The sequence below is a fragment of the Bidens hawaiensis genome, unplaced genomic scaffold, assembly GCF_021521415.1.
Source record: "Bidens hawaiensis isolate Kalapana, Puna unplaced genomic scaffold, B.hawaiensis_p1.1 tig00002338_1, whole genome shotgun sequence".
NCBI classification, from domain to species: domain Eukaryota; kingdom Viridiplantae; phylum Streptophyta; class Magnoliopsida; order Asterales; family Asteraceae; genus Bidens; species Bidens hawaiensis.
This window is the reverse complement of record NW_027491126.1, coordinates 1,704,336-1,848,514: the sequence shown is the minus strand read 5'-3', so window position 1 is coordinate 1,848,514 and position 144,179 is coordinate 1,704,336. Positions and strand designations below refer to the sequence as shown.

The 144,179-nt window shown below is 36.0% G+C and overlaps 8 protein-coding genes and 4 pseudogenes across 11 annotated transcripts in view; 6 read left to right on the top strand and 6 right to left on the bottom strand.

Annotated features, from left to right (window-relative positions):
• Nucleotides 1-1,830, bottom strand: part of LOC143618391 (ribonuclease H2 subunit A-like) — a 2,583-nt gene extending 753 nt beyond the window's left edge. The window contains exons 1-5 of the mRNA XM_077090625.1: nucleotides 1,736-1,830; nucleotides 1,566-1,637; nucleotides 304-427; nucleotides 127-214; nucleotides 1-44 (exon numbers count right to left, since the gene is read on the bottom strand). The exon at nucleotides 1-44 is cut by the window's left edge and continues 94 nt beyond it. Coding sequence (XP_076946740.1) covers nucleotides 1-44; nucleotides 127-214; nucleotides 304-427; nucleotides 1,566-1,637; nucleotides 1,736-1,820 — 413 coding nt within the window. The 5' untranslated portion in view covers nucleotides 1,821-1,830. The remainder of the gene's footprint in view (nucleotides 45-126; nucleotides 215-303; nucleotides 428-1,565; nucleotides 1,638-1,735) is intronic.
• A 1,065-nt stretch (nucleotides 1,831-2,895) lies between these two features.
• LOC143618380 (uncharacterized) lies at nucleotides 2,896-5,263 on the bottom strand. Its single transcript, XM_077090621.1, has 4 exons — nucleotides 4,710-5,263; nucleotides 3,926-4,080; nucleotides 3,589-3,839; nucleotides 2,896-3,238 (listed from the first exon to the last, which is right to left on the bottom strand). Exons 2-4 carry the CDS (start codon nucleotides 4,031-4,033, stop codon nucleotides 3,175-3,177), a joined length of 423 nt encoding a protein of 140 aa, XP_076946736.1. The 5' UTR covers nucleotides 4,034-4,080; nucleotides 4,710-5,263; the 3' UTR covers nucleotides 2,896-3,174.
• Nucleotides 5,264-13,508: 8,245 nt separating this feature from the next.
• LOC143618682 (uncharacterized) lies at nucleotides 13,509-15,527 on the bottom strand. The gene is made up of 2 exons (XM_077090791.1): nucleotides 15,182-15,527; nucleotides 13,509-14,145 (listed from the first exon to the last, which is right to left on the bottom strand). The coding sequence occupies exons 1-2, from the start codon at nucleotides 15,514-15,516 to the stop codon at nucleotides 13,509-13,511; spliced, it is 972 nt and encodes a 323-aa protein (XP_076946906.1). The 5' UTR covers nucleotides 15,517-15,527.
• Nucleotides 15,528-47,517: 31,990 nt separating this feature from the next.
• LOC143618370 (cationic amino acid transporter 6, chloroplastic-like) lies at nucleotides 47,518-50,813 on the top strand (annotated as a pseudogene). Its single transcript, XR_013150995.1, has 5 exons — nucleotides 47,518-47,716; nucleotides 47,793-48,007; nucleotides 48,088-48,426; nucleotides 49,459-49,693; nucleotides 50,153-50,813. The product of XR_013150995.1 is annotated as a cationic amino acid transporter 6, chloroplastic-like (transcript).
• Nucleotides 50,814-70,986: 20,173 nt separating this feature from the next.
• On the top strand, nucleotides 70,987-73,350 carry LOC143618365 (vacuolar protein sorting-associated protein 60.2-like). Its single transcript, XM_077090614.1, has 7 exons — nucleotides 70,987-71,143; nucleotides 71,948-72,099; nucleotides 72,218-72,311; nucleotides 72,421-72,492; nucleotides 72,566-72,677; nucleotides 72,747-72,904; nucleotides 72,977-73,350. The coding sequence occupies exons 1-7, from the start codon at nucleotides 71,075-71,077 to the stop codon at nucleotides 73,028-73,030; spliced, it is 711 nt and encodes a 236-aa protein (XP_076946729.1). The 5' UTR covers nucleotides 70,987-71,074; the 3' UTR covers nucleotides 73,031-73,350.
• Nucleotides 73,351-74,112: 762 nt separating this feature from the next.
• LOC143618681 (dnaJ protein homolog) lies at nucleotides 74,113-75,993 on the top strand (annotated as a pseudogene).
• A 548-nt stretch (nucleotides 75,994-76,541) lies between these two features.
• LOC143618760 (dnaJ protein homolog) lies at nucleotides 76,542-79,192 on the top strand. The gene is made up of 5 exons (XM_077090855.1): nucleotides 76,542-76,773; nucleotides 77,790-78,103; nucleotides 78,181-78,457; nucleotides 78,553-78,751; nucleotides 78,855-79,192. The coding sequence occupies exons 1-5, from the start codon at nucleotides 76,624-76,626 to the stop codon at nucleotides 79,175-79,177; spliced, it is 1,263 nt and encodes a 420-aa protein (XP_076946970.1). The 5' UTR covers nucleotides 76,542-76,623; the 3' UTR covers nucleotides 79,178-79,192.
• A 513-nt stretch (nucleotides 79,193-79,705) lies between these two features.
• On the bottom strand, nucleotides 79,706-82,961 carry LOC143618759 (cell division cycle protein 48 homolog; annotated as a pseudogene). The gene is made up of 7 exons (XR_013151072.1): nucleotides 82,777-82,961; nucleotides 82,518-82,683; nucleotides 82,199-82,427; nucleotides 81,055-82,115; nucleotides 80,686-80,967; nucleotides 80,245-80,604; nucleotides 79,706-80,160 (listed from the first exon to the last, which is right to left on the bottom strand). The product of XR_013151072.1 is annotated as a cell division cycle protein 48 homolog (transcript).
• A 1,760-nt stretch (nucleotides 82,962-84,721) lies between these two features.
• On the top strand, nucleotides 84,722-88,277 carry LOC143618361 (protein ARV 2-like). The gene is made up of 10 exons (XM_077090611.1): nucleotides 84,722-84,742; nucleotides 86,779-86,900; nucleotides 86,995-87,042; nucleotides 87,137-87,226; nucleotides 87,315-87,360; nucleotides 87,453-87,535; nucleotides 87,619-87,713; nucleotides 87,796-87,862; nucleotides 87,939-88,014; nucleotides 88,096-88,277. Exons 2-10 carry the CDS (start codon nucleotides 86,814-86,816, stop codon nucleotides 88,209-88,211), a joined length of 708 nt encoding a protein of 235 aa, XP_076946726.1. The 5' UTR covers nucleotides 84,722-84,742; nucleotides 86,779-86,813; the 3' UTR covers nucleotides 88,212-88,277.
• A 12,830-nt stretch (nucleotides 88,278-101,107) lies between these two features.
• LOC143618351 (heavy metal-associated isoprenylated plant protein 5-like) lies at nucleotides 101,108-102,987 on the bottom strand. Its single transcript, XM_077090603.1, has 5 exons — nucleotides 102,901-102,987; nucleotides 102,666-102,804; nucleotides 102,030-102,241; nucleotides 101,851-101,938; nucleotides 101,108-101,667 (listed from the first exon to the last, which is right to left on the bottom strand). The coding sequence occupies exons 1-5, from the start codon at nucleotides 102,907-102,909 to the stop codon at nucleotides 101,117-101,119; spliced, it is 999 nt and encodes a 332-aa protein (XP_076946718.1). The 5' UTR covers nucleotides 102,910-102,987; the 3' UTR covers nucleotides 101,108-101,116.
• A 6,382-nt stretch (nucleotides 102,988-109,369) lies between these two features.
• LOC143618342 (histidine--tRNA ligase, chloroplastic/mitochondrial-like) lies at nucleotides 109,370-113,954 on the top strand (annotated as a pseudogene). The gene is made up of 12 exons (XR_013150990.1): nucleotides 109,370-109,653; nucleotides 109,732-109,827; nucleotides 109,905-109,993; nucleotides 110,355-110,478; nucleotides 111,428-111,433; nucleotides 112,313-112,405; nucleotides 112,502-112,576; nucleotides 112,671-112,788; nucleotides 112,882-113,024; nucleotides 113,105-113,239; nucleotides 113,321-113,484; nucleotides 113,566-113,954. The product of XR_013150990.1 is annotated as a histidine--tRNA ligase, chloroplastic/mitochondrial-like (transcript).
• Nucleotides 113,955-134,495: 20,541 nt separating this feature from the next.
• LOC143618757 (ABC transporter B family member 1-like) lies at nucleotides 134,496-140,785 on the bottom strand. Its single transcript, XM_077090854.1, has 10 exons — nucleotides 140,176-140,785; nucleotides 140,025-140,079; nucleotides 139,746-139,921; nucleotides 139,479-139,679; nucleotides 138,825-139,084; nucleotides 138,429-138,745; nucleotides 138,118-138,341; nucleotides 137,114-137,487; nucleotides 135,951-136,665; nucleotides 134,496-135,879 (listed from the first exon to the last, which is right to left on the bottom strand). Exons 1-10 carry the CDS (start codon nucleotides 140,572-140,574, stop codon nucleotides 134,620-134,622), a joined length of 3,981 nt encoding a protein of 1,326 aa, XP_076946969.1. The 5' UTR covers nucleotides 140,575-140,785; the 3' UTR covers nucleotides 134,496-134,619.
• Between the last annotated feature and the right edge of the window lie 3,394 nt (nucleotides 140,786-144,179).

Sequence of the window (144,179 nt, the reverse complement as noted above, 5' to 3'; positions counted from 1 at the left end):
TTAATTCTGTATTTTTCAGGATCTCCTACCGTATCAACATATACCTGTAAATGCAAATAACTGATAAAACTCTGTGGACCGCAATCAATCTCGAATTCTATATAGATAATATCTTGTAATTTATACCTCGGTTAGAAGATATCCCATGTTCAGCACTTTCTTGACAAGGCCCATGGCAGATTCATGTGAAATCTCATTAAGGTTAATCTTATTTCTGTTAAAACATGCCAAAATAGATAAACTGTTAATAACTATTTAACTGTTAAAAAATTGTTAATTGAAGAAAGTTGCATATTAACTAACTTTTGTAACATTTTAGCCGAGAGCACTCTAGGATCAATGACATCAACAGCCCAACCGATTGTTGCATCGGCCTTTAAACTTTCAAACAACTCTTCTCTTTTCTCTTCTTTTAAAGTTTTGGAATCTGTACAAAACATAGACAGAGAATTATGACTAAATGCATATACCAAAACCAAGTGAGTAACTTATAAATGAAGCAATGTGGCATGCCTATAAAACACTAAAGTTGGTAAAGTTATGAAGATGTGATTAAAACAAAAATAAGTCATTGACGTTCATCACCGGTAATGATGCATAAGATTAGAAAATTTTCCATTGCTGAATACAAGGTTATCAGAAATGTTACTCATTTATCTGAACACACTGCAACTCTACAATGCTACCGAACAAAATATGATTTAAATAAACTAAGCTGAAAGCAAATGAAACACGACACTAAAATCCTTTAAACCAAATAAAAACAGGTGTGACTGGTGAGGAGTAAAATACATCGTCAAATAACAAGATGGTCTGATCATTATTTCAATGGAAAGCTCTAATCATAATCTTCTGTAGTCATAGCATCCCTAATACATTCCTGTCACATTTACTCAATATGGGTATGCTGCTAAACTGTCGGCATCGTAAAATTTCACTAGAGTATAAGTTTCGTAACATTATCAAACAATCCAACAAATGGAGAGAAAAAACTATCGTTTAAATTTATAAAAAGGTAAACTTCAAGTTAAGAGGCAAGTAAACCATTCATAAACTTTAATGGTTTTATAGGTAAAGAACAAACACAAATAGAAAATATGAGTATAAGAGTAAACACGCGTAACAGAAACCGCACAAGTAACCAGCGCCTGAATGCGCGTAGCAGACATTAAGAACATGTAACCGATGCCTGAACACGTAACCGGTGCTGAAAACCAGAAGCAAAGCTGAAATGCCCGTTTTGAACCAATACCCGTTCCAACCCGAACCTGTAACCCGTTTTGACCCGACCCAAATAAAACCAACCCTTCTCTAATTGACCCCTACCTGCCCAAACCCGTTCTGACCCGACCCTTTTCGACCTGAACCCAACGTGACCCGAATAAAATTAACTTTTTTTTAATCGACCCTTCTGGCCCTAACCCGACCCGTTTGCCGCTCCTAAATCCTATATAGGACCATCAATTTTCAGCCACACAACCCAATGTTATCATCATACTAGTAAAACCAACATAACATCCAGATTTAGGGTTCATAATTTAATAAATGTAAGAGGGCAAGCAAACCAGCAAATTCTAAAGTAGAGAGAGTTTGCTTGTATGAAACCGGGCAATACAAGCACCCATAAACCATAGGACCTGAAATCAAGCAATCCAATAAAACTAATATTAGCAACCAAAAACTCATAAACCCACATTGTGTGATTAATAAATGAACAAAGGATGAGATAACAAACCTAAGACAGGGCCGCGGCCAGCTTCATCGATGCCCATGATGCAAGGCGTTGAAGCCCAATCAGGAATCTGAGCTTCCGATCCCATTTCAATGGCTACAATACAATACAATACAATACAATACAAGCAGTCCAGTAGTTATAATAATAATAATAATAATAATAATAATAATGCAATACCTCTCAATCTTCTTTCTTGATTCAGTTCCCCGCCATAAAGGGGGTCAAAATGTGTGTTTGTTCCCGCGGATTTGAAGGTGGACCATGGTTTACTTTACTAACCCTAGTTCTTTATCCAAAATACCAAACAAAGAAGAGTTTAAGTTTTTTTACGGGGTGATTTAATGCCAAAATACCACCATCAGCTGACTCAACATAATCGTACGAGGCCCTTAAACGTATCCAACAGGGGCGAAGTAAGGACCCGGGGTCCCCCCTCATTTTTTTTTGCGCAGTAGTGTATAATTACTTGTTTTCGTCCGAAATTTTTTATACATAATTCAAATTTAGCCGTTTTCGATCGAAAATTTGAGCCCGCCCCCCTCGTTTGTGATTTCTAGATACAACAAAGTTTAGGTTTTCATTTAACAAAAGGTTAATCAAACTTTATTGTTGTTTAGTAATTTTTATCACGACATAAAAGAGATCAAAATTTTACATTATCAGGTTAGTTGAAAACTTCAAAAAATAAATTACATCAAAAAAACAAAATCTTATGATATGGTGGATAAATTTTTACCATGACGCACTCAAATGAACGAATGTCTTGAAAAGCAAATCTTGTTTAATACCTTATCATTCCGAGCTCTTCATAAAAAACACACGGTGTTATAAAATATTTATTGTATAACATCCCTTTGCAATATCATATTAAATAATTTTTATATAACATCTCTTTGCAATATCATATAAGGCCGCGATTTGATCTTAAAAAGCTCACAAACCGTGTCCACATTTGAGAATGGCGGTGCACAATTGCACTATTACGAAATTTGCACCCAAGTCACCTTTGCAAACCGTCAGGAAATCAAGTGATTCGGAGTTCAAGAAGTTCATGACAAGAGCGTAGCCCTTGATCGATCAACACAACCCTTCTTGCAAGAACTGTCTTCATTGGGATCCAATTTATAACACTCTCCAAAATTAAAAATCACAACTACCTGGTTAAAATAGTTTGATGTTACCAAACTCTATTTCCTTGATTACCAAATGAAATCCCCACAATATTACAAACAAAAAAAATCGTGTACAAAAGAAGAAAAAAAAGATATTATTTCATCCTCTTTACATCTGGTATGTTAATATGAAATTTTGTAACAAAAGCATACATACATACATACAAACAGCATAACCAATTCAACAACCACTGTAACCAAAAGCTGCCAAACCACCCAACACAAAGCCACCACCTGATCTCATTCTTTTTATAGCAAGAATCCAATTTAGGATTTGGCTTTTAACAACAATCCCATGGTCGGTTTACCGTCTTGCTTTCCATGATATTCACTGAACAAAAGACAAAAACCACACATTTACATTTTGTTCCTATGGACATATTGTGGGTCCCATTTCTTTAAAACAATGAAACTATAATTATAAAATAAGATGTTTTTGTTACTTGTTTTTGAGTAAATACACTAGTTAAAGGTGTAACTATAGAACCCAAATCAAGTAATTAACACCCACAAGTTAATCAAGTTTTTGTGACAAATAAATGCATCAATCGGTTTAGATTGTTACTTATCTCAACTGACTAGCTTGTTTTGACACCCACAAAAAACGACCCACCTCAAACTGAACCCATTTGACCTGTTGCCCGACAGATCAACCAATAACACAATGAAAAGTGTACTTACTCGACTAAAAAGCGATAAATGGAACCAGACCGATCTTTGTCGGTACATCTAGTGATCAAGTCAAGATAAAGCATGGCTTCATGTGGGAGAAGACCTTCCATGAAAAACTTAAGCAAGTGAGAGTGTGTGCTAGGCATCACATCTAAAGACTGCTCTATCAATCTCTCTTGCTGACCTTGAGTCAACTCTACCGCCTCCATCAATGGCAAAACCTCCCTCTCTTCCTCTTCAAAATGCTGCTTGCACTTCTCCTAAACATACACATCTCAATTTTATTTATAACACAATTTGACATTTTTAGCTCGAATGTTTGATCAATGATGAACTATGAACATACTTGTAGCAATTCAATGCGAGTGGATAAAGTAAAGAGGGCATCTTGCGATGACGAGCTCCCTGAATCAAGAACTATGATGGTTTTAATATCTTCTTTGATCCCATTCATGAGTGGTAGATCCCTAGCATGTTCCTCATTCACAGATTTTGTTAAACCTAAATAATAATAAAAAATTGTAAGATATTGTACAGTAACGTACTGTGTATAATCAATCGATCACCTATTTAAATGGAGCAAAACAGACAAGAATGTTAAACCACTATGTAATGTCAAAACTTATATGATCCGCATAGGTACATAAGTGCCACTCTACCTACACTTGTACGAGACTAATAGCCCTATACAAGGCATGTGGGCCCTAATGCCTAGAGGCTTATAGAGCCTCAGCCTATACGAGTTATATAAACATATAAATAACAAGGGATGCTATATTCAGACACCCAGCCCTATTTTCTAGATATAGGTACTTATGTGTCAAACCTACTCAGTTACCTACACGGCTACACCTATATGAATAGAGCCTCGCCTATGCAAGTTGTATAGGCGCATTTTGTACGGGTGCTTATATGACTCTTATAGGCCTATCCGAGGTACATTTTACTAGTCAAAGTCTCATGAGATACTCTGCCGTCTATATAGCTCGTACAAGCCTATATAAGTCGTATATATGCCAAACTATGTCTAGAATCTAGATATAACATATGGATATCCGAATATTATTGATAAAAACAATAAAACCCGTAAGGTATTGTGTATTATTGATCAACCAATCAACAAACGTCACCTCGATCTTCTCTTTCCAAATCGGAAAGACAATTATCTCCTCCATCCGAGCATGTTCAAGCATCACCTCCAACAACTGTGAATAACTTTTCCCATACTTCTTAACCTCCATCCTCGCACTCCCCATAACACGATCTCCTTTCGACCGCCCGCCACGCGCCGCCAGATCCTCAGCCCACCGCACCATCCGCTCCAAATGCCACACCAAACTCTTGTGCTGCAACACCGTCGCCGTCACCACCACCGGCGTCGTCCCGTTGTACATATCCCAATTACTCAATAACACTGGCTTCGGAAACTTCGAGTCCAAATATTTAAGGATTGTTGTAGACGAACCCGAGATGACGTCAGATCCGTACTGAATCACCGGTGTGTCGAATCCGTAATCGGGTTTTTCGGATGGGATGAATAATAAAGTTATGGGTTTGTGGGTTAGTGCGAATCGAATGTAGCAAGTGGCTGGGCTAGTCGGTGAACCGTATAACCTAACTACCGGCAACGGCGCCGTCGCCGGAAGTTCGTCGGAAGTAGAAGATTGACTCGTTTTCCGATACCCTTTATCGAGGTTATCTGTTTTCCGGTGAGATTTATCGAGCTTATTCTCCGGCGGCGGCGGCGGTGTTGCCGGGAAGTGGTCGGAAGTATGATATTTATCTGTTTTCGGATACCCTTTATCGGGTGTATCTGTTATCCGGTGAAGTTGATCGGACTTATTTTCCGGCACCGGCGATGTGGCCGGAAATTGATCGGAAGAGGTAAACTTATCAGGGTTAGTTTTCTTGAGGGTTTTTGAGCAGTTGCCCATTTAAAAGAAAGATGGGAGTGTGATCTGATGCTGAAAATGAATTTAAGGTAGTTGGGACATGTTGAAGAAACATCGGAGGTAATGTTGGATCGGAAGATAGGAGTGAAAAGGTGAGAGGATAATGAAGAATGAATGATGTAGCAAAGGTTTGAGTGCACATGGGATAGCGTGAAGGAGAAGATGGAATGAACAGAAGAGAAATGAGATGAAAAAGGTGGTGGTGGGTCTGCCTGACATGTGTGTCAGAGCCTGCACATCTCGATATACTTACTAGTCTCGATCTAATGTCACGGTCATACATTGTTTTTCATCACTACTATATCACCATTGACCATCCTGCTACGTATAAAAGTTCACAAAATTAACATTAAAAATTTTATAACGAATAATACTTGGGTTGGGTGATTTATGTGTAGGGGTGTAAAACTCGAAATTATTTTTTATAAGGGCCAAGCAACAACTCCTATATATAGTAAGAATCAAACCCCTGACTTACAACAGGATAATGTTTTACGGAGACTCATAATCGTTTTATTAAAAACTCAAATAGAGTCGAACTCAAATTGCAGCCCATCTGATGAATGTATCTAGAGCGCTAGTAGAGCCCGAGATTGTTATACCAAGCTTTATTTAAGCTCATTAGATTTTATTTATATAAATATGTAATAGTTTTTATTTGATATTAAAAATATCATAATATATATTATTAATTACACTTATGATAATTTAATTAAATTATATATATTACATTGTGAATATATAGTTAAATTTTGTAATTATAATAAATGAGTTGAACTCGAATTTGAATGATTAAAACTTTATTTCTTTAGTTTATTAAAATAGAATGAAATGATACCTGATATAGATCTATGAATGTTTGGTTAAATATCTAGTGGACGCCAGATATTTGTGGAAACAATTTGAAATGATTAAACATTATTTTTGTAGCATGCGGTTCTATATATTTTGTGCACGTTAGATCTGTTCATGATTTGAAGAATGCATAACAAAATCAACTAAATCTAGAACTACTAAACAATTATAAGTTAAAGAATATATAAATCTATAGATTAAACATATTATCGATGTTTTCTAGTTGTTATTTGCCAATTAAATACTTCCACTCACATGGTGTTAATGTAATGACGTTGAAGAATTAAAATTAATAGTTACCATATTAAGAAAGTTAACAACCGCCAAGTTACCAAACGCCGGTGTTCTAGCGCTAGCTTTATGACTTTTCTTATAAATTATGGGTTTAAGCATCGCTTGCAGTAATTTGTTCCAGGTTAAGTCATGGGGTTTTCTTAGTTATGAGTTTCCTTCAAAATGGATGGATCGGATCATCACGGTCTATTCTTTGGTGGATCGAATGATGATCCATTTATAAGAGTGTTCCTGAGCGACCCGGCCTTTGCGTTCAATAACTAAATAGCAAGCAAAATTTTATTAACAAGTGGCTAGTCCAACCATACATACAACTGATACAAAAGTGTGATCAATCCTTACAAAAATTGTATCTTTTGCTTTTACTTTTATAAAATTCGGTTATTTACTGGTGCGTATATTTTCAGCAACATCTTACTAAAATTATTTACAGGTGTTTATTGGGATTATTACGGTAATTATTTTAAAAAGGTTTATTGGATTTAAATAATCTAAACTTTGGTTAATTGGCCAATATTAATCCCAACTTAAGAATGGGCCCACATTAATCCCAACTTTCATTGTACTGGCCGTCAACGAGCCTTTTCCTAACGGAGTCTAAATCCTTTAATTTTTGCTGACGTGGCTGCTTATGTGGCAAAAAAAACATTATTTAAAAAAAACACTCTTTTAACATATATATTAAAGTTCATGGACCATTTGTAAAAATTATCCATCATCATCATCATTCATCTATAACATCTTATACCACATCAAGCTACCATCACCTCACCATTATCACCACCATAGCCACATAAGCATGGCCACCACACCATTCTATTCAGAAAAATCAGAGCACGTGGATCTGAACGAAATCTGAACATTGACGGAAATTTGATCGGAACAAGATAAATATGTTTTGTAGAGATTTTATGTAGTCGGACAATTTTATGTAATCATGGCCCAAAAAACGAAAATGACCGGAAAAAGTAGTTAGGCCACCGGAATAGCAGTTTTCTTCACCGGAGAAATCTGTAAAAGCCGGAAATCGATTTGTGATTACTTGAATCAGAAAATGACACTAATAATACCAGAAACACGTCCCAGAAATACGTGAACAGTGGCCTCACTGAAATATTCAGTTACTTACCGGAAAGAAAAAAGGTTACGGGATCAATTAACACTCTACAAATCATCAAACGATTCTGATCATGCTCACAGCTCACATCCATGGGCATGAACATCGCCGGATATTTCTGTTGTGACACCGGAAAATATTGTTACCTTGCCGGAAAACTGTTTTAAGCCGGAAAACTTGTCGGAATCAAAAACATCACCGGAGAATATGGTAGCCAGATGTGGTAGTGGTGGTAAGGTGTGGTGGTTGTATAAGATGTTAGAGATGAATGATGATGATGATGGGTATTTTTTACAAATGGTACATTAACTTTGATATATATATGTTAAAAGAGTGTTTTTTAAAATATTAATAATTTTTGTGCCACATAAGCAGCCACGTGAGCAAAAATTATCGGAGTTAGACTCCGTTAGGAAAAGGTTCATTGACGGTCAGTACAACGAAAATTGAGATTAATGTGGGTCAATTTTTAAGTTGGGATTAATATTGATCAATTGACCAAATTTTGGATTATTTAAATCCAATAAACCTTTTAAAATGATAACTTATAAATGTTTACTCTTTGCAACTATGGCATAGTATTAATATTATAACATTATGTTTTGTAGATAAACATGTTAACATTGTGTTTGGGTATAATGTTTTTTTAACAATTAAATTAAACCTTTGGGTGCATATCCATTATATTCATACTCAAAGGTTTTGTTAGAATTTCACTTTTTAAGATAACAAATAAATATAAATTATAAAGTTTTTTTTTCTCTACATCACTTATCATAATAAAGTAAAAGTGTAGAACTTATCATTTTTACTTTTATATAAATTCAAATATGTGGAACAATGGTATTGACTAACTGAACCAGTTAAAATAGATTTCGTTTTACGTTGTCACGATTTAAGTTCACTTTCATATGTCTTTTTCTTTATATTGGTCAATTTTTAATAAAATACTAACTCGTTGCCTTTATTTAATTAAATATTAAAGCGTCAAATTAAAAAATAAATATACATGAAATGTACAAATCAGAACCAAGAACTATATTGAGAATCGCAAAAACCACATATGTCATGATACATTTTGCTTTAACTAATACGTTATGTGTTGTGGTTAAAGCCACCATCACAATTCATCCTATCATATTGCATCACCCGGCGCTAATTAAACACTATGTTGAATCACTTGACCATGTTGTGGTGCCAATAGTGCTAGTCAATGGAGTTACTCCATTCCCACAATTGTTCACTAGTGCCCGTAAGCTGTCTAAAGCATCATTGATACCGCCCATGCTAGCTTGAACCTATTGTGTGCACGAGTGACGTGACAACGAGCATGGGGCTAGCGCCCCCGATAACCTTACACAACACACGGCTTTATATATAAGATGGTTATATAACCACCCGATACCCACTCACTCCCATTAAAACACTAATACACAAAATACAAGTGTTATATGCGATTCTCATATATCTATGCATAAAATTGGATTCGAAAGATGAGTCCATATGTGTGTGCGCGTGTTGTCATCGTCTACCGCCATGAGCATTCGAAAGTTTATTGTCAAAGTCCACCGTCCACCGCCGCGATCATCGTCTACTGTCGTGTGCACTGTCATCTTCCGTCACTACCATCGATCATTGTTTATAGTTCATTTGATCAATTTCCAATTGAAATTAAAATTGTTGAACCTAATTAATCAATTAACCTTGAAATTTATCTAATTAATCATCAATTTGAAGCTTCTATCGATCAGTTTTGAGTTTTGAGTGGTGGGTTTTAACCTTGAATGTATCAGGATTTAAGCTTGAACGTTTTTGGATTTAAGATTTAACGTTTTAGGTTTTTTGCTTGAACGTTTTAGGGCTGAGAATTTGGCTTAAACGTTTTTGTTTTTTTTAACCTTAAACGTATTTCGCATACCTAATGTACGTTAAGTAATTATTGTACGTTAACACGCCCATATGTGTGTGTGTGAAAACATTTTACTCTTTTAACAAGTTTATTGTTTGAAATGCATTTTAAGTACATTTAAAATAGCTCAATATTAAAAATAACACATGGTTAAAGTAATTTATATCGATACTTTTGTTTAAAAAGTTATTAATACACATTCCGTATGTTATTAGATAATTACATCATTTCCATCTATTTAAAAAATGTAATTCAGCATGCAATGTAAAATAATCTATTGCATGCAAGTTTAGGTTTGTTGCAATAAAATGTGTGAAATTTTCCTCTTTTTTTTAATGAAACAGCTTAACTTGAATAAACAAACCCTTAGCAAGAAACTAAAGGGGGGAAAACACCAAAAATTAAAAGATTCATAACGGATTTTTAATCAATCAACAAAACTAAGTCTAACCTTAGAATACATGTTATAAAACCATTAAATTGAGCTCTTTAACTATATGGTCAAACATACAATCAAACTTCTTCGATAATATTTACACATGTTCTGTCTAAGACCATTAATTTATGCAAACAACTCATTTTTACCCACAATGTAAGTTATGTTTATGGAATTAACGTCTTTAAAAGTTGGTAGGTACACCTTAAAAGGCAGCCCACTCTTTGCACCAATATCCTACCTTTTATATTTCTAATTTATGAAGCAAACCAACATTAGCTATGAGTTACAACTAAGAACTAACAACTGTGTGTTTATAAACACATTCATAGGTTACGATCAAATCAATATGCAACGCATCTTTCTCTTTAATGACTTGTTATGCAATTTGGAGTTTACTTTATTCTAAATCGCAATAATAAGGCTACTCGTTGTGGCACTGAGGAAGCATAAAGCCCGGCGTTAAGCGTTATGGTGATGTTGCCACCCCTTAAGTGGGCCATAACGCCAGCTCAACGCCACGACGCTAAAGGGGTGACGTTTTCGATGGTTTGTTAACACAATAACGAGCGTTACTCTGAAGAATTAATCTTGAATTATTAGTAAAGTTAAAGGTTTATTTTGTTAAGTCATAATTTAGTTAATTAAATTGTAGTATGTTTAGGAAAAGTATGTCTTCTTGAGCAAGTTTAATAAGCCTATATATAGGGTCTAGATTATTAGTTTTATTTGTGAGAAGTTGAGAGAGAGTCAAGAGAGAGTTAGGAGTCTCATCTCCATGTTCGTTTGATAAGATCGTGAAGTTCGTTTGGTATGTTCATTTGATTATATGAAAAGAGTCGAGGGTTGTCACCCCAATATCTCGTGTTAGTTTGTTTGATAAGTTCGTTTGATTCCGTTATTTGATCCGCCTGGGCCAACATATTCCACCATCATAACTAACTAGTTAACCCACAACGCTCTCGTTAACAAGTTAGCTAGTTAAAGTCTCATTACTTACATGACAGTGACATGACGCTTTAACTTGCTATTACCAGTTAAACATAAACACTTAGCCTAATCAATTTGTTACGATCAAATTATTATTCTAAAACATCCTCATAATCTATTTTAAACAACCCCGTAATTAATCTTATTTACAAGAATGCCATTATGGGGCAATTCTATTGACCCGGTGATTCTCTCTTTAGTAACCCAACTTCTCTCTATATTCATCACAACACACTCATAATATCCTCTTATCACCTTTGATCTCCAGTATTCAAACAGATCCACAACATTTAATTTTACCAATGGGGACACGATCCATAATGATCACACGATCACATCCTCTCCTTCATTTCACGTGCTCACGGTTGACCCTTCGTTGTTTCAGTGAAGGCCGTGTGCTCGATGATGAAGAACGTGCCCGTGAGAAGGTAATCTATATTTATAATCGATCGATTTCAGTTTTATATTGTTTGATCGTTGGTGATAAACATTGGACGTTTTTCTGCATGCATGTTACCGTTGATTAATTGAGGATTCTGTCAGTGGCGGACCTAAAATTATTTTTATCGGGTGAAAGAGGACTTTACACTAATTTTAAATGAAGCAATCGTGATTTTCACATACGAATAACAATAAAAAAATAAGATGTGCGGCTGCTTTTTTTGTTGTTTCTATAATATTGATCTTAATTGTTCATGTGTAATTTGTTCATCAGAAACCGTAAGGACGAAAGGATCGGGGGAAATGTAAGCAGATCTAGATCGCGTAATCAATTTCTGAAGCCTCTTGATAGAATGAATAAATTTCAGTTGAGCCTACAACACAACTCGTGCTAATGGCGTAATCTGTGGTTTTTTTTATATTCTTACACACCATTTTATTGCTACTTCATGTTGTTTGTTTTCTGTTTTGATTAATACAATTATTGTTTTGTCATTTTAGATTTTATGTCGTTTGTATTTCCAGTCAACAATTCCCACAATTCACCCTTAAAAAATGGACGACTCATTCTAATCAAATATATAATTAAACATTTATAATTAGGAAAATATGTAAAATGTACCATTTTTTGACCATTACATTTCTAAATTTGTCTAAAAAAATTAAAGATTCCATAAATGTCCATTTAAAACCGGGCATGTTTACAGTTTTGTTTAAGTCCTGTTGGACCTCATTTTTTATTTATCTCCTCCATAAACTAGTCAGAAAATGAGGGGTCCTACAGGAAAATCATGCTTAGCCAGTTAGCCATAGGGGTTCTCAGAATGTTTAAATATGTGAATTTGTTTTTAATAAAGTGGAGACTGGTAGTGGAGACTGGAGCAGTGTTGTAAGAATCGCTAGTCGCTAGTCGACGGTGGGGTGAGGACTAACGATTAATCGGGATTAGTCGAGATTAATCGGGATTAATCAGATCGGACTTTAATTTATAGTTTTTAGTTTTATATATACATGCACACATTTTTATATGTAGTTTTCAGTTTTATATATACACAAACATATTTTGGTTGGAATCTCGCTTGAAACCTGGGGTTTTGCTGAAATATCTCACGAAAACGGCTGCTTTTGGTTGGAATCTCACCTGAAACCGTTGTTTTGGTCGGAATCTTGCCGGAAGCCGCCAATTTTGGCATGATTTTACTGGAAACCGCCGATTTTGGCCGGATTTTACCATTGACTAATTAATTGGCCGACTAGCTCGAAATTAATCAGTGAAGTTTGGACTAGCGATTAATTAGGGATTAGTCGGTGACTAGTCGATATTTTTGTAACACTGGAGTCGACGGGAGTATAAATAGTCGGTGCTTTTGGTTCGTTTATGGTTCAGTTTTGTCTCATCGGTTGGCAACATTTATTCAGGAGAAAACGAAATAACTAACGACAAGTTTGATTTTCTAAAACTGTGTCCGGGCCGACTAGATTTAAACAATTATTTTAAAAAAATGGAAGGATGACAAGTGACTTAATTTAATTGGCTTACAACTCACTGACTCAAGCTGTTTGGATTTTTAAAACAGAGAGACAATTTTAAAGTAAACAATATTTGAGGATTTTGAATTCTTTGGCCAAACTCTTAGAAAGAGTGGGGGTCAAAATAACATTTTGGGGATTTTCTCTTATGAATATTACTTCAATCGTGACATAATATGGTTAATTATCTATCTATCCTATTGCATTTGTATATTCATTTTGGAAATTTATAATTCGTGAAGACTAAGGTGACAGAAAACAATCAACTTTTAAAAACTGGTATATGGAGAGACATGCTAAACAGATTGATAGAAAATCATGCAATAATGGTTCTTCAAAAGAGTACGTAAGCACAAACCAAAATAAACCAATTTAAATCCAAATCCAGTTTTAAGTCTTTCATACTTAAAGATTAGTTTGATCACCAGAGTAGCCATTATAAAAACTAAACTGATCATACCCCGGTTGTGCTCCTCCTTGGCCGTCATAATAACTAGAGAATGGCTGTGGTGCTTCTCCACCTTGGCCGTCAAAGAAACCATAAGACGGCAGTGCTCCTACCCCTTGGCCACCATAATATTGCCCGCCATTGAAATAATGGGATGAGGATGTTATTGCAGGTACTCCTTTACCTTTGCTATCATAAAAACTAGTTGCTGCTGTTGTTGATGACATAGGTTGTTCGGTGACCTTTTGAATGCTCGGCATTAGTGTTACTGATAATTGCGCAACCCTTTCTTGGCTACCATTGGATTGCTCACCACTTAAATCGGAGGGTGATGATGTTGTAGACGTCGTTTGTGCATGGACTACCACTGCATCTGCATCATCCGTCGTGGTTATGTCATGAATGCTATATCTCTTTTTCTTCCTTTTCTTGTTATTATTATTATTATTATTTTCTTCCTTCGGTAGAGTCTGCCGAAGGAAAAACTTCTGAGCATGACTGGCCACCTGTGTCGCCGTCCTTGTAATCACCGACATTCTTGAAATGCTTCTCCAGTCACCTTTTCCATATTTCTTCAACCCGTCCAAAAACCTCCTGTAAGCATGAACAAAATTAATCAAGAATCACTTGATAATCAGTGGCGAAGGTTCTCAAGGGCCCGGGGTGGCCCCGCCCCCCCTGTTTTTTTACGCAACAGTGTAAATTTAACCGTTTTCGTCCGAAAATTTTTATACGTAGTGTAAATTTAGTTGTTTTCGGCCGAAATTTTTTATATGTAGTGTAAAATTTAGCCGTTTTTGGTCGAAATTTTATATATGTAGTGTAAAATTTAGCCGTTTTCGGTCGAAAATTTTAATACGTAGTGTAAATTTTAGCCGTTTTCGGGCGAAAATTTTTATACGTAGTGTAAATTTAGCCGTTTTCGGTCGAAATTTTTATACGTAGTGTACATTTTAGCCTTTTCGGGCGAAATTTTTTATACGTAGTGGATATTTAGCCGTTTTTGGCCGAAAATTTGAGCCCGTCCGCCTTCGTTTGTGAAATTTTTTACATTTTGAGTCCGGCCCCCTCGGTGTCTTAGTCCAAGCTTCGCCACTGTTGATAATGTATAAAAGAATGTAGGGTGCGATTTTGGGCTAAAACCAAACCGAAAACAATTTTTCGTTGTTTTTAAATTTTTTTCAAAGCTGTCATTTTAAGGTTTTCTCGATTCGATTTTGCTAATCGGGTCAAAAAGTTGACACGGGATATTGAAATCGGGCATAATATTGTTTTTAGGAAAATAAAAATAGCGATTAATATTGAACATATGATTATTTACATTTAAAATAAAAGATAAAAAGTTGTAAATTCTATAACATTAATCGGTTCGGTTTGGTTTTTTAGTTCTTTAAAAAACAAAAACCAAACCAAAAAACAACATTTAGGTTTTTAGTAAAGTACAAAACCAAACTGTTGGTTTGGCTTTTTCATAATTTTTCCATCTCGGTTAAGGTTTTTTTTTTCCAGTTTTGTGTACACCCCTCCCGGACTATGCAAAGTGATATCATTCATGCATGATGTAAAATCATATTTTTCAAGAAGACTAAACAAAAATTGAAAAACAATACAATAAAAAGAGTTTACGTACTTGTGTTCTTCTACACTCCACGGATTCGCTTTCTTCCTCTCCTTCTCTCGAGGTTTAGACCCCGAATCCTCATTCACAACCGTTTCGGCTTTCTCTATCTTACTCGGGTAGCTATCACCATCGGGATAATCAGGCAACTCAACCCGACCCGCCTCAATTTCAAGCAACTCGCCCACGACCGTCTCATAGTACGCTTTCACCTCATCGGGTGTCTTACCTGGAATCATGCCAGCAATCTCCTCCAACCCATTCGTTCCATTCACCACCGCATTTACAAACATAGAATGCTCGTGTTTCGTCCATGTTGAATCAACCAGAGGCCACTGGACGTTCATATTGTTCTCCTGGTCGTTGTGCATGTTGGATTGAATAATTAATACCCTTCTTTATCTATAATATATACAAATTTACAAGATCTTCTCCTACGAGATCTTCTCCCACGAGATATTCTCCCTTTGTATAGTTGCTTTGTTTGGATATTTATACGAAAAAAATGTAAAAGTGTCAGAGTTATTATCCAATTCAAGTTGTACATAAATATATAACCCGGGAAAATCTCCATTTCAATTTTCAAATGATATAATTTGACTATACAAGTTTTTGTAGAGGGTATTTTAGCATTTGGTATCTAGGATCAAGTTATTCTACAAAGGGTAGCAAAAATGAGAAGTGTGAGAAGCTATAAATAATTGACATGTGTCAAGTGTAGACTAAAAGGAAAATGGTATAGAAGTAATTGTACATATTTTCTCACTCCACATGCATGGCACATGTTAATACCCTCATCAATTTAGAACGTTTATAACTTTTTCGTATGATATTTTAAAAAAAAAATCATTATAATAACAAGCGTTTTTTTATTTTTAATATGAGTATGATTTTTGTTATATAAAAATTAAAACAAAAATCACGTCATTGTGTATTTTCGCACACCATTGTGTCTTTTTCGCTTATCATTGTGTCTTTTTTCGTCATTGTGTCTTTTCGCATATCATTGTGTCTTTTCTCTTATCATCGTGTCTTTTTTCGTCATTGTGTTTTTTTCTTCATTGTGTTTTTTCGCTTATCATTGTGTCTTTTTTCGTTATTGTGTCTTTTCGCACACCATTGTGTCTTTTCGCTTATAATTGTGTCTTTTTTCGTCATTGTGTCTTTTCACACACCATTGTGTCTTTTCGCTTATAATTGTGTCTTTTCGCACACCATTGTGTCTTTTCGCTTATCATTGTGTTTTTTTCGTCATTGTGTCATTTCGCACATCATTGTGTCTTTTTCGCTTATCATTGTGTCTTTTTTCGTCATTGTGTCTTTTCGCTTATAATTGTGTCTTTTTTCGTAATTGTGTCTTTTCACACACCATTGTGTCTTTTTTCGTCATTGTGTCTTTTCGCTTATCATTGTGTCTTTTTTCGTTATTGTGTCTTTTGCGCACACCATTGTGTCTTTTCGCTTATCATTATGTCTTTTTTCGTCATTGTGTCTTTTCGCACACCATTGTGTCTTTTTTTTCATTGTGTCTTTTCGCACACCATTGTGTCTTTTTTCGCCATTAATACATGTTACATAATAACTTGAAACGTAAAACACAATGGTGAATACGTAAAAACAATGACCTAAAACGTAAGACACAATGGCGAATACGTATAACACAATGACCTAAAACGTAACACACAATGGTGAATATATATAACACAATGACTTGAAATGTAAAACACAATGGAAACAACATATTACACAATGACACAATGAACAACAAAAAACACAATTAAAAACCTATAAATTTTCTTTTTATTTTTATATAACAATATGATACTCATATTAAAGATAAAAAACGCTTATTACTATGGTGGATTTTTTTTTAAAAAAATAATGTCGTATGAAAAAGTTATGGACATTTTAAAATGATGTGGGAATTGGCATGTGCCTTGCATTTTGAGAGAGAAAGTCAACAAATGTGGGTTATTACCTTAATGCCCTTTTCATCAATTTTTATTTATTAAATTAATCTCAGTCATTCAAATCTAATATCAATGGACTGGATTCCTTCTCACCCTTCTCATTTTTGTTGTCCTTTATATTTTAACTTTACCCTTGGTATCTATGTTGTTCATAATTATTAAATCTTACTATACTATTCAAACAGTACAAGATATTCACATGACATTTAACTGGTATGTCCACTTATGTTTTCAAATCATTCGGTTTTCATCTATAAAACTGTCACATAATTCACTAATTAATGTTTTCTAAAATCATAACCAGCTATTTCCTTTCGAATGATTTAAAAACTTATTATGACCACAATTAATTATTTATAAGTTATAACTGATTTTGTGTTCCTTTTTTAGTATGACTATTATTTTAGCAATTTAATTATTTGTATATTTATATAGGTTCTCATTCCACCATTTATACATATTTTTCCTACATCTTGTGGTTTTGCAGAGAACAAGGTAAGACTTTTTATGATAACGACATATATATGTCTGAAATATTTTACACCCGTGTGTAACACGACCAGTATCTTAGTACTTGTATTATTATTGGGAAACATATCAATGGTGTATCCAAATGTGAGAGATATTAGGGAAATATTCTCTTAGAATATTCATATGGAACAAAATTCGACAAATGATCTCAACTTATACTTCTGTTATTCAAGGTCATATTATAATTAACAAATATCTTTTGTAGTTTTTGGTGTCTTTTCTAACTTTAAATTTTTTTATTTTAAGATAATGTAGTGTTATACCATAAGGTAGTTGTGGGTTACTTGAGATTGAATTGTTATAAACTTAATTAAAGCAAGTAAGCTTGAACAAGTTGAAGCCTGAAACAATTTATCACACGTGTCATTTTTTTTCCTACCTAGATTTGTATTTTCTCGTCTAATTTAATAACTTGGTTAATCATCAAATTTGTCAATTTTATTTTATCATATATTGTATTCTTTTCACTCTTTAAATGGCTATAGTAATTGATAAAGGAAATTTAGAATAGTAATCAAGGGTGATTTTAGAATATTTGTATTTTATTAGAAAATGTAATATTTTTCCTTCATTTTGTATATGCGATAAACGAACAAGCTGAAATCTTCAATTGTGATTTCGGGTTCATATCAACGTGAACAAATTTCTTTTTCTTTTTTAGAAATACAATCTTAAAGTCTTAAAGTAATAGACCGATCATTCCAACAGTCCAACTATTGTGTTCTTTTGACATGTGAAACAAGTGTATCATCCAGTCTTGCAAAGTCATCTTGAGCGTGAGTTTGCAAAGAAATAAATGGTTGGTTGTTTTGAGATCAACTCCAATTGTAACTCATCATTTTTATTATTAAAAGTATTTTAATATGTATTTCTAGTAATAAAAAAATATAAGTTAATTACCAATTTTATTATCTTAATGATTCAACCCCACCGTATAACACATGGGGTTCTAACATAGTTCAACTAATGAACTCAAATTCGAGATTCATACAAGGAGCCTGACTAAAAGTCTTAAATCACGACCAAACAGATATATTATTTATATAACTATAACAAATCTTATTAAATATAATAAAATATAAGACACAGCAAATTATATATACTTTTATTTTTATCTTTTAATCAAATGTACACAATGACATTGCAATATGCAACAAAAAGTTAAGAAACGAAAAATATAAATGGGCATAGTCAAATGAACTTGGGTTAAGAGTTAAGAGCCTAGAATGTTTGGGCTGTAAAGTGTAACAAAACAAATTTTACACAGCTCAGTTCTATGGCCCGAGCAAGATTCAAGAAGACCACCATCTCAAAAATAATGATGTTTGAAACCAAGCCCTATTAGAGGTGCATAAATTGGGTTTTCCGAATACCCGGTTCCGGGTATAGAACCGGGTATTGGCAATACCCGGGTCGGGTTCAAATCCAGGTATTGCCTCTAAAAACGGTACCCTATGTATCGGGTTCAGGTCAGGTATATAATCGGGTATACTAAAACCGGGTATTTTTGAGTTTTTTTTTCGGGTATAGATTAGATTTTTAAGAGGTTGCACTTTTTAGGGGTACTTTTCGGGTATTTTTTAAGTATTTTTCGGGTATAGATCGGGTATTTGAAAAACCCTGTTTCAGGTAATGGAAAAACCAGTTCCGCCGGGTATATAACCGGTTCCGGTTTTCGAGTATTATCAGGTACAAATCGGGTACGGTACGGGTTTTGGTACCGAAATAGATACCCTATCAGTACCCTACGGGTATGGTCGAGTACGGGTTCAAGTATTAATAACCGGGTATAATAAAACAGGTTTCAGGTTCGGGTTTTTTTTTCCACCTCTAAGCCCTATCGTTCTAATGGTATGATTGATTGGGAATTTAAGGTGACATATTTCAACACGAAAGTAATTAAATTGTTATTTGAACATGTTTGGTATGATTATGCACGGATTGACTTATTATATTGGTGTCAAGTTGAAAGGTTTCATAATCATACATTATATATGTTTAACACACCCTCTATAAGAAAATGTAGAGAAATAATACAACTGATTTAGGAGGTTTTGGCTCCCAACAAGCTTCCATATTTTTTATTTTTCTTTCCTGTGATGGCCATATATTCAGAGCAATCTATATTTTATGAATTTCATTGATTAGTTAATTTTGCAGGGTATTGAAGTGTCGTGTTTTGATTGATTTGTTTAACCCATTTAACTTTAACTATTTTTTTTTACAATTCACCAACCTGATTGGTTAAATAGTTTGTATTTATGTTACACGATTATATCTATGCGGTTGGATTGATTCTTTAAGACAAATAAAAATACGGGCATGTTTGGGTTGAACAATTCAATCCATTAACACGAAATCCGTCATTCTGACACGGTTAACACTCATAAGTATACAATGCATCCTTAGATTGGATGATTAATTTCTATCTATATACAAAAATAAATATTTCCCCAACCCTACCCAGCCCACTAAACCAACTCATCAAAAGAAGAAGGAAAAACCAAAAAGAAAAGAAAAATGTAGTCCTTGGCACCCATGAGAAATGTCAAGGATTATGATTACCTAATAATTACGAGTCTCAAAACTAATTACCCTATGAAATAAAAGTATTCTAATTTAATAGACAAAATGGCAAAAGACGTTCTTTATGTTTGTTCTGATTTTTATTAGACATCCTTTATTGAAACTAATAGCAGAAGACAGAATTCATGTATCAAATATGTTTCAAGTTACATTCTTTGTCACTAACCTCGTTAATTTTTATCGTTATATCTGGTCATGTGCAAGGCAAACGAGGATAGTTACGTAAATTCATACCTACTTAATAATTAATATAAAAGAATAAAGATCAAAGTAAAAACATTCTCTCTCTTTCCACACTCTCTCTCTCTCTCTCTACAGCCATTGCACCACCACCACCGACGCCATCTTCTTCGCATCCATCTCCATCTCCATCTCTAATCCTCACACAGCTACAATGATATTATCTCCTGTTAATACATCTCATCCATCTCTAATCATCACCAGCGTTCACCCAACTCCTTGCCGCCACGTCACCTGCACCACACCACCACCGGACCACCGATTAGGGTTAATCTCTGATCGTCGGTGTATAGTTGGTGTGGTGGTGGAAGGTTGAACCTTTTAGATCTTAGATCTGAATTAATCAACGCTGATGAAAGTTATATTAAGTCAGATCTGATTATTTTTAGCTAAATCGCCGGAAAATTGACCGGGGGTTACGAGAACGGTGGTTGTGTCAGGGTTTTGTTGCGGTGGTTTAATTTAAAAGGGGTTTTCTCTGCGGTGGTCGTGGTGGTGGTGGCCGACAACTGGAGAGTTGAGACAGTGGTCTTCAAAGTGACTAAAGAGATGTGAAAATGAGAGAGAGAGAGAGAGAGAGAGAGAGAGAGAGAGGGAGTTGGTCGTTGCCCCCTGTGCGGCCGGATGTAAATCGATGTGGGTGGGAGTTGGTCGCCGGGAAACGGGTTTTGATGGTGATGAAGAAGATGATTATGGGGATGGGATGGTAGAGGGGTGTGTGTGAGAGATAGGTTGGATGGTGCCGGAGTTAATAGTGGTGGCCGGAGTTGGTGGTTGCCGGAGTTGATGGTTTGGATGGTGATGAAGAAGATATATCTTTCATCTAAATACATAAATAGTTCTTAAAGGGGTAAAATGACCACACTGCCCTCATGTGTTTTGCACATGACCAAAGTTAACAGAAAATTATAACCAGGTTAGGTGCTAAAGGACATAACGTGCAACATATTTAATACATGAATTATGACTTATGCTATTAGTTTCGATAAAGGACGTCTAATGAAAATCAGAAAAAACATAAAGAACGTCTTTTGCCATTTTGTCAATTTAATATGATATTCATGTTTATTTAAAATACAGGAACAAATATAGGTTGTTTTAAAAAATGCTAAATTAAATTCTAAAAGTATAAATATCAAGAGGATAAATACAACGATTGGCTGAAAACAAATATTTAATTGTAAGTAGGCATATATGGCCGATCTAATTAAAAAGACCAACCATTCCAAAAATGGGTCTTACTTTTAGAAAGTAATTTAAACCAACCAAAAATAAGTCAACAAGAAAATGTGTCATCATATCTTCATGTACACCATCTCACACCAACAATCAAGAATCTTTCCCACAAGATTTTATTATGTTTTAAATTATATTTCCACTTAAGCATATAAGGTTTTATAGTTGATTTAACACACAAATTTTTTTTCTTACTAAAACATATATAATAAAACTATAAAAAGAGTATAATTAGTTTAGTAAAACGTAATTATTTTCTGGTTGTGCGTTCGAAATAAGTCCACACGCCTTGATATTTCTCAATATAGTAGTTGATTAAGTGCAATAAGCATTTAAAGTTTGTGAAACTTAACATAAAATGTGCAAAAGTCTAGTGGAAGGGATAACTCTTAATTGGCGTTTAGTATAAATAATGTTTTTTCGTTACTTCTTGTGAATATATATGATCAAACATGCATTTCATAAATAGAAAATAGATGAAGACTTGAGTATATGAAATAAATATACATAAACTGCAACTTTCTTTAGGTTTCTTTCACACAAATATGTTTTATATGCGTGTTTTTAACGTAGATTAAAATTAAATTTGCATTTTAAGATAACATACTCATCGTTATTAGATTAAGTAATCTATAATTTATTTATAATCAAAGTATCATATTATATGATATTTAACAATCATGTAATATGACTCTTAATTTTTATTTTATCATATAATTATTCTTATATTATTGTTTAAATGAAGTTAAGTAATCCATATTGAAAACATAATTAAACATCTCTATCTTCTCCTCACAAATAAACCTCTATTGCCTTGCTCTCATCTCGTGAAAGTTAAGTCTCCTCTACTTTCTTATCTTGTGGCACTTTATAAGCTTTCTTCTTTCTCAGATGGATTTATAGTAGACCTTGTGCTTGTGATATGTTTCCTTAGACGAAAACATATTCGTTTCAAGTGACAAGGCGAAATGGCATGTGTAGCAAAATAGAAGTGGTAGAAGTTGGTCAATGTTAAAACATTATCATTAAAGACTCATCTACCGTGTTTAGTAAATAAGTTAGATTTTAGTCGTACCAAATAAGAAAGGAAATGTTTATTATTGCTTAACTACTCTTATTTGTAATATTTAAGTATGTTACATTGTTACTGTTTTCGTACATGTGCTTAGTTGTTGATCAATCCAGTATTTTCTTATTTAAACTCACCCAACTTTTATAAACGATACCTAATTAATATCTTTGACTCTCTTAAAACTACACCATTTTTTATTTCCTATAAATAAATGGCCACTCAGTTTCATGTCTCTTTATTTTCACTTGTTATCTCAAATTAATTATTATCTACCACTTGTTAGTTAGATAGACACCAAATTACCATCATCCTCACTAAGCAATGACGTGCTTTTATTTTTCATTTTTTTTAACATTAGCTTTCATTAAAACAGCAACTAACTAAAAACTAAAGTAAAAAACAACACAACAATAACAAAATTATATAAAGAAATTATACCATTCGTTTCACTTTAATTCTAGAGACGAAGACATATTTTTATTCATAAGAAAGCTAAAGATTTAATATCTTCCACCATCTTTGTAATCGAGGTCTCCTTTATTTTCAAAGATTCTTAGGCTATGCGTAGTGGGCGTCGATTTGGACAACTTTTGGGCGACATTGGGCGCGAACACCGCCCCCCCCCCCCCCCCCGCGATATGTGGGCGATTTGGGGCGGGGGCGAGTGTTTTCATCGCCTGGAAGAAGAAAATAATAATATTGTTATATTATATGTTGTGTGTTTATATATATGTATATGTATATATGTTGTGTGTGTATATATATGTATATGTATATATGTTGTGTGTGTGATATATATATATATATATATATATATATATATGTATATATGTTGTGTGGTGATATATATATATATGTATATGTATATGTATATATGTTGTGTGTGTGTATATGTATATGCAAAATAAATCCTAGAAACAACTCGAACCAACCGAACCACCCATTCCCTCCTTTCGGTCAAAACCGTGGTTCGCAAAACCAACCAAACGTGAACTTACAATGGAACCTGATGAACCTAAACCAACCGAGCTATCCGTTTCAATTTCCCGACCCGAACCTAAACATGTACGCCAACCGAGCTATATGTTTTTTTTATATTTTTAGTTATGTATTTTTTTGTATTTATTTTTAATTTTAATGCATTTTTATTTAATTGTTTGAAGAAATTAGTTTTTATTTGATTAGTTTAATTATAAAAAGAAAATAATAAAAAAAGATACCGTGGGCCCAACTTGTAGCCCCTACACCACTACACCCCAAAAACAAATTCGTCATTTTGCTGATTGGGCGCCACGTGCCATAATTCATCCCCATTTGTAGCCCCTCCACTACACATAGCCTTATGCAAGGAAATAAGGCTTAGTTTTAATTTGTGAGCTTTTTCTTTAAAGGTTATTGTTATAAAATTTATATATATGTAAACAGTGGTGAGTCGAGAAGGTAAGGAGAGAAATGTTCGATGAAGACCGACATATATAATTTCACATAATTCTGAAAACTTGAAACTAAAACCATAATGTAACTTTAAATATTGAGGTTTGTGTAAATATTTAAATTTAATTTTAGTACATTATCAATTTTGTATATAATTGTTCAAGAATTTGTTTTATTAGTTTTTTAGTTATTTATGGTCTACATTTTACTATTTAAAACAACCTTAAGACTATCCACTATCACAATTCAGACTAATCCAACCATTTATTAAAAAACTAATTTTTCTTTCTTCCACCTAAACAACCCAACCCATTATAATATTTGCTCACTATCACAACCCAACCTAAACCATATTTTATTAAATAAAAATGTTTCATTTTTATAGAATTTATATCAAAATGTTCAATATTTTTTTATAAATAAAAACGTGTTGTTACATTTTAAAAAAATTAAAGTTATAATTTTCATGAAAAACCAAGTTAGATATAAAAGTTTGGTTGAAAACTTGGGTTGGTGGAACAACATGGTTGCAACCAATTGTTAACAAAAATGAATTTTCAATTATTTAATTAAAATATTTTTTTTGTAATTTTATGCTATCTTGCAACCGGTTGTGATAAATAATCACGGTTACTGATTACACAAATTAAACATAAAATCATATTGTAAAATTCCGAAGTATAGTCGGAAATAGAAAAGGAAAATTGTTGCTATGTTAACGGATGAAACTGGTGATAATTAACATTAAAAATAAAACCTAAATCTCAACAAAGGTTTTTTTTTTTTTTTTCAATTCATAGATGACAACTGGGTCGGTTAATCATATGTTCATGATAATTATTCATGATTCACACTATTGAATAATTCATACTATAAGTATATTGATAACCAACGCTAACCATCCAAGTTGTCGTAATATCTATTAATTGAAAAAAAGTATTAAATATACAGCGTTACCAATAAACACATAACTGATATGCTAACAATCAATATAACAAGAAAATCAAAACACATGTTAAACTAAAAGTAAATATAAAGTTTTAAAAATACTTAAATCACGTGCCTAATATCAATTATGTTTTAAAAATATTTATTATAGCAAGTTATATTTAAAAAAAATAGAAACATATTCGAACCCTATTATCCTAGACATCAAGTGTATGGTTTACATTTGAGAATCTTGTCACCATTTTTCTCTATGAGACTTGAATGGATATGTCTGCCATTGTCAAATATGTAATCATATCAATGGAGACCGATATATTGCCTATGGCACACTTAATTGTAATTAAATCCATATTTATTTTGATTATAGTTTTCATTCTAGATATAAAACTTAATTGTTATATGTATCTTCTTTTACTAAACTTTGAACTTCTAGATTTATACTTGTTGAGCATACATAAATGGTCAAGTAGTCAACACTTAATTATGCTATATATGGTGCTATTAATAGGAGCTATCTTGTGGCTCCTATTCATCCTTTTTTTTTCTCGAAAAGTGTATGTCATAATCGTAAGGTATCTCAAAAAGTTATAACACTTGACATACCTCATTATTCTAGTTTGAATCCATCTTACAGTGGCGATGCTTATATTTCAGAGTGTGTACATAAGTTGGATTCAAGTCCACGACCCTCAGAATAAAACCCTAAGTAAAACATTTTGACCACCCCACCAAAGTGATGAGAGCGACTCCTATTCATCTATATATCAAGAAAATCGTGTTTTGTATTCATTTCCACATGATAACAAGTATACACTTTTCAACCATACCTTGTCCAACCCTAAGTTTTCTCAAAAGGCTATAAGTATCCAAAATGTTTTACTAAGGGAAAATCTTTTAGATACCATTCGGCTGATGTCGTACAAGCGTACCACTAGGTCATCTTGTGATGGTTACCGATGCTATCTAGTTCCATGCATGGTTGACTATCTATATTTTAAGTTTATAACATATACAACTCAGTGAGTGTGGATGTATATGAAATGATTAATGGATAACCTTATGAGCTCCATGACCAACCAAAGTGTAATGCAGCCAATGAGGGTTTGGATTTGGTCTTAATTCCTTTAATGGTGGGGCATGCAGTGGTTCGTATCTTTGTAAGCATGTGCACCCCACAAAATCGACGATGATGGTGCTCGATCGTACACACTGCTCCCTTTCCTTCAATTCATTTATTAATGAAATTCAATTAATTAAAGTATTTAACAATTTAACATTTTTATAAAACACTCAAATAATTCGATTCATATGAACTTCACAACATCATGATCACCACAATCATGCAATGACTGACGAAGATGGCGCCTGGATCGTCCGGTCATTCGGTCGTTAAACTACATCAGTTTCTTGGTAGTTTTATTTAACTTAATTAATTCCAATTCCATCAATTTGTTAGGTGTTTTATGGAGACAATGAAAACAAAATAATAATAACATGTTTGGAGTCGAGCAGAATTCCCCCATGCAATGCGGTGGGAATTTAGTGTATACACAAAACATAAAATATTGTTTATAACAGTATCAGACATAATAAATAAAAGTTACAAACATAAAGTTACACGTTAAAAATTTACTTTGCGATACTTTTAGTAAAAAATACTGAAACCAACTCCCATTGTAACCAAAAAAGAAAAAAATTGCTGGTGCCGATGTTGTTTATCGATATGGTATTTTAGTGTGTATTACAAAATAAAAAGGTTTATTGACAATGTTTATTGTTAATATAACTCACAAACAATGAATTGTATCACCGTTTTTGCGAGGTACCCCTCACATAAAACTCCTCCAAGATGCTAACAAAATCCCTTTTCAATGATAACAAAAGTTGTCTCATAAATAAAGTTGTAATATGCCGAAAAGAATATCGACATGTGTTTTTACATCGATCGAAATCATAAAAATAAATGTTGATACATGTATCGATGTTGTCTGATCGGTTTCGGTTCACCTTGTCAAGGTCAATACTCGGCATATTTACGATACTAAAATACACGTTATTTTAAATAAACTTTATATCGGAATGTTGAGAAAAAATAAAAAAAATTGCACATATAATTTTCTTTTTTAGTTTATAAACAAGGGATTTCTTCACTATAAGAAAACTTGAAGTGATGTTTCTACGGGTAGAAAAACATCCCTAAGGCCAAACGTACTGGGCGCCATTTGAGGGCGATAAGGGGCGACGAGGGGCTAGAACACCGCCTCCCCCCCTCCGCCGATTTTAGGGCGAATTGGGGTGGGGGCGAGAGCCTTTTATCGCCTGGAAGAAGGGCGAATTGTGTGTGTGTGGGGCCGGCATGTATGCATATGTGTGTGTTATATATATACACACACACACACACATATATATATATATATATATTATATATTATATATATATATATATATTATATATATATGTTATATTACTATTTGTAGCCCCTACACCATTACACCCCAAAAACAAATTCTCACATCTTGCTGACTGGGCGCCATACAACGCAAAACGCCCCAATTTATAGCCCCTCCACTACACATAGCCTAAGTGTAGTAAAACGAAGAGCCCTCTCTTCACTCTATGCACTTGTTCTTCCCGCATGCCTTTTTATATATATGCATATTAACACAACTCACACGCACATATCAGGGCCGCCCATGAGCTAGCGAAAATAAGTTAGGGCACAAGGCTTTCAAGTCAAAAAAACATTATATATATAGATATATTATAATTAATAAAATAATGTATTTGTGTGGTAGTAAGCTTGGTTGCTTCTAAAGTACAGGTCATGAGTTCAAATATTTTAGTAAGCATTTTTTTTCCTTAACAATTGTTAAAAAAGTGCCCTAAAATCTTATTTTGATTTGGGCCTTCACAACCATTTGAGTTTTGAGAACTTGAGAACCAATTTTGTGAGTTAACCACATCATCGATTCATTAAAACTATAAAGGAAAATTCCCAAAATGACCCAAAAGATGAGTGAGAAAAAAATGATCCTAAAAGAAATCAGATTTCCAAAATAACCCATCAAATTTGTATTGAGCCGACACTTTGATATTATAACCGATGAGATTTTACAACCAATTAAAACTTGACACTTGGAAAGTTTATGACATTCCCAACGAGATTTTAAAATATCTTAGGAGTTTCGTCCATATTTCTTATTTAAATCATTTTGTAAAAAGCAGTCTCTTTGGACGGTTTTTTTATGTTTCTTAGCTGGTTCGTTCAAATTATATTTTTTCTTGAAAAAAGAGCTTTATGAATTTCGTCTTCCAGGACGCAATTTGAATGAATTTGTTCCAATAAGTTCATGTTCTCATGTTTTTTATTTGGTAAGTTCAAATCCCATTATATCTTCTTAGGGGGTGTTTGGTAGAGGGAATTGAGGGGTGAGAAATGGAATTGGAAAGAATTCTCTTGTTTGTTTATGAAAGAAAGAGGTGAGAAATGGAAATAAACCATTTCCATTTCTCTGATTTTGTTTCTCTAAAAAAGGCGGAGAATTGGATTTCTCGACGTTCATTTCTCCCATTTTCCTCCTTCAGCAAGGCGTATGTAGACGAAGGCAGACGGTTGCCACCACCAACATGCTCCTCTTATCGCCGCGCCATCACAGGGTCTTCGCTTTCCTCCGATTTCAACAATATCCGTCACCGACTTTCACTCCGTTGCACTTCACAGTTCTTTAATTGAAGGTAACAAATCCCTAATTGGATGTTTAGAACCTTCTAATTCGATGATTTTAAACACATGAATAGGGTTCCGATGGCCTTTTCTTCGTCCGGTAACCCTATGCTGGTGTTTTACCTGCGGCTTTAAGTGTAACACCCCGACCAAAGGCGGATTATACATCGGGGCGCCACATATTGTTTCATTACTCGTGACACTATTGGGTGTCAATATTTAATAAATACATTCATTCGCGCACGCGCAAGTAGACATAAGATAACATAAATCAACATAAATCAATATATTATAAGGCAAATATTCGAACAACAATAACTTGTCTTGATACATTTTAATCTAGGTCCAAAAGTAAAAACGTCCTACGTGTCCACAAGCTCCAAATGTAGCTACAGCAAACCTGAACATGTGTTAAAATAAACGTCAAACACTTGCGTGTTGGTGAGAAATCAAGTTTAATACAATACATAGATAACAATAAATCTGCGCGCAACACGTGTATGTCTGGTGTTTAACAAGGGTGTAATCAGATTGTGATCAAGCCTAAATAGATCATAGCTCATAGTTCAATCCGTGCTCCCAAATGAGCACAAAAACAAGAAAACATCTGTGCAAGTGTAAACAAAGAAAACCGTAAACGATAGGTCTCCCGTGTTCATCTAATGGATCCATGAAAACTTCGGAATAGGCCAAACAAAGCGGTTAATGATACACACATACAAATAAACAGCCAAGTAAACGTCCTCAACACATGGGATACTGCGCGACTAAAGTTCATAAACCAGTTTAAGACTCAAGTTTGTACGAACACATGAACATCCCAAAACATTAAAAATAAAAAGGGATTAGGTACGAGATTACTCACATGATAAACGATGCGGTGAAAGATAAAGCAAGAACCAACTCTTAACAAGCAAAGTTAACCTATAATTAAAGATTATTGTTTTAATGATCTGTTTTAAGTCTTGATTATAAGTTAGCATAATTAATAAGTAAATTATTATATATAATATATTACCGGAAAAGCAGGGCAGAACAGGGAGGAAGACGGAGGCAGAGAGAGAGAGGCGACAGAGGATCAACGGCAGAGAGCAAGGAGGAACAGGAGAGTTTAAGTGCTTTGTGTGTGTAGTGTTAGGAAATTAACATTATTATTTATAGGGAAACCCTAGGGAACACAATCCCTAGAAAAAGGGGAAAAGATCTCAAAAAGCAAAAGATTCCAAAAGCAAAAGATATCAAAAGATATGGCAGCTGCAGGAACAAGGAAAAGCTGACAGGGAACAGTAAACAGGCATGGGCGGGTCAGATAAAGGTACTGGTCAGGCATGGAAAAAGCAGATCTCAAAAGATAACGTCAGTCACTTTTTCTGTCAACCAATGGGGTTGGTGCGCATGCTGCGCCGAAAGTAACTTTTCAGACATAAGATAGGTCAGGTCAACAGCACGGAAGATAAGATAGCAAAAAAAGCAAACGGCTGGTCAAAACAGAAGAAAAGACTCAAAGGGTTAGCGCGAGAAGGCTTGAGCGCACGCGTGAGGGCGAAGGCAGACAGAACGATCCTTAGCGCGCCGCGGGAAGAATCACATTTCTTAGCGCGCCGCGGGAAGAATCACATTTCTTAGCGCGCCGCGGGAGGAACTACAATTCCTAGCGCGCCGCGGGAAGAACTATAATTCTTCGCGCGTCGAGGGATGAACTACGATTCTTAGCGCGCTGCGAGAAGAACTACAAATCCTTAGCGCGTCGCGGGAAGAACTACCATTCTTAGCGCGCTGCGAGAAGAATTACAATTCTTAGCGCGCTGCGAGAAGAGTTCGTCTCGCGTATCGCTGGAACAGATGGTCTTCACGCAGGCTTCCTTGTAAGGAGTCTGGCGCATGGAGCTGCGCAGACAACCTTAGGCGGGAAGAAACAAAGGACAAGGAGAGGAGAAAAAGAAGGAAACAAGGCTTAAGAGCGGGACGGCGACAAGAGGGAACAGAAGGCGGAAAGAGGGAAGAAGAGGGACGGGACGGCGGAAAGAAAGAGAGAGAAAGAGGCGGGAAGGAAAATATATTATTATTATTAAAAGTAAAATATAAGCATAAATAAATATTAAATCATAAAAGAAAGAGATCGGGTCAGAGAAACGGGTACCTGGGTCGGGTCGGATCGGGTCAGATGTCACAGTCTCCCCTACTTTAAGAAATTTCGTCCCGAAATTTATCTCGAAGTAGGTTGCGCAGAGAACAGGTGCGGGTACTTGATCTTCATCTGATCTTCCCTTTCCCATGTAAACTCGGCTCCGCGCTTGGACTCCCAGCGAACTTTCACGATAGGGATGCGACTGCGCTTGGTTTGCTTAACCTCACGATCCATAATCTCAACAGGCCTCTCAACGAAATGCATAGATTCATCAACTTGAACTTCATCAAGTGGAATGTGAAGGTTCTCGTCAGCTAAACACTTCTTGAGATTGGATACATGGAACGTTGGATGCACATTACTGAGCGCGGGCGGCAGGTCAAGTCTGTAGGCAACTTTCCCTACACGCGCGAGAATCTTAAATGGTCCAACATATCGAGGAGCAAGCTTACCTTTCTTCCCAAAGCGGACAACACCCTTCCAGGGCGACACTTTGAGGAGAACAAGATCACCAACTTGGAATTCGAGAGGCTTCCGCCTACGATCTGCGTAACTCTTCTGTCGGCTTCTGGCAGTCAGCAGATGATCACGGATCTTGGCGATTTTATCGGTTGTCTCTTGAACAAGTTCGGGTCCTGTGATTTGAGCTTCACCCACTTCGCTCCAACAAATCGGGGAGCGGCATTTTCGACCGTAAAGTGCTTCAAATGGGGCCATACCGATACTGGAATGATAGCTGTTATTATAAGAGAACTCGATCAAAGGCAGGTGTGAATCCCAATTACCTCCAAAATCAAGAACACAAGATCGGAGCATATCCTCAAGAGTTTGAATAGTTCGCTCAGACTGACCGTCAGTCTGAGGATGATATGCCGTACTCATGTCCAAGCGAGTTCCTAGCGCAGATTGGAGAGATTTCCAAAAGCGGGATATAAAACGGCCATCGCGATCGGATATGATGCTCAAAGGAGTACCATGGCGGCAGACAATTTCCTTGACATAAAGCTGCGCGAGTTGCTCAACACGGTAGTTTTCACGAATGGGCAGAAAGTGAGCAGACTTAGTCAATCGATCCACTATTACCCAAATGCTATCATGTTTGCTTGCTGTCAAAGGTAACTTGGTAATGAAGTCCATCGCTATACTTTCCCATTTCCACGTAGGAATTTCTGGTTGTTCGAGCAAACCAGATGGGCGTTGATGTTCAGCTTTTACCTTAGAACAAGTCAGGCATTTAGCTACGAACACAGCAATATCCTTTTTCATACCGGGCCACCAATAAGTAATGCGCAAATCCTTGTACATCTTATCAGCGCCAGGATGAACGGAATATCGAGATTTGTGCGCTTCACTCATGATATCAGCGCGAAGATTCTCATCAAAGGGAATCCAGATGCGATTAAGATAGCAGAGAATTCCACTTAGATTGGGCACAAAATGCGCTTCCGCGCCACACGCTAACTCGGCGCGAAGGTTACCATTACTGATGGATGCGCGCTGCGCGTCACGAATGCGCGATTCAGGTTGCTTTGGATCGGCGCGAAGTGAAGCTGCGTGCGCGGCAAGATACAGTTAAGCTGGCAGGGTTTTCGGCTGAGCGCATCGGCTACCACATTAGCCTTACCAGGATGATACCGGATCTCACAATCGTAATCGCTGATGAGTTCGTTCCATCGGCGTTGCCTCATGTTAAGTTCCTTTTGATCAAAGATATGCTGAAGGCTTTTATGGTCAGTGTAGAGGATACACTTAGTACCATAAAGGTAGTGTCTCCAGATCTTCAAGGCAAAAACAACTGCACCTAGTTCGAGGTCGTGAGTTGTATAATTCTTCTCGTGAACCTTGAGTTGCCTTGATGCGTAAGCGATAACCTTGCCTCGTTGCATAAGAACACAACCGAGACCTTGGTTGGATGCATCGCAATACACGACAAAATCATCATTACCCTCAGGTAGCGCAAGAACAGGAGCTTCACACAACAATCGCTTGAGCGTTAGAAAGGCTTCTTCTTGCTTCGAGCCCCAAATATACGGTTTACCTTTGTGCGTTAGAGCTGTTAAAGGCAAAGCGATCTTCGAGAAGTTCGAAATCAAGCGCCGGTAATAACCAGCTAAGCCCAGAAAGGAACGGATCTCAGAAGGAGTGGTCGGCGTAATCCAGTTCTTGATTGCTTCAATTTTGGATATGTCGACATGAATACCCATCTTGTTTACAACATGGCCAAGAAACTGTACTTCATCAGACCAGAATTCACACTTGGAAAGCTTGGCAAAGAGCTGCTCGGCTCTAAGCTTTTGCAACACCAACCGAAGATGTTGCTCATGCTCGGCCTTGGTCTTAGAATAAATCAGAACGTCATCGATAAACACAATCACGAATTTATCCAAGAAAGGCCTACACACCCGATTCATTAGATCCATGAAAACGGCGGGTGCGTTGGTTAAACCGAAGGACATGACCAAGAATTCAAAATGGCCATAACGAGTTCGAAAAGCAGTCTTCGGAACATCTTCATCGCGGATGCGCAACTGGTGATAGCCAGAGCGGAGATCAATCTTGGAAAAACAAGAGGCACCTTGGAGTTGATCAAAGAGGTCGTCAATACGCGGTAAGGGATACCGGTTTTTAATGGTGAGTTTGTTCAACTCGCGGTAATCAATACACATGCGAAACGATCCATCTTTCTTCTTAACGAACAACACCGGAGCACCCCAGGGCGAAGAGCTAGGGCGAATGAATCCTTTAGCAGTCAACTCTTGAAGTTGGCTTGCCAATTCTTGCATCTCAGCGGGCGCAAGACGGTAAGGAGATTTGGCTACGGGGGAAGCACCAGGGACAAGATCAATACGGAACTCGACTTCACGAGCGGGAGGGATACCAGGAAGATCATCAGGAAAAACTTCAGGGAAATCACGCACAACAGGGATATCGCGAAGCTTCTTTTCTTCATCGGGTTTGACCACATGGGCTAAAAATGCAATACACTTCTTCCGCATGAGTCTTTGGGCTTCGGCGCAAGACATAAGCTTAAGACCACTGGAGGGTTTTTCGCCGTAGATGTGAAGATCACCATTTTCTCGAGGTATGCGAATCATCTTCTTGGCGCAAATAACTTCGGCGCGATTATGCGTAAGCCAGTCCATACCAATGATAACATCAAAGCTTCCAAGAGGCATGGGGATGAGGTCGATCAGAAAATCGTTTTCGTTAACGTTAAGCGTGCAATCTTTAATCACTGAGTTAATTAAAACAGTTTCGCCATTAGCCAATTCAACTGAAAAATTTTCTTTTAAGTCGTTGCGCGGTCGCGCAAGCTTCTGCTCAAACGCGCGAGAAATAAAACTTCGATCGGCGCCAGTATCAAAAAGTACAGAAGCATAAAATCCGTTGAGCAAAAATGTACCATTAACTACGTCATTATTCGCTTGCGCTTGGTGCGCGGTTATGTTAAAAGCTCGTCCGCGTGTCACTTGGTTCGAAATCTGGTTCACCGGATTCGCTTGCGTAATCTGAACTTGTAGTCTGGGGCACGCGTTCCGGAAATGACTGGGATCACCGCAGTTATAGCACGACCTGGGTCGTGGGTTTTGGTAGGTTGGTTGAGGGTTCTGCGGGTAGACTGGTGGTGTTGGCGCAATTGGGTTGGCGGGAGGGACTCTACAGTATTCGGCAGAGTGACCAACGCGGCCACATCGGTTACATTGTCGACACGGGGTTTGGGTTGGGTGGTGAAGTCTACAGGTTGGGCAAAAGGGTTGATTTCCTGTGTAAGGTTTCTTAGGTGGCGGGGCAGGGAGTGCTGGATTGGTTAAGGCATAGTTATGGACTACAGGAGGTGTTGGGTAGGTTGACAGTGGGTTAGGCGCGTAAACTGGAGGTTGGTAGATGGGTTGCTGGACAATGGGCGGGTTGGTAAGCGCATAGGCTTTGCGCCTGCGCTTGAGGTTGTTACGGTTTGAGGGTTCTGGTTTGGTTTCTGTTGGTTCAGGAATAGTCTTGGTGAGTTTGGTCTTCTCAGATCCCCGCAGGAACAGGGTTCCTGCTCTGACATGGTTGTCGCTGAGCACAGCGGCCAACTCGATGGCGTCAGAGAGGGTTACTGGGTTTCTGGCCCATACAGAATCTTGAATTTCCATGGGGAGACCCCCAAGGAATTTCTCTATGGCTCGGCGGGAAGGGGTAACAAGGTGAGGGACAAGCAGGCTTAGTTCATGGAAACGCGTCGCGTACTCGCGCGCTTCACCGCTGTATTGCTTAAGATTCCAAAATTCTTCCTCCAGGCGCTTAACTTCGTTGGGAGGGCAGAATTCTCGCGTCAAAATTTCCTTAAATTCCTCCCAGAGCATGCTAGAAGCAGTTTATGCGCCACGCGCATGAGCTACTCCATTCCACCATGTAAGCGCTCTAGATTCCAGGACACTGGAAGCATATAGGGTTCGTCTGTCTGAGGGGCATTGGGTGTGGAGGAAAGTGTTTTCAATCTTCTCGAGCCATTGGAGCATCACGGTGGCTCCTTCAAGCCCTGTGAATTTCGGAGGGTTACCCGCGTTAAAGGACTTAATGTTGTAACCAGAGGCGTTAGCATTGTTTTGGCTCAAAGCTTGGGCTATTGCGGCGGCCATTTCCTGGGAACGTTGCTGTCTACGCCTGCGCGAGGCTTCTCTTCTCTGAAATCGGCGAGATAGCGGAGGCATTCTATAAAAGTTTTAATTTTTAGTTAATATCTTAGCGCAAAGTTTAATCTTATAAAGCTTGGTTTTCGCGGAGTCAGTTACTGTCAAAAGTTAAAGTAAAATAAATGACCCAAAATGCAGACTTAATAAAGGTAACAAATTCGAATCAAGAATCGACAATTCATGTATCACCATGACTTTCCGAATTCCCAATTTAAAATATACGAGCAAACGAGTATTGGAGATTGACGATTCATGTATCACCATGACTTTTCAATCTTCAATATAAAATATACAAGAAAATGAGTATTGGAGGTTGACAATTCATGTATCACCATGACTTTTCAAGTCTCCAACATCAGAACATAATCGTAAATGAAATTCGAAAATCAACTATTCATGTATCACCATGACTTTTCGGATTTTCAAATCCAACAAACGAATATGTAAGTAAAATCAATAAAAATCGAAATTCAACAAAAATCGAAATATCGCGGAATAAAACAAAATCATATACTGCGCAAGCGCGAGCATATTCATAAATAACGAGTAATTAACAATAAGCGCGCAAACATGAGATTTCTCTCATGCGCGAGAAGGGACTCTTAGGTATTCTAGGCCGTTACGTCTAACCACCTATCCTAAAGTCAACGAGCTCTGATACCAATCTGTAACACCCCGACCAAAGGCGGATTATACATCGGGGCGCCACATATTGTTTCATTACTCGTGACACTATTGGGTGTCAATATTTAATAAATACATTCATTCGCGCACGCGCAAGTAGACATAAGATAACATAAATCAACATAAATCAATATATTATAAGGCAAATATTCGAACAACAATAACTTGTCTTGATACATTTTAATCTAGGTCCAAAAGTAAAAACGTCCTACGTGTCCACAAGCTCCAAATGTAGCTACAGCAAACCTGAACATGTGTTAAAATAAACGTCAAACACTTGCGTGTTGGTGAGAAATCAAGTTTAATACAATACATAGATAACAATAAATCTGCGCGCAACACGTGTATGTCTGGTGTTTAACAAGGGTGTAATCAGATTGTGATCAAGCCTAAATAGATCATAGCTCATAGTTCAATCTGTGCTCCCAAATGAGCACAAAAACAAGAAAACATCTGTGCAAGTGTAAACAAAGAAAACCGTAAACGATAGGTCTCCCGTGTTCATCTAATGGATCCATGAAAACTTCGGAATAGGCCGAACAAAGCGGTTAATGATACACACATACAAATAAACAGCCAAGTAAACGTCCTCAACACATGGGATACTGCGCGACTAAAGTTCATAAACCAGTTTAAGACTCAAGTTTGTACGAACACATGAACATCCCAAAACATTAAAAATAAAAAGGGATTAGGTACGAGATTACTCACATGATAAACGATGCGGTGAAAGATAAAGCAAGAACCAACTCTTAACAAGCAAAGTTAACCTATAATTAAAGATTATTGTTTTAATGATCTGTTTTAAGTCTTGATTATAAGTTAGCATAATTAATAAGTAAATTATTATATATAATATATTACCGGAAAAGCAGGGCAGAACAGGGAGGAAGACGGAGGCAGAGAGAGAGAGGCGACAGAGGATCAACGGCAGAGAGCAAGGAGGAACAGGAGAGTTTAAGTGCTTTGTGTGTGTAGTGTTAGGAAATTAACATTATTATTTATAGGGAAACCCTAGGGAACACAATCCCTAGAAAAAGGGGAAAAGATCTCAAAAAACAAAATATTCCAAAAGCAAAAGATATCAAAAGATATGGCAGCTGCAGGAACAAGGAAAAGCTGACAGGGAACAGTAAACAGGCATGGGCGGGTCAGATAAAGGTACTAGTCAGGCATGGAAAAAGCAGATCTCAAAAGATAATGTCAGTCACTTTTTCTGTCAACCAATGGGGTTGGTGCGCATGCTGCGCCGAAAGTAACTTTTCAGACATAAGATAGGTCAGGTCAACAGCACGGAAGATAAGATAGCAAAAAAAGCAAACGGCTGGTCAAAACAGAAGAAAAGACTCAAAGGGTTAGCGCGAGAAGGCTTGAGCGCACGCGCGAGGGCGAAGGCAGACAGAACGATCCTTAGCGCGCCGCGGGAAGAATCACATTTCTTAGCGCGCCGCGGGAAGAATCACATTTCTTAGCGCGTCGCGGGAGGAACTACAATTCCTAGCGCGCCGCGGGAAGAACTATAATTCTTCGCGCGTCGAGGGATGAACTACGATTCTTAGCGCGCTGCGAGAAGAACTACAAATCCTTAGCGCGTCGCGGGAAGAACTACCGTTCTTAGCGCGCTGCGAGAAGAATTACAATTCTTAGCGCGCTGCGAGAAGAGTTCGTCTCGCGTATCGCTGGAACAGATGGTCTTCACGCAGGCTTCCTTGTAAGGAGTCTGGCGCGTGGAGCTGCGCAGACAACCTTAGGCGGGAAGAAACAAAGGACAAGGAGAGGAGAAAAAGAAGGAAACAAGGCTTAAGAGCGGGACGGCGACAAGAGGGAACAGAAGGCGGAAAGAGGGAAGAAGAGGGACGGGACGGCGGAAAGAAAGAGAGAGAAAGAGGCGGGAAGGAAAATATATTATTATTATTAAAAGTAAAATATAAGTATAAATAAATATTAAATCATAAAAGAAAGAGATCGGGTCAGAGAAACGGGTACCTGGGTCGGGTCGGATCGGGTCAGATGTCACATTAAGGCCTACTATGACTCGGTTAGGTTGACACGGGTAATGATAATCATGTATCTGAGCGCCTATGATGATTATCGTATATTGTAAACTGGCTCCGATTCGATTTCCTTGGTGGTGATTAAGTCGAATTGCCATTTACCAAATGTCTTTCGTTGTTTTGCCGCAGCATTTGCGCCTTACGTTTAGTTGGTTTCTTTGATAAGGCTATGATGATAGAGTATCTGAGCCAATTTTGAACTGTTGGATGCGGTTGAAATATCGTTAACTGCTGGAATTTGACTGCACCAACATTTCAAATTTGGTAATTAACGACAACATATCCGAGCCTCTATAACCAGCAAACTTTAGGTTTGCTTTTTATTTCGTGTTCGGTTTTGTTATAATCTTTTATAACAACTAATTGCTAAATTAAATCTAATGTGAATTTGGATTTCTGTAGATTTGTTTGCTGAGTTATTGTTAACTGATCATTACCGGTCGTTGCGCATATTATGTAATATGGGCCCAATACATGTACATGTACAAACTGATGTTATTTGGGAATGTTAAATACTTTTTTTGTTTAATATGCTTGAATGTGCATGTTAAAATTCAAGTAATAGTAGCAGTTTCATCATATAAAATACATGAATTAATGCCAGTTACTATCTTTTTGTTTCTTCAATTTGATTGCTCATTTGATAGATAAATGCCAGTTACTATCTAAATTGAATTCATGGTTGTCTTTGATACTCCAATTTGGTTGAACATTGTTTGTTTACTTATGCTACTTTCTTAAGGTATGCATGTAAAGCTTTTTTTTACTAGCGTGTAAATGTGAATATGGTTTTTGTTGACAGATATAGTAAAGGTTTTAGTCATTTGCATAGCTCAATTTTATTCGAGGTCGGCTTGTTTCGAGCTCTATTTGTAAAGTTTGAGTTTATAAAATAGTTAAGGGTGCTTTAGTACTTTTACTATTTAGGTAAAAAAGTATAGGGTATTTTAGTCGTTTTGCAAAAAGTTAAAGCTCGGGCTCAGTTATAAACAAACATATTTTAGGCTCAAACTCGTTTAAGGTTGGATCGATTTCAATTTCTTAGTGAGCCGATCTAGAGTAGCTCACGAGCAGCTTGGGTTATTTAAACCCTTAGCTGGTCCCACTGGTTATAAAATAGCGAGGCCCGTTTTGAAGTGGACAAGTTCATATATATTATCTTGTGTAAAATGATCTTTTTTTTCTACATGTTCGCAAGGTTTTGATCATCTAGGTTTTTTATTGTGTTTTTCTACATATATTTTTGTTTTGCTTAGATGTAGTATTCTTACTTAACACTTGTATGTACGAAATAAAAAAATTATCTTTTTCGTGAATACATCTGTTTGTTGCTTATAGAGTTACTATTTATACTATTGTTACTTCATAGAACTGTGTTTAATGATTTTTTTTTATTTGTTATAGGTTTCACATATATGCTTCCTTCATGTCTACATCGCAAAGAAATTGAAACTGTTGAAGACATTCAACAGGTGGTTGATTTTTGATTTGTTATAAACTATCGTGAGGTCTAGTTTAGTGTATAATAGGAACTATGAACTCTTTTGATTTGTTATATATATGAAGTTTAGATTTAACAGACACAAAGCAAACTGATATACTTTTTTTTCATCAGCATCGGCAGTCACCTGACATCCATCAGCATCGCCGCCGTACCTGGAATCAGCTTCTATCAATCATTTAATCATCAGCAAACCTAACCTGTGAGTTCTCCTTTAATCCAACACTTTGTTTTCATTATACATCTTATTCTATTAGCTTTGTACGAATCAATAATTATGATTTTTAATTGTATAATTATGATTTGTACGTAGACATGGCAGATTCAAATATAGTGAGAGGAGTTACTCGGAGCAAGCATACCTGGACAAATGATGAAGATGCAAAGCTAATTGATGCATTAATGGAGATACATGCATCCGGAAAGTATGCTGGTGCTGACAATGGATTCAAACCAGGTTATTTAAATGGTGTTCAACAATTGCTAGATGTAAGTCTTCCTAACTCTGGCCTCAAAGCAGAACCACATATAAAGTCTAGGATGAAGACATGGAAGACACACTTTAGCATTGTATATGATATGGTGCATATAAGTGGGTTTGGTTGGGATGAACAAAAATGTTGTATTATTGCCGATGATAGTGTTTGGAATGAATACGTGAAGGTATATTCTAAAAAATATGTTTTTTAGATTTTAAAATTTTAGTCTAATTTATTTGTAATTGTCTTGTAGTCTCACAAAGGTGCTTTGAATTTTCGTGACAAGTCATTTCCTTTCTATGACAAATTGTGTACCATATTTGGTAAGGATAGAGCTACTGGTAATAAAGCAGTTGACCTTGGAGAAGAAGATGTTGTTCAAGAGACGCAAAAAAGCTCACCTGTTGATATTGAAGACTTTGATTTTGTTGATGAAGCCGTTCCAAATGTTGATAGATCTGAAGGACAAACAGGAAGTGTAACAAGCAAGCGCAAAAGAGGTAGAAGCACGGATGCAGATGAGATATATCGAGAGTCTTGCAAAGATATCAAGGAAGTTTTGCTTCGATTTGGGGAGATAGTGGGTGAACAACTTAGCAAAGAAGGTATGGAGGCTCGTGAAATCTATGAAAAGGTTAGTGATGAGTTGAAAGCTTTACCAGGTATCACTACGAAAAAACGGTTCAAAGCAGCTCATTTGATTGGTAAAGATGTGGATCTAGGACGTTCTTTTCTTGCGTTGACAATAGAAGAGAAAATTGAGATGGTCGAGTTGTGTACCGATGGTTCAATGGGATAGTTGTGTATGGTTGAAGTATGTTTTGTATGTGAATTGGTTTTAACTATGGTTGATGTTTTTTGCTTAAAAACTATGTTTTGTATGTGAATTGGTTTGATCAATGCATATTTTGGTTGGAATTTATGCATCTTTTTATATGTTTTTTATTTTTTAATAAATATTTGTTATGAAAAAAATACTTGTGCTAATGATAAAGTTGATATAATTCTCTGTTTATTTTCTATGTACCAAACAAGAGAAATGATTCTCAGCTATATTTCTCTACTGAAATCTCTGTACTACCAAACAGAACAGTCAATTCTCATTCTCGAGACCAATTCCCTTTCTCTGCAATTCCATTTCTCTATTCCATTTCTCTACAATTCCATTCTCTGTACCAAACACCCCCTTATAGTTTATCTTCCTATATCTTCTTATATCCGATCCATCAATAACAATAACAGTTTATCCAAATGAAGTATAAGAGAGGAGATCGAGTCGAGATTGCGGATTTGGGTCATGGGGTTTTTGGGTTCTTACGATAATATCAAATTGCATGAAATCTAATTGAAACATAACTAGAAATATACTTGAAAGTTGATGATGAAAATGGAAGAAGATGAGATAATAAATATTAGATTTTAATAATAGTTTAATTTAAGAAAGTGGGGTCCATCTGAAACCTAATTAAAAATATAGTCGGAGTAGACGGAATATTCAAAGACTTAGTCGGTCGAGACGGAATACCAAAAATCCTATCGGTCGAGACGATATTAAACTTTTAAAACTTATAAGAACAAAAATGAGAATATGAACTCTTTGGAACAAATTCGTTCAAAATGCGTCTTGGAAGACGAAATTCAAAAAACTTTTTTCTCAAGAAAAATATAACTTGAATTGACTAGATAAGAAACATAAAAAACCGTCTGAATAGACTGCTTTTTACAAAATGATTTAAATCTGAAATATGGACGAAAACCTCAAGATTTTTTAAAAATCTCATAGGAAATGTCTGAAACTTTCCAATTGTCAAGTTTTAATTTGTTGTAAAATCACGTCGGTTATAATAACAAAGTGTCGGCTTAGTACAAATTTGTTAAGTTATTTTAGAAATCTGGTTTCTTTTAGTATAATTCTCTCTCTCTCTCTTTGAGTCATTTTAGGAATTCTCTCAAATAATAAATGGGTAATAAGGTTTTTTACACGTCACGTTCTCTTTCTTCTTTATTATCCTTTAATCTTTTTATATTTTATAAAAAAAGTGTTAATATATTTATCTCTAAATTCTATTATCATATTTTTCTCATTAATATATTTTTATTTAGACATAATCAATAAGAAAGTTAAAAGACTCAAGATAGTTAAAATTATCAGTTTTATTCATAATTTTAAATAAACGAGTATACTCACATGGTTAAAAAAACACAGATAGAATCGGTAATTAGAAATTTTTTTTAACATGGTCATCACACCTTTTTCATATTTATCTTTAGAATTTTATAAATTTGTATATTTTTTAAATTATGGTTTATAATTACACATAAATAACATTAAACTTATTCAATCAGTGATATTTTATGTAACATGTGTAATTTTTGTATTTTATGTAATATGTGTATTTTATGTCGTGTAATTTATGTACCTTACGTAGTATATGTAATTGGTAATTTATGACGTGTAATTGTCACATGTATAATTGTATATTATAAAAAATCTTATTTAGCTAAAAAAAATAGGTTTTTTATTAAAAAAAATTGATTTGGTTAAAAATAAATAACTATTAAAAAAACATTAAATGAAAGTGAATATGATTGACATTTTGTTTTTTTTTATGATTTATTTTTTTTACTTTTATATCTTTTTCTCATCAAATATTATAGTTTCTTTCTCATTTCTCAATATTTTATAATAATTTATTTATAATCACAAATTTAATGCAAAATTAATTAAAGGTCCATAATTGATTCTCATAGTTCTTACAACTCAATAGTTCTTACATTTTAAGATGTTCTTAAATTATCACTCCCCTAGGATTAGGTTCATGTGTTTGCTTATTGTCTCTCATGACTTAATTGGGTGTGTCGAAAAATAAGCCTCTAGCTTAAAACGTAAAAGCTTCATGACCCTTTTTACATTCGTTTTATAGTTTCATCTTGAGGTTGAGTAATAACTAATAAGTAATAAACGTTAACCTTGTAACAAGTAATAAACGTTAACCTTATAATGTGATAGATTTAATAAAATAATTATTGCAGTGGCAATAATAATATAGCGGTGGTTTATTAAACTCAAAAGAGAGCATAATATTATTTTGTTACTTACAAAACTTACAATAATAAACAAACAAACAAACAAACGTATAAGTAAAAATTCCACCAATAAGATACGGTAAGATAATTGCAAACATTTTATATATTTGAGAAATAGAGAGAGATGTGTAATAGTAGGAACACATAAACAAAGAAAGAAAATAAAAGGTAGCATTGAAATAGTTGATACTTTCTTAAAAATTAATAACCATAAACCATTATATAATTTGAGATAAGGATGTTAATGAGCTCAGCCAAGACAAGCTCAAACTTGTCAGTTCGATATTAAAACCCAACTAAAATCTAAGCTCGGGCTCGGTTTGGATTAAAAAGGAAATTTGTTAAATATTTTAATACAAATTTGAACCGTAATTCCGTAAATACAAATATTCAAATACTCTATTTGTAACCTCAAATTGCAATAAGTTGATGGAATCAACAAAAGTTGAATGTTTTTGAATCAACAAAATATTTGAAGTGCTTGTGTATATGTGTGTGTATAATACAATAAAGTAAAAGGTTAAATAGTTCGTCCCAAACCAAGCCAGGCTAACACATGAGCTACCCTTTGCTCGGCTCAACTTGGTTTCAAACAGAGCCAATTTAATTAAGTATTTTCTAAGCAACTTTCGAGTGAGCTTTAAGTCTCAAGTTTTTTTAAACAATTGTAATTTTAAATATCTAAGTAAACAAAATATATAAAGGGGGTTGGAACAAAACCTTCACGAATTTAAAGTAAGAATCCAAAGCTATCATTTTTAATATAAGTTGTCGCCTTTAATTTATTCAGTATGATATTTAAGTTTCACTGATACCCTCGGCTTTAAAAACTAATGTCAGAATATGATATTTAAAACGAGACAACTATTAATTTGTCATTTTCCTCTTACAATGAGACAATTTCAAGTTGCCAAAATTTTCATTTTGTCTTCCACTATTTTGTGCTTTGGAAGGTAACAAAAGTTTTTCTCTCTAATTATCATGCTTAACACTTTTTATAACATTTTTTTATTATAAATTTCCACTAAAGCAATTCCATTTCTTATAAGTACTTTTTGAGCTTCATAAAAGTACAAGTAACAAGTCTTTTTCTTGCATTGTGTTTTTAAATTCATAAATAGTGCTTTCGATAACATTTAAACTTCCTTAGTAAAGCTTATATTGTTTGCTTAATCATATGGAGCTTACGAATTTGGTTTTAATTGCACTAATGGAAAACTTCACAGTTCACATGAGATTACCCATTCACAGATTACTCTAATTAGGACATACTTAACTGTGAAGTTCTTTACTTCTTCACAACCTTTACCTCCAAAAATATTGATGATGTTTTAGACGATACATTTTCTTATTGTCCAATATCTTTTTCTTTAGTAAAAGCGAAACATGATAATTTTAGATTTGCCAAAAGTGTTATAGATATACGTTATGTTTCTATTGTTCTAGATCACATAGTTTCTGGCTTTCTGCCTCATGTTTTATGTTATGATGCTTAGCGTAGGTTATTAATCATGTTTATGGCTTTATGCAGTGATGTTTAACATGGGGTTACTAATCATGTTAATTAATTTCCTTTTATTCTACATCACAAGTTATGTATGTTATAATCCTTACGAATAGTGTTTTCAAAATGCAATTTAAAACAAACAAACAAACAAATAAATAATAGCTATAGCTAACTGCCTAACTGGATTTACATGTGGCATATTAAATTTATCATACTTCAACATTTCAAACATGTAAAATTTATGAGTTAATGACTATTTTCGTCCCTGTGGTTTGCTACTTTCGCCACCTTAGTCCAAAATTTTTAATTTTGTCAATTTAGTTCTCATAGTTTTAAATATTAGCCAATTACGTCTCATCCGTCTAACGGCATCCAGCTATGCCGTTAGTTTAAGGGTATTTTTGTCTTTCTCCTTTTAATTTTGAGTTAATGGTCATTTTAGTCCATGTGGTTTGATATCTTTGCAAATTCGGTCCAAAGTTTGAAAATTTGTCAATTTAATGTTCAGTTTAATTCAGTTTTTTTTTTATTTTTTATGTTTTTTGTTTATAACCCTAAAGAGCATAATTCAAGCCCAAAACCATCGAGCAACTTCAAATACTGGTATGTATTTACTCTGTTGACAACAGTAATCATACCCCCCTATATTTAGTTTCTAGACATTTCCTAAAATCTTCTCCATGGTGGAATTCAATGGTAAAGTGGTCAAGGTAATTCCCTGAAACCGAATTATACAGAAAAAACTAAAAATTGTTTTGTTGATTAATGTATAATAGTTGATTACGACCCAGATTTTCGTTATGATATGTTAATCTCTAAACCCTAAATATTATGCATTCATCAAAGAAACGATTTTTAGTTTTTCCCGTACAATTCGGTTTCACGGAATTGCTTTGACCACTTTACCATTGAATTCCACAATGGGGGAGAGTTTAGGAACCGTCTATAAACTAAATACGAGAGGAGGGGGTATGATTACTGTTGTCGACAGAGTAAATGCAGACTTGTTTTGGGCTTGGATAATACTCTCTAGGGTTATAGAAAAAAAAACTGACTTAAATTGACAAAATTTCAAACTTTGAACTGAATTGGCAAAAGTATCAAACCACAGCGACGAAAATGACCAATAACTCAAAATAAAAAGGAGAAAGACAAAACTACCCTTAAACTAACGGCATAGCTTGGATGCCGTTAGACAGATAGGACGCAATTGGCTAATATTTAAAACTATGAGGACTAAATTGACAAAAATACAAATTTTGGACTAAAGTGGCGAGAGTAGCAAACCACAGAGACAAAAATGACCATTAACTCAAAATTTATTATGATTTTATGTAGTGACTTGATTAGAACGAGGTGGATACTTGTTTTTTGTTTTTATCCTTTGTTTGCTTTTGAATTATTTCTAAATATATATATTAATATTCAAAATATTTTTTCATAAAATAAGGTTTGACTTGAAACGAGAAGGCAAACAACTAAACAAGTACGAGGGCTATCATATTTACACAACGGAACATTCACTTCACCCCTTGTTCTTTGAAATTATTACAAGTTACAACGCTTTTAATAATAAATAAATAAAATAAAATCCTTATATGCTCTGTTTAGTGATAGTCAGCAGTAATTTAGGTTTAACCCATTGAGTTTTTAATTGTTTGTTATGGGTTCTACTAAAATAGTAACTTCACTTAATTGTGTTACAATCATTATATAATAATAAATAAATAAAGATTACAGTATATACTTGTAAAATAATTCTACAAAGGAAAAAAGAAAATATATTACTAAATCACGCGGAGTAATTATTTTGTTTGGTTCTAAATCTTTGTTACTGATTGGACACGTAAACAACTTAAGTAATATAACTTATGCGATTAATTACTATAACTCATATTTATAAGTTCTTTTCTTTTTATAAAGTAACCTTAATTTAAAAACTAAAAGAATTATATTGAATAATATTTTGTTAACCAACTAAAAAAGATATTAATAACACATGATCATTACATAACCATATTAAATGTTACATCCACATCTTTACAAATGACATTTGAGAAGTCAATTGTGGCTGGTGTAATCATTTATTAGTTGAACACAAATTTAATTAGTGGTGGATTATCATTATCAACTTAAAAGGGCAACTTAAAATGCTGAAAATAACTAAAAAGGCAGATTAACAATTTAACACACATAAATAATCCAATAGTAAATAATCCATTTTACAGGGACTAGTTTTAACACTTCCGCCCAATGTTTGATTTACCGTCCACAAGGTTACGATGTAGCTTTCTTTATATAAATAATAACATTTCGTTCTCTTCTAAGTTAACCACATATACATATATATAAATAATACATATAGAGAGTGTAATGAGAGAAATAGAAATTGAACCATCACTCTTCTTTCTCAAGCTTGAAATCCTACCTCAATGCACTCCGAGCCGGCTCAGTGTCCACAACTTTCGACGAAACGAGCCGTGTTCGGTTCCGTTACGGCGAAACCATGCGGAAAACTCTCCGTTGGTACGATTTAATCTGTTTCGGAGTCGGTGGCATGGTCGGTGTCGTCGTGCTATCGTACGCCATTGCCGGATTTTGCGCATTATTATCGGCTTTCTGTTACACCGAGTTTGCTGTGCACATGCCTGTTGCTGGCGGTGCTTTCAGTTACATCAGAGTCACTTTCGGTTGGTTAATTTGTTTTATTTTCGGTTTTTTCGTATTTGTATTCGTTTATGTTGCATTCATTTAAGTTTCTTCCAGGCGAGTTCATGGCGTTTATAACCGGAGCGAATCTGATAATGGATTACGTGTTTTCCAACGCGGCCGTTGCGAGAAGCTTAACGACGTATTTAGGCACCGCCATTGGCGTTTCCGCAGAGCCTAAATGGCGAATAACAATAACCTCTATGCCTCAATGAAATTGATTTCATTGCCGTGGTTGTTATTATTATCCTCACCCTCATAATCTGTTACAGGTATGAGGTGTTTAATCTCTTTTAATTCCAACATTTGTCTTGTTATATGTGTAATAACAAATATAATTATTTAATTGCAGCATGAGAGAAAGCTCTGTACTGAACATGTTACTAACGGGACTTCACATTTTATTCATAATGTTTGTGATTATCATGGGGTTTACAAGAAGAATTTCACGAAACCAGCTGACCCGACCCGTCCGAGCGGGTTCTTCCCGTTCGGAGCTGCGGTTGTGTTCAATGGTGCTACTTTGGTTTACTTGAGTTACATTGGATACGACGCGGTTTCGACGCTGGCGGAGGAGGTTAAAAACCCGGTTTCGGATATTCCGATTGGGGTTACCGGATCTGTGATCATTGTTACCGTTCTATACTGTTTGATGGCCACTTCAATGTCAATGCTTCTTCCTTATGATATGGTATGTATTTAATTTGCAATGAATGGTGAATTAATAATTTACATTTCAAAAAATGGATTCATTGAATTTGTGTGTTTGCTTGTGTGTGATGATCAATTTACCAGTTACCACCGCTTGGTTTGCATGTAACACGTATTAAAGCATTTTTGTAATAAAGTGGAAAATAAAATAAAAATGTTGTCATTTTGTTGGTCTAGCTGGTGGTATTTGTTGCATGACAACTAAGATCTTGGATGATTATACATATATATTTATTTTTTTATTGTATATAGAAGTAAATGGTTATTTGTAACTTCTAGCTTTTGAAATACAATATTTTAGTATCTTTACTAATTAATACGAGTCATAAAAAATATTTTTAAAATATTGTAACTGCTGGCAGCAGAATTTTAGAACAGAAAAATATTGTCTTTTTCTAAATAAAAGTTCTTCGTTTCTGTAAAGTAACATTTGTTATTCTTTATTTTTTTAAACGGACTTGTTTTATCGTTTATTATGTTACAAAATGTGTAATTATAAGTCATTCAAATTGACGTAAATGTTTATGTATCAGACTATCAGTCCTCATTTAAATATATTTATTGCATATCAAAAATAGGCCAAGTTGACTCATAGTCACCTTTTCTCCTTTATAACTTTTTGGAAAATTTATAGCAAAATTAAACGCATTTCTTTAAAAACAAATGTTTTAATTTGTTAATGCAAAACTTTCTGCACGCTTTAAAGCAGTTTCTAAACGTTTATACAACATTTCTGTTTGATTCATTTGACGCCGTTATCAATTAAATACAATTTGAGTCAACTAAAGTTGTGACGTTACCAAATGAACTTCAACTGATGCATAAAAAGATTCGAGACCTAAAAGGAAATTCAAAAGAAACGTTATAATTTATGAAAGTGATCAAATGAACTTCAACCGATGCATAAAAAGATTCGAGACCTGAAAGGAAATTCAAAAGAAACGTTATAATTTATGAAAGTGATAGATCACAACGTGATTTCACAAGTGCACCATGTGTTGTTTTTTTGCAGATAAACCCTGAAGCACCGTTTTCAGGTGCATTTGTAGGGAAGTCGAATAGATGGAACTGGGTGTCGAATGTGATAGGTGTGGGGGCCAGCTTCGGAATCCTAACATCGTTGTTGGTAGCAATGTTGGGGCAGGCTCGATACCTGTGTGTGATTGGGCGGTCCAACATTGTCCCTGCTTGGTTTGCTAAGGTCCATCCAAAAACATCAACACCAGTCAACGCATCCGCTTTTCTTGGTAATTTTATATTATCTTTATATTAAAAAGGTTATCGATTAGTACTTGGTGTTGTACCTGTAATTTTGTCGTAAACGTGGTACTTATTTTAATTAATTATTAGTAATAGTGAAGTTGTGGATAAACTCATAAACATTTGAAAGTCCTTGAAAGGGAAAGCTGATCATCATTGATTTAGGCATATAAAAGCTTTTTACCCATAGAACCATGTTCTATTCTAAAGTGGTGTTTGTGTGCAAAATCATGTGAGTCTTTTTTGCAGAAAAAATATTATATTATTCCTGCATTGGAAGACCAATCTCCAGCATGTTGTGGTTTTTAAAATCATTAATGGGATTATATGATTAAATAGAACCTAAGTGGTAAAAATAGGCTGACATTGACTTTGACTTTGACTTTGACTTTGAATCTTATTATGTTTTCTAAAAGTAATCAACTTGTTTATGATATAATTAACAGGGATTTTCACTGCAGCGATTGCACTTTTCACCAAGCTGGATGTCCTTCTCAACCTTGTCTCAATCGGTACATTATTTGTCTTCTATATGGTTGCAAATGCTGTCATCTACAGGCGTTACGTATCAGTCGAGACCAAGAGCCCATGGCCCACATTATCCTTCTTGATTTGCTTCTCGTGCACTTCGGTCATGTTCACCTTACTATGGTGGCTGGTACCACCTGGTAAGCCCAAGTTCATTGTGCTCGCGGCCTGCTTAATGGTTATCATTGGATTAGCGGTTGTGTTTAATTATGCAGTCCCTGAAGCAAGAAAACCCGAGTTTTGGGGGGTGCCATTGATGCCATGGATACCATGTGTTTCAATCTTTCTGAACATATTCTTATTGGGAAATCTAGATGGACCTTCTTATGCGCGGTTTGGCTTCTTTTCGGCTGTAGCGGTGGTGATTTATCTTGTTTATAGTGTCCATGCTAGTTTTGACGCTGAGGAAAAAGGAACCGGGACTCTTGAAAGTGGTATCAAGGAATCTATTGAACTTGGAGTGCTGACTCCCAAAGTACAAATATAACCAATTGTTTTTGGTTGAATTTAGTGTTTAATTACATAAAATTTTGTACTTAAGAGGTAAGAGGTAGGTGATTATATAGTATCAAACAACATACCATCGTCAAATTTATCGTCTAATGACTTGACATGCTAACTTATTAGCAGGATATTATTATCATCATATATGCAAGTTATAAATTGGTATAATCAAATCTTATTTTAGTTGTTATTTTGGTATTTTGAAATTTGAATGATGGATTTTGGCTAGTTGCTTGCTTAGTGAATGAATGTGCATTTTAGTGCTTTAAGTTTGGTACTTTGTTTACCATCATACATTTAAGTATTTATCATCTTTCTTTCTATATAAAAATACATTATTGATGGCCGGTGTGCATATTACTTCTATTTTATTATTTCTTTGGTTTATTTACTAGTTGTGACTTGTGACTTGTGACATGAATTTAGTATTACTTGGTTTTGAATGAGATATATTCTTATATGATACTTGTTGTTGGGTGTACTCTGCATCTTAAGATGATTTAAAACATGTATATATTTAGTTCTAAAGATAGATTAGTATAGTGTCACTTGTAATTCATCTAATTCATAGCAGTAGCACAATGGCCATTGAGTTGTAAGTTTATTCTCGTATGATTTGCGCTATAGAAAATCATAACGTGTTGACACCATTACATTGTCCCCCCCCCCCCACCTCTCGCAAATGGATGGTTTTCATTTGTCTTTTGGGTTGACACATGGTCCGCACACTCATCTTCACTCTTTTTCTACTCACGCGTCTACCCTTGCACATCCTTTTGGAGTGGTGTTTGCCGTCTCTTTTGGCTGACTTGGGTGATTCCAGTGTCAGGCCTGTACACATAATCTAATACCATTTTGCCTAAGACCATCCATGAAAGAAACGAAAGACTTCAAAATCGGCACCAAACCATATAGAACTCAATAATAAAACTAGACATTTGTTTTCCAATAAACGTGGCCTAAATATAAGCGTAAAAATTTTATTTTATATGGGTCTAACAGACATGACTCAAATTATATAAGGGTTAATAAAGAAAACAAACATTTGTTTTCCTATAAACTTGCCTAATTTTAAGTGAGAATGTAGAGATGTTAGTGAAGTTTTTTCTCACTAAAATTCACGTAGTTATTTAAGATCATTCTCTGAATTTAATTAAATTGTAAATTTAAGAAATAGGATCATGTAATCGTGGGGAGGTGACATCGCCACATCATGAGATTTGCAGTTATTTTTTCTTCTTAATGCTCTCAAGACCCACCGTTTATGTAGTGTTATCTTTTATTTAAAATTTAAATAAGCTAAGATACAAACTTATTTTATTATTTACCTAATATTGCTTGTACAACTGTACTGGTGACAAGAACTATGCAAACATAAGTGTCAAATAAAAATAATAATAAATTTAAATAGAAGTAGTATAATCGATACCGATATTTAGAGGAGTTCTAAAGGATAATTCATCATGTGTATATATCCGTTCTTACATAATACGGAGTATTTTTTTTCAAACAAGAACTTACCGGAAGGTAAAAGAAGGCTAGTTGGTTGTTATTTAACGCTAGTCAGTTTTTATGAGATAATTATTTCTCGTGTTCACAACCAATATAAGATTTATATAAGAGTATTACATCATGATTTTTAAAGAAGTTACGCAATAAACTGATGATTTTACCTTAGTACTTTCCTATATTACAATCACTAATTTGGTATAATTGTTAAGATGGTTAAAATAGGTGTATAAAAAAGATACTAGATGGGTGCTCGCGGCCCGCGCGATGCAGCGGGTAACACTAAATTCTAATAATCACATAACAGTGATAGATGTTCATGGTTAGTTTGAAACATTGAAACCGTTTAAATTACTAATCATCGGTTTGGTTTCTTGGTTTTTTCCTTTTTTGGTAATGGGGTTTCAAATTTTTTTAAACCATAGCAAATAGTTAGTTTGCAGTTTACACCGAAAACCAACCATATAAAACCTGACCGAACAATAAATTTATAATTAAAGCTCCATCAGTGAAACTAAACTGTTAGTAACGATTCAGATTAAATTTTCAACGGGTGTGTTTCGGTCTTCAACGACAGCAAAAGGTTATTGGCGGTTTGGCTCACTGTTTAATTTAAAAATCGTCAAAACCGAATTAAGAAAACACATATTACATGTTAAAATTTTTAATTGAATATATATATATATATATATATATATATATATATATATATAACAATACCATACTCAAATTAAAGACAGTAGAATGTTCATTTTTATGGTGTAGTTTTTTTAAAAATCTATCAACGTACGAAAAATTTATGGCCGTTTAAAAATTGTTGGTGGGAAGTTAGTTTAAAATTGAAATGATAAGGAATATATGAGTAAAGATGATGGACCAAAGTTGAAACAATTTTATAAATTTATAAACTTGAGTTAAATAAAGGGGAAATATTGTAATTATTTTTAAGCATATTTTGTAATATACAAGTTTACCCTTATCTTAGATGTTTTACCGCCTTTATGAGATGTATCATATTCATTACAAGTTATAAATTACTTAAAAAGTTAAGGTTTTAATTTACCCTTGTTCGGTTTATTATATATAAAAAAGATATTAGTGGTTAAAAAAAATGAGAGGCTATTCTTATTTTAAAAATATTAGGTGGAAAAAGAGTGTTGGACCTAGATAACAACCTGTGCTTTTCTTTCCTCCCAGCTCATTTACGACAAGCCTTTTTCCCTAATAAAAATTTAGTTAATATTATATAATGTAGTTTTACAAAATGAATTTATATATAATTTTTATATATAATTTGTGTTTGTACTTTCCAAAAAATATTCCTTTATATATTCTTAAAGAAAAACAAGTCATCTATGCATATATAAACTACTATTATATCTATATGTTGCTCTAGTATATTAATTTAATAAACTGAAAACTAAAGTAATCATTTAAACAATGTAACATAACATCAAAAAAATCAATAGGTTGACAGTTAAAAACATAGAAATTAGAACGAAGTTGTTGTAAACGTATTAAGCAATTGCATAACATATTTAACTTATGATAACCCAGGTAGAGCTCAATCACATCTTCAGCATGCAATAATACAAAACAAAGAAAGTCAGACACCGAGTATAATGAATAAAATTGATTTTTAGTTTATGATAACATAAGCACTTTCGATCTATAAAACCATATATGCTAACGTATTTATTTACTCATTGACCTTATTTGTTGTGGTCTGATTTGAGGCAACAAATATTTGTGTAAACTTAACACTGTATTCTTGAGTTTTTTATTTAAGAGATTGAAAAGGAAAAGATAAGAAAATTTTTCTTTTTTCATTCTTGAGTTTTTTCATTAAAAGAAAAGAAAGAGAATGGAATGAAAAGTTAAACCTTTTTTCCTTCAAAACTTTCTTGCCAAATATAGCCGGATTGTGAAGGAAAGTTTACATCTCATTACCATAATACCAATTTACTCTATCTTAATTATCTTTTCCATGTTGATATGAGGACATAATTATAAAGTTACAAATATTTTTTCCCTATCATTTTCTTCCAATCTAACTCAAAAATATAATAACACTTTCTTTTCTTTTCTTTTAACTCGAGAATGACTTTTAAGTATATAACTTCTTTTCCTTTCTTCCTCTATCTAATCTCATCATTTATTTTTCGTGTATTTTAAACCTGAAAATGCAGTGTTAGTAAATTACTTAGAAATTAACATACGTATGACTAAGAATTTGCTTTAAATTTCTTTTTATTTTGCTACCTTACTGTTTCAAAATAATCGTGATAAATATAAAATGACGAATGATAATTTTTTTTGTTATAAATAGAATGGTAAAGAATGAGGTATAATATTTAGGTTAAATGGTGGGGTTGAATGATAGAAAAAAAACTAAGATGACGTTGATATGAGGAATAATGCAGAATTATAGAGAGTGATTTATAACGCACAACCTAACCATATAATATTATTTAGTAAAAAGGAGTTTAAAAAAGGTAGATTTTAAAGTATGATTACCCCTAAAAGTTGTGTTTGAAAAGGGATTAATTTATTGAAAGCCTCTTTTATATAGTTACATGTTTTTGGGTTTACTATGCATTTTAATATGGTTTAAAAAAATGATATTTAGTTCTAAAGATAGATGAGTATAGTGTCACTTGTCATTCATCTAATTCATAGCACGATGGCCATTGCGAAAATCATAACATGTTAACACCATTACGTTGTTTGCACCCCCCCCCCCCCCCCCTCCCCTCCCCCTCTTTTCCAAATGGATGGTTTTCATTGGCCCTTTGGGTTGACACATGGTCCACACACCATCTTCACTCTTTTGCTACTCACGCGTTTATCCTTGCACATCCCTTTGGAGTGGTGTTTGCCGTCTCTTTTGGTTGACTTGGGTGGTGCCAGTGCCAGGCCAGTACACACAATCTAATACCATTTTGCCTAAGACCATCCATGAAAGAAACGAAAGACTTCAAAATCGGCTTCAAACCATATAGAGGTCAATAATAAAACTATACATTTGTTTTCCAATAAACGTAGCCTAAATATAAACGTAAAAATTTTATTTTATATGGGTTTAATAGACATGACTCAATTTATATAAGGGTTAATAAAGAAAATAGACATTTGTTTTCCTATAAACTTGGCCTAAATGTAAGTGAAAATGTATAGATGTCAGTGAAGTATTTTCTCACTAAAATTTACTTAGTTTATGTACTGTGTCTCTGAATTTAACTAAATTGTAAATTCAAGAAATAAGATCATGTAATCGTGGGGAGGTGACAGCGCCACATCATGAAATTTGCAGTTATTTTTTCTCCTTGATGCTCTCAAGACCCACCGTTTATAGGAGGTTCAAGGTTGTTTCTCTTAAGCTCTTACTTTAGTCTTTATGTTTGCATATACTGAAGATACGTGGATCGACTCACTGGTAGACGATCTACTTTCCTCGGTTGTGATTATGATTCTTCACCGATGGTTTTTCTGGATCTGGGTTCTTCCACCTACAAAATGAACAGCACCGTTAACTTACCCCTCAGAAAGGGACAGAGGGGTCCTCTTTGGGGTAACCCTCCGGTGTGAGAATAAGTATCTGTAGGAGAAGATAATGTTGTGAGAGTAAGGAAATCTGGAGAGTATTGCTTAATAGCTGAATACTCTGTAGATTTCTGTGATTGAGAAAGTAACTGACTATGACTGTCTGTGAGTGAATGTAGTTGAATATGCTTGAATGTGAATGAATGTGTCCTGTAACTGTGTAAGTTATGATGTATTTATAGTGCTAGGGTTTCCACTGATTGGGCTCGGCCTTGTTGGCCTCCTCCAATTGCTCTGCGCCACGTGTCCTCTTGGACACCTGGTGCTTTCTCATTGGTTGTAATCACGTGGTAGCACATGTGTCATGCTGAGTTGTCCACCTTTCATTTGGCAGCTGTCAACATCAGCATATTCTTATTCCTTAAAAAGATACCTTCTGGAAGGTTGTCTGACGTGCACAATCAAGGTTGCCCTAATCCTGATTTGGATAAGGACGATGTTGATTATGTGCATGTGTGATATGCGCCAATCCTGAGGATGCGCGAGGTCTTCTCTTTATTCTCACGCGCAGATGTTTCATGCGCAGATGTGATATGCACGAGCATGTGATATGCGCCGCGCGCATATGTGATATGCGAGCATATGTGTGCCTGGGCATATGATGCCTGAGCATGTGTGGTGCCTGGGCATATGATGCCTGAGCATATGTGATATGCGCCATGCGCATAGGTTTTGGCTTTGTGACATTTCAAGCCTCTTGTCTATATCTTGTGGGTTGACCCGCCTCGCTCGGTGTTGAGGCGGGTACATACCTCTTCAAGCCCCCCCAGTCTAATGTGTGTCTTGTCTCGCGCGAGCGAGGCAAGATAGATATTAGACTTAACAGTTTGTTCCTTTAATAGGGGTTTGTCTTTTACTTCTTATTATTCATCGTTGCGCGAAATTCTATCCTTTTGGTTGCAAACGAATCGGCCCTGTACGTGGTTGGTTGTTGCTGACGTGGGCCAGTGATGGAGACGTGTCAGGCCTTTCGTGTGCTCGAGGTGCTACAGTTGCCTTTCGTGTCCCCTCACATGCTGTCAGGGACACGTGTCGCGCTCGCTTTGGTCCGTTCCTGCGAGTGGTGGCGCGTGAACTCTGGCAGCAGCCGTATAGTTTCTTTTCATGTCCCCTCACACAGTGTCAGGGACACGTGTCGCGCTCGCATTGGCTTAGACCTGCGAGTGGGGGCGCGTGAAGTCCGTTCAGCACCCAAATTTCTCTCTCCTGGGCCTATAAAAGCCAGCCCTTAGAGTTTTTTATCCTTCATCTTCTTGTTTATTCTTCTGAGCTTTTCTTTCTTTGTCCTCTGATTATCTTTGTTCTGCTTCCCAAATATCTGCTCTTCAGAAGTTTCCCTTGTTCGATTTTACAGTTGTATGTCTGATAGTTCAGACAATATAATCTCCCCCATCCATTGCCGTAGAAAATCGTTAGTAATGTCTACATTGAAGAAGACCGGCAAGGGGAAGAAGGCTGCTGAGGGCTCATCGGAGGAGGTAGGGAGGACCAAGGCGGTGAAGAGGTGGAATGAAATCCCCTGCAAATTGAGGCAGGCTGATCTTGACAGCCTTATCGCCTCTCAGGGTTTTCCCACCCTGTTTGGCTGCATGTTGCCTGCAGCCGGGCAAACGGCGGCGGACCAGCCTGCCGGCTATATATCCCTATATAGCCATTTTTTCACCCACTGCAACCTTCGTCTCCCGATGACAAGGTTTGTGGGTGCAGTGCTCCAATTTTATGGGATTCATATATCCCAAGTCCATCCGTTTGGACTTGTGCGCATGACTCACTTTGAGTTCATGTGCAAATCCCAGCGCGAGGAGCCCACCCCTCGGCGATTTCAATTTTTTTACAAGCCCAAGATCCAAGACAGTTGGTTCTCCTTCGTTCCTCGCAGTCAGAAGGTGAAGTGCTCGACTGTTTCATTCAAGAGCCTTCATGACTGGTCTTAGAGGTTCTTTTACATAAGGGCTGGTGTGATCCCCATCCGTATGACCATGCGCTCGATTTCTTCTGCGCCTGCGGATGTGGGTGTCCTCAAGAACTCAACTGGCGCCTGGGTTAATAAGCTGACCGCTGAACCATCCCCCGCCAAGAACATTTGTGAGGAGGCGCTGGTGGGGGTTGGTATGAGCAAGAGGTGGGCGGACAGCGCGCTTGAGCCCGTTATCCAAGTCGACGGGTTATGTAAGTTTTATCTCGTTGCTTTACTTCTGCGCGAATATAATTCTTTTTGCTGAACTCATTTGACTTGTTTTGTGCAGTCACCAAGGAGTATATCCATGCTGCCTATGATGAGCACATGGAGGGTGGCTCCGTCGCGCTTGGCGCTGGGGAGGTTGGTTTCCCTGATCGCTTTGATGACATGTTCGTCCCTGTTGATCTGGGATTTGTCTTCGACAGCGATGCGCCTGGTAAGCCTTTGTACTTATGCATTTTCCTTTATAATACCACATTTTGCTAACACTTCTGTTGTGTGTACTGTAGATGCGCTCGAAAACTACGAGCTGGAGCTCGCGGAAGAGGAGGAGGAGGAGGAGGCTCCCCAACTAAAGCGTAAAGCTAAGGGGAAAACTGGCGCAGGGGCCAGTAAGAAGCAGAAGAAGGATGATGCCCCTGTTGTTCAGGATCCTCCTACCCAGGCGGGGGGATTTGGGAAAACCCCGGGGTTTACCACCAAGGTTTCCTTGGCTTCCCTGCCTCAAAAAGTGGGCAGACCTCCTGTCCACTTGAGGTATGGTGGCGCTACCTCCTCCCTTCGCGCTACGGAAAAGGGAAGTGGCGTTGCGCCCTCGACAGGTATACTTTGCTTGTCCTTTGGTTATCTTTTATGTTTGTATGAGCGCGATTCTTATAGAATTACTAATGAATCTTGTCTTGCTCGAATGTTTGTAGAGCCGGCGACAGCGCAACAAGATGCCGAGGGCTTCGAAGTCCCCTGTTTTACCCTCAAAGAAGGGTAGAATGGACTTCATGGCGATGTTTGCTTCGCGAACGGAGTTGCGCCAAGGTACGTATTGCGCTCTTATTTTCTGACTTTCTTTTAGATCAAGTCAGTAACCATTTCTTGCTGTTTGATTATTTCATAGAAGCTGTAGCTGGCGTACAAGCTTCTGGCGGCACTCCTGGCGCCGGCGCCAGCGCCGCTGGCTCTGCTCATGCTCCTGCAAGCGATGAATCTCCCCTCATCGGGATCAGTAAGGAGCAGGAGGCCGTTTTGCGCGCCGACCTGGCGGCGGCGAGACCTCCCTCACCTCCTCCTGCGCACAGCCCTCCCCGCGAGACCGATTTTGATTCCAGGTCGCAGGAGAAGAGGCCTATTTCAGAGGAGGATGAGGAGGTTCATGCTGAGGACTCCGATGGCGCCCGCGCCAGCCCTGCAGCGCCACGAGGTTTCGCGGCGGAGCCTTCTCGTGGGGCTGGCGCTGACTTTTCTGCTTCATCCCCGCAGGTATAGGTTCTTTCTTGCTCCGCTGCGCGGACTTCCATCTTAATGTTTTGATGACTTAGACAATTTCTTTGTTTTTTGCAGGAAGCCGATCACACTTACCGCCCGAGATGGAATATAACTGAAGACAGCACCTTTCAGTCCATGGGGGTGTGTGCGGAATTCTGGGCTCATGCTGTGCCTTCATCTGAAAGGAGATTCCAGGAGGACCGCGCTCGCGACGACCTGCTCAATGATCATATGTTTGCTGGGTCGGCCTTCATTGCTGCCTCCCAAGAGCTTCGCTCTGATTACGTTAAAGTACGTGATGCTCTTGCGGAAGCCAAGCAAGAGGCTAAGGTGTCTGCTTGGCATCTTTCTGATGCTCGCGAGAGAGCTGAAAAGCTCCAAGCCGAGCTCAGTGAGAACAGAGCCAGTGCCAACAGCGCCTTCGTGAAGCGCGGGTATGAGCTTCAGGCGGCGCGGGAGAAGCTGCAGGCGGCGGAGGCGGATGCGGCCAAGTTTGCGCGCCGAGCGCGCGACTTGGAGCTGGAGGCTGAGGCGCGTGACCAAGCTCTCGTCCAGTCTATCACTGAGAAATCATCACTGGAGAGTGAGGTTGCGCGCCTGAAGAGGGAACTGGCGGCCGCGCAGGCCGATAAAGATGAAGCCCAGGCGACGGCAGCGTCTAGCTAGGAAGCACTTGATGCTACGCGGGCGGAGAAAGAAGAAATCTTGGCGGCAGCAGCGTCTGACAAAGAGGAGCTGAAAAAGACTAAGGAAACTGTTGAGTTATTAAACTCTCAGGTTCCTTCCCTCGAGACGTCTGTTGCTGGCCTCGCGCAGGATCGCCACTGGCTCATCTCACAGGGCATGACTCGTTGCGCTTTCGCGATGAAATATTCAGACGAGTTTCAGGCCCTTGTGATGGACTGCAATGCTGCCGCGCGCTTGGTGGGGCGAGCTGAAAGGTTTACGGATGGCTATGAATATGGCATGCTGAAGAAGAACCCATCCGAGTACCCTTATCAGAGCTCCGCTGCCTGCGCGGAGATGGCCGCGATGGGGGAGAAGTATATAAATACTCCCATTCCCATCCTTGCGCAGGTATTTTAACTTTAATGAGATTACCTTAACTTATTTTGTAAGTCTTTTTGTACTCATATTTTTCCTTATGATTTGCAGATATCCGCGCTTGCTGACCAGCCCGATCTCGTCGCGCTAAAGAAATTACTTGACGAGTGCGAAGGGGCTGGCGGCGATGATGGCGCGGGGAATGCTGGCGTTGCTAGCGGCTCTGGCGTGGCCAAAGGATCCGCTCCTGACACTGTTGCGATAGAAGACTCCATTCAAGATGAAGAACTTGACTATGGTCAGTTTGGAGATGACGAGGAGCAGGCTGCGCCAGATGCCGAGGGCGTTGATGAGGATGATGAAGAGGCTGATGTCAACGTGGAGACTTGAGAAGCCCTTCATGTTTTTTTTTTTTTTTTTTTATTTGTAGTTTGTATCTCATCTTGTAAACTTGTAAATTTCAATGGTTTTGAATGAAATTCTGTTTTTCCCTTCTTCGCATCTTGCGCATTCCCATTCATCTTTTTATATCGCATGTTTGCTTGTTGAATATAAGATATGCTTGCGCGTTGGAATAAGAACAAGGTTGTAAGGAATTTATTATACTTAACCCTTGTCATATTGTAAGCGATTCTGCGATATCTTGATTATGTTGACACATGTCTTGGCGCTTTCATTATTCCTCTTCTGCGCGACGTTATCGCGCGTTTATGGAATTATGATTTTTTTAGCCTTACACATCAATGTGTTACTCAGATATCCATTACAATTTTATGCGCGACCTCGACCTGAGACCTTAACAACTATGTTTTGACATTTGCTTTGCCTTAGTTGTGTTTAGGTATTTTATGGTCTGGCTGCGCAGCATGTAGGATGGATGTTGTGAGTTGTTTGAGCTAAGGCTCACATTTTTGGGCTAAGGCCCTGACGTTTTAGAGTTAAGACTCTTTAACGCGTTTGCGCATGTATGTTTTACTTCGCTTTATTTTGTTTTGATGTCAATATAGTGTTGTCATATTGCTCAAAATTAATAAAGGGAAGTGTGAAACATGTATGCAAAAGGTAATAGAATTGGGCTAAGGCCCTGACGTTTTAGAGTTAAGACTCGTTAACGCGTTTGTGCTTGAAGCTCGCGCATGTATGTTTTACTTCGTTTTTAATTCGTTTTGATGTCAATACAATGTTGTCATATTGCTCAAAACTAATAAAGGGAAGTGTGAAACATGTATGCAAAAGGTAATAGAATCCACATTAAGAAAAGATAGCGCGTATCATTATTCATACTGGCTTAAAAAGCCTTGATTACAAACTTGACATTTTTACATGAAACATTTTCTAAGCTGTGCCGCGTTCCATACGCGCGGGATCTTCTTTCCATTCAAATCTTTTAAGGCGTACGCGCCTTTTCCCAATTCTTCCAAGACTTGATATGGTCCCTCCCAATTGGGGGACAATTTTCCCGGGGGTATCGCGCGGCTAGCTTCATTGTTTCGAAGGACAAAATCATTTTTCTTGAAGTGGCATTCTTTCACGCGCTGGTTGTAATATTTTTCCAGCTTTTTCTTGTATTTGGCTTCACTGATGATAGCCGCCTCTCTGCGCCCTTCAAGTAAGTTGAGATCCAACCTTCTTTCGTGCTCGTTATCAATTTTGTTCATCATGAGCACTCTATGGGATGGGCATCCAATTTCTGCTGGAATCATTGCCTCTGTTCCATAGGTTAGGCTAAACGGGGACTCGCCATTGCTGGTTTTGCTTAATGTCCTGTGTGCCCACAGGACATTCGGTAGCTCTTCGACCCAAGAATGGGATTCTCCCTCTAACCTTTTCTTCAGCCCATTTAACAAGCTTTGGTTCGCGCGTTCCACTTGTCCATTCCCCTGAGGGTGATAAACTGAAGTGAAAATTTGGTTGATGCGCAATTCCTTGAGCCAGCTTGATATCTTCTTGTCAGTGAATTGCTTGCCATTATCGCTCACAATTTCCATGGGCAAGCCAAAACGGCATATGATGTGGCTCCAGATAAACTGCTTCATCACTTCGGCTGTGATTTTTGCTAGCGGCTTGGCTTCAACCCATTTTGTGAAATAGTCTATTGCCACTACCAAAAATTTTACTCGCCCAGGCGCTTGCGGTAGGGGACCCACAATGTCGATTGCCCACTTGTGGAAAGGCCATGCTGAGGTTACTGGAATCAAGTTGTTCTTTGGCCGCATGGTGTTTGGCGCGCAGCTCTGACATGCTTTGCACTTTTGGATCTCCTTTAGAGCGTCCAAGTACATGCCTGGCCAATAATAGCCTGCGCTCATTGCCTTGGCAACCACCATGCGCGGGCCAGCATGAATTCCACAGATTCCTTCGTGTATTTCTCTGATCACATAGCTTGCTTCCTCAGCATCTAGACATTTCATGAGCGGTCCAAGATAAGAGCGTCGATATAATGTACCATCAAGCAGTTCATAGTTCTGCGCCTTGTGTCTTATCTTCCTCGCTTGGGCGCGATCATCTGGTACCTTTCCCTCCTTCAAGAATTCCATTATTGGAGTTATCCATGATGAAGGGGTTGTATGAGTTACCAGGATAGACTTCGCTACCACCGACGGGTTGCTCATTACTTCTACCCTGACATCTTTGCCAAAGTGATCAAAACTGGTTGATGCCATCTTACTCAGCGCGTCTGCAGATTTGTTTTCACTGCGCGGAATATGAATGATTCTGAAGCAGTCAAATTGCTCGATGAGCTTTTTCGCCTGCTCTAGATATAGAAGCATGGTGTTCTCCTTGGCATCATAAAGGCCATTGACATGTGCTGCTACCAAATATGAATCAACATGGGCCTTTAGCTTCTTAACCCCGAATTTGTGCACGATGCGCAGGCCAGCCAGTAGGGCTTCATACTCAGCCTCATTGTTGGTGCTCTTGAAGTCCAACCTGATGGCGTAAGTATATTCATGATTCTCTGGATCCACCAGTTTGAGGCCTGCGCCGGACCCTTCATTGTTTGAAGCTCCGTCAGTGAACAATCTCCAAACATTTTCTTCATCATTGGCTCGCGGAGGGTCTACCTCGCGCTGAGCCTCTTCAATTCTTCCTTCTGGGACTTCTGCAATGAAATCAGCCAAGACTTGTCCCTTTATTGCTGGACGGGGCTTATAGGAGATCGTGTGCTCTCCTAATTCCAGCGCTCACTTTGTCAGCCTTCCTGAGAGCGCGGGGCGCCGCAAGACTTGCTGGATGTTGTAACCAGTCAGAACTTCAATGGGATGACCATTGAAATATCTATGAAGCTTGCGCGACGCGTGTGTTAGTGATAAAACTAACTTTTCCATGATGGAGTAGCGCGTCTCAGGATCTGTCAGGACCCGACTCACATAGTATATTGGCGTTTGGATTCCCTTGCGATCCACCAATAATACTGCGCCGATGGCGCGTTCTCCTGCTGATAGATATAATGTCAAAGTTTCACCAGGAAGAGGAGCTGTGAGCGCGGGCAGATTTATCAAACATTCTTTAATCTCACTGAAGGCTTGCTCGGCCTCAGGAGTCCATTTGAACTGACTTTTCTTTAAGCAGTTTCTCAATGTATTGACAAATGGGGTAGATTTGGTTGCATGGTTCGCTAGGAACCTGTTGATTGAAACCAATCTACCATTCAGCTTCTGAACTTCCTTCATGGTGGATGGCGAGGGCATGTCAAGGATGGCCTCCACCTTCTCAGGGTTCACCTTGAAACCATCCTTGGTGACCATTACACCTAGAAATTTTCCCTCTAGTACGCCGAAAGTACATTTGCTCGGATTGAGCTTCATGTTAACTTCCTTTAGGCGCCCAAGGGTTTCTTCGATGTCTTTGAGCATTTGCTTTTCCTCCCTGCTCTTGATCACCAAATCATCCACATAGACTTCTAGGTTTCTTCCGATTTGATCGCTGAAAACGGCATCCATAAGTCTTTGGTAGGTGGCGCCCGCATTCTTCAAACCAAAGGGCATTTTTGTGTAGCAAAAAACACCCTTGTCGGTTCTAAATGCGGTCTTGTCTTCGTCTTGTGGTGCCATTTGAATCTGGTGATAGCCTTTGTAGGCGTCCAGAAAACATTTTAGCTTGAATGGCGCCACGGAGTCCACCTTTGCATCGATGTTTGGTAGGGGGTAACAATCCTTTGGGCACGCTTTGTTGAGGTCCTTGAAGTCAATGCACATCCTCCACGACCCGTTACTTTTCTTTACCATCACAGGATTGGCTACCCATGTCTGGTATCGTATCGGGCAGATGATGTTTGCGCGCAAAAGGTCCTCAACCTGTTCATTCATGGCCCTCGCCTTTTCATCCCCCATGATTCTCTTCTTTTGAGCAATTGGCTCTACAGACTTGAAGGTGTTTAGAAAATGCTGCGCCAGGTCCCGCGGAACCCCAGTCATATCAGAGTGTTGCCACGCGAAGACCGACATATATGCTGTGAGCAACCTTTTCATTCTCAACCTCGTGTCGTCTGATAACGTAGCGCCAATTGTGATTTTTTGCTCCGGGAATTTCGGGTTGAGAATCCATTCCTCTGGCGCGTTTTCTGCCATTGGAATTTTCATTCTCCCCTCCCGCGGAGTGCTTGTCACTGCGCACAAATGATCTCGGTATACAAAAGTTACACCTGTTGGTGTTGGGAACCCCAACGCGCCGTGCGCTGGCGACGGTATGGCGTTGAATTGGGCAATCGTTTCCCTACCCAAGATCATATTGTGGCATGAAGTGGTGGGCAAAACCAAGAAGTTGACAACTTCGACTCGCTTGTGTTTCTCATCCCCCATAGTTAGCTCAAATTGTATTTGACCTAGGGGATGAATGATTTCATTGGAAACACCAGAGATCGGTGCATTCACAATTTCAAGCCTTGCTTGGTCTGCCGGATCCAATTTCCTGAAACATTGCTCATACATTATGTCTGATTCGCTGCCAGTGTCCACCAGGACTTTTGACACTTCGTAATGAGCAATGTGTGTAGTGATAACAAGAGGACTGCTGATGGAAGGGCCTCCCCTGATTTTTGGGAAGATGACTTGTTGCTCGCGCCAATCTCCTTGGATTTGCGCGCTTCTTTTTCTTGATGTTTGCCCTTGCCTTTCTCCCTCCGCTACACAGATTCTTTTGTACTTTTTGCTGGCAGAGGCTCCTTCTGGTTGTTCATTTTCTGGTCTTGAGTTTTTTACCAGGTGAGCCAGCTTGCCTGATTTCACATCCTTCTCAATTGCATCCTTCAAATGATGGCATGCATCGGTGTTGTGTCCAGTGGATTTGTGAAACTCACAGTACTTGCCACTATCTGATGGTCCCTTGTAGTGTAGTGGCTTAGGGCTTTTGAATTGGACATTCTCAGTGCTTAACACCTGTGAAGGCGTTTTAGTGAGGGGAGTCCATATTCTTGGCAGAGGTCTGCTAGGATCTCTGCCGCCCTCCCTCCTGTCACCCTCCCCGCGATTACGAACATCTTTTTGGGCCTGGGGTGAGCTTGGTTGCGCCTGTTTTTCTGCGGAAGAAAAACTGGTTGGTTGCAACCTGGACCATACAGAATTCTGCTTGCCCCGCTTTTCTTTGCTGCGCGATGACTCAGCTTGATGCGCTCTTTCTCTTGCCCTATCTTGGGCAATTTGTTTCTCATTTCTCGTGAAGACTCGCGATGCTTCCATTAGTTTTGCCCAAGTGGTGGGCATGCCATCTCTGCTTACGAGAGCTCGGCGGAGTTGATCGCTGCGCGCGCCTTGTATAAAGGCCACGCGCAGGAGTTGTTCGGTTATACCTCCGATTGCCAGAGACTCCTGATTGAAACGAGTGATGTAGTCTTCAATCGTTTCATCATTCCTGCGCAAGCAGTGCATGATGTCATCAGGATCGCGCGTGTGTCTGCGCTGCTGCACGAAGTGGGCTTGGAACCTTTCCAATAGTTCCTCGAACCCATCAATTTGCCCAGTCGGCAAGCTCTCGAACCAGACCCGCGCCGCGCCCGTGAGGCAGCGAGCAAACATATGACACCATGTTGGCATCGTCCAGCTCTCTAGGTTTCCCGTGTTGTAGAAACCTTGCAAGAAATCGTCTGGATCTGTTGTGCCGTCATACTTGCCCAAACCACTTGGCATCTTGGTTTTGTGCTGGATGGGAGCCTGCGCGATGCGCGCAGTGAACTTTGAGTGTTTCACCAAGATGGCTGGTCTGTACGGTGTGGTTACGTCCACTTGCCCTCTGACTGGTGGGCTGTACGGCATGTGCAGATCCAGATCGGCTCTGGCTCCAGGCGCCATGTTCACAGGCGCGCGGAGCTGTGAGCCTCCTGCATGAGTATCCCGCGTCTTCCTCATGCTATGCACTTCTTCATCACTGAACTCAGTGTGTGCAGTGTGAACAGAATGTCCTTCTTCCGGCGCGCGCGGCCTTTTTGTTGCATGAACAGTTTGCTTATCAAGCGCTTGCCTTTGTGTTAAGTCGGCTAGCTTTTTCTGCTTGACCATCTCATTATACTTGTCCATTAGACGCCGCTGCTCGTTTATGAGCCATTCTTTAGGATCATTTGTTTCATCTTCTGGACCCATTGGTCCTTTTTGCTTCGCGCCGGCAAGATTTTGTAACGTGAGATCGTCTGGAGGAGTTTCAGTCTGGCCGTGAGGAGTTGTGATGAAGGGACGGTTACTGGTGGTGCGCGTAGAATCACGCGGCACCCTCAGAAACTGTTGTCCCTCATTAACGTCCTCACGTTCAATATCCTCCAGAACTTGATCAACGTTATGAACGCCAGAAACCATGGTGATTTTTTGTTTTTATATATAGATCTGATGAGATCTGATTGCCGTTTGTAACAGTGGATGGCGCCAATGAAGATACGTGGATCGACTCACTGGTAGACGATCTACTTTCCTCGGTTGTGATTATGATTCTTCACCGATGGTTTTTCTGGATCTGGGTTCTTCCACCTACAAAATGAACAGCACCGTTAACTTACCCCTCATAAAGGGACAGAGGGGTCCTCTTTGGGGTAACCCTCCGGTGTGAGAATAAGTATCTGTAGGAGAAGATAATGTTGTGAGAGTAAGGAAATCTGGAGAGTATTGCTTAATAGCTGAATACTCTGTAGATTTCTGTGATTGAGAAAGTAACTGACTATGACTGTCTGTGAGTGAATGTAGTTGAATATGCTTGAATGTGAATGAATGTGTCCTGTAACTGTGTAAGTTATGATGTATTTATAGTGCTAGGGTTTCCACTGATTGGGCTCAGCCTTGTTGGCCTCCTCCAATTGCTCTGCGCCACGTGTCCTCTGGGACACCTGGTGCTTTCTCATTGGTTGTAATCACGTGGTAGCACATGTGTCATCCTGAGTTGTCCACCTTTCATTTGGCAGCTGTCAACATCAGCATATTCTTATTCCTTAAAAAGATACCTTCTGGAAGGTTGTCTGACGTGCACAATCAAGGTTGCCCTAATCCTGATTTGGATAAGGACGAGGTTAATTATGTGCATGTGTGATATGCGCCAATCCTGAGGATGCGCGAGTTCTTCTCTTTATTCTCACGCGCAGATGTTTCATGCGCAGATGTGATATGCACGAGCATGTGATATGCGCCGCGCGCTGATGCGCCGCGCGCATATGTGATATGCGAGCATATGTGTGCCTGGGCATATGATGCCTGAGCATGTGTTGTGCCTGGGCATATGATGCCTGAGCATATGTGATATGCGCCATGCGCATAGGTTTTGGCTTTGTGACATTTCAAGCCTCTTGTCTATATCTTGTGGGTTGACCCGCCTCGCTCGGTGTTGAGGCGGGTACATACCTCTTCATATACCATAATATACATACATAATTTCAGAAGCAATAGGGCAAGTTTGGATGAAAGAAAATGATGTAGGTTTAATTTTATTAATTATTCTTTATAATTTTATTGTTTTTTGTTTTAATTTCTTTTTAACTCTGGGCTTCTTACTTCTCGCTGGATGTAATCCGATCTCGGTTTTAATATGCTGCCTTTCAAAAAATTAATATTCTAAGCACACTTTGGCTTTGATCGTGGCCCAGTCTCCAAGATAAAGCATGACAACATTCACATCAACTGATGAGAATCCACAAAGGCTTTGTCAAAGCTATGGTGAAGACAAATGCATTTCAAAGGTGATAACTTTATTTTATATTAGATATCTTTAATTTTATAAATTTATGTTCTAAAAAGTTACCAGAAAGTATATTATATATAACTTTTAGTGATATTGAAATCACCTTTCATCAGTAAAACAATTTAGACACTAATTAAACACGTTATTATATTATCTTTTAAGTCCTTACCCCTTTTTCATCTCGAATTTACCCGTGTTGTGGAGAGGCTTTACCGTCACTTCACGTCACAACAACATAGAAAACGGGGATTTAAGCCCTCATCCTTAGTCTCATTGTGATTTAAAGTTCCGTTACCATGATATATATTGCTATATATGTATATGTATGCGTGTGTGTGTGTGTGAGAGAGAGAGAGAAGAGAGTGAAAAACATCCCATGGCCCCACCATACCTCCCATATATATGCCACCCTTCGTCTGGATACAGCCCCAACCCCTTGCCACCTCCCTATGGCCTATACCGCCTCGGCACGATGTTCCATTTCCATACAACCGTCTTTACCACTCCTTTAAAGCCCACACCGTGTGGCATTACCAAATAAGTGAAATCATTCTTTTATCTTATAATGTGCCAAACTATTGTGGTCAAAGTCACTTAGTACCTAAAAAAATGTAAGATTATAAAATAGATCATTTGATTAGCCAACTCAGCAAAATAGACTTCGACAGAGCCGTCGTCTCAGATCCCATACAGGACTTGTCCGAAATCTAGGGCACGATCTTCGTTAGGGCCAAAATATTTTTTAGAATTATATATATTAACCTCAATTAGTGAATTGTGCTAAAATGGTTGAAAAAAACAATTAAAGGCCAATTATCATCGATATTTTGGGATTTTTTTTTAAACAGGGGTCGCTTTTTGTACTCATCTTTGAAATAATTTATGTGAACAAGAGGAAGATACTTATCTTTTTATCAACGATGCGTATCTAATTTCTATATATCTTTCTCCGCATATGAAGCAGGCAACGGGTAAATCTTTTTTGTGAGTTCATACTAGGATCCGAGGAAAGGCTTTATGCTCACCCCGCGAAAGGCGCATAATTTCTTTCTATGAGTTAGCTGTCGAGAAGCCGGCCGTAAAGGGAGACAAATAAGAATTAACTCATAAGCGTCAATAAAAAAAATTGACAAATAAGATTAGCGAGTAAGCCGGTAAAAAGTTAGCTTCTCAATCCCCGTCATTTATTTCAAACATAGTTCACATGTTGCCCAACATATTTACTAACGCAGCACACCAACAAATTTCAATGATATTTAACGAGTCTAAAGATTTTGTTCAACAATATGTTTATACTACGTTCTAAAATATTTTTGATAATTTACAAAGTAAAATGTTCTTTAGCTATAATTAAGCTGCCTTGTAAACAAACAAATTCTTAATTTTTTATTATACAATACTTTACTAACAAAATGATTTATCATTATTTTACAACAGAGATACGTTTTTTGGTTTGCTTTTTACATTTTTGAATTTTTTTTTACCGATGTATTTATGAAGTTAGTTTTCTCTTTATTCGATAAATTATTCAAATCGAATATTTAAAAAACTGAGTTCGAATCCACATAAAATTTGAAAAACCGATTCGGATAATGGTTTATTTGAACCTACCCGAATTTAAACATGCTTATCCGAATCGGTTTTTCAAATTTTATGTGGATTTGAATTCAGTTTTTTCAATTTCATGCTTATCTGAATTCAGTTTAAATTTGGGTCTGTTCAAATAAACCAAATTCGCATAAAATCTAAAAAACTAACAAGGATAAAAGAAATTAACTAGTTAAAATTTATAAGAAAAAAAAACATATATAATCCAAATTCAGATCGGTCCAATCCGAAATTCCCAAAATCGAATTCGATTCAATAACTTTTTAAGTATGCATCATGTAACGAACGCCCCTAGTCACAAGTGAAGCGTCTCTTGCGAGAGTTTGCATACAAACAAACATACATAACAAATAGGGGTGAACATAAACATGTAAAACCCGCAAGATCTGAAACACTCAGAACCGGTTATATCACAATATAGTCGGCTCCCAGTTTCTGGGTCCTAAGAATACCATTAACCGGGTCGGGTCGGGTATGGTGGGTAAGGTCCGTTTTCTCATATAGGGTGAGCATAACCGTATAGGACCCGAAACCTGAACCAATCAAACCAGGTTATTTACAATAGAGTCCGTTTCCGGGTCATGAGAATACTATTAATCGGGTATTGTGGGTCCTAAAAATTAACGAATACTAAGAAATAAGCAAAAGTGTAAAATACACAAAAATACAAGACCGTTTCGATCGAGTGGTAACAGTACAAGGACTGGTTTTGCTGATCGAAACAAAGTATTAGACAAGATCAAAAGTCATCCGAAAAAAGAAGACGACACCTTTATTTTATTTACATCGTAATCGTAATTGATCACGAATCACCTCCAAACTTCCAACGCAAGATCTACCGTTGACTTTCGTTCTTTCTTTCTTTCTTCTTGTTATTAATTATTATTATTATTCATACATCTAAACATCGTCTGTTGAATTGTGGGTTATAAATTGATTAATCCAGACAGAGTAAACCCTAAATCTAAATCAAAAAAGAAGGATGAGAAGAGTATTCGGTGTTAAGAAAGACAAAGAACCACCTCCTTCCCTTAATGACGCCACTGATCGGGTAATATTAACTCTTTTATTTGATCAGTTGTTGTTGTATTTTGGGGATTTTTGTAATTATTATTATGATTAGTAATCGTGTCCAGTGTTACATCTTATTACTCTACGAATTTTATTAATTGTTGTATACGGGGCTTGTTGTTAGTATTATGGTAATTTTTAATAAGCTCGGGTGAGCAATAACCGAACCGAAAACAGACGAAACCAAACCGACATTAACTTAAAATTGGTTGTGGGATTTTTTTGTTCCTTCGGTTAACCGAAATTAACTGAACCGAATCCTTCGTATTTGCATATATTTAAGCTTTTATACTTCCGTTACATGTATTTCTTGGTTTATATACCTCTATTTCATGTATTAATACCTCATTTTATGTATTTTAAAGCAAAATTTTAAGCCCGGGTTTGGTTTTGATCATTAATTGAACCGAAAACCAAAAACTAGCCGAATAAACCGAACCAATTGGTTAATTTAATAGATTAACATTAACCGATGACTTCAGTTTTGATTTTGGGTTAGGCTAATAACCTAACTGAACCGGACCGGGCACACCCTATTAGGTAGTGTTGAGTTCTTGAATACACAAAAGACTCCTACATATTCAGAAAACCACTATTTTGAGTTAAAAAAATGTTTTTTTTCTTTATTGATAGTTTTATGACATTCGATACTAAAATAAGATGCTAAGTAGTTTTCTATTTACAAGACACTCAATATCTTAGTTTTGTATTTACAATTATTATTTTTGTTTTGCATAATTTTGTTTAAATGGGTGGCTGATTAACTTTTTGTAACCTGGTTTAGATCAATAAACGAGGTGAATCCGTGGATGAAAAGATTAAACGGCTTGATGCGGAACTTGCTAGATATAAAGAACAGATCAAGAAAACTAGACCGGGTCCTGCTCAAGAAGCTGTGAAGGCTCGAGCAATGAGAGTTCTTAAACAAAAAAGAATGTAGGTTACTTTTCAATACGACAACTATGTGATTTTGCATATATAAATTGAACAACTTTGTCATAAGGGCGTGCGCGCATTTGCTTATATAAACTGAACTGTTAATTATTATTTGCAGGTATGAAGGCCAACGTGACGTGCTATACAATCAAACATTTAATCTAGATCAAGTTGCTTTTGCTTCAGAAGGGATTAAAGATGCTCAGCAAACAGTAAATTTTCCGATTATTAAATTTTATTATCATACGTTTTGGATATTATTTTTATATTAATGCTTTATGACTTATATTTCTTGTCACTCTGATATTTTGTATATTCTAGATGTCGGCTCTGAAATCAGCAAACAAGGAGTTAAAAGGAATGATGAAAACCGTGAAGATTCAAGACATTGATGTTAGTACATGATTCATTTTGGCCTCCTTTTTATGATTTCTAATTATGGACCGTTTAATCTATTTATTTGTAGAATTTGCAAGATGAGATGATGGACATGATGGATATTAGTAATGAAATACAAGAATCTCTCGGTAGAAGTTACAGCGTGCCAGATGACATCGATGAAGATGAACTTTTGGGTGGTAAGCACATATTTTATTGATTTATTTGCATAATGAATTTACATGATTAAATAGTTTTATTTAATGTAGAACTTGATGCTTTGGAGGCTGACATGGGCCAAGAAACTGAGGGTGAAGGGGTGCCTTCTTATCTTCAACCCGATAACGAGCCCGATTTGAATGAAGAGCTCAATCTGCCTTCAGCTCCAAGTGGACATGCGGTGCCAGCTGGCAGAGTTAACAATCAGGTAACTTAGAATTACTTGTCAATTGTCATGTGGGAGTTATCATGGTATTTATTGTTTACATTTGCTTTACAGGCTGTGGATGAATTTGGTTTTCCTGCTGTCCCTCATGCATCGCTTCGTAATTAAAGTAGAAATTATCGACTTTTAGTTTGTTTATTCTTTGTCTGGCTTCACATGTTTGCTACTACCTTTTTACCTTTGTAAAAACTAAACAATGATGTGCATAATCTGGACATGAGTACCTTTCGTTTGCTGTCTATTAGGATACATTACATGGGCATGTATATGATTTTGTTGATACCATCTGAATGTTTTATGCTTTTATGTAAAATGCCTTTGGATTCGTTTGTGAAAGCCCCGGTAACAATATCACAAAATCAACTACTTTTGCTACATTGGTACATACACAGCTTCATCAATCTCAATTGATGTGTGATTCACAGAATCAACACACCCCTAGCGGTGCTGTGTTTTACCTAGTTTTTTGAGTGTTGAATAACCGCAACAGTGCAACAAACAAAGAGCCCTAAACAAAACGATAATTTGTTACTCGATGCTACATGGCACATTAATGGTTAATCTGTGGTCATGTCACGCCACTTCTGCTAACGCTTAACCTTTTTAAAACTAGGGCCTTTTGAGTTTTAGTGTATGCCTTAGAATGGTGGTTAATATGATAACTAATTAGAACATAATTGGCTTGTGATGGAAAATTTAGCATGCTATATAATGCTTGGTTGTTCTCGTATTACAATAACACAAAATTATGAAAATAATCATTGTACGATATCAATTTTATTTAACTCGGGTTGCAATCAGTATATCGCCATATATAACTATTCTACATGTAAATTATACGTTTTATCGTTATTATCTATTAATTACATCTCTCTTGAGTAAGGTCCGCTATGCTGAGTCCATATCTCATTTTATATAAAATGGTTATTTCTTGAATTTTTTTATTGTTTTTAGAACAAACAATTGGATGGTTGCTACATACAAGCACATGAAGACAGTTATTTCTTGAATTTGTATTATATAACGGTCGTTTATATCAATGATCAAACAATGTACACCCTCTAACGTTCACAGCTACCTCCCGCCCCTAGATTCCAAGCATTGCTATCTACTTCTTCGCTAGTACGCTTCTTCGTATTATTTTTTTGTGTGTCGGATTGATAATCAAATATCAAAGACTGAAGCACAGGATGTTTGGAAGAGCACAAAAGAAGAGCAGTAATACCAAGTACTATAAAATCCTAGGGGTCCCTAAATATGCTTCACAGGATGATCTCAAGAAGGCGTATCAGAAAGCTGCCATTAAGAATCACCCGGACAACGGTGGAGATTGTGAGAAGGTAATTGTTAGTTTTTACTTGTAGCTTATGGAATAATTTAATTCAGTAACTGAATGAAGAAACAGCTATATAATTTAGTCGATGACAATAGTTTAGACCGAAGTGTTCTTAATCGATGATAAAATTATGATAGTCAACATATATTAAGTTTCCACAAATCGCTGCTGTTTTATGAATTGAATATCTACATATGACTTGTTGAATAATAAATTTTTTAACTGAAACATCAACTAGTGATGCTAGTATACATGGCTGTATTATTGAGTACAATTAATGCAATGTTTTGAAGAAGAAAACTTTCAGCTGTTTGGTTATAACATCTATATGACCATACTGGAGACGTATTAACTGAAATAATAGTTCTAAGTTGTCACATATCCTGCTCCTAATCTTTCGACTCTTACGATGCAATCATAGTTGTGAGATCCTCTTTTAGAACATGAGATGTTCTTTGTATGTAAAAATGTACAAAGTTTGATCCTGAAAACTTGCTGTCATGGTTATGGTATTGAATCCCAGAAATAGTCTCTTCTTCCTTATAAAGCTCTCGGGTTTTCATCGTAGAAATACTTTTGAGTGCAGATATAGTGGGCAGTGAGGTTCTTCTGAAACTAAATTATAAATCGGCATTGTTTTATGGAAACCGGTATTGTATTTCATGTTGTCAATAGTTTAACGAGCTCGTCCAAGCATACGAGGTACTGAGTGACCCTGAGAAGCGTGGGATATATGATAAATACGGTGAGGACGCCTTGAAGGAAGGAACGGAAGGCGGAGGTGAGTCTGCCTTTGGTGATAAGTAATCTTGATGTAGCGTTTGTTTTAAGGTTTATTACATTTTGGCTCTAAATGAATTATTTGTTTACCATCGGGTTCATTTGAAATCCTTTTCTAACAGGTGGTGGCGCCAGTAGCAGCAGGGGACGAAGGCAACGAAGAGGTCAAGATGTTGTGCATCCTCTAAAAGTTTCTCTTGAGGTCTCTATAATGGAACTGTCAAAAATCTCTCTGTTTCATGTAATATTATCTGCTCAAGGTGTAAAGGGTATGTTCTCTCTATCTGTTGTTTATGTCTATGCTTCAGTTTTCTCACTCAAGTTTGCGGATGTGCAGCAAGGGTTCAAAGTCAGGTACTTCAGTGAAATGTCTTGTATGTAAGGGTTCAGGAAAGAAAATTTCTATCAGGCATCTTGGCCCATCTATCCAACAGTTTCAACATCCTTGTAACGAGTGCAAGGGTACTGGAGAAACCATAAACGATAAAGACCGTTGTACACGGTGCAAGGGTGAGAAAGTTGTCCAAGAGAAGAAGGTTCTGGAAGTACGTGGAAAAGGGCATGCAGAACGGGCAGAAGATTACGTTTCCTGAAGCGGCTGATGAAGCTGTAAGCATCTTCTTATTATAATATTATTATAACTTTTTTATTTGAGTTTGCTTATTATGCAGATGTAAATGGTGTCTGACTTGTAATTTGTTATGCAGCCTGACACGATCACGGGTGACATTGTGTTTGTGCTGCAATAAAAAGAGCACCTAAAGTTTAAGCGAAAGGGAGATGACTTATTTGTTGAGCACACATTGAGCTTGATAGAGGCCCTCTGCGGGTTCCAGTTAATGATGATGATGAGGGTGCTGGAAGGGTACAATGTGTATCCGAGTAATTGAATAAGTTTTTGTTTTTGTTTTATATGGTTTTTCCTAGGAAAAAGGATGTATGGTACTATGGATGATTATAACTACTTCATAGTTTGACAATTCAAAGTCAGCTGTGTGGCAGGTTAATATATAAACAAATCCAGATAACAATCGTATCGGTATAAATACTTACACTTGTAACGGGTGAAAATGACCCATTCACTTTTAAGGTCATTAAAATTGAGACATGGTGTAGATTGTTCAAGACGACCCACATTCACTACGTAATGGATTAGGTGTAAGCTAGACTTTCATAATTTATCATACTTTTTTCATAAAATCATGTTTTGATTCTTAAAACTTATTATTCAGTCGTTGACCTTCTATAGTCAAAGCAAACCTGAAACCTTGTGATATTATCAAATCTTCACATAAATAAAAAATATACCCCCTCCAGGTCAAAGTGTCTTAGTATGAAAAACACAGAGTTTAAGGTAGATTAAATTATTGTTTTCTTTGCTTATCAAATGACAATAATGGCCTTGTAAATTAGGTCCATCGATCGGTCGGTGACAGAAAGAAGGTTTGGTTTGGTTTGGTTTAAATAATAATATCACAATCACAACAACCTCTCAAACCAAACCAAACCAAACCAAACCTTCTTTCTGTCACCGACCGATCGAATCTAAAAGTCTTCGGCGATCTAACAAGAACAACAGAAGAGGATGTTTGGAAGAGCACCGAAGAAGAGTGATAACACCAAGTATTACGAGATCCTTGGTGTCCCTAAAGATGCTTCACAAGATGATCTCAAGAAGGCGTATCGGAAAGCCGCCATTAAGAATCATCCGGATAAAGGTGGAGATCCTGAGAAGGTAAATGCTTATTATTATTATTATTATTATTATTATTATTTGATACTATACATGATTGATGATGATGAAAAGTTTAGTTGTTTGGTTGCTGCTCAATTTCCAATTATACAACTTAAAAGCACAATCAATCCTAATATTTTTAGATTGTCACATGTTATATGTAATATGTCCCTAGCATTTGGATTCTTGATTGTCACATGAGATGATTGTTGGCATAGTCTGGATTGGTTTATATTATAGATTAATATCAAATCAAGATGCAAGACTTAAGGAGATGAATTAGGGGTGCAATCGAGCCGAGCTACTCGAGCTCGGATCAATAAAAAGCTCTAAACGAGCTGAGCTTTTTCGTGTTCGAGCTATGTATTAATTTTATACCGCATAGTCGAGCTTGAGCCGAGTTTTGGCTTGTTTAAGGTGCTACACGAGCTCTAGCCAAGCTTTGTCTCATTTAAATTTTTTTCTCAAAGTATATAAAAATATTTAAAAACTTATTAATATATAATAAACGAGTAATCAGTAGGTCCCCATGTTAGAAAAAGAGCTCGAAACGAGCCGACCTTGAACTCTCGTAAGTCAAATTGTTTTAAGTTTATATGTTAATTTTTATTTTTATTTATTTAATTAAGTTTAAGTTTTAATAGGTCTAGGATTTCTGTACTTTATATAGAGAATTTGTAAATTTAAACCATATTTGTGCGTCAAGTTTTTGAGTTTAATAGAAACGGATCTCCCAAAATACCGTTGTTCATATTCTTGATTCGATTTTATGTTGCTGATCCTGTGCCTTCGATTATTCTTCGTATGCACGTATGTGCAAAGTTTGATCCTGTATATGGATTGCACATATGGCGGTTAGTGAGGTTCCTTTCTGAACCTAGTTTAGGTCCCATGTTAGATTTTTCAATGAAATAGACATTGTTTGTATGGACAATGGTAGTTACTTTTTATACACTTTTCATTGATATCCCTTTGTTGGCTGTACTTATATGTATGTAATGTTATTTATCTTTTAGTTTAAAGAGCTTGCCCAAGCATATGAGGTACTGAATGACCCGGAGAAGCGTGAGATATATGATCAGTACGGTGAGGACGCCTTGAAGGAAGGAATGGGCGGTGGAGGTGGCGGCCATGACCCCTTTGACATCTTCCAGTCTTTCTTTGGTGGTGGTAGTCCTTTTGGTGGCGGCGGTGGTAGCAGCAGGGGACGGAGGCAACGAAGGGGAGAAGACGTTGTTCATCCTCTCAAAGTTTCCCTCGAGGATCTTTATAATGGAACTTCCAAGAAACTATCTCTTTCTCGTAACGTTATCTGCTCCAAGTGTAAACGGTATGTTCTGAATTCATTCTCCTACTCTTGTTTACGTTTGGTCTTTCGTTTTCTAACTCGAGTTTGCAAATTTGCAGAAAGGGTTCAAAGTCAGGTGCTTCAATGAAATGTGGAGGCTGCCAAGGGACAGGAATGAAAGTTTCTATCAGACATCTTGGACCGTCTATGATCCAGCAAATGCAACATCCTTGTAACGAGTGCAAGGGTACTGGAGAAACCATAAACGATAAGGATCGCTGTACACAGTGCAAGGGTGAGAAAGTTGTCCAGGAGAAGAAGGTTCTCGAAGTACACGTGGAAAAAGGCATGCAAAACGGGCAGAAGATTACGTTTCCTGAAGCGGCTGATGAAGCTGTAAGTATCTTCTTATTATAATATTATTATTACTTTTTTATTTTTTGCTTATTATGCAAATGTAAATGGTGTCTGACTTGTAACTTGTTACGCAGCCTGATACTCTCACGGGTGATATTGTGTTTGTGTTGCAACAAAAAGAGCACCCGAGGTTTAAGCGAAAGGGTGATGATTTATTTGTTGAGCACACATTGAGCTTGACAGAGGCGTTGTGCGGGTTCCAGTTCGTTATGACTCATTTGGATAACAGACAACTTCTCATCAAATCTCAACCTGGAGAAGTTGTGAAGCCTGGTAATTTCCTTTGCATACTAATGATGATTAATGTTTAAAAATGTATATATTTGAAGAGTGGTGATTTTAATGGTTTTGAATTGATTTGTATCATTGTATGTAGATCAATTCAAGGCAATAAATGATGAAGGAATGCCGATGTACCAGAGGCCGTTAATGAAGGGGAAGCTGTACATCCACTTTACTGTGGAATTCCCTGATTCATTGTCACCGGAACAGTGCAAGGCGTTAGAGGCGGTGTTGCCACCTAAGTCGTCAACGCAAATGACAGACATGGAACTCGATGAATGTGAGGAAACGACTCTGCATGATGTCAACATTGAAGAGGAGATGAGAAGGAAGCAACAGCAAGCGGCTCATGAAGCTTATGATGAAGATGAAGATATGCATGGTGGTGGTCAGAGGGTACAATGTGCGCAACAGTAATTGAATCGGTTTTTCGTATGGCTTGTCGTAGAAAAACGATGTACGGATGATTTTTGCGATGCTCTTATGTACTGTGTGATTGATAATTTAGTCTTCTAATGTGTTTGTTAATATTTTATGATAAAGTTTAGTCATGATTCTTATCATTATATTATAAATTGGTATGTTAATTTATTAGTGTCATTTTTCTTTTATCGAGTATTCTACTCTCAGACTACTATGTGTTGTGGGCTGTTTGGGGGCGTTACCAAGAAACCACATTGACATGATAGCGCCTCCCACGCACGCTGAGCGGATATTAGCGAGCCATATCTCTAATTTTTGTGGGCTCTTAGAGCATTCTCATCCCATCTCCATCTCTATAATTACATTTTGTTCAATTATTCATGAACATTAGTTCATTTAAATTCATGTATTTCTGTTTGTTTGCATTCATCTATGATCACCAGATTTAAATATATTAAGTGTGAGAGATATCTGACTTCAAATGTTTAAAATAAAAAAAACTAACAGTATCACCAGATAACACACAAATATGATATTTAAGGATATATTACCAACTATTCTTTCACAAACTCATAACACATGATTTTACAAAGTTACCGTGTAAACATACAGACTAGAAACATCTTATTAATCATAGATAAGAAAAGGCACACCAAACAAGTAGACATTTATTTATTCGATAAAACCTAATTATAAAGATCATCATCATCGGCTGCACCAGCCGGGGCAGCAAACGGGTCACTAGCAGCTGCACGCCCACTCGTCTCCGAGAATCTGAACTCAGACCCAATCCCTCTCGACTGCTGCAGCGTTTGAGCAAACGCCTGGTATTTCCTTATATCAGCATCGCTAACACTCCTTCGTGCAAACTTCATCGATTCTTCAAAGTGAGCAGCTTTGATCTCCGCCATCTCATCTTCCACATCTTCCTCCATAGCCTCCGGGTTCTCACTTCTTCTCTTTTCCCTCTCAATATCCTACCAAAATAACAAACAGTTCCCGTTTAAACATGCATACGCTAACGGAATAACATATTATGAATGAGGAATGGGAATACTAACCTTTTCTATGTTCTCACGGATGGCGTATTTGCAGGCGCGCTGGCAGATTTCAGTGATATCAGCACCACTGAATCCTTGTGTGTACTTGGCAAGAGCTCGCAGATCAACATCTTTAGCGACTGGTGACTTCCTTAATGCAGATTTAAAGATCTGATAACGCGACTCCTCATCAGGTAAAGAAATGTAAATCAGCTGATCAAGACGACCAGGCCTCAAAAGTGCTGGATCTATGACATCGGGCCTGTTAGTTGCACCGATGATGAAAACCGTTTTCTTGGCAGACATTCCATCCATCTCAGTCAGAAGCTGGTTGAGAACCCTGTCAGCAGCACCACCAGCGTCTCCTTGACTACTCCCTCTCTATACATAATATATCAGGTAATTAAATAAAAAGGTTAATAATATTGGAACTGTTTCAATCAGGTAATAAGTGAAACAAACCTGGGTTGCAATGGAATCGAGTTCATCGAAAAAGAGGACACAGGGAGCTGACCCACGAGCCTTATCGAAAATTTCCCGAACATTAGCCTCACTCTCACCGAACCACATTGTAAGGAGCTCGGGTCCCTTGATGCTGATAAAGTTAGCCTGACACTCATTTGCAATGGCTTTAGCTAGAAGGGTTTTACCACAACCGGGTGGGCTATAGAACAAAACTCCTTTAGACGGAGCCATACCAAACTTCTCAAATTTCTCTGGATGTTCCACTGGATATTGAACAGTCTGCATAGCCGGTTAACACCGTTAATCATAATGTAATATACCCATAGTAAAGAAAAGATAAATGTATAAATATATTAATATTGTCACCTCTTGTAGCTCACGTTTAACATTCTCGAGTCCACCAATGTCTTCCCAGCTAACATTGGGCACTTCAACAACGGTCTCACGAAGAGCTGAAGGATTGCTGGTCCCGAGAGCAGTCTGGAAATGCTCATTCGTAACCGCCATAGAGTTTAGAATCTCTGCATCGATAGACTCGTCTTCCAAATCAATCACATCCATTTTCTCTCTGATACATTGAAGTGCAGCCTCGGTACACAAAGCTGCCAGGTCAGCACCAACATACCCATGTGTATCTTTAGAAACCTTCTCTAAATCCACATCATCAGCTAGCTTCATGTTCTTGGTATGAATTCTAAGAACCTCAAGACGACCAACTTCATCAGGCACACCAATATCAATCTCCCGGTCGAATCTACCAAACCGTCTCAATGCAGGGTCAATACTGTTAGGACGATTAGTTGCACCCATAACTATCACGTGAGCTCGTGATTTCAGCCCGTCCATTAAAGTCAATAACTGTGAAACAATCCTTCGTTCAACTTCACCGTGTGTTTTTTCACGCTTTGGTGCAATCGAGTCAATCTCATCAATGAAAATAATCGATGGTGCGTTTTTCTCAGCTTCCTCAAACGCTTTCCTCAAATTGCTCTCACTCTCCCCCGCCATCTTCGACATAATCTCCGGCCCATTAATGCAGAAAAAGAAAGCACCGGTTTCATTCGCAACAGCACGGGCTATCAAAGTCTTTCCAGACCCAGGAGGCCCGTAAAGCAGAATACCCTTTGGCGGTTTAACACCAATAGACTTGAAAAGCTGCGGGTGCCTTAACGGGAGTTCAACTAACTCACGGATTTGCGCCATCTGTTTCCTAACCCCTCCGACATCATCATAACCGATCTCATCTAACCGGTCCTCATCTTCCCTTCTCACAGGCTCACCCTCACAGAATATCTCGGTATCAGGTGCAACCACACAGTACTCAGCAGGGTCGGTCTCGATAACTTTAAACTCAACGCTCCTCATTCCTCCCCTCACCAAAAAGAAATCACCCTTCCTAACAGCGCGGTATGCTTCCAAAAAGTAAGCTGCAAACGTTACAAACAAATTCTTAGAACATTAATGACAAATGACAGTAACAAACTGTACATGATTATAATATTAAACGTACGTTTCAAGAAAGCATCGAACAGATTTCCGGTCACCCCTTCAATGGTATCGTCAATCGGAAGGATGTGAACGCGCTTCCCCTACTTAACATCAGGACACTGATGCACCGAAATCACATCACCGAGTCTAACCCTAAGATTCGACCTAACAACCTTATTCATCCGAATCTTCGGTTCCTCACAGGTGTCATCAGCAAGTGCAATACAAATTGTATCTCTTCTTTTCTTACCTACACTCAAAACACACATACCCCCTATAAAAATCCTAACTTTAACAAGCTAAATCAACAAAATTAACAAACCCCAGATAACAATTAGTACCTTGATCAAGATTGTATCGCCTCTGAAAAGCTGAAGCTTTTCCATGGTTTCTGGGTGCATGGAGACAACTGAGTTGTCATCGTTGATGGCTTCATCGACAACGAGTCGATTCGGAGCCTTCTTTCGCTCGAGAATTGCGGTACTGAAGTCTTTCTTGGCAGCCTTACTGTGAACAGCAAGAATTGAATTTAAATATGTTAAATTGATTAGGAAAACAGAGTGAAGATAGTATTAGTTTAAAGGGGTAATTGTTACTTACGGGTCGGATGATTCGGCGTGATCAGTCATGGTTGATTGATTGATTATTGTTTGGTGTTGTGAGGATTTGAGAATTGTGAGTCGAGGGTTTGATGGATTATTATTATGATGATGATGATCTTGGAATTGGGTTTTTGGTTGTGTATATATATATATATCTACTAGAAGTATCGCAACCTTTCTTGTAAAAAAAGATATCTTCTATTTTACTTAAATAACTTCCAAGATATTGTAGCAATAACCGACTAAATATGTCCGGGTCAAAACAGGTCTCATACCCGGGTTAACAAAAGTTATAAAGATTGGGTGGGGTTAAAATGAGTCGTTTGAAAATAGGTCATACCAACATGGCTGGGTGAGGAGGGCGCCACCAATCACCGGTCTCCAACTTAGTCAATGTCCTTCCACCCGTCAGGACCCGTTACCACCATCAAAACATCACTTGTAAAAAGTCCCCCCCCCCCCAACACACACAAACATGTTGACTCTCTCCTCTCTCTAGGTTGTATCACCTAAAATCAATACCCATTGGAGAAAATGGGGAGGATGGCGGCAGTGTACCGGGGTACCCGAGGGCGCTGCTCGTTGCCCACCCCACTAGTCTTATGTCATATGACATGAAACAATTAATTCCGTGGATTTGGGACATGCATAGTTTTTTGTGCAACTGCCTTGTTTTGTTGTGGTCTATATGCGCTATAGATATGATATACGATGGCTAACTCAGTTATCACTAAATTAATTTGGGTTAACTATCATATTAATAATGTTTGATGGTGTTAGAGAAAAGACTTATAACATCATATATAGCGTGGTAAAAGAAATTAAGAGCTTGATATTTGTATGTCAATGGATAAATCCATGTAAAACGACATAATCATCAATAAATGTGATAAAATGTTAATAACTCGAACGAGATGTACTAGATGGACCAAATAACACAATTGAGTAATATGTAACTAAACATGGATGTGAGGTACTAATAACTGGAAGTTCTAGTAGGTTTATATGCAATGCAAAGATTGTTAAGGATTTATTTGAAGTATTTAAAAAGAGAAATCCGTTGAAAATATGAACTACATAATCAAATGGATGTCCGAGAGGAATATGGCACAAATCACAAGATGATGACAAGAAGACATGGTGGAGAAACCCTCACATTAGTGTATGAATGGAGAGGCCATGACAAGAAGACATGAAACAAATAAGATAACGGTGGAGATACAAGTGTAACGCAACATCTGATAGGTAACCGGTGTCGGGATGCGCCTAACTGACATTAAAACACATAACAAACATTAAACTCATGTAACCAACGTCGTGCATATCGACATTGATCACTCGTGTGAAGCCAGCTACGCGTCAAGTGCCGAGTTAGGCGCACACAACGCCGAGTTAAGCGCGTAACCAACATTTAAACACGTGTCACCTACGTTGCGAGTGTACCGACTCTGAACGTGCGTAACCGGTGCCAAAAACCAGAAGCATAACTGAAATTTACGGTAATTAAATAAAACACTTTTTAAACCTCCCCGTTTTTTACCCGAAATCCATTCTGACCTGAACCCATTATAACCCAAAACCTGTTTTGACCGGACGCATTTCAACCCGAGCTAATTAAACCTTTTTTGAATTGATCCGTTCCAACTCTAGCCCGTTATGACCCGAGCCGTTTGTTAGTCCTAATGACAAGCATAAACTTGGTTTGGATATCAGCCCATGTATATACTAGGTGTCGATGCAATTGCAGCCCCAAATTGAGGCCCAAAAGGTGTAGTGGACTGACTGGTGGTTGTTACCTGCTGCTGATCGAAACTCTGGCGGTTGGGCGCTGTGTGGTAAGGTTCTAACTCGATGTCTAGATCCGCCGATTAAGATTAAGGTTTTAAGACTCCTCGAATCGAACCTCTAATAACACCGAGTGTCCAGGTTGGTACTTCATTTCACTTCCTGTTTCCTAATTCTGGGTAAAGTTATGTTCTTGATTTAGATTCATAATTAATTAATTAATTAATTAATTAGCTTTCAACTACTCTTTATGTTTAGTTTTGCATAGGTTTATAGTGCTGATCAGAACAATGATATTAGTTTAGCTTCTAGTTTAACTCTACATATGCTGCTATCTGTTGAACCACACATGATTTATTATTATGATTATCTTTAAAACACCTTAATTGATTGAGGCTATATGAAAAGAAAAAAAAAACAAATGGTGGTGTCAGTCGGTTCGAAACCATGAAACCGGTCTTCGGTTGGGCATGTGGACGGTTTTTTCTTAAAACTTTCAGTCGGTCAGCTTCAAAAGTTTCAAGCCTTAACAAACGGTTTGGCTTGCGGTTTATACCAAAAACCAGCCGCATAAAACCGGACCGTAAAGCTTAACTATATTTAGTTCTTTATTCTTTATAATATTTGAGTTATTTAATTATATGTATGCTAATTGCGAATTTGCGAATAATTTGGGCTTTTTATTTTAACTCATTTTGCTAAGCCACAATGTAGTAATTATTGCGGGCAAGACTTCATTTTTATGTCACTTCAGTTTTGCATGTAACCAGGGGCGAAGCTCTTTGGGGACCGGGGGTGGCCCCGGCCACTGCCGTTTTCTCCGTTAGCATGGTAAATTTTGCGTTTTTTCTCGAAAATTTTTATATGTATTAAGCGCGGTCACCCCCAATATATTTTCCCAAAATGTTACCAGTCACCACTGATTTTTTTAAAAGTAATACCCCATCGTTTGGTTTCTTTTTCTAAAACCTCGCAGTATTGATAAACAAAAGTTACAAAATAATAGTCGAATAGTAAAAGATTTGTTTTTATAAATATTTTAGGTCTTTGCAATTCTTTTTCTAGGTATTCACCCTTAGAGATGAGATCGGTATCGTACCCGTACCGGTACCGATACCAAAATATTCGGTTCGGTACCGTTATTGAAGGTAAAAATTGAGATATACCGGTACCGAAACTCAAAATTTTGTTACCTATACGGTATCGACGGTACCAAATATGTGCTGATTTCGGTACCGGTATCGGTACCAATACCAAATTTGCTTATCCCTGCTCACCCTTCCTCTCGCATTATCATGAGTATTTTAGGTATTTGTTGGTTAAAAAATTATTTTGTTTTTTTATTGGTTGAACAATTATTTGAATAAATGAAGAATAATTAGATATATAGATGTCATATTGTTTGATCCGACCCGACCCGAATCACCAACACGAACTGAATCATCGACCCGAAAATATTTAAGTCTGTGACTTCGGTCACCCCCGTGACTAAGCCCAAGCTTCGCCACTGCATGTAACATTCTGTTGATATATCATATATATATTTTTTTTTGTGAGCGGCATAACATTGTGTTGATACCTTGATATGTTGCCAACGGACCAACTTTCTTTACATGTTAACTTTCTGTTTATATGTTATCAACTTTTGGTTGTTTTCATGTATTTGTTTTATTGTGAACAATCTGTATGAAGAACTAAAAAGCCTAAACCGTGAAATCAAACCGGAGCCAAACCATTGGAAACGGTTTGGTTTTAGTTTTCAACAGTTTGGTTCTGGTTTTAGGTGATAAAAAGCTGCTACTTATGGTTTGGCTCATGGTTTGATTCAGAAACTGTCAAAACCGGTCCGTGAACACCCCTAGGTGGCACTAATTTGTGGAAGTGAGGATGGTTAGCTGCCATTACATAACTTGTTAACAGCAGTAATCTCAATAACATATAATTTCACACTTCGAAATGTTGTTTCTCACTAACCATGGTACGCATACCACACTTTATTGTTATGACTTATGAGTTTGTGAGTTGTGTTCCATGGTTTTTTACCATTTTTTCATGCAAAAAGGTAATGTGGAATTGATTATCATAGCATGTATGATGTATCTACTTTGAATGAAGGCTATGGAAAAAAGTTTATGCGATAGTTTCAATGATTTTATATTTTTATACATGGAATTAGTTACCAACAGTTCTCAGTTTCCTTTAATACGTCTTTCAGGAAGGACAACCTTGACAAACCCTTGATTGAAAGAGATGGATTACCAATGTGTCCAATGTGGACATCATATAAAAAGTCTATATGTGCAATATTCACCAGGAAATATCCGCCTCATGAAATGTGTAAGTTATATTTTTAAATTTTGTGCATTCATTCATAATTGTTTTGTCTTGCTCATTTAGGTTATCTAACTATTCATTTGAATCGTGGCAACAGCAAAATTGCAGAGCGGTTGCAGATGAGTACATTGAATGTGAAATCATGGTAAAAGAAGCCTACTTTTTTATTTTTATGTATGCATCATATATACATACTTTGGTTTGAACTATGGTCTAATATTTATCTTTACTTTCTTTAGATTCTTCTAATTGATTTGATTCTACATAAGGCGAAGGCATACAGACATCTGTTCTACAACATGTTTGATCCAAAAGCTATCAACTTTGAGGTGCGTAATATTTGCTACATATCACTACGGCACAATTATAGTTGTTAGAAATCGTTATCAGCGATTGAGCTACTCATTTTTATTGCAGGGACTAATGTGGAAGCTGACATTCGGGTTTCTCTTCTTAGATGCTTGTATCCATTTTACGCATATGATAACTCATTAAATATGTTAGATAATAATCACATACTCAATCTTGTTAGTCTGTTAACCTTTGCTACTCAAGACAGAATATCCATTTTACTTGCTAATAATGAGGATTCAGGTTCAAATCCGAGCACAGTTTCGTTGATCTGGGGCTGTGGAAAGGTATGCATATAACCGTTTTCATGGTTAAATATCTATAATCTATAATATTAGATATTGGACTCGAAACTTGCTTATGATTATAGATATTGCTGGATGCTGTTGTTGGAAATCTTTTGTTTCTTAGTGTATTACTTCTTGGAACGAGATCTTTATTGAACATGTCCTCCGAAGTTTCAAGGTTAGTATATTATTACTATTGTTATGTGTTTTACCATATATTTGATTCGATGTTTTAGATTTATATATTGATCCATTTTCAGGTACAAAAACATATGGCTCGCTATCCTTGCGTCAAGCTACTTAAAATTGTTCCTTTTTGCAATGATGGTACGGTTACTTGTTTATAATTCTCTTAAATCAATGCAAATTCTGTCACTTGATAATCAAGTTTGACTTTGAACAGGTGTGGGAGTTTCCTTCTTCAGTGATTTTCATAATCGATATATTTGTCTTGTCATCGAACACGTTGGCTTTAAATGGTAAGAAGTATGATTAAAACGTTGTTTTTTAAAATTTTTTCATAAAAGTGTTTTTGGTGCTAACTTATTTTGTTTTTTCAGTGATGAGTGACTCGGCAATGAGTAAATGTTTTGGTGTTTGCCTGTGCGCACATGCCGTCAAGTTTCTCGTCAGTTTAGCACTAAACATTAACCTCGCGAACTTAATCACGCTCTGAAACAGAACAAGAGATGTAACATGTTTACAAAAGTGATTAATGTATTCGTATGTATACTTTGTTTTGTTTGTAAAAACACACTAATATCTTCATGAATATACAATAATTGTTTTTTTACAATAGGTTATTTTTTTATTGGGTTATTGTTTCACTAACCCAACTTCCATCTTCTGGTCACAAACTCTAGATTAATCCCAACTTAGGAAACATTTATAGACTGTACCAACTTTGAATGCATTTTCCTTCAGCAATTCCATACAAACTGAAAAGTGACCCATAAGCTTTCTGATGATGTGGAAAATACGTACGGGATTGCTGAAGAAAAATAAGCTCAAATTCGGGGTTTTTGGTAAACATTTTTTAAGTTGGGATTACTTATGGTCGGTAGATGAAAGTTGAGATTATTAAAATCCAATAACTTTTTTTTTTGTTTAAGGTTAACATAATCATCATGGGGTTGATCCCTTCTGGAACTTAAGTGCCATGAAGTCATGATTCATGCCTTGTAGACTTGTAGTAGATGCACCACTCTGCTTTGTTTATTGTATTTCAATTCAATATAAATAAAATAAAATATTATATTGAAAAGTAAAGTCCAAATCCACGTATCATCGTTTCCATACCAATGGGCCACGGCCCACAAACAGATCACACTGACGTTGGATACGAGTATACGACAAGGCGTGGGACCCACATACTTTTTAGTCACGCGTAAAACGACAATAATGTCGTACCTACCCTCCAATCTCCAATATCCACCTGGTTACTCTTTCAAGGTTTCACTGTTCTAAAATCAATCTCCGTCAAACTAAAATAGATAACTTTGTATAATATAAATTCTTTTTTTATTTATAAAATGTTTACATTTCACCTACCGTTTTGGTCGTGTTATGGGGAGATGAAAACCGAGGAACTGTCCCCATATTTGGGGTACTCATAGAGATTGTGATATATTAATTCTTTTGTATGTATCGTATTAACATGTATCATTGTAGGATTTACTGGGTAATAGGTATGATTGTCGTTGTATACCTATTAACTCACTTTAATAATTTCTTAATTGGTTGTAAAAAACCTTTTCGTTAAATATTATGTGAGTGAAAGATTTTCGATAATTTACTTTCATAACTCATCAACTAGCTGTTACAACTTGAAAAAAGGGTATCATGGACGGTATATTATCAACACACGTAACTACTAACTCGTAAGGTAGTGATAATTACTAGTGCATACAAATTAAGGTGATCCAAAAGAAGCTTGACATATATTTTTGATTCATCACAATGGTCTTATAATTTTCCATCATTTTATCTTGGTGTTTTAATTGAAAACATACACCATACACAAATTAGCTAGCAAAACTAAATGAATAAAATAACTATATAAACAAATTGGAAATTGTAATTCTTAAGGACACAGTTTTATCATTACAAGTTTGTGTAAATATGTTGGTTAATTAATTCATGTATCATGTATGCATGTTATAAACGAAAGTCATGGTGGAGTGTCATGTAATGCATGATGCATACATACATGAGTGCATCGTGCATGGAAGGTGCATAGTTATGGATAACTTAGTATCACAACTCACAACTCAGAGCTGAGTCAGATAAACCAGAAGGTCAAACTCAAGACCCTACCCTCTCATCTACCACTTTGTTTGGTCAAATGTCTTCAATCAGGCGGACAGGTAGATTACTTTTTAACTAAAAAAATTATTTCAATCATATTCGTAAAATTGTTTTTAATTTACGTATGGGAATTGTTGTGATGTAGTGTGATCTCTCTTTAGAGAAAAAAAAAGGTCACATCAAATGTATAAAGAAAATATAAAACAAATGAAACAATTAGGGGCATGTCCATAGAAGAGAGTGGCTCGTGAGCCCTTATTGAAGATGGTCTAAGAATTACCAGCTACTCGTAAGCCACACAAGTGACAAGACCAAGGCAAAATAATGATATTGTGGATGCATGGTGTTTGAAAATTTTGTCTAAACAATTAACAAGACATAAAATGGTGTCCCCATTGCCCGATTCTTAACTTAGATCACGCATTTGTGCAGGGTCCGGGGAAGGTCTAGATGGCTTCGGAAATCTGACGTATGCAACATTATCCTACGCTTTATACACAAGGTTGATTTCCACGGCCCGAACTCGTGACCTTAAGGTCACAAAACAACAAACTAATGAGATAATCGAGTAAAACAAGTTTATGAAGTAGTTCACATGTTGAGGCATGCCTTGACAAGATTAGGTTTTTATATAAAATAATAGTTAAATGTCAACACATGTTTCATACAAACATAATATCATAATATTACTATGGGATACCTTTCAAAATTAGGCCATCTACTTAATTTGTATTATCAGTTCCATGTTGGTATAAATTTTTATTGTAATAATGGATTTTAGTGACCTAATGTTCACTAAACAAATTATTAGGTAACGGTGTTGTTTATATTATGTGCAAGTATTTGTACTAGATAGGCAAGTAATCCAGAATATTTTATTGGTTTGTGCCCGTTTGGATCATGGTATCGAAGACCATAAATGAAACGATGTTTTGCTTTATATATATAATAATATCATTACTAGCTGACAACTTGCAACTTTCGTATGCTCTAAACGGCTAGTAAAAGTATAAAACAATGTAACAAGATTACTAAAACGAGAATCTAAGCTCGTACGTCACTGGCTTACTTGACAGCATTCAAAATTCTGTTATTAGTAGTCATTCTATGGCCAATGTTAAGTATATAAATCAATCGAATATAAGTTTTAGAAGTTACGTGTGTTTTCAACTTATTTATTGACACATAATAGATGATAATAGACACAATATATAACTTAAAATAATTGTAAAGCTATATAGGTGAATAAAGATTTTAATTAAACTAACCAACTAATTATTATTTTTGTCACTTGGTGGATTATTTGGAGATTCAGAAGTGACTTGGTATTTGAGAAGACTTGGCATAACAAATAAATGATATTTAATGAAATTTTACATTTCTCGTTCTTATGGTATAGTAGTAGAAATCGTAAATGTAATATTTCTATGATCGAGCGGCTTAAGAACTCTCTATTGTATTTGTAATGTTTTGTGTATTTTTTGTTCTAGCTACTTGCTAGGACTGTTTTTTTTTATTTATATAAAATACCTTCTTTCCAAAAAAAAAACTAATCAACTAATGATGATGATGATAAAACGTTAATCTTTAAATACTATTAAATCAATACAATGTGGACACATGACCTTCAACTAAGCTGTCCACATTGGCAATCCAGTCAGCAAGTTTTCTATTTCAGATTGTCTAATATTACGCCATGTGTCCTGGTCTCCAAAGTCACAAAAAAACAAAACCTGGTTTATTTTTCACAAAAAAAAAATTGATCTCCACCACCGATTCTCTCTCTAATCTCCCGATGATTATACCAACCCTAATTCCGGCGGCTAGATCTAAAATCAATTCTACCTTTGATTTTCGATGTAACTTTCCGATGAATATACGAATCCTACATTCGTCGTTCAGATCCACCATGGAACCTCTACATTATTTATCAACAATACGAGCCCTATTTGCGACCTTTGGATTCGAACCGATTGGAGATATCAAAATACTGGGATTTGATTATCAGATGATTATATTGAAGGTAACTATCAATCCAATTTTTCAAATACAGTTGTTTTATTTAATAATTCTCAATCGTTCAGGCAATCTGTCATACGCCTATTTTATGTTTACTGATGTTTACTGATTATTCCGGTCAGTAAATAATTTTTTGATGTCAAAAGAAAACAGATCGATTCTCCGATGAACATATTAAAGGTAATTAACAGACGATTTTTGCACATAGAGATAGTTAATTATTATAATATCATCCGATGAATATATTCCGCCCAGTTTGTTTTGTTATAATATCCTATGAATATATTCCGGCCACTTTGTTATAAACATATTTTTATGTTTAATGAGATTTTCCGGCCAATGTGTTATTTTCTTCTGTAGTCAACATTCATAATTGAATTTTCGTCCAATTCTTAATTGTTTTCCGGCCACTTTATAATTTATGTTGGATTTTCCGACCAATTTCCGTCCAATTTTTGATTTTTTTCCGGCCAATTTAATATGTAATTTAAATTTAAATTTAAATTACATATTTAATTATAATATTCATCTTTCAAATATATTTTATTCTATAATTAATTAAAAATATTAATGTACCTAACTGATTCCATTATTAGTTTACGTTTTGACTTTAATTTCAACTTCAAATTCAAATTATTACTACTATATTTAACGGTTTGACTAAAATAGCTATATTTAAGGAAATAATTGATAATTAATCTTTTATTTTTATATAATGTATAAAAATAAGAATATTAAATAATACGGAGTAGTATATTTTTTTCAATACTAAATATTAAGAAATATAATTTCCGCCCTTTTTTTTTATATTTCTCCGGCCAATTTTGATTCAGTACTCTTTAATGTTTTATTGGGTTATAATCTTTAATCTATAATTTAATATTCCTGAAATATTAATTATAAAACTAATAATTTTTTATTAACATTTACTAATTACTAATTATAAATATACTAAGTTTACTAAATTAATATAATATTGATTTTGAAAATTAAAATACATATTAAATTATAATATTTATCTTCCAAATATAATTTATTCTAGAATTTAATAAAAATTATAATGTACATAACTGATTCAATTATTAGTTGAACTTTTGACTATAATTTGAAATTCAAATTCAAATTATTACCGACTATATTTAAAAGTTTGACTAAATTAACTATAATTAAGGAAATAATTTATGTTTATATAATATTAAATAAAATTATATAACCGTATATAATTACAAAATTTCTAAAATTTTATTAATATTTACTGAATTATAAATTTAGTAAATTTACTAAATCATAATAGTGATTTTTTAAAATTAAACAAAAAAGTATAATATTGATTTTCCAAATATAATCTATTATAGAAGTTTCTAAAAATAATTTAATTTGTTATTATTCCATAATTTTATAATTTAATAATAATAATAATAATAATAATAATAATTGTCATTTTTACAAAAATTTAAAATTCAAATATATTTAAAGGTTTGACTATAATAACGATAATTAATGAAAGAATTTATGTTTTTTTATTATTGTTATTATTATTTCATTCCTAAATTAAGCAACGTATTATTATTAAATATTAAACGATTTTGATTAACTTTAAATATTGAAATATAAAATTTATTATATAATAATACATTCTAAATATACATTTTAAATATAATCAATCATTTATTTTAGAAAAAAAAAAAGATTTACAATAAACCGTTTTAATTATATTCAAACTTATTGTTTAGTCAAATATTCAGTTAACTATTATATGCTAATTGATATCATTTGAAATTTACAATTATACCTAAATTATTTCTAATCTATATTCAGTTATTATATATAAATATATTGCATTGATTTATGCATGTTGTTACGTCTAATATTAAATTTCATTTATAACAATTTCTATGTTACGAACTTTAACAAAAATAAACTATTGTCCAATCAATATATAACATACATGATGAGTAGGCAATTATTCACACCATTTCCATCATCGACACCATAACCTACCCTCTGCATATGTATGTAATGTAAATAACTAAATGACCCATTTTCTTTTTTGTTATGTAGTAGGCATGCGGAGTTGGTGAAATTGACTCATTTGGATGAGATGCCACAAAAATCTCCATTAGTTCATAGCAAAGGTTATGGTGCGCATAACCCTCTATACCTGTTAGTTATGTTGTCTTGTATCATTCGATTATAATAACAAAACAGTTCCATCTTGATTTATATTTTTTGTTTGGAACTTAATTGCATTTAAAAATTTTATTATCTTTATGTTCTTTTTGGTTTCTCGTGCAGAATGGACCTTGTGAAACAAATGCTGCAATTGAATTCTTTATGAATAATCTTCAAGTAAGTCTATAGACACATGTACTATATTATTTACACTTTATTTGGTTTATTCTTATATTTGTTTAGCAAGTCTCTTAAAGCAAAGTTTTCCCATCGACCAAAATCTTTGCTCACATCTTTGAATATGTTATATGATGATATTATTAATTTTGAGAATTTGGTTGAACTCATTTACAGTTTTCTATAAATAGGCAATGGGCAACTTCAAACTTAAAATATGTGCAGCAATTCAACGTCAACTGCAGGTACTAATTAGAAACATGGTTTTTTATTACATGTTTTTCTTATATTTATTATTTAAGAAATACGGGCAACTTTGTGCGGCTTAAATGGTATTGCTTGGAATGATACATAAGCCTTTTGATTTCAAAGTTTTAAAGTTTGACATAGGTAAATCTAGAAAGCTAGCCTTGGATTTCTAATTATTTAAAACCGACCGGTTTGCCCATAACTGGTAAACGTATCGGTCACCTTTTCGTTTTCAAAATCAACATATTTTATTATTTATTATTTATTTGATTAAACTAATTATGAATTTCTTACGATTATATTTGTAACATTCGTCAAATTCGGGCCTCGAATTTGTTTTCTATTTGTCGATCATTTATTATTTCCCGATTCGTCAATCGAGGTGAGTACTTTCATACCCCTTTTTCCATCTTTCGTTTTGGGGTGACATTTCATACTTATCAAACTAAATGCTTTAATTACTTGCATCTTAAACCCACAAACGTGATTGTATACCTTACTTGAATAATTGCTCGATTTGGTGTTGTATGCTTATTTGACTATGTGTTTACAGCTTTTGGATGATGAAACTATAAATCCTATACCATTTGGCAATGGCAAGGTGTCGTTAACGTATGCTATTAACGATAACTATAAATCCTAGACTACTCGGCATCCCCTTGTAGCTAGGTGGTGCTAATGTAAGCTTATTAGCAACTGTCATAAAATCCTAGACTAATTGCCAATAGCTAGGTGTCGCTAACTTGTTTAGCGATAACTATTTATTCCAGTTTATATCTCTTATTTATTGTTTTGTATACAAGTTTTGTGGATTTTCATACTATACACTTATATGCTCAAACTTATTAATTGCTCACCAACCTTTGTGTTGACAAACTTTATTTTATGAAATGTTACAGGTTTGACTTTTGTTGACTCGAGTGCTTGACGGAAAACGTTACCAAGACCTTTAGGATATTAGCAAAACTAACAATATAATTATTACTTGTATTCAGTTTGTTTGTGTAGACGAGAAGTGTTGTTTATCGATTTGTTGAAATAAAATGACTTAAATGAATATTGTCACTTTAAATAGTGTCTTGTGTATTTGTCCAATCACGTTGCACCCCGGCATGTTCCGCATTTGGTCGGGGTGTGACAATATTATTAACAGTCTCTAATTATCTAGATATTGCTATATGAGAAAAGATTGTTAAGGTGTTTATTTGTGATCTGGAAGTTAATATGAAATATTAAATAATCATGATCAAATTTCATTACAAAACATAAGATTTTTACAAAATGATATTTTGATATCACGTAAAAATTTTCATTTAGTATTTGCATTTTTCTGTAAATTTTGTCCGTGTGGTAAACGGTTCTCCAATTCACTAACCTATGTTAAACATTCAACAAACTAATTTTAAAAGTTAATTTGGTTTTATTTATTTATTTTACAACCAAATCTTAGTCTTTATAAATTCAGTTTTTGTAATCATGTTAAACATCCACTAACCTATGTTAAACATTCAACAAAGTAATTTAAAAGTTAATTTAGTAATACATGTTCAAACTAATTAATATAGTCTATAGTCTATCTTATATAAAAAAAATCTTTTATATAAGTGGCTTTTGATTATTTTGTTAAGGTTAACACAAGTGGTACATGGTCAAACTATTTAGAGTTTCTTATTAGTTTATTTTCTAACTTTTAGATTTGTTACTTGTATTTAACAACTTTATTAATGTTAAAATGTTACTCATTATTAAACATGTTATTCTGTTAATTGTATATTTAATTTGGATGCTATTGTTTTATTATATTTTCAGGTGTGAGTTTCTTTTGGTAGAATGTTTGAAGGAGTTGATGGGGGTTTTATATGAAAGAATATGTTCATGTCTTTTATTGATGTTTTTTGGTTGTTCGATGTACATTAACTTATTGTAACTTTTTAATATCTAGACAATGTAAATGGTTAATGTTTTGGTCAAAAAGTTTGAAAAAGTTTTGTGTTGCTTGAATTTGTTGTTTAAATTTATTATATTTGTTGACATGTTTTTTCACCCGTGTGTAACACGGGTTATACCCTAGTATTATATTAATATTCAAACTAGAGATACCACTAAACAAAAAAGATTTAGTGCACAAATAAAAAATCAAAGGGACCAGCTCTATATATACACACACACGTATGAGTGACATTTAACACCATACCGTTTCAACGGCCGTTCAGATAAAGGTGGATAACCGTTTTGGAAAAAAAAAATTAAGTTTGATCGTCCATATTAGCCTAACGGTCATTCTAACTAATTGTTTTCAAAGTTTAACCTTATAGTTAGAATATAGTTGCTTTACAATAGACAAAATGGGGGGATTACCGCACATTGCAGAACTTGTGACGAAGCATGCCGCTAGACGTCTTGCATTAGGCATAAGGGTTAGAGTAGAGGCTGTCTTCAAGAGCCACCTCAAAGATGAAACCATAGATGAGCTTTTTGAGTCATATGGCAAGAAACTAGAACAAGTGCCGTCTACATATTCATTCGGGGGAGCCTCTATAATGTTTGTGGTATTTGGAAGAAACAATAAGTGATAATAAAGAGTGCGAGCTACTTTTTGAGCGTGTCATATATATTAGTGTTATGTTTAATTAAATTTGAAGTGTTTATCAGATCATTAATTTGGTACTTGTTGCAAGTGTACATACATCAACATGTGCTTTAAATTTGTAAGGTGGAATGATATATAAACGATAAAAATGGCCATGACCTAAATATATAATAATACAATAATACTACAGACTCTTTATAAGTTTACGCACAGATATTGGTCATGTCTAACGTGTTACATATAAAATTTATCCATGTTTTTCAGAATGTTTGGTGAGAATATTTGCAAGCTGGAATTCCGTCTTGATATGAATCGATTGAATGGATGGAGAATTTGCTTGGTGTCCACCACACGATCCTTAATAAGATGACAATCAACTATCATATCTTTTGTCCTCTCACAATATACTTGATTTTTGGCAATATGTATAGCCGATCGATGAGCTATTACACTATAACCACATGATGTCATTCGAAACAACCACGAGTTCTTTATGAAGACGACAGCCTCATAGACATGGCATTTGTCATGGCTCGAATTAATTGCATACATGCTAAAATTTAGTTGCAAACAATTTGTTTTGTTTGGTTTGGTTTTATATTGAAGTACGTGTAAGACATGGTTAGACATTACATGCCCGTGTATGCCACAACTTTTTTCTTTTTAATGCATTTTAATTTTTTGAACTTGAGTTGTGATGTACGATCGTCACCCCTTGTCTTCCGCTTTAGTGAGGGTATGGCATATACTCTCATTCAACACTCAATCCAGGTGTTGTATGTAGTTTCTTACTCGTACATGATTTTCTCTAACAAAGAGACACAACTAGTCATAAATCGTCATAAAATAAGATAGAAATATGCTTTTTAGCAAAGTTATAGTGACAGATAAATATTCAAATATGAATGCTCTAAACACCTACATCTTTTACTCATTTATCTTTCAAAAATGTGTATTTTTTTAATTATATTTTTTGTTAATAAAGAAATGTGTTAATGTTTTTATTCAAAAAATGTATATGTGAGTTTGGAATGAGGCCGTCCATTAATTAAGGGAAGAAAAAAACTATTAAAGAAGGTGATGTGACACTGATGCGGGAGAGAGAGAGAGAGAGAGAGAGAGAGAGAGAGAGAGAGAGGGTGCACAAAATTAGGGAGGTGTGGGAGAACGATATTCACTCTAAAGTCTGGGGTATAGAGAGATTATGCATGAAGTCAGGGAAGAGTGAGACGACGCCATCTGCCATTAAATCGAGTCGCATTAAATTCTAAGCTAATAAAGTATGTTAGGTTAATTTTTATGTACCTTAGGTAATAATGGCATTCCAAGCCCATTTCATATTCACATCAATATAACTACACTAAAACACATTAGTTCTAATATTCAATTAAATAATATATTTTTTATACATTTATCATTATATTTTTCTCTTATCAAATCACAACCACTTTCAGAAAATATTAAAAATTATACGATATGAACATTGTAAACTCAAATTTAACATTCTCACATAACGTTTTCTATCTCTATTACAACCAATCAAACTATATCATATAATTTACAAAACCTACTCACATATTTAAGGGAACAATCTGAGAAATGTTCTAACCTAACTTCTTATATGGATTGATTTTTGTTAGAACGAATTGAACGCCTTTAAAAAATGTCATTTGGTAAATTGGGCTCAATCGTCTTAAATTTCGGATTGAAAATTGAGTTCGTGAACCCAATGATGAAGCCTAAGGTGAACGCCAATAAATTGAATTCGGATTGGAACTTGGGTTTAAGGTAAAAGTTAAGAATGGCCCTTTTTTATGGATAAAAATAAGATAACGCTACATAATTGATGAAAAAGGTAATTTGAATAAAAGTTAGGAGTAATATTTGTGGTGTTATTATATTATTCAAATTAAATGAGGACAAATATATAGTTAATTTAGATTTTAGAAGAAAGATAATCCATACATGTGATAGATTACGCAAACATGGTTAAGGATGAAAGACAGCCAAGATTACCAAATCTAGTTTGGTAGACTGCATCATGTTTGTCGACCAGTTGATGCGTAATGCACTTGAGGGAATGAATGCCAACCAATATCTTTATATTTAAAAAAGAAGTATTTTCTACCATATTATTTATGTAAAAGTTGCATGTTTATATTTAAAAGTTGCCTGTTTTTATTTATCTTTATGCTAAACTAATTTATCTTCATAAATATTCTTATTTGATTAATGACTGCCTTCGGTTGTTTCCTACTAAGAGCTAATCCAAGAATTAGCTAACTCGTATATGAACCGCCTTGATAGGGATAAAGATGGCAGAAATGGCCTATATTAAAAAAACACGTACCTTGGGCTATGGGTGAAATTACGTGACTCATCATCGTCTAACAGAAATATCTTAATGAGCCGGACCTTGTGGCAAACGATGTAACCTTTTTTGCACATATATCAGCCTAAAATCCATCATTTGTTTACACATGCTGTGGAGATTCATAAAAAAGGTGTTTAAAACTGGGTTTTTTTAACCATTGTGCCATGAAATTGATAGATTTTACAATTAATTATCCCTCGTATTATATATATATTATCACCTTTTCTCCCTCTCCAAAGAACACTGATTATGATACGTTACTGGTTATTAAATTCAGTTTTCTTTAGAAACTAGGACAAGTAGACGTTTATGTTGAAAGTTGAAACACTCGATTTAATAATCTTGACGCCAAAAAATATTTTTCCAAAATAAAATGTATTTTTTGTGATATTAATCTCTTGCAAGAATGAAAAGGCACATGAGCCAGGCTCATTAAATGCGACTTTTAAGACAAAGCTCTTTTAATTGATTAAAAAAAAAAGACAAAGCTCTTTGAAACAATAAGAGGTCATTAGATATTTTATTTTTTAATTTAACAATTGACTCATTTTCTCATTTTCTTGTATAACAAGAAAACAACGCTAAGATCAAACTAAAACCAGAAAATGACCAATCCTCTTACGATGTAAGTGGTTTAAAGTTTAAACTGAAAGTTAAGTGTGGTTTAGTATAATGAAACTCTTGATAATATAATACCTATATAATTTGTTGAAATAAAAACAAAATAGTTAGAGCGAATAATTGTGTGAGCAAAACTAACGTTACCAAAGAGTACCATTATTTGGTACTCTCTTTTGACCTTTGTAAAGTTATTCACTTATTTGTATTACTATAACATTGATTTTTGTTTTGGAAAATTAACTCAATTATGTATAAAAGAAAAACTAACTAAATATTGGAGGGCCAACGAGCTTAGCTCAACTGGCATTGAAGGGAAAGTATAGATTTGGGTTGGAGAACGCAAGGTCTCAAGTTCGAATATGATTCCAACCGGGTTTTACCCCAATAAACCTTCGGGCAGCAGGTTTTTCCCAGAGCAGTAGATGGTGGACATGGGCTTCCCAACGCTGTTTGAGAATGCAAACATATAAAGTCGCCTTTCGCATTAGACTATCCGGGGCCTAAACTTTATACGACGGCCATTCAAAAAAACAAAACTAAATTAATATCGAGGGTGTCGCCTCGACCCATCAACACCACAAATTACATTTGTATGTCATTGATGACGAGGCACTTTTTAATTCTTTTACCTGCTCCAGTCGATGATGGGATATAATGCTATATTTATAAAGTTTTTGTACTAAATTTTGCTTATAAAATAACTAAATTTGTACATGAACCGGTCAATTTTACAACTACTCTGTCTATAAATTAATCAAGAACTTCAAATATATCAGGTGTGTGGCATCATTACAACCATATAGTTTAATAATACGAGTCACATCTCATTTATTAACTTTGATAAGATGATGTTACATCATTTATTACAAAACTGGATATCTAACCATACTTTACAAATTACAATTACAAAGTCAAATAAAATAAAACAAACCTAACGTTAAACCACCGGTCTTCCACCGACAGTTTAATTGGTTCTTCTATAACCTACAATATAAGCTATCTCATATTTTACCATTCCGTAATCTACTTATCTTTATAATACATAATAATATACTAAATTCAATATTATTATTTACATAACTGAACAACCATTCGGATTCTCGTCACTAAACATCCCCGTATCAGGTTGCTGGTACATGACACGAGGGTCGTTGATATACATAGTTGGTGGTGACATTGGAGGTGCATATGATCGTGGGTAATCCATTGCGTACCCATGGTTATAACCTTGATATACATAACCATGACTAGAATTAGAAGACGACGGAATCCCATAATCTTGATTATAATAACCCGGACCGTACATTTGCATAGTGTACGTGTGAGGATCTTGTCCATGATACTCAAACTTATTAACCACCTCAATCCCTTTACTCTTGTTTTCACCATCACCGCCGCCTGCTACCGCCTTGTCGCCGCCACCCTTATTTTTATCACCACCCCCCTCAACTTTTTCTTTCTTGTCATCTTTTGTTTCACCGCCTTTGTCTTCGGTTTTAGGAGGGGCAATATCGACCTTTCTCTTAAACTTTTCTTTTAAATGCGGTATAAGCTCGTTCACATTCATTGTCCCTTTCACAGTCACCAAGTCCTTGCCGGCATCCGCCACCACAGATTCTACGCCTGATATTAAAAAAATATTTTATTAAACTAATCGCCAACCAATTAAAAAATATCCTTATTTCATAATTATAAATTCAATACATCATCACAAACTTATTTTAAAATTTTGGTTCTTATCCAATTACGATAAATAATTAAAGTACTAAAAGTCTAAAACTGATGACCGTTTCAAAATTAACTTACCATCAACTTTTGAAATGACTCGTTTAATTTTGTATATGCAACCGGCACAATGCAAAGGAATCTTCAAAACCACCGTAGTCGATTGAGGCTGTTTCAAGTTTCAACCACCGATTAAACAAAATTTAATTATATATTTAATATAATTAAAAAACCGATTAATTATTAACAACTAACAATACCTCTTTGGGTTTATTGTCATCTGTTTTTTTATCGTCTGATTTATTTTCCGGCAAATTTTCTTTTTTTTCGACATCTTTTTTCGGCTGAGGAGACAGGATCTCTGCCTTCTTTTTGGTCTTGAACTCAACTCGATCCTTGATGCGCGTGGGATCCACTTTCCCAGTTACCGTTAGTTTGTTGCCGGCGGTGTCTGCCTTCACGCTTTCCACACCTGGTAGTTGTCATTAACCGCCGTTAGTTACATCAAACAGCAGTTGGAAGTTAAAAGTGTAACTTACGCCACGTGCGTAATAACACACGCATTCACCCTTTGTTGAGTTTCAATTTTCAACGGTTGTGTTTTTGTTTTTTTATTTATAAAATTAAAAAGATTAACTAATGTTTAATATTTAATATTCGTTGGCAACCCCGTCAAGTTCATTGCTTGACGGAATAAACAAACCATTATCACAAATTCATGATCCTTTTTGCATAAAAATGTTATTTGAATATATCCTAATTAAGTTTTTGAGCCGAGAATCTCTCATGAAACAGCCTAAAGGTCTGCCTACATCTCACCGTTCTCATTCACAGACTTTGTCAATAGATAGATATTTGTGAAATTTACTGTGTATGGTTGTTTTTATATATCCTACCTTCGAATTGGCTGATAGATTTTTTAATTTTTTTGGCACATCCATCACAATGCAAGTCAACTTTTAGAACCACGGTAACGGGACCGCCTTCGGCATCTGCCGGCTTCTTGTCACTAGCTTCTTTCTTGGTATCATCTTTCTATAAAATAGTATAGGAAACAAACAAAATCAAATCAAATTCAGCTTAAGGATGATGACTAAAGATAAATTGAGGCTAAGGATTTGGAACACTAACCTCACCCATTGGGATATAATATTATTACAGAACAAGGGGTTGTGTTGAAAATTTGTAAATTGGTTTGAAGCGTGGAATTGGAGGGATGGGTGTGGATTTATAGGAGCACACAAATATTTTAATGATGACGCATGATCTATGCACATGTGCTATGTATATATGGTATGGTTTGTATGTATGTATGTATGTATGTATGTATGTATGAGAGTGTATGTTAATCCGGTGGGTGGGTAATATATGGTCCAAATGTTAAACGATTCAATAGAAATGCTAAATGTGACTGGACCCGGTTGGTACTGGTGGAAATTCGGAAAGCGTGGCCCCAATAAAAAACACATCATTCCAGAAGCATCCACAATAGTATTTTTGGCAGTACTTTAATATTACTAAATTAATTTATGTTATTTTTATTCATCACCATAAAATAATTCTGAAGACACATAGTTACGAGCATGGGTGTGAATAATGTGTAGAGTGGTAAAGTAAATATTTGGTGTTTTATATGACTTATGCTTAATTCATGCCCTTATCATTTAGTTTTAGCAGCATCAGGTGATAATGAGAGGCTATGCGAGTAAGTGACGTTCACTAGTTTGATCATTGAAATGAACGAGTTTTACATCATCGCATTGTCGTGCCTTTATGCGAATGTTCATAAGCGTTGGTCTTAGATGGGGTTTCCCTTGATCTAAATACGAGTATATCTCGATTTGATGAAGTTAGCCAATAATCAATGTGAGAAGTGACGGGTAAGTTTTGCCTATTTTTTACGTTACTTTTACCCGAAGTCATAGATCAATATTATATAATCTTAAACTTCTAATATGACATAATTTCAACTTTAAAATATCACATAATATTATTTAAAACCACACCCATATACTATATATAACCCTAAAAATATAATAAACAATTTATCACGCCATTGTCTAAAAATCTTCGTCTTTAATCTTTTCATACATTTATGTTTTGCCCTTGAAGATGTTCGACATTTACAACTAATACTTTTAAATTCTTCCAGTCATCTCTGCTTTCTTTTAATCTAAGCATTGGTTTTATCTCTGATCATCTCGAACGTTACATGTAATTCACAGAACTTTGCTAAGACTCGATCCCATCTTTCTCTTGTGACGAAGATTTCGTACCTCGTTTTTGTCTTTGTCTTGCCCCTTCTGATAGGGTGTTGTTTTTCGTTCGTTGATTCGTCGATGTCATCGTTGAGATCCTCAAAACAGCGTGCATCTGAATCACTAGTCGTGCGGTCGAGTGCTCGAACGACCTCTTTGTTGAATCACTACTATATGGAAGCATCTCGGGCACCAACAACCACTTTGTACCCAAGCAGTACCATATCACTATATAACTTGTAACTTTATGTTTCTAACGTTTATTCGAGTAGTGTAATACAATAGTAAAATTTGTTTTAGACACGTGTTAGACATCTTTTTAGACATGTTACTCCTTTTAACCTTTTGTTACACAATGCATCTTGATGTAATTAAATTTAATAGTTATTTAATATATATATATATATATATATATATATATATATATATAGGTATTGGATCATTTCAGAATCTTTTTTACAGCGAGAAGTTAAGGTGTAACTCAATTAATCCCTAATTTCACTCCCTTTCTTATGTGTAGATATATAGGTTTGAATGTGGCTCGATACATTTATATGTTTGTAGGTAGTTTTGAATGTGTAATTAAGACATAAATACAACCAACCTACATATATGTATGTAACATCATATGAAAGGGAGTGAAATTATAGATTAATGGAGTTATATCTTCACTTATCGTACTTCTCGTTGTAATATCACTTCTCGCAAAATCCATCCCATATATATATATATATATATATTAAAAAGCATATGTTAATTATCTCACATAATTTACTATATGAAAGAAACCAACCAGGTCTTATATGTATGTATAATATCTCAATTTTTAAAGTAGATGGTTACAATTTATATCATTTTCAACTTTGATTTTAATGTTACTTTATGTCTCTCCATATACATATTGATTTAACTCTTTTTTATGTTTGATTTTACATTATTTTCTTCTATAATTAGTATTTGATATATTTTAATTTTAAATTATTATTTTTCTTAAATTTCGAATAACCATTGCGATGTACTTATTTATATTTATATTTCAGTACAACATTTGCGCGACACCGATCATGGTCAATATAATATATAATTTTTTTACAAGTAATGTTACTATAAAATTCGAATACAAACGCACATCAATGTTTCTATGTACGATTCGATATAAATTTTATTTAATACCAAGCTCACCCAATGAGACACATGGGTCAAATATAATATATATTTATTTGTAACATTTTTATATAAGTTTTATTAAAACCAAATCAATCATAATGTACGTACAAACTTTAATAATATTATGTTTCATCAACGTCCCATCACAACACAAAGGTTAACGTGTATCAACTCTCCTACCACAACGCGCAATTCGTGTACTAGTTTCTACTTTTAAAATATAGAATTTCCGTTACATTGAGCAGGAGAAATTACTTATTTTATTAATTTATTATGCACCACATATCAATAATACATTTTAAAAACTTGGCATCACTATAAATATTCTTAACCTACTTCACAGTATGTCTTATTTCATCTGAGAAATATAGTGTCTTAAATAACTATAAAATCTCACTTCAACCAAATTTTAGGGAAACTCATTGATGCAACATGTTTAGCTATGTTAAACAAAAAAAATTATATTAAACAGTAAAGTCACACAACCATAAATATATGTTTAGCTATGTTAGATTTAACGGGAACTCAGGAAGGAGAAAGAGAGTAGGATAGACGGCTATTTAAGGGAAAATTTTAAAAACATCCATTTTGAACAAGATGGTCAAGGTTTTATTCATGATCATCATAAATTTCTCAAATGACCTTCACTAATTCGTAAAATAGACATATGGGGAATTTATGATGGCTATGGACAAAACTTGGACATTTTAGTATTTTTCCTGTTACTTAAACACCTTATTTATCACAACTAAAACAAAAACTATAAATACACATGTGGTTATCATGGACGTTCCTCTAGCTATGTTGATTGATTAAATATCTAATGCCTAGATACAATTGCAAAATGGTCCGATGAAATCAGATATGCATGTTATTTGTTTATTTTTTTGTGATCTTCGTTATGAATTTAATATTTATGGTAGGTCATTAGAAGAAACTATTATTCAACTTTAACATATCAGGAATCATCTAGATTTCGAGTGTGCAATGTTTGAAAATTGGTTGTTTTTGTAAACATTCATAAACAATTTAAAATTTTAAAAATATAGAAAATTCAAACTGGTAAGATAACTTCAAAGTTCAAACTAGCATTTACTTAATCATAAACAAGTCTGAAGTTCAAATATTAATTATCCTAAGTCTAGAAAAAGTTCAAAGGCTAACCATCCAAACAAAGCAAATAAAATAAAATTAAAAATTGGTCCAAATGAAAAAACTCTTTTGTCGGTTTAACCAAAAAAAAAACGGTTCGCTTCATCCCTTGATCTCCTATGGTATACGAATCATATTGATGAGGTGGACGGCTACCGGTCCAATCGATAGATCAGTCCCGATTTTCAAAATTAACGTTCATAACTAAGTTGTCTATAAGACTATACCTATACACATTAATACATGTTAGAAATTTTGGGACAGTCATTATGTAGACTAAGGAACGATCACAACTTTGTTAAATCACTATATTTAGTGATTGGACTTAATGCGAGATTTATAAATTACCTTGACGGCCCATAGCATACGAACCAAACTAACTAACGAGTAAGGAGGACCGAGGTGGACAATCATCAATCCAATCAGTCGACGAGTCCTTATTTTGATGACTAGGATGCCTATACGGCTATACTATACACATTAATAGATGTTTGAAATTTAGACGAGTTGTTATGTAGACAGAGACCAACCTCAACTTTGTTGAATGAATGCCTTCAATTTATTCTTCATTCGTAAAGATTTCCTTGAAATAATTTATAGGTTGGCTTAATGTGTAATTTTCTCTCACAATTTCTTTTTTCATCATTCTTTTAGGTTATTTCACTATATTTATAGATTTGTAATTTATAAATGATTTTAATGGCCCGGCCCATAAGGGTGATCAACAAATCGATTTTCAAGTATTCGAATCAAATTATTAGAAATTTGAAATATTGTAGTTGTATTTGAATTCAAAATTTATTAGTCAAATTCGATTCAATGCGAATTCACTATCTAATTCAAAATTCGATTCGATTAGAGAATAAAGTTAGAATTCGAATGGATTCGATCATAATTGAGTTAAAACAAAATAAGTATTTTAATTCCAAATTTATAACCACAACTTTGAGTTTATTAACAACAAAATGTACAAGTCTATAATACAAATAAATCATTCAAAATTATAACATTCTAAATATTTAAAGTGGAAACATCCAATTACATAAATTAATAATAAAAATGATGAACTTTTAATTTTTAGTCTTTAGAACTTGAGTGATGTAAATTATCTTTTAATAAAAATAAAATGCGGAATTTGAATTTCGAACTTATTGAATTTAAAGTAATAAATTCGTATTTGATCACTAAATCTACATTGAACCAATCGAATTCGTATGATTTAGAGTCTGATTCGAATACCGAACACAATATACTATACTAAGTGCTTCATCTTATATAATCGCATTTTGCATTGTAAATATTCATTATATGCATTAATATTATTATAATACTACCTACCTTATATCGGTATTCTTTTGGCAATGGAAATTAAAGGGCCGTTGGAATGTTTTTGATGAAGTTGGAGTGTTTGAAGGGAATGAAAATTTGAATTAAAAAATAATATCAATAGAAATTTGTGGTTGGTTTATAAAATTGTTGACATAAGTTAATAACAACAAAATGACATTCTTCCCCAATAGTCCAATACCACGTCCTACATCCCCTGAAATCACTGTTCTGTGTACTCCATCCATAATCTAAACCTAGAAGGCTAGAATCATACATGTCGTTTGCTTCGTAGAATCTCAATCATATAAACCTAGAATAGTCTTCATCGTACATGCATGTCATCTTCATCAACTTAAAAAACGTTCGGTCAAAGACTTTAAAATTAAAATTAATATGGGCCAGAAAAAAACACAATGATAATAAAAATATTAAATACGGCCCAAATTACTATACCCGTTTCAATCAATTTGGGTTTCATTGTTATCACTTATCAGTCTGACAACTTCCTGCAGATTAGGGCTGTTGATGAGCCAAGTCAAACCAAACGAAGGCTGACCCGTTTACAACAGAACCGAACCGAACCAAATGACTTAAATTCGAGCTGAGTGAAAATCGAATCGAGCACTTTTTATCAAACATCGAGCGATTTTCGAACATTATTTATTTCTTTCACTTTAAAAATTTCAGTAAGAAACAAGTTTGAAGGTTGTAAATAATACATTTTGTAAACAAATTAATAGTTTTTAGACAACGTGTAATAGGTTGTAAGTTGTTATGATAAAAAAGTTTTAGTGTGACATGTGCATATGACTCCCATACGATCGTATGGAAAAATAAACCAAAAACATAATTAATTGAGTCGAGCCATGTGTGTTAAAAATTTGTGATAGTATACGAATATAGTTGCTATATGAAACATGATATAATATTCCGTACATACTTACTTTCGTTTTACGTAACGCTAAGATACAATATTCCGGACGTGATATAATATTCAGTGTATTGTTTGACACGACACAATGTTCCGGGCGTGATATAGTATTCTATCGGTTTCAATATATATATAACTCACAAACCCAAAGTTCAAACGGTCTTTAAAGTTGCTGGTTGTAAAAAAATAAACAAAACAAAACAAAAAAAAACTTCATATGACCGTATAGTTGCCATAGTATCGTATGGAATGTTCCTGGACAACAAGGCTGCGAAAAGCTGACAAATTCTTCAGTCGTATACGATTGTATAAGAGTCATACGATCGTATGGAATCCTCGGGTTTGTGGATAAGTCAAAGGGTATGTGGATAACCGGGGCCTTCTAAAAATGAAACTATAAAATTGACGGAATAGGTCAAATTTTAAGGAGTTAAAAAAGTGTATACTTATATTAATGTGTTAATGTGTTGTCTATATATTTGTTCATATATAATTATATATAAAATAAATTAAAAATATTCGAGTCGAGCTGAACCGAACTGAGCATATCTTTGCTCGTTGGTTGGCTCGTTTACAAACCGAACTGAGCCGAGCGGTTCATTTACAATCAAACAAAAAAACAAACGAGCATTTTCCAAGCAAACGACAGGCGAGTTTGAGCAATGAGCGGTTTGTACATGCTAGTGTATATTGAGGTGAGCCCATGGGTGAATAATAACATATCAGAAACTTAACAGCAGTTGATTCATGCTAGTGTATATCAATGGCTGGTGCAGCCCCGTCTCTGCTTATCCTCCATCCCCGGTTCACCCGACTCGCCACCACTCTCCGCCCATTCACCTTAATCCACCACCATAGTCAACGCTACTTCTCTTCAACCACCATTCCTGACTGTTTCAATGTCCCTCGTGCCGGACGAACCAATTCAGCGCCTCACCGCCCTTCGATTACGCCCAAAAGATAGACGTCAATCCTCCCAAAGGCACTCGTGATTTCCCGCCCGAAGAAATGCGACTCCGCAATTGGCTTTTTAACCATTTCAGAGAGGTTAGGGTTTACAATCAATAATAATGTTATTATTATACGGAAGTTTATTACTTTATAACTTAGTTTGTTAAATGTTAGGTTTCGGAATTGTTTGGATTTGAAGAGGTGGATTATCCGGTGTTGGAATCAGAAGCTCTGTTTATCCGAAAAGCCGGAGAGGAAATAAGAGACCAGGTACTTTAATAATATTTTCAGGTTTAGTAGAATCACAATTACTACCAGTTGAAAACAGATTTTTGTTCGACTTACAGCTTTATTGTTTTGAGGATAAAGGAAATCGGCGAGTGGCATTGAGGCCTGAGCTTACGCCTTCTCTAGCTAGACTTGTCATACAGAAAGGGTACTCTCCAATGCATCCCTCTAGTTATTTATTTGATATATTTTGATTTTGTGATTGACCCGTTCCATACTAGAAATAATAATAATAATAATAATAATAATAATAATAATAATAATAATAATAATAATAATAATAGCAGGAAATCCTTTGATAACACGGATTCCTATTTCTCAGTGATATTCCATGATAAAATTCTTTTTTTTATAGCTTTGAATTATATATGACAAGAATAATAATTTCAACTTCGAATTGACGTAACATGAAACCTATTAGTCCGAAAGCTCCGCAGAGAGCAACAAAAGTCCATAGACCGTCTAATTGACACCAACGAGTAATGATGTCACTATTTGTTCAATTACAGAAAATCTGTACCGCTTCCGATAAAATGGTTTGCGGTTGGACAATGTTGGCGTTATGAGAGGATGACTAGGGGGCGGAGGCGTGAACACTACCAATGGAACATGGATATTAGTGGTGTGCCTGATGTAATGTTGTTTCTACTCCATTTTTCATGTTCATGTTTCTTCTTGCTCTAGATATATCTTGTTACTTGCGTTATTAACTTTTGATGTTTCTGTGAACTATCTGTGCTTATTTTGGATAGAGGGAGGGTGGGGGTTATGGTTCTTGTCTTCTGAAATTGATTTAAATGAGGGATATTTTCAATACAGAAAGGTTTTCATCATTGGTTGGTAAATTGCTGAAAACAAGTTGCATGATTGTTAAGCCTGGCAAAATGGGTGGCTTGGGTGACGGGTCAGAATGGGTTCGAGTCAAAACAGGTTGTTCTAAAACGAGTATTCAACTGTTAATTCGGGTCGGGGCAAAACAGGTTATGCACAAAACGAGTTTGGTTCAAAATGGGCCCAAAAAAAATATTAATTTGGTCCGGGTGAAAATGATGTCTGACTGACCAAACTCGACTCTGCATGATATGAGTTGTTTTAGGAAAAAATTAAATATATCAAAACGGGGTTCACCTGACGTATAATTTTATGGCGGCTAGTGGTGACCGGTAGAGGCGCAGGGCCTCTACACAGTTCAAGAACCGGACTGCTAGTGAATTTCTTTGCAGATAGAAAGCAAACTGAGTACCACCATAGGCGGTTTGTCCAACTCTCGACCCCATATTCTCTCACCCAGGGTTCTGATTTCAAATTGCAAAATTTTTTCAATATTCATGAGTTTGCTCGATTCTGTTTTATTTATAAAGATGCGTGGATTATGGATTTCATGCTTTTAATTAGACGTTTGATTTTAATTCTGTTTGTTAGCTTCATTTTTCCAAGATTTGACCCTCCTATAAATGAGGGTTTGATGGTTTGTTTTGTTCATTCAGAAATTTATCAATTTTCTCTCAGAGAGTGCCCTCTTCTTTTTTTGTGTGTTTGTGCTTCTGCTCTATGTCAATATATTAAAATTTAAAATGTAAAGATTACTGTGCAAGATTGTAGTTCAGTTTTTATAGAAGAAGCAGAAGGCATAAAACTAGGCTGTTGGGTCAAGTCACGGGTCAAAATGGGTTCGGGTTATAACGGGTCAATTTAAATGATGTCCAGCTTTGGTTTGGGTCAAAATGGATTCTGGCCAAAATTGATTCAGGTCAAAACGGGTTGTAACAAAATAGGGTAGGGTCAAAACGGGCTCTAACTTCTAACAAAATAAGTTTGGGTCAAAACGCGTTCTGACCATAATGGGCTGGCTTGCTCAATTTGTATATATATCAATAAGATTCGCTGCAGCATAAAAATCAAATTCATTCACACATTTAACCAAGTCAAAGCACAAAAGACGAATGAATGCCGCAAGAGTAGATGGGGCAAAAAAGAGTGACGAGATTAAGGTTATGATCCAGTGAAGAAAGAGAGACCGAGGTGAAAACTCTGAAGTCTGAACCAATGCTTCAGAAAGTAGAAACCCATTTTGACCCTTAAGCTATTTTTTCCCCACACATCGTGACCCATTGAAATTTTATTTTAGTGAAATTCTGCCCATGTCAACCCATTGATAAAATATTTAATGCCCAAAATAACCCAATAGGCTAAAATAATAACCCATGTTAACCCAAAACTAGGCCTGCGGGGTTGTTTTGCCAGTTTGACATAAAACTGGAACTGCTAGTAGCTATAGAAATCATGAGGGGGTAGCTGTTGCTTTTGCCTTGTTGTTCACTTATATTGTTCTCATATACTCAAGTTTTGAGGCTTTTCTAGTAGGATATCTTATTCTTTTTCTCATTTAATAGTATTGTTAAATGCTCTTACTTATCGTTTGCTCTTCATTTTAAATTAGCTTCAACTGTTTTGTTGTTTTTGATAGGGAGAAGCTGAGCTAATCTCATCTATTGTTACATTTTTCAAGCGAATTGGGATAACTGCTAAAGATGTTGGCTTCAAGATATCTAGCAGAAAGGTGCCAAATAGTCTTCACTTTTCACAATACTTTAACGTCTCAAATGTGCTGAATTTTTTACATTTTTAAATACCTGTTTTGTTTATTTGGCTACAGGTTTTACAGGAAATGCTAAGTTTGTACTCTGTACCAGAAGCTTCGTTTGCCAAAGCTTGCATCATCATAGATAAGGTCAGTGATTGCATGTGTCAAAACTTAAATGCAAATTAGATTCAGTTTTTATGTTCTTGTTTTTAAATGATTTATAAACTTATTTGGAAAAAAGTTGGGGAAAATACCCATGGAGGAGATCAATAAAGAGCTGAAGTTGGTTGATTTATCAGATAATGCTATAGAAGATCTACTGCAAGTTCTTACCATGAAGTCTTTAACAGAGTTGGAAGGTATTGTTCTTGCTAATTAACTGGCAAGAAAGAAGTTACATCTTTGTGGGGACTTAAATAACCATAATGTGTCTGTGTTTCTATTATTTACAGCGAAACTTGGAGATGCAGGGGAAGTGGTTCGAGAACTGAAACAACTATTTTCACTTGCGGAGAAGTTTGGTTATTCAGAATGGATTCAGTTTGATGCTTCTGTTGTTCGGGGTCTAGCTTATTATACTGGAATTGTATTTGAGGTAAAATTTCTTCACTTTTATTGATTCTAAAGTAAATAAATAAATAAATATTTGGTCACTTATTTTCTTCTTATGTTTAGGGATTTGACAGAGAAGGTAAGCTGCGAGCCATTTGTGGTGGTGGTGGTGGACGTTACGATCGTTTACTTTCTACTTTCGGCGGTGATGACACTCCCGCATGTGGTTTTGGATTTGGCGATGCTGTCATTATTGAGGCCTGTTAAACATTTTTTTAACTCTCTAAATGTATAAAAAGCTTTTCTTTAATCTCAAGATATTGTATAAAATATATGTAGCTGCTCAAGGAGAGACAACTTTTACCGGAAGTACCATTTGAAGTGGAGAATATTGTTTGTTCACTGGATCCTGATCTTCAAGGTGCAGCTGCAACTGTTGCTACAATTCTTAGAGGAAAGGGCCAGTGTGTTGATTTGGTTTTGGAAAACAAACCACTTAAATGGTAAGTGCGTTTGTTGTATATTTGGCTTTGCTTTGGTGGTATATTTTTTTGTATATATATTGACATTTCTTTGTGTGATAGGGTGTTCAAGCGTGCAGCGCGAATAAATGCACAAAGATTGATTCTTGTAGGAAGGTCTGAATGGGAAAGAGGTATGGTTAATGTTAAGGTTCTCTCAACTGGGGAGCAAAAAGAGGTTAATCTTGATGAGTTACAGTAATCAGTCACATGGAGGTAATTTCATAGGTAGCCTTTTAGCCAATACATAGTGTTTTTTGATCATCTTTAGCTCTTGATTACACTCGCCTTTATCAAATTCTAATGTATCAGTTCATTCTTTTGTAATGTAAACCCCGGTAACATAATTATACATGATACACTTGGTTGAGGCAAATTTAAGCAATGGCTGCTATTGCATGTTTTCCTTTGAAGTAAAATCAATGCAGGTCAATTTGTATATCTATATTATTTAAGAAGAATTGAAATAATCATCTGTGATTTAAATTTTCTATATAAAAAACTCTTGACAGTATTGATTGTATATATCATCAAGTTGAAGATACTAAGATCATGGCCAATAAGTCGTTTTTGGGTGGCTGCTCGAGCTGCCCGACCCTATTGGGGCATTCTTTTACCGTAGCTGGTTTTAGCAATATCTTTGGGGGTTAACGACATCAAGCGGGTTGTGGTGGGGCCGGGTGGGTTGGGAACATATCTGGTCTTTTAAGGAATAAGTTCCTATGCAACATCCGATTTGGTTGAACATATCTAGTCTTTTGTAGACCATTGTCACCACTTGATGAATGGTAGCCGCCACACCTTAAGCAACTACCAAAGCAAAACATCGTGACAGGCGAAAACACAATCAAATGGCTCAACAACATTGAGTTCATTAAAAGGCTTACCATATAATTCTAGCAAAGTCAGCTGTTTCAAGAGCAAGGTCTAGATTACAATCCTTCAAAATTGATAACAAAAAAATACCTTTAATCAATCTCCTAACCTAGTTTAAACACAAAGTATGTTATCATAGAAAATTAGAAATTACAACTCAAAAAGGAAACTAATAAAGTTATTTATACCAAATAACCACCAAATTATTTACCACTTGTTTTCGGTCTTGGTTGTTCGGGATGCTCATGCATCATATAGTACACCTTTTTACCTAAAGTCACATTTTTAACCTGATATCGAGATGACCCTTAAACCCCCATCCGCTATGCTTATTAGTGAGTGTATAACTACTTACAAATATGTGAAATAGTTAAGTTTAATTCGTTTTCGAAACAATAAATAAAAGACAAAACAACAGATTACCTTATCCTTTATTACATTATATTGTTAGGGATAGTTCCAAATGATATAGATATAATTGATACATAAAGTAGAATATGAAGATATATCTTGGGCAAGAAACATGGGATCCGAATAGCCCACACTCATGATTCATATCATACAAACAAACACACAGGAGGATAAAACAAAAAAACTAAAAGCAAGAGGGTCAAAAATGCAAAATACAAACAAGCTCATGTGGCGTGGGCGTAGGAAACACGGTACGCTTCGTCCTTTTCACTGTAGCATAATATATATCTTCACCAATGGTCCTTACATATATCACGATTGCCAATATCAGCCTAAACTTAGACTTGGGCTTTAAGAGAGACCATTGGCCATCCTTTATTGACTACCGATCTTTCTAGTTTTGGAATACTATCAATATAACAAAAATATGCAAATTGATGAATATGTTGAGATGCTGATCACAAATGAAACCGACCATATGTTATTTATTCTATACAACTTCAATCGTAGATTCTTAGGACACGTGATTCATATTTGATTATACCATAAAAGATACAATCTTTACTTTAATGGAAAACATAGATTATAATAGATTTGTCTATTTGTAAAATTTACAATGTTGATCACAACGCTTAGTACCATTGTGTGTTAATAAGACCCGTTTTACCATGGATAGGAATAGCTTATATATATTGACCGATATCACATGACACCAGTAAAAAAGAAATATTATGTATAATTGTGTGCAACATTTGAGTGACCCCATATGTTTATGGATGATAAAACGACAGCTTAAACAAACAAGTGAGAGGATTTGAAGTTGCACCTAGCAAGCGTTAGGTGCAAGTAATATGACCGAAAACACCTTTCACCAAATATATACCAACTACCAACTTTTCCCACTAACTACTATATTCCCTTAACTTTCACTTAATTGTTTCAAAACAATTTACAACAATTTTATCGGGATAAAAAAACAATAAGTTGTTCACTAGCAACAGAAATGAAAGTTATAAGTAGTATTGTTCACATTTCCAATGTGGAATACCATTTGCCAATGGATATATAGTTTGACTTATTAAAAGTCTAATTTGGCTTAGTCAACTTTTTTAGAATGACTAACTTACTGTTCGCTAACTCATTAATCATATTCCTAAATCTACTACTATTGTTTGTCATGAGGTCAGAACCCTCAACCTTAGGAGGGGACATATTTTTGTACCATATAGTCTACAAGTCGGTCTTTGCTTAATAAGCTAGTTGTTGGCATAAATATCATGGTTAAATGGTTAAAATGGGTATAAAAATATAAAATTGAGTTGATAATTTTCCTGAAAACAGTCTATTATTTGAAATAGATATGCATGGTTTGGTATATATTTCATCTTCTCACACCCTACCAATAATTTTGTACACGTGATCGTATTTTTTTCCCCTAGGATCAACATAATACAAGATTATATCCACGTGGAAAGTATAGGTTGTCAACCCTAGGGTTTAAATTGGTTGGAAGAGGAGCCGATGGGGTTATTCCCACGTGGACACCATCTGCGGTCACGTGGATATTAACTAGATGGTGAGTAGTACAGTCACGTGATTTGCTTTTGTGGTCCCATTGTCTAAATATATATGCTTTTCCCAAGTGTTAATAGTTTCTCTATTTCATATACGTACAATATTACATGCTATTTTAGTGAACCATATATTACGCCAATGCATCGGTACCTAAAACAATAAACTAGTATATTTCTTATTACTTAAGCACGAAGTCATAAGATATATAAGATCATACACTCCTCTTTTTTTTAAACTTTATTAAAAACGTCCAAAAAGGCCAAACGAGACAAAGACAATTACAACATAACTACATAAGGTTGAAGTTACACCAATCTAATCAGGAAACTGAATTAGATTTACTCACTGTTTGGTATAAGGTAATAGAATGAATAATGTAATAGAATTAACAGAGGAATAAAATGAATCATTACTATTCTAATGTCTTATTTGGTTACCACATATGAATGAAATGAAAAATCATTTATTATTATTTTTTTATTGAATAGTAAATTATTCAATCATAATATTTTTGTGTAAATTAATTAAAACGGTAATAAGATTATGTGATATAGTAATAAAAATATAATAACAAATATAATTTAATAATATTTATACTATAACAAAATAATAAGGATGACGATAAAATTACAATAATAATAGTATGAGTAGTAGTAGTAATAATAATTATTATTAATATTAATAATAATAATTATTATTATTATTATTATTATTATTATTATTGATCATTTTTCATTCTATTTCTATAAGGAATGAAAGAAAAACCATCTTTTACTAAGAAATAAAAAATGTTATATATAGAAGGAATTTGCATTCCTTAAAAATGATTGATTCAATTGATTAATGACAACCAAACATGTTTTATTTCATTCCCTTGGAATGATCCATTTCATTCCGTCTATCATTACTTTATACCAAACACTACCTTAGGGTGTTGTGTTTGGGATTTCTTAATTTCCTCTTCTTATGACTCATGAATGATGGATAAGTCATTTTTATGTTTATATGGTGTTTGAGAACCAACAAGTCAATTTAACTTTCTCCTTATCCATAATGTTAAAAAATGGGTTTTGAATAAGTTGGGATATAGTAACTTATCTTCTTATAGGTTTAGAATACTCATCCCATCCAACCGCTTTTTAAAAACAACTTATTCACTTATACAAAAGTGTTCTTTGTGATCATTTTATATCAATAAGTTAAACCAAACACTTATTAAAAAATAACTTATTGACTTATGTTAATAAGTTTGGATCACAAAAAAAGTTCTTTTCTATTTATCACAAAAAAAGGCTTTTTCAACTTAAATAAGGAATTCCAAACACACCCTTAGTTGCATTTGAGAACCAAAGAAAGCTTAAAGCCTTGATGTCCTTTTGAACTTTCCTTGGTTTTGCATCTGCATATACAGCTAGCAAAAGTTAACAATTTATTATGATTAACAATCTAATCTAATAATGAATATATTATTCATTTAGCCTCGTCATGTATAGGTTGAGGTTTTCGGTCAATAATTTATTGAATCTACTTAATCATATATATTAAAAAAACGCAAATTTTAATGAATCATTTTCTTCTGACAACGTCTAATAATATTTTTTCGATTAAGATAGAATCGTATATAATGCTTTACTTAATAATGCAATGATATTATTGTATTTAATTAAGAATTGACGTTTTAATAGATGGTGGTCAATTCATGATAATAGTTCTTTAACTAATTAATTTGGATAATGGATTATCTTATGGATATGATGTTATAGCTGGCACGAAAATATATAAAATTTATTTGTAATTTATAAATGATGGAATTTAACAAATTAAAAAACTCATTAGCTTATTAGTCTAGTGACAAAAATGTATGATCTTTTGGTTTTGTTGTTGAAAATTGAGTAACTCCATTTCGAAAGAGAAATATCACCCAAGTTAAAGTTTAGCAAAGCTGTTAAGCCGTTAAGGAGATCATGAAGGATAAGATTAACTCCTTGGCCATCGTGTGGAATAAACAAATTAATATTACATATATGCGTGTGCTATTAACATTATTAAAATGAAATTTCGTTTATGGGAAATTCAATTTAAGGTTTTCCGTGTCAATTTTGAATATAAAACTTCTCGTGTTGTCAACTAGATTCAGACCATTTTTGCGTTGCAATTTACTATTCTTATTATTAAAACACCATTCATAACTCGTATGATATCAATTATATTGAACTCAGCCGTGATATTTGTAATTTCTCTTCATCTAATACAAAATTATATATATTTTTTCTTAAAATAAACAAGCTACTTCTGATATTTTGAAAAAAGAGAAAAAAAAATTAGAAGCAGTCCATTAATTATAATTGTAGTTTCCATAACCTTAAACTTTGATGTTCAAATATTTATTCCTACCCAAAATGAAAAGCAAGAAATTAATTTATGTCACGGATAAATGAATCTACAATATGATGTTCTTTAATTATTATATAGATATCTATGAGTTACGTAACTTTTAATTATTAAAAAAAACTCTTTCTTCTTTTTAAGTATACGTAACTTTTAATTTAAAGTAGTAAATCAAAAAGTATTTATTATAGGTTACATATGTTGATTTAAGCTAAAATAGACAGATAGTTGTAGTTCCAGTCGTTGGTACAAGCTTTTATACATTAAGTACACATGATAACAGAAAAGGAATATTATCACCAAGACACCGACTCTTGGATTCGTTTGCTAGCTGCAATTCCTGAACTGTTATATATATATATATACATACCTGCACATGTATATTTGTATGTGTTTGTGTGGTGTTTTTTTCTCTCAAGATGTGTTGTTGAGTTTTTATCTGCATTTGCACCTGCACCTTACTAATTTCCACTGCCTAAGTGTTTCTTGGGATTGAGACATAGTGAGGTGCAGGTGTATCTGCAGACAAAATGCCATCTTCATGAATTCTGCATGCTGTCTTTCTCACACACACACACACACACACACATATATATATACTTGTTACTTATATATACATATGTACCGTGAAGAAGAAATAGGTGGCCGTGGGCGTCATGCAAAGGTTTAACCTTTTTTAACTCTTCTGATGAGATCATTTCAAGTAATAATAATTAATAAAGCTCATGATTTATGAAAATTTTGTGAGATGAGTTGTTTGTCAATAAAAACATATATATTTGATGATTTATAGATTGTGAATATAAAAAATATTTAAGGATCGAATTTAGCGTAAATAATGGAGGGTTGGGTTTCTCGACCATGACCAAGTCGACGATATGAAACACGAAACCAAATTACTAACTGAAAATTTAACTAACTAGTTTATTGTTTAGTTCTTATTATTGCAGCCGAAACTCAATTAGCTGGTGCCTGGTAGTTCACCTTCATTCCTTCAAGCATATATGCTAATTTGCATTGAATATTTCAGATTTTATGATCAGTTATAATGAGACGACGAGTTATCATGAATCATTGTAGCAACGGGAAAAAACTAAGTCCACGTCGGTCATTTATCTAATAAACGCTTCCTTCCAGAAGTCATGACTCCCCGACAATAAAACGTTGTTGCATCATATGCTACGGCTACCATTTCAGGTTAGTCATAACTCCCGAATATAATATATACGTATGCTAGTAGGTATTGTTGATTTCGTATAGCTTAGATATCTTTTTGAACTGTTTAGAGTTCAGTTTTATATTAGAGAATCTCGTGTGTAACAAAGTTAGTAATCGGATAAGATAGAAAGTGTTCATTCAAACAACGAGAAATTTCTTCTATAATAATTCAATAATTGAAACTAATAATCACACAGTTAGGGTGAAGCGTCGTAGCGTTATAAACAATTGTAGCAATCGTGGTGACAATTACATTTAGTATCAGAAATTACATTTGGCAGTAAACTCATTATCTACCGAAGTTCTAAGATCCTACCGAATTACAAGATTCTAGCCCGGTGTATAGCAAACTCAGTAGCTATTACAGTGTTCTTTGCTACCGACCTTCAACATGTAACCAAGTCGCTACCGAGCAGTAGCAACTTGCTACTTATTTCTAATAACTTTTGAAGATCTTTCCTTTGAAGCATTTCTCATGTATGGACTATGCAGATCCGATGCGTTATGAAAGACCATTATGGCAAAACAAAAGTTTTTAACGATGATAACATCAAGATCACGTACATGACTTAACAAGCCCTAGAAACAAACATGTACCCCAAACCACCTTAGTATATCAATGTTATTAAATTTCCCCAAACTTGTATAACTAGCATAGTTACTTTTGATCAATAATGGCATCAGCGTTCAATGTATATTTCACGAACCCGTTAATTGATTCATATTAGTATGAACGTAACTAATAACGTAACAAGATCATATTGTTAATTATAGTTAGTAGGGAAGGTTAACGTACAAATGAAATTAACGTACTAACGTGAGAATCAAGTAGAGTAATTATCATAGAGTAATTACATAATTACTCTCTGATAATTACTCTACTTGATTCTCACGTTTAACACATTAATTTCATTTGTATTTGATCCAAACCCATAGTTAGTAATAGGTAATCCGTTTGGTCATGTAACTTTTTTTCTGGTTAGGAGAAATATTGTATTTATCTTACGTATTTCACAATGCGGTGGTTATAACGAAACAACATCCATATGATTGTCAAGACTGGTTGAACATTTGTGTTTCGATATCCATTCACTGCTTAACTCTTTGCCAAACAATGGGTTATGGTTTTTAATTAACTATTCTACGTTTAGCTGCAAGTTTTAGTAATGATTGTCTTTTAATCCATAACTAAATGGTCACATTCGATGCCGCGTTTTTTTCTAATGAAGTTCAGGAATCAACTGGTGAGTAGTGGACATGTCAATTAAACGAAGATCATCGTTATATAATGAAGGTAAGTAATAAAAATATGTTAGACATGGAAGTGCTAATTAGCGATGGGATTTTATTACCGTGTTGTAAATTGAGAATTTTGTTCTTTGCCCAGTCGGTATATTGCGAATCCAACTGTGACGAATAAAAGTTTGAAGGCGACACAAAATGTGGTGTATGAATCTTGCTACAATTGTCAACAGTTCGGGCACTTTGCTAGGGAATGTAGGAATGAGAGAGTTGAACGGGGACAAGTTAGGCCTAACCAACACTCTGGAATTAACCGCGAGATCAATGCCATGTTAACTAGAGAGGCAGGAGAATACAACTGGAACCAACACTCAAGTGGTTTGGGTGAACAAGCACACATGGCTGAGACTGAAGCTGTAGAAGTTGAGAAGGTTGATGGAGAGAAGAAAGCAAATGAAGAAGAAACTGCTTTCATGGCGAACGATCAGGATGGTAGATCCAAGGTATGTCCCAAAATTATTTGTGCTAATTGTGAAAATTTGACTGAGCAACTAACCAATATAACTGATCAGTATGTCAAATTAGATGCTGAGTTTAAAACTGTTAAAGAAGATCACCATTTCATTAAAGCAAGAGAAAACAGTTATAAAGTTAAGATAAAGGCTTGTGAAAAAGACATTAAGAGTCTTAAAACTAAACTTGCTGAGAAAATAGAAATTATTGATCTTAGTTATGAGGTTTTGGAAGAAAAGACAAAATTGATTGCTGATAGAGATAAACAGATTGCTGACCACCAGGTAAAGGTGGTGGAACTGAACCGCAAACTTGAGCAGTTCAGAAACTCCTCGGCTATCCTTGATCACCTTGTGAGTGATCCAAGTACCTCTGCAAAGAGGGCAGGAATCGGATACCACGAGGTTCCACCACCCTTTAACCATAATTACACTTATAATCCAAGTGTTCAGAAATCTGTTGATTTTGAGATTGCTCAGTCAACCCCAATTAGAATTACTAGTGTCAAACCAAGTGTTAGCTGTGGCGAAACAAGTTCGCCTGTTTCTAGTGTGAATATTTCTGTATCAAGTCCAGTCTCATCAGATTCGGATATGTTGTCCGAATCTGGTCAGACAAAAGAAAAGGTAGAATTACCCACCAGTGGAGATAATGATAAAGTTTCTAAAAAGAGTTCTCCACTCAATCCGTACGTCCCACCTTATGTGAGACGAACGGCTGGTAATACTACCTCTACATCCAAACCAACATTTGACAAGAAAATGGAGAATAGATGTTGCTTTAGATGTAACAGGTTAGGACATCTTGTTGCAGATTGTCCTTTGAAACCGAGATTTAGAGATGTGAAGCCAAATAAAAATGAGAATAAGCGTCATTTTATTCCAGCTAAAAATGAAAACTTTAAAAATTGCCAAAATGTAACGAATTCAAGTTTTCATAAAAACCAACCTCATTTTTACAACCAAACCACAAGAAATAACACTTTCTATTCTCAAAGGTTTGGAAGGCATTACACTCAATCTGCAGGGAGATTCCCTAACAGGACGTACAGAAATTATCCTGACGCTAACTTAAGAAAGCCAGGGTACGGGATGTATCGATCCAAGACCAACTGGTCTTGGGTCCCAAGATTCTAACTCATTGTTTTATTGTGCAGGAACAGTTGAACAGGGCTGCCAACAATCTTTGGATTGTAGATAGCGGCTGTTCCCGGCACATGACTGGCAACAAACACTTGTTGCAAGATTTAAAACCTGTTCAGGGAGCTAGAGTTAGTTTTGCTGGTGAAAGTGGAGGACGAATAACTGGAAGAGGAACAGTGTCAAATGGGAGGATGACACTAGAGAATGTGAATTTTGTGGAGGAGTTAAAGCACAATCTGCTAAGCGTGTCGCAGATTTGTGATAAAGATTATACTGTCCATTTCACGAAAGATGAAGCGATTGTGTTAAAGCCTGGTTTTCAAATACCCGAAGAATGGATTGTGATGAAAGCTCCACGTGAGACAAACACTTATGTGATGGATATGAGGTCAACTGTAATGTTAACTGGAGAATCATGTTTACTGACAAAAGCTAGCGAATCTGAATCGGAGCTATGGCACAGGAGGATGGGACATATTCATCTTCGGAAGATGAACTACCTTGTCAAAAATGGGCTTGTGATTGGTGTTCCTTTAAAAAATTTCAACTTTGAAGATAAATGTATTGCATGCAAGAAAGGAAAACAACATAAGAAAAGCCATCTCACCAAGAAGATTAATTCAATAGGTGGTACTCTAGAGTTACTTCATATGGATCTCTTCGGTCCAGTGAATGTACAAAGTCTTGGCGGTACTTCCTACTGCTTGGTGATAACTGATGATTACTCGCGATACTCGTGGGTATACTTTCTGAAAACTAAAGATGAGACTGCTCAGATGGTAAAGAATCTAATTACAAAAGTTGAGAATATCATGAGCAAATCAGTTAAGTACATCAGAAGTGACAATGGGACGGAGTTCAAAAATTTTGAAATGGAAATCTTCTGTCTTCAGAAGGGCATTGAGCATCAATTCAGCGCTCCGTATACTCCACAACAGAATGGAGTAGCTGAAAGGAAGAACCGAACGTTGATAGAAGGAGCCAGAACTATGCTGGCTGACTCAAAACTTCCTGTGATGTTCTGGGCTGAAGCGGTGGCTACTGCCTGCTATGTTCTGAATCGGGTGTTAACGGTTAAGAAGCTTGGAAAAACGTGTTATGAGCTTATGCAAGGAAGGAAGCCCAACTTGTGCGGTCTTGAGCCATTTGGGTCTCCTTGTTCGATTTTGAAGCCTAACTCGAAATTTGGGGAAGTAGCTGATGAGGGAATCCTCGTTGGTTACGTTGTTGGGACCCCCAACAGACGGATCTTCAATACTTCCACTTGCAAGGTGGAGGTGGTCTGTAACACTGACATTACTAGTTACCAACCGCCAAAACCAAGCAATGGACCGGCGGAGCTCTTTGATTATGTTAAACTTTTTAAGTCGTTTAACGTGCCTGATCTGGAGATTTCTGAAGTGGAAGAAACTACTGCGACGAAGATGATTTTTGATGACGAAGAGAATTTACTGCACCATCAGATGACTGAAACATCTCAACCTTCCACATCAAACCCTTTCAATACCCCTGCGGCCTCAACTGAAGACGAATTCATTAATCCGTTTCACTCTCAGCCTGAAACAACCATAGATGAGCTCTCTTCAAACTTAGAAGACAATCTGCATGTCGGTGCTGTACCGACCACGAGAATTCACAAGAATCACCCACTGGAGAATGTTATAGGTGATGTGTCCTCCGGTGTACAAACCAGAAGTAGTTTGACCGAGAACACCTGTGTCTATACCAGCATAAGAGACACAGGTATACTGAATGAATGTTTGTACTCCTGCTTTATAAGCCAAATTGAACCAAAAAATTATCAAATGGCTTTAAAGGACAGCTCGTGGGTCGATGCCATGCAGGAAGAGTTGGCTCAGTTCAAGAAGATGGAAGTGTGGACTTTGGTTGAAAAACCAAAGCATGTGCATGCTATAGGCACAAAATGGGTGTTCAAATGCAAGAGAGATGATAAGGGAATAGTCGTGCGTAATAAGGCGAGGCTGGTGGTTAAAGGTTTCAATCAACAAGAGGGTATTGATTACAATGAAGTTTTCGCTCCTGTTGCCCGGTTAGAAGCAATTCGACTGTTTTTGGCATTTGCTGCTTTTAAGAAGATGAAGGTTTTTCAGTTGGATGTTAAGAGTGCGTTCCTTAACGGGAAAGTTGATGAGGTTGTGTATGTTGAGCAACCTCCGGGTTTTCCAGACCCGGACTTTCCTGATCACGTATACAGGTTGAGCAAGGCATTATATGGGTTACATCAGGCTCCTCGGGCCTGGTATTCAACTTTATCTGATTACTTGCTGGAAAATGGTTTCGAGAGGGGGTTGATAGACAGCACGCTTTTTGTAAAGAGAGATGGATGTGACTTCCTGCTGGTTCAAGTCTACGTGGATGACATAATTTTTGCAGCCACAAGAGTATCCATGTGTCAGGATTTTGAGGACGTCATGAAGAAACGATTCGAGATGAGTGCAATGGGTGAACTAACTTTCTTTTTAGGTTTGCAGGTGGATCAAAGGAAGGATGGTATGTTCATTCATCAAACGAAATATGTTCATGATGTGCTGGAAAGATTCAAGATGGGGGACAGTTCTCCATTTGACACACCAATCTGCGTCAATCACAAACTGGGAACTGAATCAGACGGTGACGCGGATGTGGACCCTACTCAATATCGGGCGATAATAGGTTCTTTGATGTATTTAACTGCTTCTAGACCTGATATTATGTTTGCTGTTTGTCTTTGCGCTCGTTTCCAGGCAAACCCAAAGGAATCTCACATGAAAGGTGTGAAGAGGATCTTGCGGTACCTCAAAGGCAAGCCGAAACTAGGGTTGTGGTACCCGAAAGGTGGAGACTTTGAACTGATAGCATACTCGGATTCTGACTATGGTGGTTGTAATCAGAGTCGGAAGTCAACAACGGGAGGCTGCCAATTTCTTGGAGGAAGATTAGTTTCATGGCAGTGCAAGAAACAAACATCGGTTGCAATTTCAACATGTGAAGCTGAATACATGGCAGCATCCAACTGCTGCTCCCAGGTTTTATGGATTCAGCAACAATTGCGCGACTACGGTTTGAATTTTCTACTCTCTCCCATTTTAATTGATAACACTGCCGCAATCTCAGTCATTAACAATCCTGTGAAGCATAGTAAAACAAAGCATATTGACATTCGTCATCACTTCATACGGGATTGTGCTGAGAAGAGACTCATTAAGATCGAAAAAGTTGATACTCTTGAAAATCTTGCTGACTTGTTCACAAAAGCTTTTGATAAATCAAGATTTTTTAACCTGATTGAGCTTAACGGGATGGTCAATCCCGAGTAACCTTGTTTACCTTAAAAAAAAAAATAAAAAAAAAAAAAAAAAAAAAAAAAAAAAAAAAAAAAAATGTCTTTATTGCTTAAAATTAGTCGGTTATCTCAGTTTGATGGACATCTCCTCGGATATGTTTTGGTCCTTGTTTTCGATTTAGGAGATGAGGATAGCCATTAACCGGAAGACTGAAAGTAACTGGGGCAGTCTTGACATGTTTTCTTTCAGTTGCTGAAAATTAGTCGGTCATTCTTAGTAAGAAGGACACATACTTGTATGTGGTCGGTCCAGTTGATCCAAGGATCTTCAGGATAGCCGTTTACCTGATGACTTTGACATGATTGGGGCAATTGAAGTCAAAATTTTTTTTGGGAAATGAAATTACTTTTCAAGTCTATTACTTCGTAAGAAGTTCTGTGCTATGTTTAACAGAAAATTGATCCAACCTTGGAAAATGATAGATATACTGATTGTGTGTGCTTAGCTAGTGAAGTTATTAGGCTTAAAAGGCTTTAGAACAGTCATTGTATGTCATGGTGATTTTAATGGTGCGTAAAAGTGTATGTGATACTAACTTAAATTTACTCGAATTTATGTGGAAACTCCTTAAGAGTTTTGCATGGCTTCATACATATCTTTTCGAATGATAGGCAGAAAGGCGACTACCCAGTCATACACGAGCCCGTGAGTGTTCTGATTCCCGTAAAGAAAGCATCTCAAGACACTGCAGTGATCCAGATTCGGGACTTGCAGTAGTTTAGTACTCCGATGTAAATACTGATGTTGATTAAAAAAAAAAAAAAAAAAAAAAAAAAAAAAAAAAAAAAAAAAAATAAAAAAAAAAAAAAAAAAATAAATTTTATTCATGTATCATTTTTGTACTTATGAGAAATAGTGACAATCAAGACGAGAACCGAGACTTCTCAAGATTTCTCAAGTTTGGAGTAAGAAGAAAACGGGAAGCAGACAACAAGTATCTACAAGTTAATCAGACACTATGGGTCGAAGTCAATTCGGGGTGACGTGGGTATAGCCAAATACGCTTTGAGAATAGATAGAAGTCATCATTACCTCTGAGTTGTTGCCATCTTAAATTTTTGAGCTTAACCGAACCTTAATCCGTATCACAGAAACAATGATAACCATTTAAGTTATTACATGCTTACAACCTGTCTCTCTATGTCATAATACAGCCAAACACGGATCCAAGTGACAGTCACATAGCTAGTATGATTCCTGTTCGGATCTTTTCAAAAACGTAGTGGTCCCTGACTAGACTGAAATTTGATCCCTTATTTCGTTAAAATTATATAAGTATTTTCTGTTACGTAGTTATTTTATTTTTATTATTTTATTATTATTGGTTACTTGGACATAATCATTTTAGTTATAACTCTTTTTGGAAGTTTTCAAGGTTAAATGACAGATTTTTCAAACTTAAAGGGCTGATTTTGAAGGTACTGGCGAAGTTGTTGAATTTGGCGAAGTTGTTGAATTTGGCGAAGTTGTGCTTAACTTCGCCATGGCGAAGTTAATCGTAACTTCGCCAGACACAACTCCGCCCTATATATGTTCTGAAACACTGTAGCTCTTTCATAAATCTTCCGGCGAACATATAACCTCAAATCCTTCGGCGATCTTTATACTCAATCGTCTTTTCGATCTTGTGTTTCTTGTTACTATTATTCTTGTGGTATGTGTTATCTCTTGCGTCTTACCTCTCTCGTTCGTAATAGTTTACCCGGTTCGAGACCTCGGATCGTCGGTTTTTCAAAACCAAGTTTTTCCGACCCTTTGTTACGTGCTCATGGACGAGCCTTACGTCTCAAATCCTTTGAAATATGTTGTTCTTCACTTATAAATCATCGATTTTGTCCGAAAACCATCGGACAAAATCGATTGAATCTCAACAGTCGCTGGTTCTGGTTCTGGCGAAGTTAAGGTTTTGGCGAAGTTATCATCAACTTCGCCAGTGGCTGAAGTTCGCCAATGGCGAAGTTGTCCCCAACTTCGCCCTCGGCTTAAGTTCGCCAGTGGCGATGTTAACCGTAACTTCGCCAAGAATTTAACTTCGCCTATTTCCAATGCCTTATCAGTTTTCAGACGAACTTAAGGACGAAGCGAAGTTGTCTCCAACTTCGCCTCATCCTTAACATCGCCTGTACTGGTTACCTCACAACTTCGCACTTGGTAAACCGCGAGCTTGTGATTTCGGTTTTAAACGGTTCTAACTTGATTTGTTTTGTGCAGATATGGCTGCTGTTGGAGGAACTGGTGGTAATGACGGTGATGACCAACGACGACAATTCTTTCCATCCCACAACCAATATATCACCTTAGATCCGGATGCACGAGGCTTAGATGATTTCAGGGAGATTATCACATTTCTCCAGCGATCAAGGATATTTCATGCTTTAACGACAACATTGCCCATCTCCCTACCAAACATTGAGGACTTCTGGGAGACAGCTTACCTTGATTGCAGGGCTGAGCCTTCGGTGATTAGAGCAACCGTAAATGGCCAAAACATACAATTCTCTTCTGAGGATATACGGTTGGCTCTGCAATTCGGTGCAGAAACCAGAGATGACCCTACGGAATTCACAGCTCCTTTCCGTGATGGAGCATATTTGAGAATGGGCTATTCGGGTCCACTGGGGGACTCACAAAGGAGGAAAGGCTTTCTGCTGGACCAATGGCGGTTCTTGATGCATGTGTTGATTGTTTGCATGTCCGGCAGGAAGGCGGGGACAGACGGAATGGGGGCGACGATGCAATCGGCTATGCTTGCGCTGACTTATAATCGCAGATACTCATTTAGTCAGATGATATTCTATGAGATTGATCGCCAAATACGGGCTGCGGCGCGCGAGCGATTCACTATGTATCCGCGCTTCTTGCAGATGATTATCAATCACATTGCTCCGTCTCTACCGCAAAGGCGCCCGATACGATTCGTTGAGTGTGTCACTAAGCGTATCTTCGCTCAGTGCAGGACGTCAAGCGCTCGGAGCAACCCTGAGCGTCGTCCCAGGCATACTCCTCTTTTCGGGTATCTAATTAACCCAGAGTATGTCCATGCAGGCGGGGATGAGTTCAGGGATCCACAACAACATCAGGCGGCAGCACCTCCTGCTGTATCTGCTGCGCCTGTTGTCACTTCTGCTGCTGTGCCAGCTACTTCATCGCAGGCTGTGTCTACTGCTGAAAACATTGATCTGGATGCTGCTTTCAGTGGACACGGTCTGTTCGATATGGATCTCTCGGGTAATCAGTATTTGGGTACTACCTCAGCGGCTACTTCGGTAGCTGAAACCGAGCTGGATGAAACATTTGCTGAGGCCAGACGGTTGTTGGTGACTCGGGAGAGGACAACGGGTAAGCGGCCGAGGGCTGTGGATGAGGATGAAAATGATGAAGATGAGGAAGAGGCAGTCCAAGTTGTGCTGAGACGCTCACGTCGAGAACGACAAGGTATGGCCACTGGAGCGGGGGAGACTTCAAGGTACGTACGATTTGCTCCGCCTGCCTTGTCAGGTATGTCTCTATTGCCTACTACTGCACAGGTTACTGCGGTCGAGGCGTCGGCACCAGTAGTTGTGTCGCTACCACCCCAACTGGTTGATCCCCCGGTGGTAGTTGCACGCTTCGTCGAATCAACAATTACAACAACTGCAGGGTTACCTAGGGTACCACCTGCGGTCACTTCTGCTACTGAGGTTCCACCAACTCCATCGCCTGCTTCAGACTCTGAACGGATTGCTTCGCTGGAGCGTATTGTTACTGAACAATCGAAGACCATTGAACGCCTAGTGGAAGCCAATCAAATCCAAGCCGCCCTCCTGGTAGAACACGGACGAGTTATCGATGCCTTCAAGGAATTCTTGGCATCTCAGGGGGAGACGACTTGCAGGGGCGATGAGTTGAGAACAAAGAGACGACAAGATCATGACGATGATCCCAATGCACCTTCGGGTGCAGGTGGTGAGCTGCCAAGAACCTCTCAGGCTCTTGGGGCTTCCACAACTGAGGGGGAGTCAACTGATGCAGCGGGTGATGATGTTGTGGATGTTGATGACGATGCTGATGTTGAAGATGTCATCGATGCTTTGAAGGACTTAGATGAGGAGGAGGATGATGACTGTGTGAATGATGATGACGTGTTGCCCGTGGAGGAGATAGAAAGGATTGGAGAAAAGATTGATGTGGTAAATGTGTTGGAAGAAGGAGAGATCGTGGATGATGCAGTGGAACATGAGATTCCAGCTGTTGAAAGAGCAGATTTTGGGGATAAGAATGTGGTAGATGAGATGGTGTGGGAAGAGCAGCCTAGATGGAAGGAAGAATATGCTCATTGGTTTGTCAAGACCAAGAAGCCTGCTATTCCAACCATGTTCAGAAAGAGCTACAACATTAAAGGGTATGCAGAGGCGAAAAAGGGGATTATTTGTTGGATTTATGATGAACAGCTCAAGTTGTTTGTGGTGAAGCGTTATGATGGCGTTCAATATTTCAAGAGAATGTTGAGATCGTTCAACACATTGCCTGAATGCGAAGTAAAGGACTTGGCCAGGTTGGGCCTGATAAACAGAAGCAACGACAATATGGCTAGAATGATTGAGAAGATAATGTGGAAAGAAGGAGTAAAAGAAAAGAAGTTCGAGTTGCTAAAGCCACAAAAGGGAAAATTAGTGAAGGATACAGAAAGAGGTATGAGAGCAGATGGTAAACCGTGGATGGTGATGAAGTACAAACCAGTCCGATGTATCAAGGAGGTACCCATGAAAACTATGCCTCAAAATGTACTGAAAGATCTGAAATGGTGGTATGTGGATTGCGAGACAGCTGAGGCGGTTATGGAAGATGAGGACGAACAAGAAGTACTTCGGGTTTATGACCCGATGCATCTTGTTAATCTATCGCAGGCTGATCTGGAAGTGCTGAACAACAAGAAGATCTTCTACATTCCTGCTTGGAAGGATCAAGCGAGGAAATATCAAGGAGTTGTGTCGGTTTGTGTGAGAGAAGGGGCGCACGCGTGAAAGTGCAAGATTACAAGACTCAGAGATCAAGATATGAAGCTACTGCCAAGGGGGAGTCTGTTGGTACATGTTTGTCAGTAGTTCATAGTCTAGTATTTGTTATCGAGTCTGTAATATAGTTAATGGTTTGTTTATGGTTTGTTTTGTAAACTAGCGAAGTTATCAGCAAGTTCGCTATGGCGAACTTGCTGATCTAGCGAGGTTACTGACAACTTCGCCAGTGGCGAAGTTGTCGTGTTTAAATAGAACGTTTCAGCAGAGAACGTGGGTTAGGGTTTTGGTGTTACGTTTTGTTTCGTTTTGTTCTCTGTAACAGTGACCTACTGTCACGGGTTTGGTTATTCAATATAACGTGTTTACCTTATAGCTCGTGTTCATTGTTCGTGTATTCAATCTCTACAATATCTACACTCGTACCTATATACGCAGGGATTCCGCACCTGCGTTGTTAGAGATTTCCCGTGTACGATCCGCGTTCAGGAACCTACAGTTCGACATTTTATGCCAAAAATAAATTCCTAACTTTAACTATAAACATATTCTTTCAGATATTTAACACCAACGCTTTATCACTTCATGCATCTTTTGCTTTTCGGTGTACTCATTAACTGTATAAGCAAGAATTAATGAACATTACATACTAGTTTTGAGTTAAAAGTATTGTATAACATTTGATGCCAAAACTCAGAAAGTACAACTAACAACATTGATATTTTATAAGTATTGTATAACATATGGGCCTTTTGGGTTTAGGCCTCATATTGCTTTCAGGACATGGGCTCCCAGACTTTTTTAATATTCATTGTTTTGCAATCGGTGAATGACATGATGATTCTCACTTAATTCTTACCGATAATTCAGCTAATTTTTCTTAATTTTGTTCATATTTAAAAAATCTTATATATCACATTCTTTTTTTTATCTCCATTTTTAAATATATATATTTTTTATCTCTTACATCCACAAGAAATATGAGATGGGGGTTAAATTAAGTAAATCACTTAGATCTTTTCTGAAAGAGTTATTAGATTTAAATATTCTCAACATTCACTTACTGACCTGTTACACTTCTAACTAAAAAAATGTTATTATCACTCTCAACTTTCACCTTATTGTCTTCTGCCACCTCAACAATAAAACTAACGGAGTTAGTATCTCGTTAGTTTGAGAGTGGTAGAAGAAAATAAGATGAAAGTTTAGAGTGATGGGAAACATTTCGTTAAGGAAAGTGTTCTCGGCCAACCAGTGAAAGTTAAGGGTACTTATCAAATTACCATTTTTTTTCTAAAATCATAGGAATAAGACTGACATAGAGATTCATACACGAAAATACTTAACTCATAGCATAGTTGATAACTTAAGGTCGCTTTAATCTCCATTGATGGCTTTTTATTACGGTTTTATGAGTAAAGCAAGAATAATAATAATTTGTAGGTAAAGATAAATTAAGGTGACTTGAATTCCCATTGATGTCACTTTCTTGGGACGTATATATATATATATATGTTTGAATGTTCATGATGGGTGTAGGGTGCATAATTGGTTTGCTCACGCTCACCATGACACCATCTAGTCATCTGCTATCACCCTTAGTTGTTGGTAGCACCACATGATCATGATCAGAAACCTACCTACATATCTTTTAATTATTATGTTTCCATTATTATTTCTTTGTAAGTGGATATATACATTCATGATTGCCAATATCGGACTGGTCTGCTTACAATCATCTAGAAAACAAAAGATAGTTGATTAAATTTTGAATATGTAATAAGAATAATTATACATTTTTTTGGAAGTATTTTAAAATTAACTCGGATAGAAATATCTCCCATGTGGTTTTTATTTTTATTAATTATTTACTTTTATTATGCATATCAAGAAGCAATAACTTGGTACTTGATAACTATATGTGTTGATAATTGTAGAAAAGATATAGAAAATTCGATGTTGACTACGTTATGTTTGTGCATCACTGGTGGTCCTACTGGTCCACAATTTTGTCATCGTACATTATTATTATCTAGAGCGTCCTATATATATGTCACCAGCTCGATATGATAGGACTGAAAAGCCCTAACATTACTTTCATTTTGTTGGTTTCTTAAGCATTCCCGATATTTTTCATGCCTCTATCCCTGTAATTTAACTAAAAATCATCAATAATTTTAAATTTTGTTCATCATTCAAAACACTACACGTATTCTTAAAGTTGCATATAGAGAATAAATAATAGATCTCTATATTTAAAGACCCGTCTCTAGTTTTTTTAATCTTGATATTAAGATGTAGCAATCATTTAAATAGTTTTAAAAATCTCTATTTCCTTTAACAAAATTATAAGGATAGAGCGTGGAATAGAGACTTCAATGTGAGCGAATTGGTACCTCTCTTATCATGACATGTGTCTCAACTAGACTATAAAATGTGTGAACGTTAATAAATGGAGTAAGACAGTGCCTTATCTGACAGGGCTCTAGAAGTGCCCGACAGTCGATGTCACGGTGCCTTCCAAGCTTCGGAAGACGTGGCCCGGGAGGTGTCGTGTTAATGTAAAACTAATTAAACTGTTATTTTTTATTTACATGAAAGTAGAATATTATTAAACGAAAACGTGCGTATGGCCATTTGTGCAACTGAATGCAGCAGAAGGCGTGGTAAATTATTTGTATTTGTTTGCAGTTTGCACGCTTCTAATAATTGACTTTATGGGGTCTACTGTCTTTTCTTTACACAATACACTTGCCTTTGTCTTGTCTTTATTTTGTACACGTCAAGTTTACATATTGTGAATTTAATATTTATTTATGTAAATATGAATCGGTTACCTTTTAACTTGATTGCAAAATATCAAATATTTATTTATGTAAATATGAATCGGTTACCTTTTAACTTGATTGCAAAATATCAAATATTGGGTTAATTACCTCAACTGAAAATGAAAACAAAAATTATTATGCAATTTCTTTAATAAGTAAAGACTATTATGTAATATGTATGACAAAATACTTGTTATCCATTGTATCTAATTAGTATTTTACAAATAGGAAACACAAACTTATTATTGATCTAAATAAGATACAAGAGAAATATGATGTGCATACATTGCTTTATGTGAAAGGATGCTAAAAAGAAATAAGAATACTAATCTTTGTGGAAATGCCGAAATATATTTAAAATTAGTTATAGTTATGTAAATAAGGACTTTTAATATGTTTTTATATAACTTATATAACCTATATATATGTTTCACTTTCAAGTTAGCATAACATTCATCTCATCTTTTTAGCCAAACATATACCATGATAAACTTATCAAATAATACATTTAATATCACTATACCAAAATATATAAACCCAAAATCAAGTTTTTGTATAATTAAAATGTGACAGACTGACTGACTGACTAACCATGTTTGGAACTAGAGGTTGAAGCCATATTCACAGCCTCCCCATGTGAGAATCTTTGCAACTGTATCATTTTCGCATAACACCCGTCCGGGTAATTCTTCAACAGGTGCGAATGAGACCCTTGCTCCGCCACCTTCCCGTCGTCAATCACTGCAATCACATGAGCGTTCCTTATAGTCGATAACCGATGTGCTACAACAATGGTCGTTTTTCCCGAGCATACGCGTTCGATAGCCTCTTGTATGCATTTCTCTGACTCGGCGTCTAGTGCACTTGTAGCCTCGTCTAGCAACATTATTTCAGCTTTTCTTAAAAACGCCCTTGCGATGGCAACTCTTTGTTTTTGACCACCCGAAAGCTGTACTCCTCGTTCCCCGACAAATGTTTTGTAGCCGTCGGGTAATGCGGAGATGAATTTGTGAGCGTTAGCGAGGGTGGCAGCTTCGATGATGTCAGACTCGGTTGCAAACTCATGTCCATACGCGATGTTGTCGTAGATTGTGGTGGCAAATAGGCACGGTTCTTGAGGGACGGTCGCGATGTGGCGCCTTAACGCCTTTAAGTTGTATTTCCTTGTATCCTTTCCGTCTATCATCACGCGTCCGGACGACGGTTCGTAGAATCTTTGTATTAACGCCACGACCGAACTCTTCCCGCACCCGCTCGGGCCCACCAGGGCGAGGGTTTTCCCGGCACGAGCTCGTAGGCAGAGGTCACGGAACACGGGGACATCCGGGCGAGTCGGGTAAGAAAAGTCAACATGTTTGAGTTCGACTTCACCTCGGAGACGGTCCGGGACCGGGATGGAATCTACCTCATCCAGCTCTATCTCGGTTTTCCGGTCAAGAAGGTCGAAAACCGACTTCATGGCTCTACCACCTTTGATAAAATCAGGAGCAAGAGTTAGTGTCTCGGCTGCGCCATTTGCGGAGACCATGAGAACCATGAATACGCGAATCGTCTTTGAGAAATCAGAGATCCCGTGTTTAACAAGCCAAGACGCGTACCAAAGGCCGAGAGCATATGAAGCATAGAGCAAAAACTGTGCTATACCGAACCCACTCCCGGCTATCTGTCCCTTCCAGAAGCACTTACGAAGCGGTTTCTCGAGACTTATTGTAAAAAGATTGACTATTTTATCCTCCGAGTTGAATGCAGCCACAGTTCTCATATTAGCTACCGCCTCCCCGGCTAACTGTGTTGCTTTCGCGTGGGCCCCTTCCAAGTCACCCGAAAATCCTTGCATGAACATTTTCTGTCAAAAAAAAACAAATTAATAATATGGTAAGCGAGTAAACTCATTTTCTGTGAATGTAACAAACAGACCTGCAAAACAGTGGCTGCAACCACGAGTGGGAAAACTGCAACAAGAACGAGTGCTAGCCGCCACTGAAGAACGAAACCGGCGGTGCATGCCACCAACATGAGGGCGGAGTTCTGCATAATAACTGAAATCCGGTCCCCAATTGCTGACCGAACATTATTAGCATCAAGAGACAACCGGGCAGCAACTCTCGAGCTCTCATTCTCCTCCTGGTCAAACCACGCCATTTCATTCTTCAAAACCGCAGCCAGCATTTTCTCCCGTACCCGTTTGGTCAGGTTTTCACCAACCACATCCCAGAAATAATGCTGAAAAGTGTTGAAAATGAGTGCAGCCGATGACACACCGATTAACAGATAACAGTATTTCCCGATTTCTCTAATCATGTAGGCGTCGTCTGGGTTGTAGTATACACTCAGGACGGCACTTAAGACGTAAGCAAAGAACGCGCTAAGAGACCCACAAATCACGGACCCCACTGAACCGATTAAAGCGTAGGTCCATTCTGGTGAGTTCATTTTTGCTAGCCGCCAAAAGGAACTTGCTTGCACCTTAAACGGAAGCTTCTCATGGCGGTAACTAGGATAGTTACCTTCAACTGATAGGCTAAAGTCGGATGTCGAGAAATCTGATAACCGTCGGGAGTATGGTGATCTACCGTAAGACGAGTTCCGGGTAATTATTGGTGAACTTACTGAGTTCCTTGCACTAGAAGGCCTAAAAGACAAAAATAAATAAAATAAAAACCATAATTAGCAAATCTAGATTACAAGTAGTACGGTTTTGACTTATCAAGTCAAACCAACCAACCAAATTAGAATTTAAAAAATGAAATTTTTCATGATATATTTATATTTAAAAAGTTCACATCACAATCAAATTAAATATCATCCATTAGCCCTTAAAAGTCAAAATATAAACAAAACCAAGTTGCAAGAGCTAAAGTTTGACTTTTGAGGTCAAACCAACCAATTTGCATAGAGATAATAAATTGATAAGAATCTTATCACTAACTTAAGATCTAGTATGTCCATTGTATTATTATGAAGTTCAATGTATCATTAAAGTTCTTATCATTTGATATAATCCGTATGAACTTAATCAGTTCCGTTGACTTTTAAAAAAAAGTCAAATAGTAAGCAATTCAAATGAGATCAAGAACTACCTTGCACTACTCTTTCTTGCATTATTCAAAGCCGTTTCATGTGCGATTTCTTGCATCTTTATAAGCTTAGCATAAACACCAGTTTCACCCTTCGCAAAAAGCTCATCATGAGTCCCCATTTCCAACACACCACCTTGCTGTAAAACCACCACAAGATCTGCCTTCCGGATGGTGGAGAGACGGTGGGCGATCACAAGAGTTGTCCTCCCGATCATAAACCGATCCAACGCCTCTTGAACCAACTTTTCAGATTCAGAATCTAAAGCACTCGTTGCTTCATCTAAAAGCAAGATTGCTGGATTCTTTAACATTGCACGCGCTATTGCTATTCTCTGCTTTTGACCACCTGATAGTTGTAACCCCCTCTCCCCAACCTACCAAATAAATATTATTTTTTATAAAAAAAAATCTTTAAATAACTTCAAGAAATAATCGAAAAAACAGAAATAAATACTTCCTTTTATTATTGTTTATCTAATCTTTAATGTTGCATTATTTTCTTTATATCCCCTTAAAATGCTCCTGGAGTCCTGGTCAAACTAAATATCTGATTTTGCTCTTAATTATTATTTACTTAACTTTATAATTCATCTTAGAGTTTGACTTTTCTGTCAACCACTCTCATGCTTAGGATTGTGAGTTGGCACATGCACTGTTGACTCAAAAAGCATGTTGTGTTAATATATCATCTCCATTAATTAATGTGCTTAATTAAAGAAAATTTTGCCTCCCCCACAGTTTTGACTTTTTGAACCAAAAGCTAGGTTTTTTGGTTGACCAAATGTCTCATTCACCGAATTAGTACCAATGTAATAATGTTGCAACCAAAAAGCAATACACTTTATCATGTTTTTCAACTTTCTAGGCAAAGTGATTATATTTTTACCCCCCAACATACTCCACACAAGTAGGGCCCTCACTTACACCATTACATGAACATGAAGCAAACCAGTGGTCCCGGGTTAAAATGACCAAAATACCCTTCAGTTCAAATATGGACTAACCTGAGTATCATAAGCATCGGGTAGTTTAATAATAAACGAATGAGCATTGGAAACACGGGCAGCTTCCTCAATCTCGACCATGGATGCATCGGGTCGGCCCAAAAGTATGTTTTCTTGAATGGTTGTAGCAAAAAGTGCTGGCTCTTGGCTAACCAACCCTATTTGTTGCCTTAACCACTTCAATTTAAGTTCTTTAATGTCATGTCCATCAAGCATTACTTGTCCTGTAAAAGAGTCAAATTTGTACAAAAATATTAATTTTCTGTACAAAATAAAATTCTATTATTATACTGAAGAGTCATTATCAATACCTGAAGTAGGATCATAAAACCTTTCAATGAGGGAAACCACTGTGCTTTTTCCAGAGCCACTGCTTCCAACCAAAGCAATGGTCTTTCCAGCAGGAACACTTAAACTAAAGTTATTAAGAATTTTGACATCTGGTCTTGAAGGGTATGCAAAGTTGACATTTTTGAGTTCCACAAGTCCAGAAACCGAGTCTAACTCGACACCTGATTCCGCGTTTTTGTCGACGCTTGATTTATGATCAATTATTTGAAAGATTTTCGCTGCAGCCACTCGAGCTTTCGCAAATGCGGACATACTCGGGGCAGATTGGCCTAAAGCACTGTTGACATTTATAATTAAATAAATGAAATATGATTAGAAAAAAAGTGATTTGAATAAATTTGAATTGGAGAACTTACAGTCCACCTATCATGACAGAAAACATGGTAGCAATAGCGAGCCCGCCATTGGTGTGATTGTTTCTAACGAGATATCCGCCATACCATAAAAGAAGTGCATAGCAACAAAAGACAGTAAAATATGTTGCACCTAATCCAAATCCTTTAGAAAATCCACTTTTGTATCCAAGTTTTTGTGATATCTTTAATGCGGACGAATAAGCTTGTAACGCTCTTGATTCACCCACGTATGCCAAAACGGTCCGAATTTGTACAATCGTCTGCAAAATTGGATTAATTAAAAAAATTCCCAGATGGTAAAACACTGTTTTTATTTCTTTTATAAACAATAATAATATCATATTTCTTGATTTAGCTCAAGTTCATCATAACAGATAAAGGTTCAATCTTTTTATTAGGAAACTTGGTTTCTTGATTAGGAAAACTTGTTTGTTTCTTGTTTTAGCTCAAGTCATTAAACAAATTAGGAAAGTTATTTCATCTATCCAGATGATAAGAAAGCTAGAAAGCTATGCTTTAATATTAAGCAATATTCATATGATGAACAGTGAAAATTATACTACTTGTTTCTAAAAAGTAGTTTAAAGAAGGGAAAAAGAATAAATTTTTATAAAGTAAGACAATGAAAAACAGAGTAATTTGATGGTGGCTCACCTGCTCAGCAATGTTTCCAGCTTGTGAAAGAGCATCTTGACTCTTAGCAGAGAGTTTAGCTAATGTGGTAGTGTGAATACCTCCTATTACTGCAATAAGTGGCACCACTGCTAGTGTTACCAGTGCCAACTGCCAAACTGCTGTGAATCCCACCACAAATCCAGAAACAAATGTTGCCATGTAATGTATGAAATTTCCCAACTGCCATACAACACACAGTCATATAGTGATCATAAATCCCAAAAAAGACTTGATTTTTAATGTTACCTTCTCACTAATGGCATCTTGTACCATAACAGCTTCAGTGTTGATAGCAAACACAACATCAGAAGTTCTAACTTCAGTGTCAAAGAACTGAATGTCTTGACTCAGTGCAGCTTCTAAATATTTGATCCTCATTTTTGTTGATTGTCTCTCACCTGTATACATCCAACATGATATCTCTGCAAAAAAAAAAAATTAATAATAATAAAAAAATAATTCTATCATTTTCAAGAATTTTTAAGAATAAAACCCTAGATTTATAAGTTATAACAAGATTAAGACCTGCCCATGAAGAAGCCCATATTGCAGCACCAACCACAAGAAAGTAGAATGCATACTACAAAAACAAAAAACCCATCAAGAAAAAAACAAACTTGGAACAAAAAACTGAAAAGATCAAATCTTTTTCCAAAAAAAATAATAAAGTTGTTACCTTTAAGACTTCTTGGCTCATTTGATCAATATTATTTGCATTGGACCCAAATGAATTAACAAGATCAGCAAAGAATCTGAGGAAAATAGGCAAAGAACAGCCATGAACAAAAGCACCAAGTGTACCAATTCCCATCAACACATAATCCAACCCATCTGCAAATCTAAACAACTCCCCAAACCCAACTGCTGCTGGTGCACTCTCCTTCTTCTTCTTCCCATTTTGCCCTTCACCTTCCATTGCCGGTGTTCTCTGTTGGGTGGTTTGAGGTTCTTCAGAAAGTGTGTCCAAGTTTTGATTTTGATTTGGGGTTTCAGAAACAAGCTCAAGGCCTTGCATTTCATACCATTTCCAGTGCTCTCTGCCTTTCTTTATTATCTCCTCTTGGGATTCTTGCATTTCTTTTTATTGTATAAATTATTTTATCTTTCTCTCTCTTGTTTTGTCCCTTTTACTTCTCGCACACTCTCTGAATAGAATTGGAATTAAAGAGTTTGTGGAGAGTGGATTTATTTTGTTTTTGTTTCCTGTTTTAACTTTACCTTTTTAACACTTTTAACCAAAATTTCACTGTCTAGTCTAGTGTGTCAACAACCGACCGGAAGGAGTGGTTAACGGTAATAACTATAAATAATAACCCTTTTTTTCATTTATTTACGGTCAACGAATACTTTGAATGAACTACTGGCTAAATTTATCGCATCAGAATACACTTGCTTTTTGATCAACTAGTAACATTACTTACTCGTCTAGCCCCTCTCATCATCACCATGGTATCGTTGAATGAAAATAAATGCTTGGGAATTGAAAAGAACCTGTGTCACATGAAACATCAAGTATTTTTCTTACCATTCCACTAACTCACTGACATATCGAGTAATAACCTTTATTATCTATACTATATATAATATAGGAGTTAGAGACCTCTTAAATTTTAAAAGGTACAACTCTTATTGCATGTTATACAAGTAACAATGCATAAAATTTTAAAAAATATAAGGGCAAATTAGTCTTTGCTCATTCAAAAATAAGTTACAATAATGGTCCTTCAACTTTAATCAAGTTTTGTTAATTTATTAAATAGTTATACATTTCCCCCTAATTCTAAATCAACTACCCCACGACTCTTTAACGACCGTAACTTTTTAACTCTTTAATATTTTTTCTAAAAAATTACACCATAAAAACGAGCATTTTATTCTCTTTAATTTGAGTATGGTATTGCTATAGTTTATTAATTTTTTTAAAAACTAACATGTTATGCGATTACCATTTATTACCGGCAGGACAAGTTCGACTAATGGTGTTGGAATGGGTTAGATTGGAACATGTTAATACAAAAAGGGTTAATTTAGTTCATGTTGGGATGAGTTTAGATCGAAAGGGTTCATGTCAAAACGGAATTTGGGTCGGAACTGGTCCGTCAAAACGGATTGGGTTAAAAAATAGTTTATTTGAAATTACTATACATTTCATCTTTGATTCTTACTTGTGGCCACCCGTTACGCGCGTTTAAGCATCAGTTATGTGGATGACATACCGAGTTGCTCACGTATAAACGTTATGTGATGCGCTTACTGGCACCAGCTACACGTCTGATGCAACGTTAAATGCATACCACTGTCGGGTTACGTACGTATCGTTGCGAGGTTATAAAGATACTAACACCAATTACGTTTGTGCGTACACCGTTGCATCGTGCGGACAACTGGCTAGTTGGTTTAAAAATTATTGGTTTAAAACGTAAAAAAATACGTTGTTCAAAAATAGTATTAATTTTTTTTAATTTCACAAGATTCGATAGAATATATAAATTTATAAAAGGTAAAAACGTTATATTTTATTAAAATATGCATAACTCGTTTTAAGAAAACTAATTATAATAATAAATTAATAATCAAGAAACTTAAAATGACATATATAGAAATTATTATTTATGGTACGTGTTTATATATGTATCTACATTAAAAAATTAACTTTTAAAAAATTATTACCGGTGTTTCAAAAACCGGTACGCGCGTACCCGTCAAATCAGTTATACCATATTTTGGTAAGGCGGCCGGTATTTAGATCCCAACATTTTTTGACGGTTTGCTAGCTAGAACATTGTACCACCGATTTTAAACCAAAGAAATTTTGATATTTTTTGCGTCCCATATTTTTAAAAAGTGACTTTTAACTTAGTGGATAAATTTGAAATGGATAAACATAGCAAACGACAATTCGCTAATCAATCAATTTTTGTATCCAACAAATTCAAGGTTGATTTATTTACATATTTTGTAATTGATTAAGTTCGTATACAAAGTAAAAGCTTTCTATTTAACTCGATCATTGTTCATGTTTGATGTTTGATTCATGTGTGATGTTTATTAACATACTTTTGGGTTATTTTTTATGTTGATGTTTGATTCATGTGTGATGTTTATTAACATACTTTTGGATTATGAAAATACTTTGGTACCATCTGTTGATCCATACCTAAAACAACTCCTAAAAACGACATAATAAACAAGAACATCCTCAAATACTATCATAATTAACAAAAAAAAGTAATAATTATATATTAGATGTAGTTCTTTGTCCTTACTATGGACCAAAGCCAGAGAGAATGATACTCAAATTCTAGTATTATCTATTTAAGTAAATTTCATGGAACTTACTACACGCTAGAGTGTTAATTGAAGTTAATGTAAGATTTTGTTGGAAATGTGTGGTTCTGGTCATAAACAAGTGTTGTGCAGTACAATTGGTTGGGTAGATAGTAAAGATAGTGATGTATGATATAAGTGAAAACTGAAAACTCTCAACCAAGAAGCAGTAGCACCGTCAAAAACGGAGACTTCTTGTTTCTTTGACTACTTAGTTGACTTTGACTACTATAAAAATAGGAGATTTTGGTTTTTAATACTCCTAGTTTTCCCTCATTGGTAGATAATACTCTCAACTTTCGATTTGTCACCCACCACTCCCAACTTTCATCCCATTTTCCTGTACCACTCTCCGTCTAAATGAACACTAACCTCGTTAATGTTTTGGACTAAAATGTCATTCAAATTAGTTGAGGGGGTAAAACAGAAATTTTATTTTTAACACACAACCTTCATTTCCGGTGACCTCGTTTTTCCGGCGACCTCTTTTTTTTCCGGCGAATTTGAGTTTTCCGACTATCTCGTCTTTCAGAAAATGGAGATGGTTCAGAGGTGTAAAAAGGTGATGGAGGTCATGAAGATTGTGCACCGGTGGAGATATGATGAAGATGGTGCTCGCCGGAAACCTGCAACTCGATTTTCCGGCACGCATGCGATCCCGAAAGGTGGCTGGGTGAGACACTGGTGGTGGCGGGGGGCGGGGGTTGCAGTTTTGAGGCGGTGGGCGGTGAAATGATGGATATGGTGTTCGTCGGAAACCTGCAACTCGCCGGAAAACTCAAATTCATATGTGAAGCTCGGTGAAATGGTGGATATGGTGTTCTGAAAGACGAGATAGCCGGAAAACTCATTCTTCGAAAAAATTGAGGTCGCCGGAAAAACGAGGTCGCCGGAAATGAAGATTGTGTGTTAAAAATAAAATTTATGTTTTACCACCTCAACTAATTCGAATGACATTTTTAGTCCAAAACATTAACGAGGTTAGTGTTCATTTAGACGGGGAGTGGTACAGGAAAATAAGGTGAAAGTTGGGAGCGATGAGTGACAAATTAAAAGTTAAGAATGTTATTTACCAATGAGGAAAAGTTGGGAGTATTAAAAACTCCTAAAAATAATGAAAACTAGCGTTTATTATTTTGCTTTAAATATATAGTTTCTACGAGAAACATTTAGCTGCATATTATTTTTAGCCAATAATACACTTTCATACACCTAACATTATTCACATAAGTTTCACAATAAGGATATTTATCTGTCTCACTAACATTACTTATTTTACGTTCGGTCTTCTGGTCCATTGAAATGATGGTTAATACTTTATATTTTATAATCTTAATAGAGTTTTCCTACGAT

Bases quoted from the DNA above. Each gene is read 5' to 3' on its own strand.
- LOC143618757 (XM_077090854.1), bottom strand. From the start codon at position 140,574: ATGCAAGAATCCCAAGAGGAGATAATAAAGAAAGGCAGAGAGCACTGG. The intron at 139,680-139,745 runs GTAACATTAAAA...GTTGTATGGCAG, and splicing joins AAGATGCCATTAGTGAGAAG to TTGGGAAATTTCATACATTA. The intron at 135,880-135,950 runs GTCTGTTTGTTA...TTTTTTTGACAG, and splicing joins TTGCAGCCACTGTTTTGCAG to AAAATGTTCATGCAAGGATT.
- LOC143618361 (XM_077090611.1), top strand. From the start codon at position 86,814: ATGGATTACCAATGTGTCCAATGTGGACATCATATAAAAAGTCTATAT. The intron at 87,227-87,314 runs GTGCGTAATATT...TTTTTATTGCAG, and splicing joins CAAAAGCTATCAACTTTGAG to GGACTAATGTGGAAGCTGAC. The intron at 87,714-87,795 runs GTTAGTATATTA...ATCCATTTTCAG, and splicing joins ATGTCCTCCGAAGTTTCAAG to GTACAAAAACATATGGCTCG.
- LOC143618760 (XM_077090855.1), top strand. From the start codon at position 76,624: ATGTTTGGAAGAGCACCGAAGAAGAGTGATAACACCAAGTATTACGAG. The intron at 76,774-77,789 runs GTAAATGCTTAT...TTTATCTTTTAG, and splicing joins AAGGTGGAGATCCTGAGAAG to TTTAAAGAGCTTGCCCAAGC. The intron at 78,752-78,854 runs GTAATTTCCTTT...CATTGTATGTAG, and splicing joins TGGAGAAGTTGTGAAGCCTG to ATCAATTCAAGGCAATAAAT.
- LOC143618351 (XM_077090603.1), bottom strand. The intron at 102,242-102,665 runs GTAGGATATATA...GACAACTACCAG, and splicing joins ATCTATCAGCCAATTCGAAG to GTGTGGAAAGCGTGAAGGCA. The intron at 101,668-101,850 runs GTAAGTTAATTT...TTTTAATATCAG, and splicing joins AGTCATTTCAAAAGTTGATG to GCGTAGAATCTGTGGTGGCG.
- LOC143618380 (XM_077090621.1), bottom strand. From the start codon at position 4,033: ATGAATGGGATCAAAGAAGATATTAAAACCATCATAGTTCTTGATTCA. The intron at 3,840-3,925 runs GTATGTTCATAG...GTGTATGTTTAG, and splicing joins CTCGCATTGAATTGCTACAA to GAGAAGTGCAAGCAGCATTT. The intron at 3,239-3,588 runs GTAAGTACACTT...TCTTTTGTTCAG, and splicing joins ATTTATCGCTTTTTAGTCGA to TGAATATCATGGAAAGCAAG.
- LOC143618682 (XM_077090791.1), bottom strand. From the start codon at position 15,516: ATGAACGTCCAGTGGCCTCTGGTTGATTCAACATGGACGAAACACGAG. The intron at 14,146-15,181 runs GTACGTAAACTC...TCATGCTTACAG, and splicing joins TGGAGTGTAGAAGAACACAA to GAGGTTTTTGGACGGGTTGA.
- LOC143618365 (XM_077090614.1), top strand. From the start codon at position 71,075: ATGAGAAGAGTATTCGGTGTTAAGAAAGACAAAGAACCACCTCCTTCC. The intron at 72,100-72,217 runs GTAGGTTACTTT...TATTATTTGCAG, and splicing joins GTTCTTAAACAAAAAAGAAT to GTATGAAGGCCAACGTGACG. The intron at 72,678-72,746 runs GTAAGCACATAT...TATTTAATGTAG, and splicing joins TGAAGATGAACTTTTGGGTG to AACTTGATGCTTTGGAGGCT.